This window comes from Hyaena hyaena, unplaced genomic scaffold (genome assembly GCF_003009895.1).
Source record: "Hyaena hyaena isolate Hyena2069 unplaced genomic scaffold, ASM300989v1 scaffold_112, whole genome shotgun sequence".
Taxonomy (NCBI): domain Eukaryota; kingdom Metazoa; phylum Chordata; class Mammalia; order Carnivora; family Hyaenidae; genus Hyaena; species Hyaena hyaena.
Window position 1 is genome coordinate 3,187,742 of NW_024080744.1, and position 144,179 is coordinate 3,331,920.

General features: G+C 40.5%; 2 protein-coding genes across 2 annotated transcripts in view; one reads left to right on the top strand and one right to left on the bottom strand.

Moving 5' to 3' along the window:
* Positions 1-49,059: 49,059 nt before the first annotated feature.
* NCEH1 (neutral cholesterol ester hydrolase 1) lies at positions 49,060-103,493 on the bottom strand. The gene is made up of 5 exons (XM_039236494.1): positions 103,292-103,493; positions 69,951-70,179; positions 68,035-68,104; positions 53,273-53,444; positions 49,060-51,415 (listed from the first exon to the last, which is right to left on the bottom strand). The coding sequence occupies exons 1-5, from the start codon at positions 103,427-103,429 to the stop codon at positions 50,798-50,800; spliced, it is 1,227 nt and encodes a 408-aa protein (XP_039092425.1). The 5' UTR covers positions 103,430-103,493; the 3' UTR covers positions 49,060-50,797.
* Positions 103,494-129,600: 26,107 nt separating this feature from the next.
* Positions 129,601-144,179, top strand: part of ECT2 (epithelial cell transforming 2) — a 61,755-nt gene continuing 47,176 nt past the window's right edge. Inside the window, 9 exon segments of the mRNA XM_039236521.1 lie at positions 129,601-129,715; positions 133,697-133,848; positions 135,544-135,623; positions 135,737-135,829; positions 137,377-137,559; positions 139,776-139,865; positions 140,769-140,876; positions 141,786-141,859; positions 144,089-144,179. The exon segment at positions 144,089-144,179 is cut by the window's right edge and continues 40 nt beyond it. Coding sequence (XP_039092452.1) covers positions 133,719-133,848; positions 135,544-135,623; positions 135,737-135,829; positions 137,377-137,559; positions 139,776-139,865; positions 140,769-140,876; positions 141,786-141,859; positions 144,089-144,179 — 849 coding nt within the window. The 5' untranslated portion in view covers positions 129,601-129,715; positions 133,697-133,718.

The window sequence follows — 144,179 nt, forward strand, 5'->3', positions numbered from 1 at the left end:
CTGAAATGTGTAGTTTACTCTGCTGTAACTTTTTTTTCTGCAATTTATTTGGTATTTTGTAAAGGACTTTCAATCATTAATGGTTCACCAAGGTTGCATAAGTAATAGTACTGAAAACGCTGTGAAACATCAATGGAAAAGTACCATGCAAACATGAAGGGGCGGAAAAGCTTCTAAAACAGGTTTTCAGGGCGACATGGGCAGAGCTCAACAGCTACATTTGGAATCGTTGTAGATGTTTAAGAGGGAACAAAGGGACACTTGTTTTATGCCAATAAATGTAAAAATTTAGCAAAATAGATGGTTTTGAAAATGTATGATATATTAAACTGACTCAAAAAGATTAAAAATCCCCCACTCGAGGTAGCACTTAGAGACAGCAACCTTGACAAGACTGGTTTCAGGGAAATAATGGATGGGAGGAAAATAAACAGAGACAGTAAGAATAGACAATTCTATTGAGGACTTTCATTGTAAAGGGGAGCAGATCTAAATCTGATACACATCCTATCCTACGCGCACACAAACACACACACACACACACGCACACACACACACACTCAAACAGATTGCCTGGCCACTTGACCGAATTCACCTACTCTGTGAACTTGTGGATTCTAGTGAATCCTTTTTATGTGTTCCTGCCTGGATAGATCACACTTACAGATATTTAGATGACATCCCATTGGATTTTGCATGTCTTTGCCTGTCTCTACAGTCAAGGTGCTAAAGTTATGCTAATGTTGCAAGTTATTCCATTCTTTTCATTATCTAATTGGATTTTTCAAGATGACTTGCTTTCCCAGCCTTAGTTAGGATCTTATTATCGTATATCTGTTATAGCACCGTACCCAGCCTTCTAGCCTTCAGGGTTTTCCCTTGAAATCTGTTTGCATAACTCAGCCATCCTGGCATTTGCCAAGATGGTTTCTAAGGAAGACTACTCCAGTGGGCCACTCTACCAAAAAGGCTCCCATGGCCTGCTGAGGTCAGGAAGTGCAGAACACTGGAACCTTCACCAGCCTCCCCATCGCCTCTTTGGCCACTGCCAGTGCCCACAGTGTATGAATGCTTTTCAGGAACTCAAAACCCACTGAGCTTTATTTAACGCAGCCTTTTACAATGGAGATACTTGTGATCAGGTCTGACAATATGTTAAAGTATGTGCAATTTACTTTAAAATAGCTTCATCATGGACTCAGTCTGTGGCCCTAAAAGAAAAATGCATATTTCAGATGGTCAGCCAGAATCCTAAACTGCAGAACTTGTTATTTAAAATGATTCTGTTCTATGTACCTCAAAATATACCCTAGTTTGCTAACTGGCATGGCGAATATTAGAAATATATTTTTTTCTTGTTGAAAATAATGGCAGATTAGCCTGACAAATGATAGGAATGAGTTCTCAGTGGGGAAATTAAAGGTATATAGGATATGTGGATTGGCTAAAATTTGAGACTCGCTTGCATTATAACCTGGTAGCAAGGTCATGTGGAGCAGATGAACTTCACCCACCTCAAACTTCTGCAGTGACCATCGTTATCTACTAAAGAAAAAATCATGAGTCAAGCATTCTTGAAGGTCGTTTAAAACAGAATTTTATTTTTAAAAAATAGGCATTGTGGATTGGAGTGTACAAGATATGTAAGTGAAGGATAATATCTGAGGCAAGAACTCTAAGTAAAGCTAAAATAAAAGCATGACTTCCTCTGAGTATACAGATAATGATGCATTTGCTTCTCTGATTGTATTACCTCAAGCAAGGGAGAATGGCTACAGGAAATAAACCTAATGAAAACTCGTCTAGCATACTTGCCTGGAAATTAGTCATGGATTTCTATAAATCCTACCTATCCTCTCAGCTCATCTAGAACAAAATTAGAAAAACGAAAACAGTGCCGCTGCTGTGTTGATGCATCTATAATTCACAGAGCCCAGAGGATCCTAGTAAAAAGTGAACATTTGCTACTGTTCAATGCTCTAATGGGTATTATGAACTGACTTGAATATATTTGATTGTTTATAGGAATCAGATTCTTTCTGATTAGAAGGAATTAAGAGCTAGAACTCTCCTCCTCCCACAACCTTGCTTTCAGATAACAATGAAGTCCCAGAAGCACATAGCATTCTGCTACACAAACGCACGCTCGTCAGCGATGATCATTATCACCTGTCCTTATCAGATCGATGAACTGCAAATTCTGTTGTATCATGTGCCCAACCCATGTCTTTCAGGGAAGGCTCATTTCGTGGAAAAGTAATAAATTCTGGTAAAATTCAGCTACCTTCCCCGTTAGAGTCAATTAACAACAATCTTTGGGGAAATCTGCTGGATGAGGGAATACGTTGCAATTCTAAACCTACAGGATCATTACAGAGTATGAACTGCTAGGCTCAGGTTTGCTAGAAACTTAGGTGCCATTCAGGCTGGCACAGAAACGCTAGGACAAAATCCCCAGAGAGCCTGAACACCTTGACCACCACTTGTTTCACCAAAGAATAAATCATCTCTAGACGTTAATTAGGCTAATTAACTAGGCCTCTTTTGTTGAACTAAAAAGAGATAGTAGAGACACTCTCGTAGGCTTTTTAAAAGTTACTATGAATCCCAAGAGTGTGTTCTCCATTAAGGTTGAGTGTAGGTTTAAATTAACTTACATAACTTCCTATTGCAACCACTGCGGGGTATCTGGTACTGGACCAGGGTTCCCCAAATTAACAACTGGATGTATGTATTCAATGACTGTTTTCAGATATTGAACAACAGGCAGCAGTAGTGAGCCCAGAGTTAAAAAACAAACAAGGTGAGGGGCGCCTGGGTGGCTTAGTTGGTTAAGCGTCCGACTTTCGCTTAGGTCATGATCTCACGGTTCGTGGGTTCGAGCCCCGCGTCGGGCTCTGTGCTGACGGCCGGCTCAGAGCCTGGAGCGCGGCTCAGAGCCTGGAGCCTGTTTCAGTCTGTGACTCCCTCTCTCTCTGACCTTCCCCTGCTCACGCTGTCTCTCTCTCTGTCTCCTAGAAATAAATAAAACATTTAAAAAAACAAAACAAAACAAGGTGAGCCTGGTGGTCTCCCGCTTTCTGCCTGGAGGCATTTTTCAGACTGTGGCATTAAGTGGAGTTACTCAAGCACAGCAGGGCCATCTCACTGAGCTGAGCACCAGAAGGGAGCTGCACAGAAAAATCTACATAGCGATTCCTGGAGTATCTGCCTCGTAATCTACTCATTCCTTGGACGCAACTTCATGAGGCTAGACAAAGAACTACTGAAGAAAGAAGAGCCATCTGGAAACTGTGAGCTGAATAGTTATTGGAGTTTACAGAGGCTTGGAAGATGTTTCCATTTTAACCTCCCAGAAAAGACGGACCTCCCTGTACCTTCTGGGCATTCATTGGAGATCCTTGAAAGGAATAGGGCTAATCTACCTCTAGAATAAATGCAACTCAAGATCTTCCATAACAAAGCTTCAAAACAATCTTGAAAAGATCAGGCTGATCTGCAGGAATATTAATTGCCCACCGGAACAAAGTAACACTCCTTAAAGGAAGAAACAAAATCCACCTACTCAATATAGCACTGACAATCTTGATCTACTATGCAATAAAACTAATAAGGTTGTAACGTTTCTTAAGGGCTGGAGTGATCACATTTCTGAGTTTGGTAGGATATTCCTGAGTTTATTATGTGTCATGGAAAATATCCAGATAGAGACCATTTGTCAATCTTATTTGGGAACTTTGGTTCCTTTCATTTTGGAAAGAGCATTACCTTGGGAAATATGGGTTGGGGCATGGCAGAAGCAGAGTGGACAGTAGCAGCAACCCAGGATGCATGTGGGATCATAACTGTACTTCAACGGTCATTGATTACATGCCTCCTCTCTCTATAGCATGGGGCTAGGCCCTGACAGCCACAGAGACATATATAGGCATTGATAGACAAACCTAAATATCTATAATTAAAATTTGAGGGGCATCTGAGTGGCTCAGTCGGTTAAGTGTCTGACTCTTGGTTTGGGCTCATTTCATTATCTCTCCATCTGTGGGTTCAAGCCCTGCATCAGGCTCTGTGCTGACAGTACAGAGCCTGCTGGGGATTCTCTCTTCCTTTCTCTCTGCCCCTCCCCCACTCATTCTCTCTCTCTCTCTCTCTCTCTCTCTCTCTGTCTCTCTCTGTCTCTATCTCTCTCAAAAATAAATAACTAAACTTAAAAAATAAAATAAATTTGCGTGAAAAAAGTGATTTAGTTCAGGGGCAATGTGGTAAAAGTCTAACAATTGATTTCAGCTGAAGCGGTGGGACAAGACTCAGAAGAAAGGCACATGAAGGAAGGAAAGAAGTGCTCAGAATTTTTCCAACCTGGCTGCTGTAGAGCCTCAGGGATTTTGCCCTGTGGTTGCCTCTGCTCTTTCTCTACTTCTGGTCTGGTTCTAGGATTCTCTCACTCTGAGAACTCCTAGGTTTGCTTTGTCAGAGATCTCTGTGCCGTTGTCCCCAAAAAGGACCAAAATGGAGTCAATGCCGGGGATCAAGAATGGGGTAGTGAGCTGTGAAAGACATTAGTTGTTTCAGGAATTCTGGAAGCACAAAAGGAAAGAAGGGTTAAATGCATGGATCAAAAGAGAGTGAGGAGTAGGGTGTGTAAGTAGCCCATTGGAAAACACCAAGCACAACAGAGAAGCGTGTTTAGAGATTGTGGAAAGAAAGAAGTTCCAGATTGGAGGCTCCATACAGGAGGAAGAGGTGGAGGCTGAGTGTGCAGAGCTAAGGGCCTGGCTGGGAATTTCTATGGGAAGTGTCTGGTGGTCATGGGTTGGAATACACATAACTCAAGAGACAGAGAGGTCTGAACAGAGAAAAATGCTCCTGAGTCCTAGTCATTAAGGAAACCTGATCCCTAGAGATTTAGGCAGCTGAGAGAAAACTCAGCTTTATCTAGAATGGGGAGAAAATGAGAAAGATGAGGCTGAATTAGCAGGTTAAGGCCAGTGAGGACAGGAAAGGAGTGGTCAGTGCTTTAAATCTATGACAAGTTCGTTTATGAATCGCTATGAACTAAGAAATCTTGTGGTTGTAGCATCTCATTTCTATATACTTAGTTTGTACAACTAAGATTTTCTCTATAGTATGAAATAGTTTTACTTTTGAACTTCCATCTTTTGTTCATTCTCACCAATATACTTTTACCAGAATTTACCATGTGTTGGTTCCTAAATTATTCTCTTCATTTCTTCAAATAGTTTATTTAAGAAGATATTTACATACATGCTAGTAACCACATTTCCTCATCCTTGCTCTATCTCATCTGGTTATCTCAATTTCTTCTGCTTATATGTTGAGTTCCAACATAAGAATTAACTTCTCCATGAAACCTTCCCTGACTTCAAGTGAACTTGATAGTGGGTTGTAGTATGGCATTTTTCAAACCGTTTGTTGCAACCCATGCCTGGAGCCTGAAATCAAGTTAGAGAGTTATGACCAATATTTTAAAATGTGAAATTGAATACAACAGAATAGAAAATATTGGCATGCCTCACATGTAGTAATGGTAAGTATTACATATCATATATTTATACACATACGGATATTCAAGGGCCTAACGTAAAATGTATTTCTGACTGTACATTATAGTCAAAAATATTCTGAATGTCACAGATGCTGCAGAAAGAGTGTTGAGAGATATGCGGGACTAGAGATCTGGGCTATCATCCCAATTTCATCACTCTAATTTCCGGGTGACCCTGGGCAGGTAAGTCCTCCCTCCCTCTCTGGTCCATAATGATCTTATCTTGTAAAGTGAGAGGGTGAAGTTTGCTCCCCAAACTTTTTTCAGTTTTCAGCTTTTAGGAGTCCTTGATTCTTGGAACTGCAGGGAAAAATATTTGGGAGGAAACCTGCTGAAGGAAAAAGAAGCCGAATTTCAAGCACGCTGTTTTTGGAGGAGGAGGAGGAGGAGGACCTACTTCGTCCTGGGCCGTGGGCAAGGTCCTTAACACAGAGTGTTTCTGGCCCTTATGTAACAGAGGACTTTTGCTGACCCAGTCCAACTGTGATGGTGTTGGTTGTGCAACTTTGGATGTAGAACTGAAATTCTTCAGCAAAACAGAGCGGGTGGGGGGGAAACAGTGGTGAAGAGGCTTTTAAGAGAAATATTAGCCCGTGAGCCTGGGCCCTGAGTGGAAGGAGACCGCCAATGAGAAGACTTTGCTGGCTAAAATAGCTCAAGGAACATTAGAGGATAGAAATACTTAAGAGAGTGTGTTCTTTTTTAAACCGAGATGGGGAGAAGGAAGGGTTGTGCAATTCAAACTGATCTTCTTCATTTCCCCTCTAACATCTGCAGAAAGTCTAAAATAGTTTTATGCACGTGCATTCTCTGCAGTAACTCAAAGAGCTGAGAGACTTTACACGGTGAGTCTGGCTTCGCTCAGCACAAAACAGCGCATAACAGACACGGGGGCCAGAGGAAAGGAGATCTTCGATTACTGCACACCTGAGCAACAACCCCCGCGGTCCTCCATTAAGTTCCTCCTAATCCTCCTATACGTGTAAACATATGGTATCTGTCCTTCTCTGCCTGACTTATTTCACTCAGCATAACACCCTCAAGGTCCATCCAGGTTGCTACGCATGGCCAGATTTCATTCTTCCTCATTGCCATGTAGTATTCCATCGTAGAGATAAACCACATCTTCTTGATCCATTCGTCCGTTGATGGACACTTAGGCTCTTTCCATGTTTTAGCTATTGTGGAGAGTGCTGCTATGAACATTGGGGTACATGGGCTCCTATGCATCAGCACTCCTATATCCCTTGGGTAAATTCCTAGCAGTGCTCTTGCTGGGTCATAGGGGAGTTCTATTGTTAGTTTCCTGAGGAACCTCCACACTGTTTTCCAGAGGGGCTGCACCAGTTTGCATTCCCACCAGCAGTGCAGGAGGGTGCCCGTTTCTCCACGTCCTTGCCAGCATCTAGAGTTCTCTGATTTGCTCATTTTAGCCACTCTGACTGGCGTGAGGTGGTATCTCAGTGTGGTTTTGATTTGTATTTCCCTGATGAGGAGGGATGCTGAGCATCGTTTCATGTGTCTGTTGGCCATCTGGATGTCCTCTTTGGAGAAGCGTCTGTTCATATCTTCTGCCCATTTCTTCACTGGGTTGTTTGTTTTTTGGATGTGGAATTTGGGGAGTTCCTTATAGATTTTGGGTATTAACCGTTTATCTGATATGTCATTTGCAACTATCTTTTCCCTTTCCATCAGTTGCCTATTAGTTTTACGGATTGTTTCCTTTGCCGTGCAGAAGCTTTTAATCTTGATGAAGTCCAATGGATTATTTTTGCTCTTGATTCTTTTGCTTTTGGGGATGTGTCAAGTAAGAAGTTGCTGCGGTGGAGGTCAAGGAGGTTGTTTCCTGCTTTCTCCTCTAGGGTTTTGATGGCTTCCTGTCTCACGTTCAGGTCCTTTATCCATTTTGAGTTTATTTTTGTGTATGGTGTGAGAAAATGATCTAATTTCATTCTTCTGCATGTTGCTGTCCAGCTCTCCCAACACCATCTGTTAAAGAGGCTGTCTTTTTTCCATTGGATATTCTTTCCTGCTTTGTCAAAGATCAGTTGGCTGTATACTTTTGGGTCCACTTCTGAGTTCTCAGTTCTGTTCCATTGGTCTATGTGTCTGTTTTTGTGCCAATACCATACTGTCTTGATGATGACAGCTTTGTAGTAGAGGCTAAAGTCTGGGATGGTGATGCCTACCGTTTTGGTTTTATTCTTCAATATTACTTTGGCTATTCAAGGTCTTTTGTGGTTCCATACAAATTTTAGGATAGTTTGTTCTAGTTTTGTGAAGTATGCTGGTGCAATTTTTATTGGGATTGCACTGAATGTGTAGATTGCTTTGGGTAGTAACGACATTTTAACTATATTTAGAGCACCCTACTAAAGAATGAATGGACCAATCAGGCAATTAGAGAAGAAATTAAAAAATATATGGAAACAAATGAAAATGAAGATACAACAATCCAAACTCTATGGGATGTGGCAAAGGCAGTCCTAAGAGGAAAGTACATTGCCCTCCAGGCCTATTTCAAGAAATTAGAAAAAGTGCAGGTCCAAAATCTAACAGCTCACCTAAAGAAACTAGAGGCAGAGCAACAAGAGCACCCCAAACCCAGCAGAAGAGAAGTAGTAGAAATCAGAGCAGAAATAAACAACATAGAGACCAAAGAGACAATTGAACAGATCAATGAAACCAAGAGTTGGTTCTTTGAAAAAATAAACAAAATTGACAAACCTCTAGCCAGGTTTCTCAAGAAGAAAAGAGAGAGCACCCAAATAGACAAAATCATGGATGAAAATGGACTTACTACAACCAACCCCTCAGAAATGTCCCCTCAAATTCTTAGAGTGGAGTCCTACCCCCATTACTTCAGGATACAACCTTAATTGAAGACAAGTCTTGGCAGGGGTACTTGAGTCACAGTGAGGTCCTTAGGGTGGGCCGTAATCCAGTATGACTTTTGGGGGAAATGTGGTCACACATATGCACACAGAAGAATGACATATGAAGATGAAGGCAGCGGTCACGGTGATACCTCTATACACCAAGGATGCCACAGACTGCCCGGCAAACCACCGGAAACGGGGGGAGAGGCGGGAGCAGATTCTCCCTCACAGCCCTCAGGAAGGAGCCAACGGTGCTGAAGCTGACGTCTTCGTTTCGGCCTCGGCCTCGAGCACTGTGAGACCATCAGCGTCTGTTGTTTCAGCCTCCCCGTTTGTGGTACTCTGTTATGGCAGTGCTGGCAAACTAAGACAGATACGCTGAGGCATTTTTGACACCCGTACCTCATTATAACCCTCCTGCTGCTGGCGTTTAGGCTCGGGACTGCAGAAGTCATGTTAAAAAACAAAACCGTCTGTCCTAGTGATTATCCTCTCACAATAAAATCTGCCACATAAAAATTAATGACAATTCTGGAACAGTTTCCCACAAAAACAGATGGGAGCGTCAAATACCATCTAGCCCAGCCTGTCCCTTTCAGATGTGGAAACCAGAGCCCAGAGAGGAGAAGAGTCCTTCAGGCCGCATGGTAAGTCGGGAGTCACCTGTATTAATGTTCACAGGGCTGCCGTAACAAAGTGCCATGGATTGAACGACTTAAACAACAGACACTTGGTTCCTCTCAGTTCTGGAGCCTGGAACTCAAAGATGAAGGTGTTGGGCAGGCATGCTTCCTCCCGGGGCCTCTGTCCTCGACGTGCGGCAGCCCGCCTTCTCACTGTGTCCTCACACGGTCTGTCCTCTGTGTGCACACCTTTCTGGTGTCTCAGTGGAGTCAAACGTTCGGATCCTCCTGTTAAAACCCCCTTTCTTTTGAATTCGAAGGACTCCCTTTAGCACTTCCTGTAAGGCAGGTCTAGTGGCGATGAACTTCCTCAGCTTTGGTTTGGGGAAGTCTTTGTCTCCTCTTCATTTTTGAAGAACAGTTTTGCTGTGCATACTGTTCCGGGTTGGTGGGGTTTTTTTTTTTTCCTTCCTGCACTCTGAATACATTGTATGACTCCCTTCTGGCCTGTAAAATTTCCTTAAAAATCTACTAATAGCCTTGTGGGGTTCCTCTTGGGCGTACCAAGTTGCTTTTCTCTTGCTGCTTTTTTTTTTTTTTTAATTTTTTTTTTAATGTTTTATTTATTTCTAGGAGAGAGAGAGAGAGACAGCGTGAGCAGGGGAGGGTCAGAGAGAGAGGGAGTCACAGACTGAAACAGGCTCCAGGCTCTAAGCTGGCAGTCAGCACAGAGCCCGATGCGGGGCTCGAACCCACGATCCGCGAGATCATGACCCAAGCGAAAGTCAGATGCTTAACCGACTAAGCCACCCAGGTGCCCCTCTTGCTGCTTTTAAGATCCTCTTGTCTTTAACTTTTGACAATTTAATTATAATGTATCTCAATGTGGGTTTCTTTTCTCTCTTTTTTTTTAATGTTTATTTTTGAAAGGGAGAGAGACAGAGCGTAACCAGGGGAGGGGCAGAGAGAGAGGGAGACATAGCATCTGAAGCAGGCTCCAGGCTCTGAGCTGTCAGTACAGAGCCTGACGTGGGGCTCAAACTCACAAACTGCAAGATCATGACCTGAGCCGAAGTTGGACGCGTAACCAACTGAGCTACCTGTACACCCCTCAGTGTGTGTTTCTTAACGATTCATCTTATTTATCTTATTCGGAACTTTCTAGGCTTTCTGGTTCTGGGGTTAGTTTGTCAGAGTGCTTTAACCATCGACTGAAAAAAATCTACGCAGCCTGAAAACCCAGAATATCAGGGGCAAATGAAAAACATACTTTTGAGAGGTAAGAAATGAAGCAAAATTTTATCCATTTTACTATTTGGCCACAGGCCACCCTTTATGATGAAAACCAAGTCAGTATGAGTTAATCCAGAATCCTAATGAAAATGTTCTTGTGTTGCTAAATAAGAAGCAATTACACAATATAATCTTTATTTACATTTAAGCAGGACAGGCGTGCCTTGGTGGCTCAGTCGGTTAAGCATCCGACTCTTGATACGAGCTCAAGTTTTGATTTTGCAGTCCTGAGACTGAGTCCTACACTGGGCTCTGCACTGAGCATGGAGCCTGCATGGAATTCTCTTTCTCCCTCTCTTTCTGCCCCTCCCCAATTCGTGCTTTCTCTCTCAAAAGAAATCAATAAACTTAAAAAAAAAAAAAAAAGGAATGGTGGCTCAGTTGGTTAAGAATCAGACTTGGGCGTGGGTCATGATCTCACAGTTCGTAGATTTGAGCCCCACATCATCAACCTCTATGCTGACAGCTCAGAGCCTGGAGCCTGCTTTCGATCCTGTGTTTCCCTCTCTCTCTCTCTCTCTCTCTGCCCCTCCCCCACTTGCGCTCTGTCTCTCTCTCTCAAAAAATGAATAAACATTAAAAAAAAAAAAGCAAGCACTAATAGGGTGTTTCTCAAAAGCGATTTTAAGATTTGTCAGCATTAACGTCTTACTTTCAAACTTCATGTTAAATTGTTTTTACAGAAAATGTAGGGGTCAGGAAACAGAAAGCAGAGATGGAGGGTGAGAAGAAGGGAGAGAGGAAGGATGCAATCCGGGGGTGGGAGTAAGGTAGTGATGCTTGGGTGGATTTGCTATCCTGTCCCTGGATTCCTTGCAACAGGCGAATTTCCAAAAACAGATGACACTGCCTTGGAGGCCTCCTGCCAGCATCCTTCACACTAATTGGGCCTTTTCCAAATTATTAAGCAATTTAATTTGTTTATTTGGCAGTATTCTGATTCCCTTTGATTTCTGGATTATATAACACCAAACCAAAGACAATGGCCAACTGAAGAAAACGAAGAAATTTTTCTTCACATTTTGGCAAGTGTGTTCACAAGTTAAAAGATCTAGATCTGAGAAACTGTTTGATAAAAATGCAGTTGCGATTAGAAAACTGAATACCATAGAAACCGAATTATTGGTCTCTCCAGGGGTGTTTTCAAGGTAATATATTTTCAACGGGATGAATCATACATTTTTTTATGGTCATCGGTCAAGTGGAGGTTGCTCTGGGTAAAAGAAATGTTGCTTTGCATTCCACTGGGATGATTGCTGAGAATGCCCTTGAATTCAAATTAGAGAAATGTTTAGTGCTGGTGCCTACAACAGTGATATATAACTTTGTTTTGCAGTCAGACACAGGTCACCTTTCATGCTACCAGGAACTTTCTTTTCAACACAAGAGATAAGAGAACAAAATGACTTAATTGATATTAAACAGAGGCGATTGTTATCTTCTGCATGATCACATTTTGGTCTGAGCAGAATCTCTAAGAAATATAAACAAAACTGTGTATACATTCAAACGTAAAATGAGTTCTTCATGCAAAGAACGCAAGGTTATGGGCACCTGAAGAAGAAAGAGCAATAAATAGTAACCAAAGGCAGGTACCAGCCCCACACCTGTCTTGATGTATGTAATCTTGCAGAGAGTGACCACATCTAAAATGGTGATAATAACAAATACTTATCCTACCTACCTTATGGGGAATCCTCAGCGAATACTGATGGGACCACTTTCACAATAACTTGTCTTCTTTTTTTACATGAACTTTGCCAAACATTATGCGTTATGCCAAGTGCATTGCATTTTATATCTGTTTGTTTCCCAGCTATTCTGAAACTTCGGTGGTCTCTCTCTCTGTCTCTTCCTCTCTCTCATAGAATGAAAAATCTTAAATTTAGCAACTCAAGTAATTTAACTAAGGGGTAGCTGAATAAACTAAGATCATAAGACTTTGAGAAAAACAGATTATTCTTCATCAGGAGTTCTAAGTCACTTGACTTTGGATTGATGCTGCTTTCATGTGATTGTTTCCTCTGACAAAATTCTGATGAAAAAAGCTGAGAGGCTTAGCTTTTTACATATTAGATCATTTTTCCTGGGAAATGTTAAAAGTGGAATAATTGCTAAAAATAATAACAATCCTTTATATTCACTTAAGTGCTTTTTCAGTTTATATAATATTTTTTCGTATGTAATCTCTGCTGGAATACTTTCTAATTTTTTACTTCTAGTTCCTAACAAAAAAGAATTAATTCTCTTCTTTGTAAGCCTCAACAAAGCAAACTAAAATGTAATGAAAAAATATACGGAAATGAACTTCTACCATACCACTTTAACCAACTGGCCAAAGTTGACATCACCAACAAGGGACAAATCAACATCATGTGCCTTCTGGTATGACACATTAAGAACATAGCAACTCTTGAGTCACATTCTTGCCAAAGACAAATAATCTAATGGTGAGGCAACATCAGACTACCCCAAGCTGAAACACAGTCCACAAAATAACCTGACATGCTTTAAAAATGGTGATGCCCTGACGATATGAACAGACACTTCTCCAAAGAGGACATCCAGATGGCCAACAGACACATGAAACGATGCTCAGCATCCCTCCTCATCAGGGAAATACAAATCAAAACCACACTGAGATACCACCTCACGCCAGTCAGAGTGGCTAAAATGAGCAAATCCGAGAACTCTAGATGCTGGCAAGGACGTGGAGAAACGGGCACCCTCCTACACTGTTGGTGGGAATGTAAACTGGTACAGCCCCTCTGGAAAACAGTGTGGAGGTTCCTCAAAAAATTAACAATAGAACTCCCCTATGACCCAGCAATAGCACTGCTAGGAATTTACCCAAGGGATACAGAAATGCTGAGGCATAGGAGCACGTGTACCCCAATGTTCTTAGCAGCACTCTCCACAATAGCTAAAACATGGAAAGAGACTAAGTGTCCATCATCGGACGAATGGATCAAAAAGATGTGGTTTATCTACACCATGGAATACTACATGGCAATGAGAAACAATGAAATCTGGCCATGTGTAGCAACATGGATGGACCTTGAGGGTGTTATGCTGAGCGAAATAAGTCAGGCAGAGAAGGACAAATATCATATGTTTGCACGTATAGGAGGATTAGGAGGAACTTAACAGAGGACCGTGGGGGAGAAGAAGGGGAAAATAGTGGGGGAGGGGGAGAGAGGCAAACCATGAGAGACTCTTGAATGCTGAGAACAAACTGAGGACTGATGGGTGTGGGGGGGCAGGGGGGTGATGGGCATGGAGGAGGGCACTTGTGGGGATGAGCACTGGGTGTTATGTGGAAACTAATTTGACAATAAACTATTTGTAAAAAAAATAAAAATAAAAATGGTGATGCCCTCAGATTCTTAACTGTAGAGAATAAACTGAGCATTGCTGGAGGGAAAGTGGGTGAGGGGCGGGCTAAATAGGTGATGGGTATTAAGGAGGATACTTGTTGGGATGAGCGCTGGGTGTTATAAGTTAGTGAGAAATCACCAAATTCTACTCCTGAAACAAATAGTACACTGTATGTTAACTAAGTAGAATTTAAATAAAAATTTGAAAAAACATAAAAATAAAAACGGTGATGTCCTAAAACTCAGAAAATCTGAGAAACTCTCTCAGATCAATGGAGACCTAAGAGACATGATAATTTAAAGCAATGCATGACCCAAGGATTTCATTTTTTATAAAGAACATTATTGGAATAACCAGCCATATCTGAATTAAGATCTGTGTGTTAGATAATAGAATTGTATCAGTATTAATTTCCTGTTAATAATTAAATGTTAATTTTTGTGTGATTATCCAAAAGAATGTACTAAAGCATTTAGCAGTAAAGGGTATAATGCCTGCAATTTATTTTCAAATTATTGTATGTACTGACAAAGATAAAAAAAAAAAAAGTCACTAAAATGTTAACATTCACAAAATCTGGATGAAAAGCATTCAGGAATCTGTGTAGTAATCCTGCAACTTCTTTGCAAGACTGAAATTCCATCAAAATGGAAAAAAAAAAGTTTTTTAAAGCACCTATGCAGATTAATTTGTGAAACCTTTCCTCTCTTCTGCCTCTTGTACCTTCCTAGGCCCAGATATGGAATTGGCTATTTTTCCAAGGAGTCCTGGTTTGTTTTTGTGGAAAGATGGTAATATAAGCCATATTATGGTGTTAAGCATACATACTAAGCATGGCCTCTTTGGGATGTCATTGTTAATAAAACAATTTTAGTGGGTAGTCCCAGAAAAGACCTATTTTTTTCTCTCTCAAGGCATGGATTTATAATGATATTTCGAAGTCAGTGCTAACACTGTGTTCTTACTGAAATTTTTTTCTATAATTGTACCTCCATTTCTCTTATGATGAAAAATCTTGATTTTTTTAAAGAAAATATTACTGCTTGCTTTACCTAACAATAGAAAGAAAATAACTCCCAAGCAGTCACACTATTAATGCAAACAATAAGATAAGAGGCTAAAGTTCAGGGTTTTCCTTTCAGTTACTTCTGTCCTTGGGTTGCATCTCACTATGGACGTATAATCAACTTACTGTGGTCTAAAGCCACTCACAATTCCTCATTTCTATGTGTTATAGAAACTCTTATCTAATGTATGGTTGTCTCTGTTCCTTTTCAATATGAGGTTGTTAATAGTCTTTTGGGTGACCAGTCTCGGATTTTAGAAGCTTTTAGGTTGTTTTCAGAGGAGAACAAAAGTTGCTCAAGAGGATGGAGGGGAAAGTCAGCTACTGGGTCTCCAAAGTTCTGTGTTTGAGTTTCATTTAAGTCACCCTTTGATTCCTCAGCAGTTACTGCATGAATGGTATGTGCGAGATTCAAATGCATGAGTTCAAGCTGGGCCACCAATTCTGCCTTTTACTCTTCAGTAATCATAAAGTATGTTAATATTGCGTCTAAGTTCCTGTGGAAAATTTTTTGAATCTGTAAAACAAGGATTACTTCACATCTAAAGGCAAAATTGCTTCCAGGTATACTTATTTACATTTCAGAATCGATGCTTCTTGTTAGATTCAAATTTTCGGATACAAGCAATTGCTCTGTTTTCTTCTGTTTACAATCTAGGCTTACTCAGAGGGTAAAACTACTTTTTTTTTTTAAATGTTTGTGTATCTTTGAGAAGGACAGAGACAGAGTGTGAGCAGGGGAGGGGCAGAGAGAATGGAAAACACAGAATCCAAATCAGCCTCCAGGCTCCGAGCTATCTGCACAGAGCCCCACGCTGGACTCGAACTCACAAACTGCAAGATCATGACCTGAGTGAAGTCGGGCGCTTTGCCAAATGGGCCACCCAGGTGCCCCAGGACACAGCTACTTCATGCTGACCATTTCGAATTTCCAACTATGGAGATAAAATGTTCCAGATAATGAGTCCATTATTTCTAAGACTGGGTCTTCCTAACTAAGAGTTTTGGGAGTTTAGAGATAATATCTCAAAGGCTCACTCTTATTATGAGGCAACCTGGTGGATGGTATTCTGGCATCATTGGATGGTTAACTGAGAAACTCTTGAAAATTCAGTTCAGGAAGGGTCTAGGGGATTTATGAGGCAGAGGAGGAAAAAGCTTAATGAATAGGAGATTTATGCTCCTGTCAAGGAAGGAGTGGAGTGGAGACCAGAGTGCAGTCTTGAGAGCCATGTTCCAGAGGGATTCTATAGGTAGTTGGGGAGATACCCACTGAGGTTTTTTCTCAAAGTCTTCACTATGGTCTTGGGTATTTGGTAGTAAGTCGTATCTCTCCTACGCATGCGCGCGCACACACGCACACTATAAATCTATCTAGGTGAGAATAGCATTTTTCATAATTTTCCTTAGATATTTCATGATCTATCAAAAAACTACCTTTAAAAATGTTTATCTATTTATTTATTTTGAGAGGCAGAGAGAAAGCGTGCAAACAGGGAAGAGGCAGAGAGACAGAAGAGAAGAGAGAGAATTCCAGGTATGCTCCACAGTCAGTGCAGAGCCCTCCACAGGACTTGATCTCATGAACCAAGAGATCATAACCTGAGCCAAAATCAAGAGCTGGATGCTTAACCAATTGAGCCACCCAAAGGGAAAAAGACCAACTGAGGCACCCCAAATAAAAAAAAACAAACTACCTTTTGAAGTCATTTTTCTTTATCTGTTCCAAATTTTGAAGTATCTCACAGATGGTGACCATAATGATCCAGCACACATGAGCAGAGATGGGGCTCCTTTCCAATGTGCACACTGGTGTGTCCATAGTAGGTAGGTTTTGCCTAGGGATGCAAGCTGGGCACCATTCTTTTTACAGATCTTACCGAAAATGCATGATGTGAACTAACACAGATCTAGACAGATGGATGGGCAGATAAAGAGCCCAATTTTTCTTCCCTCCTTTAGATGACAGATCTTTATGAACTCAATACAGTGCAAGATTAGAGCCCAGCTAAGGCAGCCCTGGAGGGTAAAAAGGAAGCCAAAAACATAAGCAAGGCTTTAGCTTATCATTGTTCCTCATCCTGCAATCACTGCTGCTGAATTTTGGTAGGATTTGCTCCAAATCTTCCAAGACGAAGACAAATTGCAAAAATCTGGTGAAAATAGAAGGCAGGGCCACTGCTTGCTGGTATCACACCATTGTGCAGATTAGAAAGAGGAATTCTTTTCTCAAGGCATTTTTGTCTGTTGGAAAATTGATGTAAAACATATACAAATCTACAATATCTACTATACGAATGCCCATCCCTCCCCCCAACCCCCGCCCCCGGCCCAGTGTTATGTAGTTCACTGTCTGAATGTGTGGTGGCTCTGGGGACTCTGGGCTGGAGATGTCTATCTGGGAAGACGCATAGAGTGAAACCCTTAGGAATCCTGGTGGTTAAGAGCAGGGCAAAGGAAGAAGAGGAACACTTGGGATAGTGTTCTTCCAAAAAACAAATATCTGAGAATTGTAACTGGATTCTAGGGTGGGGTAAGAATTGAAGCTATTCCTATATTTCTTGGTTACAGCTCCCAAATCAGAGATAGGAGATGGTGGGAGAAAGGCAAAAAATGTTGGAAAGGACAGTGTGGTGCATGCAGTCTTTTGGCCCCCACTTAGCCATGTAAGAATGGGCTTTGGGCCTGGAATACATTCTTGCCAAGAGATAGGGAGCCCACGTACCTGCACTGGGCTTATTGCCCTGCGTGGGAGTAGCTCTCAGGCTCAATGTGTATTCCTCTGTTCTGCTTATCTGACTGTGTCAGTGCCTCAGGCACACCTCCTACTTTCTGAGTGTCAGACCCCACAGGGGTGGGGTTGGAGGCATGTCTTTGCCTACAATGTGAACTAGCTGGCCCTGGGGGGCTGGCACATTGCAAGGGGCTGGATCTCGTGCATCCTTTCCCTTCTCTTGCTATTCAACGATGTACCGCTTGAACTTGGTATGCATGTTTTCTGCTCTCAGTGACCTCAGATCATGCACTGGTGTCTCCCCTGGGTGACCTTACTAGATTTTTAGTCTTGACTCCACTCATATTATATTCTATCCTGATCTATCTGTATGATCTCTCCTGATCAACCAGTGAAAGGTGAAGGAGAAAGTGATGGTGTGATGCACTACATAATGGCCCCTCAAAGATGTTCATGTTCTAATTCCCCAAAACTGTGACTATGTTACTTCACACGGCAAAGGGGACTTTGAAGATGGGAATAAATGAAGGATCTTGAGGTAAGGAGAATATCCTGGATTACCCAAGTGGGCCCAGTGCAGTCACAGGATTTAACATGGGAGAGGCAGGAGGGTGTGAGGCATGATGCTGTGATGACAGAAGCAGAGGGAGAATAAGGAGATGCAACGTGAGGCCACAAGCCAAGGGATGCAGGCAGCCTCTAGAAGCTGTAGAAGGCAACGGATTCTCTCTAACAGCCTCAAGAAGGAACCAGTCCTGCCACCATCTTGATTTTAAGCCACTGAGATTGTTTTTGAACCCCTGAAATGTTCAGAAATGTAATATAATAAATTTGTGTTGTTTTAAACCATTAAATTTGTAGCAGCAGTAAGATACTAATATACATGGCTTGCAATCAGACCCAAGAGTAAAACAAGGCCAGGAGTTCTTTCCAATAGGCAGCTCATAGGCTGGAAGAAGAGAACTAAAATTTACTAAGTGCTCTATTATGTACTAAGTAAAAGAGTACACATTTCATATGTGTGTTCTGCTTTGCATAGTTGTGCAAAGAGCAGAGACTTTGGAGTCAAATAGTCTGGGACCTGGGTGGGATCCAATTTGGCCCTAATTTTTGCTGGGTGGCTTTGCATTTCTGAACTTCACCGAACCTCGCTGTAAAATGCTGATACTAGGGGCGCCTGGAGGGCCCAGTGGTTGAGCCTCCAACTTCGACTCAGGTTCTCATGGTTCGTGCGTTTGAGCCCTGCATTGGGCTCTTTACTGACAGTTCAGAGTTTGGAGCCTGCTTTGGATTCTGTATCTCCCTCTCTCTCTGCCCCTACCCTGCTCATGCTCTCTCTCTCTCTCTCTCTCTGTCTCTCTCTCTCAAATAAATAAACATTTAAAAAAACAAACCTAAAATGCTGATACTATCCTTGCAGTGTTGTTTTGAGACCATGAAATAATCTAAAACTCCTATGATAGAGTATTATTCACATTGCTGTTACTGATTTTATTATCCTAAGGGCAAAGCGTGGTAGATCCACGTGTCTCCCAGGACTGGCAATAAGGCCACATGTGGGTTTAAACAGCCGCTCTTTGTTTCCTGGTCCACTGGCTGCCCCTTGTTCCTACGGCCCTTCTGCTTCAGGCCTTGCTCCATTAGATCATGTCAACTAGCTGTTGCTCTTTACTCTCTACTTAAAAATAAGAGGTCTCTTGGGGCACCCGGGTGGCTCAGTCGGTTGGGCGTCCGACTTCAGCTCAGGTCATGATCTCACAGTTCGTGGGTTCGAGCCCCGCATCGGGCTCTGTGCTGATGGCTAGCTCAGAGCCTGGAGCCTGTTTCAGATTCTGTGTCTCCCTCTCTCTCTGACCCTCCCCTGATCACGCTGTCTCTCTCTCTCTCTCTCAGAAATAAATAAAACATTTAAAAAAAAAAAATAAGAGGTCTCAAAAATCCCCTTCCTGACCTGCAGCTTGTTAATGCTGAATTTCACAACTTGTCACTTAGAGGGTGCTTGGACAGGAGCAAATTATAAATGAAGAATGATATTTGCATGGCCCTTTACAGCTCTGTGAGCTGCTCCCACTGCCCTTTGCGTTATACTTCAGGGTTCCCAGGATGCCTGCTCTCCGACTATTAGGCAAGACCTTTCACTATTCCTGCTCTTGAGAAGCAGGTTAGCCAAACAACGGTTCTTCGGGCCTCCAATCCGTTTTACTAGAGAAATCACCTTCTGATGAGGCAGAATAAATTAGAATGCATAGAATGCACAAAAGATATTCCAAAGAGTTTCAAATGAGGTGGGCTAATTTGCCTCCGAGATTGTTCTTCCTGAGGCTGAATGGAGAAGGGGCTACTTTGGAGCAAACAGAATACCTCGTACAAGCTGCATGAACTTGAGAAAGTTATTTAACCTTGAAATTACTTTAAAAGAAATATGTTTATATATACATATTCACAAATACATATATATATTTAGAAATAACATCCTACATGTGATCACTATATAATTACCTGTGTAATAAACTACTCAGTGAATATCCATTTCCTTTCTTTCCTTGATTTGCATGTGCTCGTTTTTAGTTTTCAGTTCTTTTCTGTTTCTCTTTTGACCGTTGTTGAGATATATCCTCAGTTTTGCTTTGCCTTGATTGTGAGATTAAAAAAAAATTTTTTTTAATGTTTTATTTATTTCTAGGAGAGAGAGAGACAGCGTGAGCAGGGGAGGGTCAGAGAGAGAGGGAGACAGACTCTGAAACAGGCTCCAGGCTCTGAGCTGGCAGTCAACACAGAGCCCGACGCGGGGCTCGAACCCACGAACCGCGAGATCATGACCCAAGTGAAAGTTGGACGCTTAACCGACTAAGCCACCCAGGCGCCCCAATTGTGAGATTTAAAGAGGCCTTTCATGTCCAAGTTTCAATAAATACAAGAAGAATCTAGGGCATTTGGGTGGCTCAGTTGGTTAAGCGTCCAGGTCAGTTATTTTTTAATACACAGGTCGGCTCAGGTCATGATCTTGCCGTTTGTGAGTTCAAGCCCCATATCTGGCTCTGTGCTGACATCTCAGAGCCTGGAGGCCTCTTCAGATTCTGTGTCTCCCTCTCTTTCTGCCCATCCCCCATTCATGCTCTGTCTCTGTCTCTCTGTCTCTCTCTCAAAAATAAGCATTAAAAAATTAAAAAAATATATATATATAAAGAACCAAAAGTGTGACAAAATGAATAAAAAGAAACAATGATCATACAGATGATGTGGTTTGGTATGTTGACCATCATGTAAAATAATCATAAAGAGAAAGCAATGAGAGTTTTATATTTTTATGGTAGAGGAATTCTCATAAATTTTTATTATTGCAAGTAAATGAAAATTACATTGTAATTACATACTCTGTTATCTGAAGGACTTTTAGAAAGAATTCACACATGAATGGAAAAACAAACATAACAACCTTCTTCCTCCTTGTGTTAGTTCTCATAGCAAAAGCACAGAGGAACAAACGTGAGACCTTAAAAAAAAAGTAAAAACAAACAGCTCCTGTTTGTTCCTGGAATAGAATTTGAATTAAACTTAAAAAGGAAGGTTGCTTCCTCTTGGAAACCAAACTGCATAAAAACAAATCAGAAGGAACAAAATCGGTTACATAATTTTGATTGACAAAGAGCTTTATTGTGGATGGGCCAGGCATGTAACTGACTTTTGCTTTATACTACAACGACAACTGTTTTCTTCACATGTGGGGTAAAGATTTCAGTTACACTCAAGGGCGTTTATAACTCATTAATTCAAACTCCCCTAAATGCTCCCAGACTCATACTATGAATAAGTTTCACATTCCACAAGAGTAAGTCTGTCATTTATCAACAATAATAATGAATGTGAAACCATCAAATACCATTTTGGGTATATGACTTCATTTCAGAAGCTGCCTTATGGGGGTGGCTCAGCTGGTTGAGCTCCCAACTTCAGCTCAGATCATGGTCTCCCATGAGTGAGTGAGAGCCCCACATTGGGCTCACTGCAGTCAGTGCAGAGCCCACTTCAGATCCTTTGTCTTCCTCTCTGCCCCTCCCCCACTTGCACTCTATCAAAAATAAACAAACATTAAAAAAAAAAAAGCTGCCATATGAACAATCACATGAAATGGATTCTTCCAGAATCTTAGAAGGACTTAAATTACCCCAAACTTTTCCCCTCAGTATACAGTAGTCACTAGATTTTTCTGCATGTGTAACACTTTGCCTACATGGAAGAGGTGAAGTCTTGGTGGATGATTTAGATTGCCAAAGGCTTAAAACATTCACAAACATGCCTGAACATCGTAAGTGAAACACATCCTAGCCATGAAAAGTGAATTACTGCCTTTCTTTCTATTTTAGCCTCATCCGAAGCAAAACAGAAAATTTGAGAGACTAGTTATTTTTTAAAACACGTGAAAATTAACAAAATTATTTAAATTAAAATAAGTGTTTACTTACTATGTAAAATCATAGCATATAGTACCAGTGACATCTGCACAAACTTTTGGAAACAACAGACTAAAGTTGTTTCAGGGGCGCCTGGGGGCTTAGTCGGTTAAGCATCCGACTTTCGCTTAGGCATGGTCTCCCAGTTCGTGGGTTCGAGCTCCGCGTTGGGCTCTGTGCTGACTGCCAGCTCAGAGCCTGGAGCCAATTTCAGAGTCTGTATCTCCCTCTCTCTCTGACCCTCCCCTGCTCACGCTCTCTCTCTCTCTCTCCTAGAAAAAAAAATATTTACAGTTGTTTCAGCCATAGGCAAGTGGCTATCGTCTATCCAGTGAGTTAGCAGCTTGAATTTGCTGAGAAAGGATCATTCCTTCTTCTAAGTGTTGCTTAACCAGTGAAATATGAGTCTGGAGATGTTGGAATCCATACGGCTCCCACATGGAGAGAGCCAGGCCTCATGAGATTGAGGTCAACATGGGGTTGGGAGTGAAGAAAGAGAGACAGAGACAGAGAGAGGTCTGACTGCATCTTTTACGTACTTGGTTTTTAGTTACCCCCAAATCCAGTCTGATTCCTATACTTTTCATTTCCATAGTCAATACATTCTCATGTTTTATTGAGCCAGTTTGAGTTATATTTCTGAATTCAAATTTTTTTACTCTAAAAAATAGTCTACGGAAATGAGGTTTTACATGAAACAGACCCTAATTTATGGACTTTGCAAGACAACAAGTATCACAGGGCAGTGAAAACTCTCCTATCCTCGATAAGAAGGAATGATCCCTGAGAGGTGATAGCAAAACAGCTAGTTAAACTATTGCCATTCTTTTAAGTAGACTTTATTTTTTAAAGAAGGTTTAGGTTCACAACAAAATTGAGCAGAAAGTAGAGAGATACACCCCCTGTCCCCATACACGCACAATTTTCCCCACTATCCATATCCTATACCAGGGTATTCATTTGTTATAATTGACAAACCTATATTGGCACATCCTTATTACCCCAAATCCATATTTTACCCTAGAGTTCATTCTGTCACAAAGCAACAGTTTTGTTTGGATTTTGACAAATGTGTAATGACATCTATCCACTGGTACAGTATCATACAGAATAGTTTCCCTACCCCTAAAACCCTCTGTGCTCCCCTATTCCTCCTTCACTCCGGCCAACCCTTGGCAACTACTTTTTTTACTGTCTCTACTGTTTTGCCTTTCCAGAAAATCATATAATTAGAATCCTGCATTAAGATGACTGCCTTTTCCAATTAGCTTCCTTCACTTAGCAATATGTGTTTAAGTTTCTTCTATGTCTTTTCAAGGCCTGAAGCTCATTTCTTTTTAATACTTGAATGCTACTCCCTCGCCTGGATGTACCATTTAATTTATCCATCCATTCACCTCCTGAAGGTCATCTTGGTTGCTTCAATTGATGATTATGAATTAAGCTGCTGTAAACATCTGTGTGCAGGATTTTGTGTGAACATAAATTTTTAATTCATTTGGGTTGATACTAAGAGGAATGATTGCTGGATCATATGGTCAGTGTATTTAGCTATGTGAGGAATGCCACGCTGTCTTCCAAAGCGGCCAGCCGTTCCACTTTGCGATCCTACCAGCAATAAATGAGAGTTCCAATTGTTCCACATCCTCACCATCATTTGGTCTTCTCGGGGTTTTGGATTTTGGTAGTGGTATCTCACTGTTATTTTAATTTGCCATTCCCTGAAGTGCTGTTGGACGTCTTTTCATATGCTTATTTCTGTCTACCTTCTTTGCTGAGGTGTCACCTAAGGTCTTTACCCATTTTCCAACAGGTTGTTTGTTTTCTTGTGTTGACTAAAGAGTTCTTTGTAAATTTTGGATAACAACGCTTTATCAGATATGCCTTTTGCAAATATTTTTCCTCTGCTTGTTTGCTTTTTTTTTTTTTAATAAAATCGGAATATATCCTTGTACCAAGCCTTGATTTGTGCTATGTGTGTGTGTTGGGGGGAGAGGGGTTGGTGGAAAGACATCAGGAAATTAAGGTTGTATTGACTACTTTCTACAAACTTCTGTAAAGTTATACAAATGACAAGTTTCTTTTTTGTTTTTTTAAATGTTTTATTTATTTTTGAGAGAGTGCAAGTGGGAGAAGGTCACAGAGAGGGAGACAGAGGATCCGAAGCAGGCTCTGGACTGACAGCAGAGAGCCCGATGTGGGGCTTGAACTCATGACCCATGAGTTCATGGCCTGAGCCAAAGCTGGGCACTCAAACGAGTGAACCATCCAGGTGCCTGTACAAGCAACAAGTTTCTATTAAATGTGGCCTGCCTGACTCTATGCTGACAGCTAGCTCAGAGTCTGGAGCCTGCTTCAGATTCTGTGTCTCACTCTCTCTCTCTGACCCTCCCCTGTTCACTCTGAGTGTCTCTCCCTCTCAGGAATAAAATAAAACATTAAAAAAATACATTAGTAAAAAAAAATGTGGCCTGCCTGAGAAGCAGGCAGGAAGGATAAGAAGAATACATTTTTCCTATGGCCATAAATTCTAAATGGTTGAATGGCAGATGGACTTGAGTTTTGCAGTTAGAAGCTAGAATCCCTGCACAAAGCTAAAGGCAAAGGAAGCAACAAGAGGAAGTGTGGTTGGATATAAGATTGAGACCTGGACAGCCCCTAACACAATCTTTTGGGCTTTTTTTAATTGGCAAAGTTGACAATCTCCTCCACTGTAAAAACCACTCTGTGACATGTAACTTGGGACAAGGGGAAGGTGAACTGTTCTTCTCTAACCCGAGCTATAGTTTTTCACCATCAAAAGGTCCACTGTCACTCTGAATGCTGAAAATTTACAGAATGGGTGAAGCATTATTAGAACATGTTGCCATGTGACAGAATATCTTAGATTTAGCGCTTGATTCAAGAGCCACAACTAGTCAGCACCTGTGGAGTTGAATAAATGTAGAGGCTAATAGACTTTAAAGGAAATACGCTACCAGAGAAACCCCAAACCTATTACCCAAGAAATCAAAGCCCTGCAAAAATGCAAGTCTGGTGAAATCCCCAGGCCTCAGAACCCACACCAACTGGAAATAGACTAACGTAGTACACCCCCCAGGAAGTGAACTCTCTGCCGTGCTCATCTCAGCCAACGCAGGAGTTTACAGCTACTATCCACATCAATGGCTTAGTGCCTGTGTGCTGCCATTTATTAAATATTTGGAGCAACATGTCTAATTGAGAGGGAGACCTTGCCCTAAATTGTACTTTGAATGCATTTTTTGTCCATGGATGGGTCTCTTGCTTAATGTAATTGGGGCGGCTTCAAGTGTAGTTGTGAATCTAAAATTTGATCACATAATAGAATAATGTGTATTTTTAAAATATTTTTTATTTATTTCTAGGAGAGAGAGAGACAGCGTGAGCAGGGGAGGGTCAGAGAGAGAGGGAGATACAGTCTCTGAAACAGGCTCCAGGCTCTGAGATGGCAGTCAGCACAGAGCCCGACGCGGGGCTCGAACCCACAAACCGCGAGATCATGACCTAAGCGAAAGTCGGACGCTCAACCGACTAAGCCACCCAGGCGCCGCGTGTATTTTTACTTAAAGTATAAAACCAGAAGAAAGATGTAAAAAAAAAAAAAAAAGAGTACTATGGGATGCTTGGAAAGGCTTTGAGCAAGCCACTAGTCCTAATTGTCTGTACTCATAAGAAGAAAAGGCTAGGATCCTTTTAGCTCTAACTTTTTAGGATTCCATTTTGAGTAAAGCAAAAGTGAAAGAGCTAAGTAAAAGGAAACTTAACAATACTTTTAAAGGTGGCTAATTCTGGGAAATCAGGTTTCCTCTCAAGCTTTGCCAAGGAAGCTTGTAGTGAAGAAACACACACTCACACTCACACAGCTACTCTTCCCCACACTCAGAGGCAGTGAAAGAAAGCATCTCATCTAAGCACCTTGTTTTATTTAAACCGGAGGAAGGCATTAGTGAATTCAGCATGAAATAGTATTACGGGCATTTTTTTTCCTTCTGAGATCTGAATCTTTTAGTACAATGATCTCTCTCAGACTAAACTGAGAATATTTAAGGGAAATTTTGCCAGCCAATCTAGGTATGCTCAGATTTACATCTTTCTACATTTTTACCACCATGAAATACATTCTGGAAGTCTGATTGAGTATCAGCACACATCTAGCTTGTTTCCCTTTTTTTTTTCTTCTCCTGAGTCTATCTTCAGAAACAGGAAAGTTTATTTTATTTTAATAATTTTTTTCAGAGAGAGAGAAATAGAGAGAGAGTACAAGCAGGGGAGAGGGGCAGAGCGGAGACAGAGAGAGAATCCTAAGCAGGCTCCATGCTCAATGTGGAGCCCAACATAGGGCTCAATCTTACAACCCTGCGATGATGACCTGGGCTGAAATCAAGCGTCAGATGCTCTATCAACTGAGCCAGCCAGGCACCCCCAGAAATAGGTAAAATTTGAGAGAATGGACATGAGAAGAGGACATGAGTAAAGCAAGGAAGAAGAAAGAGAAAACACAGAAAAAGAATATAGGTCTTAGCATAAGGAAAATAAGTTTTTCCTGTGTTTACTTTTTGCAAAGATACAGTCCAGTCACTTTCTAAAGTAAAAAACAGAAAAATGTATTCTTCATTTCTTCTTTACAAATGAAATATACATTTTTATTTTCCCCAGTGAACTTTTATTTCTTTGAAATAGTAAGCATTCTCCAGAGAGTACCTTGGGGGTTAAGAACATCACCTTTAAATTTTTTTTTTAATGTTTATTTATTATCGAGACAGAGATAAACAGCACGTGAGTCAGGGAGGGGCAGAGAGAGAGGGAGACATAGAGCCCAAAGCAGGCTCCAGGCTTTGAGCTGTCAGCACAGAGCCTGACGTGGGGTTTGAACTCATGAACCACAAGATCGTGACCTGAGCCAAAGTCAGACGCTTAACTGACTGAGCCACCCAGGCACCCCAAGAATATCACCTTTTAAACACAGCCAAGTTGGGGCGCCTGGGTGGCTCAGTTGGTTAAGCATGTGACTTCAGCTCAGCTCATAATCTCACGGTTTGTGGGTTCAAGCCCTGCGTCGGGCTCTGTGCTGACAGCTCAGAGCCTGGAGCCTATTTCGGGTTCTGTGTCCCCCTCTCTCTCTGCCCCTCCCCAACTCATGCTCTCCCTCTCTCTCTCTCAAAAATAAATAATAATAAAACATTTAAAAAAAAATAAAAGAAACAGAGCCAAATCCTTATTATTGAGACTCTCCATGACACACACACACAATAAGGTAAGCCAAATCCTGATAGGACAGGCAAAGCATCAAACTAAAAGAAGACGACTCTTCCCCCCATTTGCTAAGGTAGGTGGAGGGAAGAGTTAGTCAATTCTTTTCCGGGTTACAGCTGCCACTCTCTTAATCACCTCTCTGTAAGGGAGCGGAGCTCTCAGATCAGACTAGCTTTATACTGAGCAGCAGGCACCTGGAATGTTCTCTGCTGAACAGAGGTTCTGAGGATCTAAGGCTGACATACAAAAGGAAAGAAAAATGTCAGGCCTGTCCACTAAATATCGCAGCAGATTTTCTTTTCTTTTTCTTTTTCTTTCTTTCTTTCTTTTTTTTTTTTTTTAAGTGATCGCAACACCCAATGCCGGGCTTAAACTCATGGCCTCAAGGTCAAGAGTCACATGCTCTCCTGACTGAGCCAGCCGGGCAGCGCTAGTAGATTTTCTTAAATGCTGGGACCTCCAAGGCCTCCACTGGTGAATTTTCCTTAAGGCCTTTGCCTTTCCTAGCTAGGGGTGCCAAATAGGCAGGCAGATGTGCAGAGGCCAGACAGAGGTTGTTTGGTTTCCCTTTCTGCCTGGTGACGGACTCTGGGCCTCCCAGAGACATGGTGATAATGTGCTTGTGGTGGTGTGCTCTGGTAGGAAGGTTCTGGAGCTCTTTCCCCACATACCCCTGGAAGTAGGATTGCCATGCTGGCTTTGTTCTAAGCACAACAAAGACCAAGGCAAAATTTATTATTGCTCCTTAAAATTAAGGAAGCTCCTGAACTCTGGGCAAACGTACTCTAAGTGACTTCAGGCGGTCAAGGCCTGTATGTATGGGTTTTGTATGTTTTCCTCCAAGTCAAAGTCTAACCAGTAGGCGTTCCTGTTCACAGGGCCAGATTCCCTGAGTGACCCCTGAGGGAACACCGTCCCTCCAGCCCCTCTTCATTCCTGCCTTCCCTCCTTTCCAAGGACAATGCAGACGGCTGCAATTATGCTTTGGGTTCTCTGGAGGTAAAGGAAATGTTACTTTAATAACTAGCTACGAAGATACACACACTTAATGTATACTCATATACATAAAATGAATATATACTAGTTTGCCTGTCTGTATCCTTAAAGCTGCAGAACTGTCTCTTCCAACCTGTTGTGCTCTTAGATGAGAATAGTATTATCCCTTCACACTTTATTCCTTAGGTAGAGAGGAAGTGTGTGCCAATTCAGGGGGACACAAAAGCATTTAAATCCAACCGAGCTGGTTCGGTCAACTGGAAACTGCTCCGTTGAGTGACCAAGCCAGTGCTTCACTAATTAACTAGCATGGGCAGGAAATTATTCTGGAATTTCCCAAGGACTGGGTGGGGTGTTTTAGATAAGTTTTGAATTGAGTCCAAGATAATGGAGGAGTGCATGTTCTTACTGGACTAGGAAACCTAGCAAAAGCTTTATCAATCTAAAAAAGATTAGGAAATCGTAATGAACATAATAAAGGAGGAGAAAGGAATAATAACCATAGTTTTAAACAGCTATCTCTGGATGTAGATGAGCTCGGGAAGTGTAGTTCAGGATTTGAAGTAGTTTGTTTTTATTCCAAGTTGCTGCTTCCCTTCACAGGTTGTGCCAGAGACCAACAGTTTTTGTGCTTCTTCCCCTGCCCTGATATGACCCTGTCGCTTTCTGTGTAAATACTCATTATATCGGAAGGGGGAGGGACTGTGCATTGACAAACCAATCAATTTCAGGGCTTATAAGGATAAATCTTAAAGATTTAAAGAGCCTAGAGTTCTATAAGAAAGGACTTTAGAAGTCCTGGTATGTTGCTCCTGTGGCCTTGACCTTCCCCTGGCAAGTTAATTCAAGAATAGAGTGTAAAACTGACAGTGTCATTTGGAGGAAAACAACTCCCGGAACTGTGAACATTCACAGGATCTGTGTTCAGTAACTGCCCCCCGTAGGGTGCCCTGAAGAGTGCACTAGTAGGACAGAGATCCCTGAGGGGACTTTTTGCTGGTTTTCTCTTTACTGTACAAGCCCAAAGCCAGAACCTTCTTCAGTCTCCAAAGTGAGGAGAAATGTGATCTTTTTTTTTTTTTTTTTAAATATTTTATTTATTTCTAGGAGAGAGAGAGAGAGAGACAGCATGAGCAGGGGAGGGTCAGAGAGAGAGGGAGTCACAGACTGAAACAGGCTCCAGGCTCTGAGGTGGCAGTCAGCACGGAGCCCGACGTGGGGCTCGAACCCACGAACCGCGAGATCATGACCTAAGCGAAGGTCGGACGCTTACCCGACTAAGCCACCCAGGCGCCCCTGGAGAAATGTGATCTTAAAGCCTCTTGCCACCATGGGCAGCCCTCTCAGGAAGGAGATGCCAAAGTTGTTCATGTGGAAAAATGTCACAATTTGAGGGCCATGTATTGGGTGGAGGTATTAGGAGACGTTCACTTTGTGGATAAATGTCTCTTCTGGCTTCCCCTGACTTCCTTTCACGCCAGGAGACAGAGTGAGGAAGAGAAAGGAGCCCGTGCTGTGGTCTAAAGGAGTTAATTCCAGTTGGAGCTCTGTTTTTGAGCTGTGGGTCCTTGGACACGTCCTTCGGCTTTCTCAGCCTGAGACTTCTGCTTGCCCACGTCTCCACCACCTCTAGGTAGGACTAAAGATGCGGAGGTATTGTGCTTATGCAAACATGAAGTGCAGGTATTTAGAAGAATAGGCTTCAGAAGAATAAGTGCATGCAAACATCATTTTCTCATTCAAAGGGATTGAGGATTGGAGAGTAAGGCATCACCTTAGGTTTCTGTCCGTTTCCACTTTTTAGGTCCTGGGAAGCATTCTGATCTAAAAAGCATAGCTCTAGAGTCAGACAGACATGGATGCAAATTTTGTCACCATGGTTTTTGCAGATCACCTATCTGCTCTATGCTTCTATTACATTACCAGCAAAATGAGAAGCGGTGTGGGTGCAATAAATAAATTATATCTCTAGGGGCGCCTGGTTGCTCAGTCGGTTAAGAATCCAACTTCGGCTCAGCTCATGATCTCACGGTTCATGGGTTCGAGCCCTGCGTCGGGCTCTGTGCTGACAGCCAGCTCAGAGCCTGGAGCCCGTTTCAGATTCTGTGTGTGTGTCTCTCTCTCTCTGACTCTTCCCTGCTCATGCTGGCTCTCTCTCTCTCTCTCTCTCTCTCTCAGAAATAAATCAAACATTAAAAAGAATTTTTTAATAAATTATATCTCTAAAGTTCTTCAGAGACAAGAGTTATAAGAAGCACTGTTATTCAAGCATAAGTGGTATCAGCAGAGAGCTAAAGGGAATTAATCCTCTTCTAATAAGGAGAAATGAAATTTTCAATGTAAATAATGAAAATAATGTTAAAGTTAACAGAATTAATATAATTAGTTCCAAGGATGCACTAATTTTCAATCCAAAGAATGTTGGGGGGCTGATTTGATGTGGAGAGGACATATATTTTTCTTGAACAAAATTATAGGATGGCACAATGCAATATCCTTTAGTTCACATTACCCTGTGCAACACCATCAAACGAGGATCATTGTTCATGAAAAATAAATAAGTTAAAAAAAATTTTTTAACGCTTATTCATTTTTGAGAGATGGACAGAGACCAAGCATGAGTTGGGGAGGGGCAGAGAGAGAGGAAGACACAGAATCTGAAGCAGCCTCCAGGTTCCAAGCTGTCAGCACAGAGCCAGATGCAGGACTCGAACCCATGAATGTGAGGTCATGACCTGAGATAAAGTTGGGTGTTCAACCAACTGAGCCACCCAGGCACCCCTAAAAGAAGCACCTGCCAGGTGACAGTACATTTTTTTTTTTAAAGAATCAATCTTCTAAGGGGCACCTGGGTGGCTCAGCTGGCTAAGCATATGACTTCAGCGCGGGTGATGATCCCACAGTTCCTGATTTTGAGCCCCCTGTGGGCTCACTGCTGTCAGCGCATCCCTTAGGATCCTTAGACTCTTTCTCTCTCTGCCCCTCCCCCACTTACATTCCATCTCTCTCTGAAGAATAAACATTAAAAATTTTTTAATTTTTTAATTAAATGAACTATACATATACACATATATAATATATATTATCTATTTATATTATATAAATTATATTATATATTCTTATACATGTTGTATTATATTTACCTACATATAATACAGGAAAAGAGCTAGCAGTGAGTGAAAACTCTGTTGCTAAGAAACCTATACCTACAAATGCAAACATTTTTAGAAAACATTTCGTGTTTAAAATTTTTTTAAATTTATTTATTTTTGAGAGAGAGACAGAGTGCAAGCAGGGGAGGGACAGAGAGAGAGGGAGACACAGAATCCAAAGCAGGCTCCAGGCTCTGACCGCAAGATCATGGCCTGAGCCAAAGTCAGATGCTTAACTGACTGAGTCACACAGGCGCCTCTCTCTCTCTCTTTCTTTTTTTTAATGTTTTATTTGTTTTTGAGACGGAGCGTGAGTAAGAGAGGGGCAGAGAGAGACGGGACAGATGGCCCAATGCAGGCTCTGGGCTGACAGCAGCTAGCCAGATGTGAGGCCTGAACTCAGGAACCGTGAGATCATGACTTGGGCTGAAGTCAGATGCTCAACCAACTAAGCCACCCAAGCCCCTGCAAACATTTTTAATTCTTAACGATGTAGCATACTTCACTAGGGACAGAAAAAAGTAAAAATACTATCCTTTAATCAAAAAAGACTGGAAAGATACTTAATAAGATGTTAATAATAGGACTGTGGGTTGTTTTTATTGTCTCCTTTACACTTTTCAATATTTTTAAAATTTTCTATGATAAGGCTGCCTTAATTTATAACCAGACAAAAAATATGCAAATACTGCTTTTTGGAAATACCTAAAGAGTTTCTTTTTTTTTTTTAAGGGAATGTTATTTTAATTTATTATTTTTCTCTTCAAGTTAGTTAACATACAATGTAGTCTTGGCTTCAGAAATAGAACTCTTACATATGACACCCAGTATTTATCCCAAAAAGCGCCCTTCTTAATGCCCACCCCAGCACCCAGTGGTGTCTCCCTCCTCCAGGAACCCTCAGTTGTTTGTTCTCTGTATTTAAAAGTCTCTTATGGTTTGCCTCCTTCTGTTTTTATCTTATTTTTCCTTCCCTTCCCCTATGTTTATCTTCTGAGTTTCTCAAATTCTACATATGAATGAATTCATACGATATCTGTCTTTTTCTGCCTGACTTATTTTGTTTAGCATAATACCCCCCAGTTCCAAAAACATTGTTGCAAATGGCAAGACCTCATTCATTTTCATCACTGAGTAGTATTCTATTATATAAATACATCTATATTCTATTATATATAATATACACATCCATTATACATAATATACACATCTATTATATATAATATACCCCTCAAACTACCGATTTCAGATAAAGAAAGACACACACACACACACACACATATACATATATGTATATATATGTATACACATCTTATTTATTCATTCATCAGTTGATGGACATTTGGGCTCTTTCCATAATTTGGCTATTGTTGATAATACTTATGCAAATATTTTTTAAAGTATGTGCTAAAATGTTAACTAAAACTGGTATCTCATTTAATTTCAATTCACTGAGTTATAACATTAACATTAATTATTTTTCTCTTTGTGTATTTTTTTAACAAAAGAGAGAATTGAAAATTATGTCTCTTGGACTAACAGTATTTTGGATAATAAACACTGAAGGTACATATTTTTTCTTTTATAAAGCCATATATATGAGGCACCTGGGTAGCTCAGTCAGTTAAGCAACTGACTCTTGATTTTGACTCAGGTACAGATCTTGTAGTTCATGAGATGGAGCCCTGTGTTGGGCTCCATACTGCCAGTACAGAGCCTGCTTGGGATTCTTTCTCTCCCTCTCTCTCTGCTCTGTCCCTGCTCATGTGCTCTCTCTCTCACTCTCTCTCAAATAAATAAACTTGAAAAAAAGAAATTAAAAAAAAAGCCAAGGTTGTCTTTCTTGCTTTATCTGAGATCGGTAGAGTTTGATGTTGAGCATGTGGGTTCGTGTCTGACAGCCTGAGTTCATAGACTCAGCTCTATTATCACCTGGTCCATGACTGCAGGCAACTGACTTACCCACTCTATTTCCTCTGAATTGGAGGCGATATTAGTAGCCATATCAAAAGGGGGTTGTAAAAAAATAGTACATTTTATTCTTTTTTTTTAAAGTTTATTTATTTACTTAGAGAGAGAGAGAGAGAGAAAGCACAAACAAGGGAGGGGCAGAGAGAGAGAGAGAGAGAGAGAGAATCCCAAGCAGGCTCTGCACTGTCAGTACGGAGCCCAACTCAGGGCTTGAACCCTCTTACCACAGATCATGACTGAGCCAAAACCAAGAGTCAGAGGCTTAACTGACTGAGCCACCCAGGTGCCCCATAAGTACTTTTTATTCTTATCATTCCTATGATATATGATTAAATTGTTTTTGCTCTATATATCTGTGGGTCTAGTAATATTGTTTAAGGAAAATTTTGAGGGATAGTTTACTTTAAAAATTATTTAGTGTGCTGACGGATGCCTGGGTGGTTCAGTCAGCTGAGCATCTGACTCCTAATTTCGGCTCAGATGATGATGATTTCATGGTAGTGGGATCAAGCTCCACATTGGGCTCCAAGCTCAGCATGGAGCCTGCTTGAGATTATCTCTCTCTCTCTCCCTCTCCCTCACTCCCTCTCTTTAAAATAAAGAAATATATATATTTTTAATTTACTGTGCTGAGCTCTCAGAAGTTAAATAGCATATATTTAATCAACTGGTCTACAAATCCACAGTAGAAATTGGCAATTATCTGCATTATCTAATCTTCGTAAAGACTCCGTGAAGTAGGCAGAGTGGAACTACCATTTTACACATATGGATATACACTAAGGCCCAAAGAGGTTGCACAAGTGCGCCCCAGAAGACAAGAGCCTGGGTTAAAGCAGGCCTTCTGATTCCCACTCCATCACATCACACCAGCCACAGCATACACGGGGCAATTTTGTTCTGGTTGAGTTTAACCTTTAGTTCCTATAGGTTTCTCTGATTTCTCCTTTGATCTGAGCTGGGTCCATCACCTCACTGTACTATCCCATGCTCTTCCCATCAACTAAATTGCTGATCAGTGAACTTTCCCACTTCCACCCCTGTGTTCATGGTGGCCCTTTGCCAGTGCCTGCCATCTGACAAAGCTAAAACCACATTCTCAGGGCATCTGAGTGGTTCAGTCTGTTGGGCGTCCAACTTCAGCTCAGATCATGATCTCGCGGTTCGTGGGTTCAAATCCCGCATCAGGCTCTGTGCTGACAGCTCAGAGCCTGGAGCCTGCTTCAGATTCTGTGTCTCCCTCTCTCTCTGCCCCTCCTTCCTCGTGCTCTGTCTCTCTCTCTCTCTCAAAAGAAAAAATACATTAATAAATAAATATATAAGAAAAACACATTCTCATCCTTCATAGAGTATTTCCTAATTTACTTCATGCAGTTTAATTTTAGCCTTTTTGAATCCTGATAACCCTTTGTTTCTCCTCTTACTCAACACTGTTCTGCGTTTCAATTATTTGGGTATTTGTCTTCCCCCTTCCCGTCCATTATTTATCTTAAAAACTCTTATAGTACCCAGCATAATGCCTCAAAGAGGAAGATGCCTTTGAATGGGTGAATAAGTGAGTTAAAGATGTGGCAGGCAAATGGGTGCACATTTTAGTATATGGTTCATGAAACAAGCTCAGGGGCACATGTCTTAATATGCTAAAACACCGCCTATTGTTGAGATACTGGACTCCAGCAAGGGATTTGCAGATTCTACTTGAATTTCATTCATGAAAAAAAAATTTTTGAGGTTTTAAAAATAGGATTCTTGCTCAGTGTCCTTGGATCTGACCTCATTAATATACTGGAAATGAATTTGCTCTCGTTGGCGGGCACGTTAACTCCTATACGCCATAGAGATGGGGCACTCATAGAAAATTCCCTGAATGTCAAAAAGATCAGAGGGCTGAGGTCAGAGCCCCTTGGCAGCAGACACACAGCCAACCTTTCTCTGGGTGGGTCAGGATGCTCCTGCCCAGGGCAACATCATATTCAAGTAGTTTCTTTGACAGACTCCTCAATATGAAAAAGGACACTGATAGAAAACCCTCTTACTTATATGGCTTAGTCAATTATATTATCTGGTGTGAAATGTGGCCCTAGAAATTAGGTGAATTATTTATTTCAATTTTTATGCATTTCAATTTTTTAATGTCTCCCTTTCTGACCTCTGAGTTTCATATTGCTCGAGATATACTTGAAATAGTTTATACAGTATATTTTATCTATTAATGAATACTTATCTGACTGTGCACAATAGAAATATACAAATAAATTTGTATTTTGAGCCGAGGAATCTGTGCTTTTAAAAAATAAATTTTGGCGGGTGCCTGGGTGGCTCAGTCAGTTAAATGTTCAGCTCTTGACTTTAGCTCAGGTGATGATCCCAGGGTTGTGGAATTGAGCCCCACATCAGGCTTTGTGCTGAGTGTGGCGCCTGCCTAAGATTTTCTCACTTGGAGCACCTGGGTGGCTCAGTTGGTTGCGATCTCACGAGCCTGAGTCTGACTGTGCTGACCGCTCAGAGCCTGGAGCCTGCTTTGGATTCTGTTTCCCTCTCTCTTTCTCTGCCCCTCCCCTGCTAGCACTCTGTCTCTCTCTCTCTCTTAAAAATATATAAACATTAAAAATTTAACAAAAAATCTCTTTCCCTTTTCCCCCTCCCCTGCTTGTGCTTTCTTTCTCTCTCTAAAAAAATAAAAATAAAAATAAAAAATTGGGGGGATGCCTGGGTGGCCCGGTCAGGTGAGTCTTCATGTTAGGGCCCTGCGTTTAAACCCCACATGGGGCTCTGTGCTGGGTGTGGAGCCTACTTAAAAAAATAAATAAATTTTATGTTTAAACATTTTAAAAGTATTTATTTATTTATTTTGAAAGAGAGAGCTAGAGAGAGAGCAGGGGAGGGGCAGAGAGAGACAGAGAAAGAGACAGAGACAGAGAATCACAAACAGGCTCTGCAGCTGTCCGTGCACAGCCTAACGTGGGGCTCAAACTCACAAACCGTGAGATCATGACCTGAGATGAAACCGAGAGTGGACACTTAACTGACTGAGCCACCTAGGAGCCCCATGAGCCACTTTTTATCTCCTGAAATTCTCAGTTAACACCAAGGGTATGTGGGGGTGAATTTTGCCAACAGGAAAGTATGCTGGGAATTTCCAGAATATTATCAGAAATGAGTGTCAGAGGCTTGGAGATGGACCAGATGAAACAAATAACAGCTGGCTGATTGATCTCAATACTTGCTGGGAAGGGTTGTGTATTAGTCTGAGTTCTCTAGAGAAACAAACCAATAGGAGATACATAGATGGGTAGATGGATTCATTTTAAGAAATTGACTCACAGCTCACGCGTTATGGAGGCTGAAGACCCCCAACATCTGTAGTCAGCAAGCTGGGACCTGGGAGAGCCAGTGGTGGTTTCGGTCCAAGTCCAACTTCAAAGGTAGAAAAGATAAACATCTCAGCTTGAAGTCAGTTCAGGATGAGGGGAGTTTCTTCTTTTTAACAGGAGGGGCAGCCTTTTTGTTCTACTTTGGTTTTCAACTGAGGAATGAAACCCACCCACCTTGGAGAAAGCAACCAGCTTTACTCAGGCTACTAACTCAAATGCTAATTTCACCAAAAACACCCTCAAGACATGCCTCAGAATACTGTGTGACTGAATAACTATCCGGGTACTTTGTGACCCAGTCAGGTTGACACATATAATTACCATCACAAGTTGTTTTACCAGTATTTTCCCCACTGCCCAAAACAATCAATGCAGCTCTTAAAGTTGGAGCTTAGGGTCAGAAGACTCACTTCCTCTGGGGTAGAGTGACGTGATGATAGAGCTCAAGCTTTGGAGTTAAATTGTTCTGAATACAAGCCCCCACCATCTCAGCCACCTTTTAGCTTTGTGATCTTGGACAAGCTAAGTAACCTCTCAATTTTCTCACCCACAAAGCACAAGATAATTAGGGGAAAATATTTGTGATGTGATTGTCACATACATATGCATTTAATACATTGTATCATTAGTGATTCCATCAGGATTTATATAGCATTGCTCCAAAAAATAATTCTTTTTTTTTTTTTTGAGAGAGAGAGAGAGAGAGAGGGAGTGTGAGCAGGGGAGGGGCAAAGAGAGAGAGTCTTAATGCTCCACATTCAGAGCAGAGTCCTACTCTGTGCTCAATCTCACACCGTGAGCTCATTACCTGAGCTGAAATCAAGAGTTGGATGCTCAACCAACTGAGCCATTCCAGGCGCCCCCCACCAAAATAATTAATCTGCATTTAGTACTTTAAGTAACATAGAAAATAGTTTGTAGATGGAAGATAAATCAGAGTAGCTTGAATGTTGTATTTTTTAAGGCATGTTCAGTGTTGTTTTAAAAGACTAAATGTATCCACAACTTTAGTCTTGAAAGCCAAACCAGGCCATGGTATTAATTCCTTATATACTCCACATTTGTCTATAATGTGCTTTGTATTTGAGACATCCTGAATGTTCACTGAGTCTCTGGTGTGCCAGATTGGCAGGGAAGCCCAGAAGGAACAAGGCACGTCTCCACCAACGGTCGGCAAAGTGCTCCCCCTTGTTTACTCCACTCTCCCTGTCAGGTCATGCCAATTTAATTTGGCTACATAGAGCTTCATGTGCTGTTTGGGGCACAAACTCATTGTGGCCCCAGTGAAAAAGCAAATGCTGATTGTGAGGGCAAATAAAACACTCTATCACATTAACTTGGTATCCTACTCCCTCTCAGCAAAGCTGGAACAAATAATCCAGCCCGAATCATAATTGACCTGGCTAGAGACCCAAGCCTAGAAATGAAGCCTGCAGATCACAGTCACGAAACAGGGCCAGACCTGCGTGGAGTTGTAAAGTAGTGAATGTCGTCTGTTGGTGACCCTCATTTTCTGTTTTTGTACAATTTGCCTCCTCTCTGGGCCACTTTTCATTATGTGCCTCCTTTCTTTTCTGTGTTTTCTCAAGGCCTCTGTTCCTGTCAGCTGATTTATATTTTGGAATTAATGACTTGGCATTTTGCCCATCCGGGTGTATTTGGGTTTCAAAGATGGCAATTGCAGAGCAGTGCCCAGCTCAGAAGCGTCTGTCCCACAGTGTGGGGCAGCTTTCTCCACCAATAATTACTTACTACCCATCAGCCTCTCAGTTATTCATCTGTAAAATCAGGGCAATGAAAATGACTCCCCAAGTTGAGTAAGGACTCAATAAGACAACATCTGTAAAAAAAAAAAATGCTTTGGTAAACCATGGATTATTATAAACACTGTCAGTTTTTAATTTTTATGTTTTATTAATTTTTTACATATATTTATTTACTTTGAGAGAGAGAGAGTGCACATACGCATCAGTGGGGAGAAGCAGAGAGAAGGAGAGAGAGAATCCCAAGCAGGCTCTGCACCATCAGCCCAATGCGAGCTTGAGCTTTCGAATGGTGAGATCATGATCTGAGCCAAGATCAAGAGTCCGACGCTTACCTGACTGCATCACCCAGGTGCTTCACTGTTAGTTATTTTTATTTCATTTTTTAGAAATGTTTTATTTATTTCTGAGAGAGAGAGAGAGAGGAGCGTGGGCAGGGGAGGGTCAGAAAGAGAGGGAGACACAAAATCTGAAACAGCCTCCAGGCTCTGAGCTAGCTGTCAGCGCAGAGCCTGACGCGGGGCTCAAACCCACAAACGGTGAGATCATGACCTGAGCCAAAGTCAGCCACCCAACCGACTGAGCCACCCAGGCGCCCCAGTTATTTTTCTAATTCGATCAATATCACTAACTTTTCCATTTCTCTCACAGGATTATAAGCTCCTTGAGAGCCCTGAGGAGTGTCTTGTTCAATACTGATCACCAAGGACCGACATTGTGCCAAGCATTTAGGAAGGATGCAACAACATTCCTTAAATGAATGAATGAATGATCACGGGGGAAGTGTTTCTTTTGAGATCCAGTGTTTAGCTGAACTCATCACCCTTTTGTCCCTTCTTGACCTGGACAGTCCTCATTGGCCATAGGAAAGAGGCAGGGTTCTCTCTTTTTTACTGTTTATTTTGAGAGAGAGAGAGACAGAGACAGAGACAGAGAGACAGAGAGAATGTGCATGTGAGCAGGGGAGAGCCAGAGAGAGAGGGAGTGAAAGGATCCCAAGCAGGCTCTGCTGTCAGGACCAAGCCTGATGTCAGGAATGATCTCGTGAACAGTGAGATCATGACCTGAGCCGAAATCAAAAGTCAGATGCTTAATGGACTGAGCCACCCATGTGCACCAGGGTTCTCTTTTTTGATTGACCAATAAACTGACAATTTATCTGAAATATTCACCCTTCTACATGTTGGAATTCTAGTCTACAGGAGGTCCTTTTTCTGCCTCCGTAAGCCAAAACTAGTGCTCAGAAGTAGGCAGAAAAAAATCATTCAATCCGAAAACTCATACTTAAAATGAAAGGCTAGTAGTATATTTTTAGTTAGTTATTGTGCCTATGGATTTTGAGCCAGGATAACCACCAGGCCTAGATACTGAAATAGAGCGACACCTATTATATCTGCCAAGTGCTATTCTACATTAAACATCACTTCTATTTTTCTGAAGTGTAATTATTTTAGAGAGCTTAAAGAGCTAAAATTTGCCTGTGTGAAATAAACATGAAAAACACCTACTTCCCTTTATTATTACTGTGCTGTTAAGTCTCAGACTACAAAAGCACTAGATGTGGGACACAGCCTATGTGCTCTATGTGTTGATTATTCCAGATTCATCTTCCACCTTTCTGACCCTGCTGTGGGTCCAGAGTCTGACCAATATGGACTGCATAAACAGGGTCCCTCAATTCCAGTTCAGAACACAGAAGGCACAGGCAGCAGAATGGAAGGCGAAAGGAAAAAGAAGTTTGGGGAATTTTTCCCCCTGTTTCTTCTCTGCTAATGCAACAAAGGACACAGTGGATGCCAGGCTTTCTTCACACAGATACCCTCAGACTGGGGATGACTTCTTCCTTTGTATTATCAGGTGTAGATGAGATAACAGCTCCTTGTTGCTACTCGCCCCAGAGCACTGCACTGTCTGGTGATGGTGTCTGTAATCCCTGCCCAGATCTTTACATAGAGTCTTTTTGTTAAAGGCTTCTCGAATGAGCCAATATAAGCATGCATCTTACCTGCCAGGACCTTAACTGATGTAATATCTTTCATGCACAGAGAATATGAGGCGTCTGTGAATTAGGCTTTCTATTTTAAAGTATGGATATGCTGAGGTTTAAAATTATGCTCTCAGTTTTCATTGAGGTTCATTAAATAAATAGTTATGTGAAAGTTCCTGTTGTATTTGCTGTAAAGTAATGGAAGACATTGTCCATAAGCACACGTAGGAATTTTCTTTTAGAATTTAGTGCTAGGGAAAGGCTGCCACCTCTGAGACACTGGAGCGCTTCATTATGAAGCAGGCTGAGTCACTGACTGCGGCTTTTACTTTTTGCCTTAACTGCCAGGATGCTCAGAGTCAAACCAGAAATTAACCAGAGCAACTGATTTTCTAGCTGGCATGTTTCTGTTCTTTTCCTTGGCTATGAGCTTCTATTTCTATATCACTATATCATTGTACACTGTTTAATTATAAGCTGCTTCAAGTATTTCTGTGGAGTAAGGAAGAAGTTTAGATAAATATTGTATAGCTTTTTAAATGGTGGAAACAAAGCACTAACCAAGACTTAGCTAAATTTGCTGAGATATTTGCTGGCCGAGCTGGAAATGGAATTGTGGTTTACTAAATGCTAGTTCATGCATTTTCCTCTGTTCCATGCAGTCTGAGTGAGTGGCAAGCTTTTCCCCCTTAACCAAAGAACATATTATATGTTTTTAAAACATGGCAGCTCTGCAAATGTCCCTGCTGAATGTTTTTTTAATTGAAAACGTGCTTTAGCTTTTGAAGGCTACCTAGGTCTGCCTTATGTATTGTTTTCAAAGGCAGTTTCTTCACATCTAAGGATCCACGCAATGCTGGGTGCCTGGGGTTTGCCAGCAGGCACAACAAAAGATGAAGGTCCTATATTTTTTGTGGCACTAAATGGTCCTTCAGAAATGCAGAACACCATTCTTCTGTCAGCTCTTTTCCAAAAGGATGGCAAATATCTACCTTGAATACAAACGTGTAAGAAGAAATGACACACGCTTTGGTGGGCAGGGAAGTGAGTCATGCTTTAACAAAGGATCAATGTGAGTCCTTTTTTTAATTTATTTTGTTTTGCTTTGTTTTGAGATTTCGGTCATTCTCTATCAGGTACTTAATGAGGATTTTAAAGTCTCTCTACTTTAAAAAATACTCAGTTTATTCTGTGATAAGACATAGTGTGGCTTTTTATTTACCTTTTATAAATATAAAACGTTCCAGAAAGCTACCGGGAAGTCTTTTTTTTGAAATTCCAGACAAAACACAGCAATGCTGAGGATGGTTGATGCCTTTTACTTTCAAGAGTGCCCTCTGCTGGCAGTTGCCTTGAATTTAAAAGTATTCTGTTGCAGGCTTCGGGATTTCATTTGTTGATCAAGAACGTTTTTAATGCATTAGTAAAAAAAAAAAGAAACATCTGCAGAAAAACAAAAGCAAAACTGAGATTTTATCTTAAGAATGTAAACACACAAATATATGTATAATAGTATCAGATATAATTTCACATGTTTTGAAGAGAACACTGTTTTAAATTGTGATAACATAAGAATGTTCAGCAAAAATTTCTTGAGTGCTTATTCTGTGAGAGGTACTGTGTCAGCCTTTGGGGTCGCAAAGGTGATGCTGACATGACCCCACGTCAGGGCTCCCACGGTCTTGTGAGAGAGACAGACCCATTGACAATTACCCGGCCGTGTGTTGAGTACAATGTGAGACCAGAGGCTAAAGCATCCTAAGGAGGGAGGAATTCGAAGAGGCACCCTGGAGGAGGCTGGCGAAGGGAGACGAGAGAGGATGAAGAAAGGTAGAGGGAGAAGAATTAGGTGGGAGAACACACGGTGCGTGTTTAGAAGCACGGTAATAAGTTTAGCATTGGCCAGCTGTATCTCAGCACAACCTGCTGAGAGATGATGTTGTAACAGCAGTTCTCCAATGTTTTGGTCTCAGGACCTTCCATTCTTGAAAATTATCCAGCACCTGGATGGTGCAATAGATTAAGAGTCCAACTCTTGGTTTCACCTCAGGTCATGATTTCACGGTTCATGAGTTCAAGCCCCGTGTTGGGCTCTTTGCTGACAGTGAGAAGCCTGGTTGGGATTGTCTCTCTTCCTCTCTCTGTCCCTCCCTTGCTCACATCCCCCACCCCCCTCTCACAAAATAAATAAATAAACTTAAAAAAAACTACTGAGGACCCAAAGAGCTTTTGTTCGTGTGGACTTTATTTATTGATCTTTAATTTACCATATAGGAATTAAAACTGAGAAATTTTAAACAGTTATTAATGTATTTAATTACATGTTAAGCTTAAGCTATATTTTATGGAAAACAAAACACTAAATTTTCCAAACACAAATGAGTGGGCCGTGTGTCATTGTTTTACGTCTTTGCAGAACCTCTTTCATGTCTGGCTTCACAGGAACCAGCTGGATTTTCGTATCTGCTGCCCAGCCCAGCTGCTGCAGGGCCGCAGACCAAGGAGCGGCTGGAAAACTGCGCTTGTAAAGAAAAACAGCGATGAAGGCAAATAACATCATAGTGATTCCATGGGTCCCCGAGGGTGCGCAGACCACACGTGAACTGTGGCTGCGGAAGTCTGCGGGGGCAGGGCCGTGAGGGAGGGCGGCGCACCTGACGAGAGGTGCGCTGAACCTAACCAATGGCCTGAAGGACTTTAAGCTTGGAACTAGAGCAGAGGGGGGTTCAAGCATGGAAAGAGGGGAATGGATTTTGCATGTTTGGGATATATGATGTACAAATACATATTTGATATATGTTTTCATACAAATATCATGCACATATGTAAGTATCGTATCTCTCAATGTTTGGGAAATAGAACTGACTGGTCTTGGGGACCGCCGAGGTTGAAAGCTGAGGAGATGCAGACGACCTTCACAGTCCTAGCCGGGTGACCGGAGACTGGAGAAGTCCACTCCAGTGAAATACGGCCTAGATCAGGTCAGGCCAGAGCAGGGGGAGGGCAATGCATGTGTCTAGTCTGGGACTTGCTGTACCGGAGGGGCTACTGGGTGGCCCAGGACGGGCATTTAAATGAGGATGAAAGCATGAATCTTAATCTTGTGCAGGGGCAGATTTACCATAAAACTTGAGCTTTGGGCCCCTTATATGCGTGGGTCCCCTTCAGGGAACTGGAGGGACCCCACTCAAAGGTGCACAAAATTATTGCCTTTCTTTTTTTTTTTTAAACACACAAAGGTTAAAATACCTTTTAACTGCAGCTGGTTATTGTGACTCTACCCTAGTTTCTCCATCACCATTGTCCAGGTGTCAGATGCTTAGAGTGGCGGCATTTTGGTGCTCCAGTCGAGGGAAAGTGGGCCAACGGGGCATTTGGCTTGGGTGTAAGGGGATATGTTTATGTGATTTGCAGCTGCCATCAGTTAAGTTATTGCTGACTCATCCACTAGGAGAATAACTTCCAGGAATACCCCTAACCCTCCCTCTGCTGACGTATGAGGCCAGATGTACTAAAATATGAACTGTCCCCAGCACTAGAAGTTTGAGGGGTGGTGGAGGAAAAACAAGGTGAAAAATGCGTGGGGGCCAGAAGTAATTATGGAAAATTCTCCCCATCATCATCTGATGTACTATAAATGCAAGCAAAGGATTTTGGTCTCCTCAATGATCCACAAGGCTAAACCTAGTCAACCCAGAATCCTGCAGTAACAAATGGCTAGTGTTTAAAATTATGAGTTTCAGAATAATTTGTTACTCGGCGATAGATAACCCAAAGAACGTTGCAGTGTTTAGATGAGAAGGAAAATGAAATGGAGAAAAGGGGCCAAAGGAAGAGTTCCTTCTGCACAGGACAGATTTGATTATATTTATAGAGCTAAGAGGAAGGAATGAGTTCAGTGGGAGTAAAAGGTCCAGCAGAAAGGGGAAGTACTTTAGCATGTCCTGGAATAAGTCAATAAAGAGCTGATCAAGGATGCAAATTGAGGTACTGGCTTTGGGTAGAAGGCAGGCAACTTCATTCCATGAGAACAGTGGAAACTAAGTTGGCAGGAGTGGTGTGATGGAAACCAACTGGACAATAAACTATTTAAAAAAAAAGAATACTTAAAATAAGTTTACTCTTTAGCCAAGCAAGTAAGTATTGCACGAGTATTTTTTAAGTATTTGAATTATTAAATTTAAAATTTTTAAAGCAATTTCTATACCCAACATGGGGTTCTAACTCACAACTCTGAAACAAAGAGTCACACACTTCCTGCTGAGCCAGCCAGGCACCTCTACTGCATGAATTTAACTGGAATAAGGAACACAGAATTTGATTTCCCTATTTAAAACTAATGAGATCAGAAAGAAGACAATATCCTAAAGTTGGTAGAATTGTTTTGGTTGATTAAAATTTCTTCTCAAGCTCTTAAATTGACTTCCATGGAACACTTTGTGAAACGTGTTATATAGATCATTTTTTTAATTAAAAAAAGTTTTTTAATGTTTATTCATTTTTTTGAGAGACAGACAGACATGAGCAGAGAAGGGGCAGAGAGAGAGGGAGAACAGAATCTGAAGCAGGCTCCAGGCTCTGAGCTGGCAGCACAGAGCCCAATGCAAGGCTTGAACCCATGAACCCTGGGAGATCATGACCTGAGCTGAAGTCGGATGCTCAACCCGCTAAATCTCCTAGGCGCCCCCTATAGATCATTTTTTTAGGGCAGTTTGCAAATTTATTTAAAAACCTTGGCCAGTATTTTTTAAGAAAAATACAGGAAGGACCCAAGCTCTGGAAGGAATAAAAAAAAAAAAAAAAAAAAAAAAAAAACCCAAACGGCACTTTACCTGATGTGTTTGGTGTTCAGGAGGGAACGGTCAAGAAAGAATTCTTGAGACATGCTTGGTGATGGAAAAAAGGTGGTTTTAGTAAAGCACAGGACAGCACCCGTGGGCAGAAAGCTGTACTGGGGTTGTGAGGAGAGATTAATTATATACCTTTAAGTTGAGAGGGGTTTAGGGATGGCATAAGTCTCTAAGGAATTTGGAAGCAAGGTTTTCAGGACCTTGAGGGGCTAGCTGCTGTTGAAGATAAGGTCATTGACTATTAGTAAAACCTTAGTTTGGGAACTTCAGGTGTGCATCAGGGGACCGTATGTTTGGAGGAGGATTGTCGACATGTATTTGGGGGGCGGGGTAGAGATAAAGGAAGTTTCCAAAGGGATTTTCATGTGTTAAAGGAGACTTACAGGATCCTGGAGGTTGGCTACTGTCAAGCTAAGGTTGCCTTTTGCCTCTGGCAAAATATCAACATGGAGGCAGTTGAGTTCCTGGAGAAAGGCCACCCTGCTTGCCTTAAGTAGTTGTCAATGAGGCTGCAAAGGAAATTTATGCTTTTTCTACATTTCTTTTGCTTTTGTTCTCTGTATCATTATCCATTAACTCAAAAACATTTTTTTGCGTTAAAAATTACTTTGAATTAGTTTTTCTTGGAATGCTTAGTTTTTACCACAGTAATTTCAGTCTCAAGTAATTTTTTATATTTGACATAAACTTAATTTACTTCTGAAAGAAACACAATGAAAATAATAACCTAACTCGCGTCCAACTTTGGCTCCGGTCATGATCTCGTGGTCCCTGAGTTCGAGCCCTACATCTGGCTGTGTGCTGACAGCTCAGAGCCTGGAACCTGCTTCAGATTCTGTGTTTCCCGCTCTCTCTGCACTTCCCCTGCTGTACTCTGTCTCTCTCTCTCAAAAATACACATTTAAAAATTAAAAAAACAAAAACAAAAATGTTTCTAAAGTCCACTATGCATTCAGTTTTAAGTGCTGAGGAAAAAGAAATGGACAAGATGAAGTCCCTGCCTTCATGGAGCTTAAGTTTAAATATGGGGGAAACAAAACAAACACATAATCAAATAGCAAGAATTGCAGCCGGAGAACTAAACTGCAAACAGCAGCAATAAAAAGAAATCAGAGGGGACTGGAGAATGGGTGGGGACTGGAAGGGCTGGGTCTAGTTTGGGCAGACGGTCTCTCCAGAAGGTTGAGCTTTCAATCTCAAGCGCCAACAAGGAGGCAGCCCTGAGGAAATCTGGGGGAGGGGCCTTCCAGACCAGACACAAATGTCACCAGCCTCTCTAATGACACAAGATGCTGATTCCAAAGTGACAGACAGGGCTACACAGCCCACATATGCCTACTAGAAACCATATTTACATTTCTGATCTTTGAGATTTGGGGAATCTGGTAGTGATATAAACATCTTCTAGATGTTTAAATACAGGATCTATTGGAAAATATAAGATGTTGTTGAAAAAAATAGTGGGAGATTAAAGGAATGAAAATCACACACACAAAAAAACCAATGTTAAAACACATAAAGTACATCTTTTATGCTCCAAAGGAGAATTGTTGGAACTGTCAGTTGGATCTCTCCAGCAAAACATAGCCATACAACAGATGTTTTGTTGAGAAGACGAAAGAAACTATGGTTGGATAGAAAACAATAATTTAAACACACATATCTGACCACTTAGAAACAATACGTATAATTCACTTTGGAAAAAAAAGTTTTAAACATTCCTATGAGGTTGATATAAACTAAGCATACTAAACTCACGTGTGAAACTATTAGATTTGCTTGTAATGTCAGGGTCAATTTGAAAACTTGCCTCTAGTGATATTGATACATCTCCAGTGATATTGATACATCTGTGGATTGAATTCCAATCCAAATTCATCTGCACTATGATCATCCCTTTCTAATATGTGTATTGAAAGACCCAAAATAGTCCCAGGGCCTGCCTCACTTTTATGAATATTCTAGCCAGACCAAGGCACAATTTCCACAATATGAGCAGCATATACTGTATCCAGACATGAAATGATGGTCATCAAGGAGGCCACCGAACTGCCTCTCAGTGACTGAAAGGCAGCTGGAGGACTCTGGCAGGCAGGATATCTGGGCAGAGCTGTGGCGAGGGATCTGAGATACAGACGCAGAGACGGGAACCAGAAAGAGAGACGAGAAGTGAAAGAGGCACATTCCCAGATGGAGCCATTTTATTTCCAAACTTGAGTCAAAACAGATATAGACTTTCCTTATCTCCACACTGGATTTTCATCTTATAAAATAGATTTGCTACCAAAATCCTTCATAAAATCTGCCTTGCCCTCGGCAGTGGGAAATAAGCAAAAGTCAAAAGTTAAAAGGTCATGCATAAAATATCATAGCCACCAAGAGAATGATACAATAGTCTCAAATTCTTCACAAATCAATGATGAAACATTAAGACTGATTTACACTTCACTATATTTGTAGCACTTCAAGATTTGTTCTTCATATAGTTATATTCATATTTCACAAAACAATATTACAAAAAGACTATCAACTTTTTCATAAAATAGGAAAACAAAACAAAGCCATCACACTATAAAATTAATCTGCAGAGCATAAACTTTTTTACTTAAGAACAAAAGTTAAAAGAAAGTGAACTCACCCCACACTAAAATATCTTCACCAAAAACTCTGTATGCTTCCCAAAGTAGTTCTTAGAGCTAAGATTTTTGGTTGGTTTAGCCTCCCTTGTATGTACTGGGTTTTGCATATCCTGATTCCCAACTGTTATTCCAGGGAGAATTTCAAGAAAGATCTTCAAGCAAGGTCTGAGGTGGGATCCAGTGCAAGTCATTAGGCAAATCATTCACACACATAAAGCTTTATGAAACTCAAGTGTTTTATTAGAAACAGTGGTTGACCCTTTCTCTTTCACTCCCTTTCCATCCAAGACAACCTTTAAAGGTCTAGAATCATTTATTGTCTGTAATTATGACAGCATATGGCTCATAATTCTGGGTGAAAATATGCCTTTTTAAGAAACTCTGTGCGTGCATTAAATGTTCTTTGCTTTCTTAGAGGTAGATAACCTCAAACTAAGGTCCGAACCAACGTTGGTCCCTTCAATCGGTGTGAGAAAACAATAGTATTAAATGAGGAGAGCAGCTGTCAAAGAGGAAGAACTAAATTCCTGTTTTCTCAGGAAAAACAATCTTTAATGATGTCTGTGTTTGTGTATATATGGATAAATGACTTACCAAAAAAAACCCCAAAAACAAAATAAAAAAACAAAATACTGTAGAAGCAGCCAATACATTTGCCAGTCTGACAAAATGGTTGGAATTGACCATTGGAAAAGACCTCGTAGACTAAGTAATTCAAATCTCTGACTTTAAAGGAAAGGGAATGGAGCCTCAGAGATGGTAAATGACTTGTCTCTGTCCATTAGCATGTTAATTTGCATGATTACTTTTATACACATACAGGCACACACACGTACACACACTGTTGCATTTACTTCTGTCTTGTACATAAAATGCTACTGGCTTGTACAATAAATGAAAAATAAGGAGGACCTGGGTGGCTCAGTCGGTTAAGCATCTGACTTCAGCTCAGGTCATGATCTCACGGTTAGTAAGTTCGAGGCCTGTGTTGGGCTTTGTGTTGATAGCTCAGACCCTGGAGCCCACTTTGGATCTGTGTCTCCCTCTCTCTTTGTCCCTCCCCTGCTTGTGCTCTGTCTCTCTCAAAAATAAATGAACATTTTAAAAAATTAAAAAAAAAAAAAAAAGAAAAAGAAGGGTGTACAGTTCCACTTACTTCTTTGCCAGAAGTGGGAAATGCCCATCTTTCAAATGAGTGAAGAGGTTCCCGTTCCTTTCCACTGATAAACTGGCTGTATCATGACCTGGCCTTGGCAGTCCCTGCAAAGAGCAGGTCGGGGCAGTGGTAAAAGTGGTAGGAAGGAGAGGAGAGGCACTCAAACCACAATGGGAATCCCTTGCTATGCTAAAGATGTGCCCACTGGCAGTGAAGGCTTTACATGAAGTCGAGCTTGGGCTATTGTAACTCCTAGACCAGGTACGAAGGAGACAGAAAAAGGGTGAAGGCATCGGGTATGCTTCACCCTAGAGAATATAAGCTAGCGTTCCACCTCAGAGGCAGAAATGAGCAGTGTGTGTCTTTCCTAAGTTCTCCAACTATCAACGTAGATGAATTTACTAGGCGTATGACAGTTGCTAATTTCTTTAATTTGTATATGCATATAGATATCAAAATATTTAAGCCTAATGTATAGTAGTATGAATAGCTACTTTACCTCTTTCCATAAAATTACATGTGGATATAATTCTAAGGTAGTTTTTTAAAAATATTGTTATTTTTAATATTCATTATAGATGTTATTCTGAAAAATCTTAAGTTGAGCTGTATATATTAACATTAAATAACTTAAAAAAATAAACAATACATTATATTTATATATATACCAAAATAGCCCCATTTAAAGCCATGTAAGTGAAAAAGTTGAGTTTTCAAGAATAAACTAGACCCTCTAAAGGTATTTTTCATAATTTCAATATTAAATGTATCTTGTTTTCTGACTATGCCAAATATATACACACTGCTCTTGGTAATTTATGTCAAGTATTCATTATGAAAATAAATAGGTTAGTTCATTTGTGTGTTTCTACTTGTTTCTGTGATGGCAAATTTATCCTAAATCTAAATGAATTTGCTCCCAAAAGATCTCCCCCATGGAGACAGCATAACCAAAAAACTTTACAATGTACAGATATCCATTACATGCAACTTTATATTTTCTAATAGTGGTAGAAAGTAACTTTCAAGTATCATCATAAACTGACTGGACTTACAGATAGCTATCCCATAAAATTAACACTCTAAAGGAACAAAGTCATTTGAGAAGCTTGTCCTTGCTAACCTTTGCCGAAATTCCCATAGGAAACAAAACCATCTATCCGTAAAGAACACAGGGCACTTGGTACCCAACACTGACCTTAAGGTGCAGACAAGTAACACTGCTCTGAATTTAAAGTAAACTCTACATGTTAAAGAAGAGCCCACATATACCATCCACAGCTGGAAGAATTTCTTCTAGAAAGAATTTCTTGTTGAAGACAGAACCCAAAGCTATTTCAGCTCCTAGCCCTGCTTTCTGCAGCCGTGAGTACTGGTGGTAGTTTGGCTAAAACAAACAAACAAACAAACAAACAAAACCCCCCAAAACAAAAACATGAACAGAGAGACTGGCCCACTTGGAGAACCAGATTCAGACATTTTGTACTTACGTTAGCCAAACACATTTTCAAAAATTAAATTAACATAAAGTCTGCAGGGAATGGAGATTCCATAACTCACAAATAACGGGGAAAGTAGTCAACTAAAAAGTGCATCTCTTTCCGAAGCAGGTGCAGGAGGTCAAGATTTTGGAAATTTTCCTCTTTTACAGGTTTTGATCCAGCCACTTGATGTAACTATTCCTAGTCCGGATTCCCACCGAGAAGTTGGTGGGCCAGCTGGTGAAAATCATGCATCCGTGGAAGCCATCCTCAAAGTGATCCAGGGTCACCTCCACACCTGCACTCTCCAGACGCTTTGCATACATGATCCCATCGTCTCTTAGGACATCATGCTCACAGGTCAGAATGTAGGTCTTCGGGAGGTGCCGCAGGACTTCCTGGTCCGCAATGAGCGGGGCCGAGCGAGCATCCAACAGCTGAGGGATCTCCCGCACAATCCTGGCGTTGCCCGTGGTCTGCACCACAGGTTTGTAGTCCTTTGTGATGGACGCAGGCAAGAGGGACGTCCAGTTTAGACGGGCCCTGAGGGCAACTGCCTCTTCCACGTCCATCGAAGTGTGGTTGTTGACGATCATTGCCTGGACAAAGTCATAGTTGCCTTTGAAGTAGTCCACCCAGTACTTCACCATGACATAACGGGGCAGGATTGGGGTGTTTACATTTTGCTGGTAAGAGGGTGTGTTGAAATCTAAAGCTTGAAGAACTGGATATATTAAAGCTTGCACTCTGAGCTTGTTTTTCAGGTTGGCATCTTGAGCAAACTGGTGAAGAGGAAGCAAACACGTTAATGGCTTCTTGTACGGAAACCACAACTTTTAAAGTCTCTGAATGCATTACTTGGAATCAAAGGGGTACAAGTATGAAAGTAACTAAGTAATATAGTTAGTTATAGCATTAAGTAATATAGTTTACAAAATAAAAACATCCCCACCACCCACCACCACTCCCCAAACCCTCATCAAGCTGCTGGATATTTACAAAGAAAGTTAATGATGTTTGCAACCCATAGTTTTGAGTGAATGCTGAAAACACATGTGATCTCTTAGGTCTTTAACCTCCCATGAACACTTTACTTGAATCTGTCCTTGGGCACTAGCATACCTTGCTGGGTACTATGGATGGATAACGTGAAAACCTTTTATAGTTCAGTATTCTGTGCAAGGTGAAAAAAGGCAATGGTTTCCGAGGAAGAAACAAACTAGTCTAACTCTTCCAGAGGAAAGGGTAGGAAAAGCTAAATGAACAGATGATGGGACTCCAAAGTGCTATGGTAGGACCTTAGGATGTCTCCTCTGATGAGCATTTAGTCTTCATGCTGCATAAGTGAGAATTTAAATGGCGCTGGCAACATGCCCTCCATTCTCCGTAATGAGCATGTGCCCCAGAGTTGAGGTTAAATCGGAATGTGAACACATCCTCTGCCTCATCAGATCTCCATTCCCCATGCCTTCACAAAATGTGAATATACTGCCTCATTTTCCAGTCCTAGGGTCTAAAATGATACACATTTTCATGTAACATCTAAAAGGCAGCTAACTAGGTCACTGTGTTTTATAGGCAACTAAACAACCTTCAAGGTCACTTCAGCTGTACAATTTTGTTTCACGGAGTTTAGAACCCCACCCCCCAGGGAAGATGTAACTGCTCTGTAAGAGGAAAAGGAAATGATCAGTTAATAGTACTATTAGCACGTGCCAGGAATTGTATATACATCATTTCATGAAGTCCCAGCAATAGCTCTGCAATCAGATGACATTAACCTCATTTTCCTGAGAGTCAGAGGTATTGAGGGGCGGACCCGAAGCCCATAGCTTCCAAAGCAGCAGGACTGGATTCCGTCCCACTTCTAATTTTAAAGCCCATGATCCTCTCCCCACTGCACCAGGACTTCCTTCTTACCACACATGTATAGCAGACCTGCCAACGCCCAACAGAGATCGAAGCTCTTTATGTACAGCAATTTAAGAATACCAAAAGAAATTTGGAGGCGAGAAGACAGAGGTGCAATTCCAAACTTATTTAATCCACCAGAGGCATAAAATATCTTTGAATTTACACAGTTGCCCTTCTAATTTGGGTGCTATTAGAATTAGATAGTTTTAACCAGAGAATTTAACCAGGTAAACTCAGATTAACTGGTATTATAACATTCAAAGTGGCTGACCCATTTTAATTTTTTTCTTTTATATTAAAAAAAAACATTGGGAAACATTTTTTAGCTTCTCGATTTGACTCAAAGTTCTAAGGAAACAATCTTAGCAACTGGAATTTAAGCAAAAATATTTTTGCGAGTCCAGCATGTGAAAGTAGCTGGGGATACTTGATTGCCATGCATATCGCTGAGGAGCAAGAGAGCCCTGTAAACTGTCAGCCCGTCTTTCAAATTAACTGTAATCAAGGCCTTTCCAAGGACTCAGAGATGACACCTCTTTCAGTGACCCCCTTTTTCCTACTTCAGAAAGATCTGAGAATTCTCCGAGTGCAGTCGTCTGAATAAGCCGACCCCGTACTGAGCAGCCCACCTGCTAAGCCTGTGGCATACATGGGGGAGAATGTGTTTGTTGGTCTGCAAGTTAGCAAGAGTCCTCTTATCACCAGCATGTAGGGCAATCTGTTACCTGTTGGCCCAGAGCAGCAGCCAAATTCCCACCAGCACTGTCGCCAGAAATGCCAATTCTGCCTGGGTCAACCGAATACTTGTGTAAGACTTCCGGCTGCAGAAAATACTTCGTGGCTCGTACAACGTCGTGAATTTGTGCAGGAAAATAAACCTTTGGAACTAGCCTGTATCTGTGAAGACAAGAGTTGTATTCATTTAAGGGCTTCACCAAGTCTTTATAGGCCATTTATAGTTTATGGGGAAGCAGATTCTTTTGACAAAGAAATAAACAGGTAAGGAATCAAAATAAATATAAAAGTGAACCATTCATTTTCTTTTTTTAAAAAGTTTATTTATTTTGAGAGAGAGAGGGTAGGGGGTGGGGAAGCATGAGTGGGGGACGGGCAGAGAGAGAGGGAGAGCAAAAATCCCAAGCAGGCTCTGAGCTGACAGGGCATGCATGAACTGTGAGACTATGACCTGAGCCAAAAATCAAGTTGGATGCTTGACCAACCGAGCCACCAAGTGCCCCTGAGCCACTCATTTTCTTGCAAATCAAATAGTTTAGAAATGTAATGATTTTGGGGCACCTGGGTGGCTCAGTTGGCTAAGCGTCCAACCTCAGCTCAGGTCATGATCTCACAGCTTGTGAGTTCAAGCCCCATATCAGGCTCTGTGCTGACAGCTCAGAGCCTGGAGCCTGCTTCAGATTCTGTGTCTCCCTCTCTCTCTTTCTCTGCCACTCCCCTGCTTGAACTCTATGTCTCTCTCAAAAATAAACAAACATTAAAGAAAAAAGGATTAAAAAGGTAATGATTTTGTATTAGCAATAATCCTTCCTCCTACCCCCTGCCGTTTTTAAAAATTAACAGTCACAAAACAAAACTTCAAAGTTGAAGGTGGATATTGATTATGAAGATATGGGTAGAACCATAACAGATTTCAGAATTTTATTTCTGGAAGTCAGTGTTCAATTCACGACACCTATGGATTAGAAGGTGACTTGGCAACTTTAACCACTTCATTGGTCTCATGTTTAACGACTCCATACGGTATCATTCATGATTTACTTAGAAACACAGTAAAACTGTATTCCGTTGAAGAGGTCATGCCAGTCTGACATTAAACCTAGGCAATGAATTCACTTTCTGAGAGGCTGGAAATGAAAGGCTAGTTGTCAGTCAGCAAAAAGGAGGCCAAGTCGGCCAAGTCCCATTGGGGCCTGAGGCTTCTCCAACCATGCCACTTTGTAATATCAGAGTCTGTATACTTTGTAGGACTAATATTCCCATGAGAGTCCCAAAGAACCTAGTTTTGTCAGATACCCCATGCATGATAACATCTCACAAATCTATAGTTGCTGGTAGTCTAAGCTTGGAGTGCCCTTTCTGCTCAGCCTTGTCCTTCTTTCCTTATTAATTCTCACTCAGCCTTTAAGCCTTACTCACAGGTTTAGACTCCTCCAGGTAGACTTCCTTGACTCTAACTCCCCTTGCCTCTGGGGCTGAACTGGGTACCATTCCCTGATACTTTATGTGCTGGGATATATTACTATTCTTACTGCCTCATCTTAAAATGACGTATGTGTTTCCTCAGCATGCTCCCTGAAATCAGGACTGTTTTATTCATCACTGTGTTCCCAGGATCCATCAATGTGCTAGGCACATAATCATCCATCCACTAAACCCTGTTGAGTTAACATACCTTCCTTTTGCAGACAAAAGAAACTGAGGCACCAAAAAGTTACTCTATTTGTAAAATAAGTCTAACACAGATAAAAACAAGGTGAGATAGAAACTAATGGCTTAAATAAAATCTAATTAATATTAATAATTCAGATCTTGGAGGTACTTGGGTGGCTAAGCATCCTACTCTTGACCTTGGCTCAGGTCATGGTCTCACAGTTCATGGTCTCACAGTTCATGGGTTCACAGTTCAATGGTACTGACAGTATTGTGCCTGCTTGGAATTCTCTCTTTCCCTCTCTCTGCTCCTCCCCTGATCGTTCTCTGTCTCTCTTCAAAAAAAATAAACATTAAAAAAAAAAAAACCCTCAGGTCTTTTCATTTTCACTTTATAATGAACATACCTATTCTTAGAAACTAATTTTCCCCCACCTAAAATCCAGCTAGTTAATTACCTTGACATTCAGTGCAGATACAATCAAATGGACAAACATTTGTGAAATACTTCAAGAAGTAGTGAATATTGATCCCGTTACTCAGGAATTACTGCATTTTAAACATTCTAAATGCAACAAATTCCCTTAGCGGTTTCATTATAACAGATAAAAAAGCAAATTAGAAAAATTATTTTATTTTCCCATCTGTGGTGATCAGTTAATCATCCAAAATGTTTTTTGTCCCATTGAATTTCATTATGTCCTAAAGCGGCTACTATGCCATACTGTATGGTACTACTAACCTACTGATTAATGGGTGAAATGAGTAAAATTATACCATTTTGTCCACTAGATGGCACCATCTTATATGATTCCAGTAACAACCCCCCCACTCCCCCCCCATTTTAGGGCATGATCTCAATTTGAACTTCTGTTTTACCAAGCTGAATTCTTAATTCTTTCACTGAAATAAAAACAAATGACTCAAATTGTGAAAATAAAGGCTATTTCATCTCAGCGAGATTCCATATATCATAATAAACTGTTTTCCTGGTAGCCCAAGAGGCTAGTATACAAAGATGACTTGAATCTTCAGATGTTATTTCCCAAAAGGTCTAGTGACTTTGAATCAATTGGTGGGGGCACCTGGGTGGCTCAGCTGGTTAAGCGTCTGACTCTTGATTTCAGCTCAGGTCACGACCTCACAGTTCTCCAGTTTGCCAACCCCTCCCCTCAGGCCCCATCCAACCCCAACACCCAGCACCCCCCCTCCCAACCACTGGCTGTTTGAGATTCTCCCTCTTTTTCTGCCCCTCCCCTGCTCAAACTCTCTCTCTCTCAAGATAAACTTTTAAAAAGAGAGGAAATTTGTAATTTAAAAAACCCTACTACTGCCACAATCTTTTTTTAATGTTTATTTATTTACTTTTGAGAGACAGAGCATGAGCAGGGTAGAGACAGAGAGAGAGAGAGAGAGAGAGAGAGAGAGAGAGAATACCAAGCAGGCTCTGTGCTGTCAGCAGAGCACAGAGCCTGATGCAGGGCTCAAACTCAGGAACTGTGAGATAATGAGGAGCTGAAATCAAGAGTTGGCCGCTTAACTGACTGAGCCACCCAGGTGCCCCAAGCCACAATCTTTTTTTTTTTTTTTTAATTTATTTTTGAGAGAGAGATAGAGACAGCATGAGCAGGGGAGGGTCAGAGAGAGAGGGAGATACAGAATCCGAAGCAGGCTCCAGGCTCTGAGCTGTCAGCACAGAGCCCGATGCAGGGCTCAAACCCACGAACCGTGAGATCATGACCTGAGCTGAAGTCGGACGCCTAACCGGCCGAGCCACCCAGGTGCCCCCAAGCCACAATCTTATCAGTCAATTAATAACTCGCTCAGATAACAGAGTAAACATACTTAAAAACCAGATTATAATGCAAGAGACCTCCTGGTGCCCTTAAAGGTCTACCTCCTAACCCCTTCTCTTATCCTTGTTCCAGCTGGAAACTTTCTCTTTCTCGTTTTATTCAATAAGAAGGGACAGTATTTTCATAGATTGGAAAATATAGTGAAACTATAGATTTCTGAGATCATCTAGTTTAAGACAAGCCTTCAAAGTAATTTGAATTTGACTTGAGAAGTATAATAAAAGTTCTGTAATATTTTTGTAGACACAGAACACTCAGAGTCAGAGGAAAACGTATGAGTGCTATAGCCAAAGAAAGCAAGTATAAATGTATTTATCTGCAGTTTTTGTTTAAAGATAGGTCCCTGCAAATACAAATCAAAAACCACACTGAGATACCACCTCACGCCAGTCAGAGTGGCTAAAATGAGCAAATCAGAGAACTCTAGATGCCGGCGAGGATGTGGAGAAATGGGCACCCTCCTACACTGTTGGTGGGAATGTAAACTGGTACAGCCCCTCTGGAAAACAGTGTGGAGGTTCCTCAGGAAACTAACAATAGACTCCCCTATGACCCAGCAATAGCACTGCTAGGAATTTACCCAAGGGATACAGAAATGCTGAGGCATAGGAGCACGTGTACCCCAATGTTCATAGCAGCACTCTCCACAACAGCTAAAACATGGAAAGAGCCTAAGTGTCCATCAAGAGACGAATGGATCAAGAAGATGTGGTTTATCTATACCATGGAATACTACATGGCAATGAGGAACAATGAAATCTGGCCATGTGTAGCAACATGGATGGACCCTGAGGGTGTTATGCTGAGCGAAATAAGTCAGGCAGAGAAGGACAAATATCATATGTATGCACGTATAGGAGGATTAGGAGGAACTTGACGGAGGAACAAGGGGGAGATGAAGGGGGGAAATGGTGGGGGAAAGGGAGAGAGGCAAACCATGAGAGACTCTTGAATGCTGACAAAAACTGAGGACTGATGGATGTGGGGGAGAGGGGGATGGGCATGGAGGAGGGCACTCGTGGGGATGAGCACTGGGTATTATGTGGAAACTAATTTGACAATAAACTATTTGTAAAAATAGTAAATAAATAAATAAATAAATAAATAAATAAATAAATAAATAAAAATAAAATATAGGTCCCTGCAAAGCAGCGAGACAGGACTCTGACTTTTTTTACTTTCAGAATTGTAGATATTGAGTTAAAGCACCTGATGAATTCATAGCAGATACTGTCTCAATTTGCACAACTTAATGCAGGGATAGATGACTGTGCAGTGCTGGCTTCTGCCTACCTGTTACTGCACACGCCTCCTGCTAAAGAAGAATAAATTTTGGTTGTAAGCGCAGGAATGAAGCTTAATCAGTTTAACAAATGTATACACTTTACAACAACTATCTTATTTCTGCTAGGTGAGGCACCCCAAGTACCCTACACATGTGTTTCACTCAAATTGCAAGGCAAACCGCTGGGTTTAAGAATGAGAACCTGGGGTGCCTGGGTGGCTCAGTCGGTTAAGGGTCCAGCTTTGGCTCAGGTCATGATCTCGCAGTTCGTGGGTTCAAGCCTTGCATCGAGCTCTGTGCGGACAGATAGCTCAGAGCCTGGAGCCTCTCTTCGGATCCTTTGTCTCCCTCTCTCTCTGACCCTCCCCTGCTTGGCTTGTCTCTCTCTCTCTCAGAAATAAATAAAAAAACATTTAAAAAAATTTAAGAATGAGAACCTGAGTGGGGTGCTTGGGTGGCTCAGTCTGTTAAGTGTCAGACTTCAGCTCATGTCATTTATCATGCGGTTCATGAGTTCAAGCCCTGCACTGGGCTCTGTGCTGAGAGCTTAGAGCCTGGAGCCTGCCTCAGATTCTGTGTCTCCCTGTCTCCTGCCCCTCCCCTGCTCATGCCCCGTCTCTCTCTATATATATAAATAAATAAACATTAAAAAAAATGAGAACATGAGGCTCTAAGAGGATGTTTAACTTGTCTACAACAGTTGGTAAGTGGCAAAGCTATGTGGTGAATTCACCACTGACTTTAAAACCCACGTGTAACCCTGCCTTCAAAAAATATCCTTATTCTTCAAAACCCACAGCCTTTCAAATGTGTCTGTGTGTTCTCTCATGACCTCATCAAAGCAGTAAATTCTCAGAACTATCCCAGAACACCTCTTAGGATTTCAATGGTTTTGCAAAAATATTCTCCAGCAAACCACCTAGCACAGAGCCCGGCACATGGTACATCTTTAATAACATACTTTTCTTTCTTCCAAACAAAACTTCAAAGATTTATGTTATACCTTTTACATGTCAAATATATAGCACCAACTGTGGTGAGAAAAGTAATAAGCCATATGGCTTTTAAAAGAATATAAAAAAATTTGTTCTTAACCCACTTACTCTGGGGACACATTGTCGAGGCCTCCCCATCCTGTATTCTACGCATAGCTCATAGTTTCTCAACTCGGCATGCACCCTAGGATAATCTTGGGAGCTTTACAAAAACACGGAGGCTTGAGCCCCTCTATGAAACATTCCAAAGTATTTGGTCTGGAGTGGAGCTTCACATGTCTATATTTGAAGGAAAATTCCCCCAGTAACTCTAATGCACAGCCAAGCTTGAGAAATATCACTGAGTCCAGCCATACTGTCACTGTTCTCTGAACACATCTGCCTGTTCCCATCCCCAGTGCTTGGGTTTCTCTATCCTCTCTGCCCTCTCCCCAGCAACTCATCAAATGTTCTGATCTTGTAAATTCCATCTCAAATGCCACTTCTTTCATGAAACCCTCTTAGAGCCCAGCCAAAAGTCACTCTCCTTCTTGGGAGCTCTCAGTCTCTCTGACAATAGGCCATAGCACAGACACCTCTATTTCCTCTAGAAGTAGATGGAAAGTCATAATTATGTACTAAAGACTCTGATGTACATGTACCTAAAATAGGCAGTATTATTCCTCTGGCCTATTACTTTATTACCTACTTTATTCACGGTGATCAGGGAGATGGAGCAATGCTCAGAAAGACTAACAAGGTCTTTCTTAAGTCAAAAGCAGATATGAATACAAGCCCAGAGTGGAGGGAGTCGCCCCAAGCCCACTGAAGTTGAAGTCCTGAATGACACTAGCATTCTAAGAACACTGTGATACTTGTTCTCTCTCAAAATACCCTAATCTGGCAACAGTGTGTACAATCTTGGGCTGCAGGCCAAGGACCCTGAATTCTCTTCATGTAGTGCCAGTTAGGTGAAAGATACAAGAGATATACCAGAATGAAATTATACTCCTTTAGATTGAGCAGGATTGAGATAAAATCTTTTGGGGTTTTTTTTGTTTTTTTGTTTTTGTTTGTTTCCCCACATCCCCTTTCACCATCTCTGGAGAAGTGTTCAATAGATTCACCTTGAGAACATAAAAATGTTAATTATGCTTCTCAGTCTTAAAGAATCCTTATCTTCAGTAGGGGTTATCTGAAACAAATCAATTATTACATCCCTACTATGTTCTCTGACGGAGACAACTCTGAAGGAAAAATCTCTTTATTCCTATAGTAGGCAGATGGTTTTTTCCTATTAAAGTAACATAAAATAAAATAAAATAAACATATAATAAAATTACACAAAAGTAGAAGCATAAAAGCTGAGGTTAAGGAAAATTATTCCTTTCTGTTTCTACTCTCAAAATCTGCCCCTCCGATAGTGTCACTACCAGCCAATCAGCAAGGGAGACCTGAGATCAGTGAAGGCTTGGACGATTGGACAAGAATGACTTTCAAAAGAACTGAATCGCGGATGCTTTGCCAAAACCCTAGGAGTGACTGAGCCTAGGACTGTGATCCACTGTGATCCCGAGCTCTGTCTCTCAAAAATAAACATCAAAAAAGGTTTTTAAACGAAGCGATTCTCTGATGCACTGTTCACAATTTAAGACTTACTGAGGCTTATCTATGTACACACAGCAGGGATCTCCCCAGGCTCTGGGTGTTTATCTAAATTGCCTCCTCCCATTCAGATGCAAACCTACCTATAACCACAAGGGTAACTAAGGAGCCAGAGCACTCCCAGGTGGCTATCTATGGAAACCCAAGTGGGCTGGGGGCCTCTTCCTCTTGGCCTCCTTTCTTTGGATGATCTCAGAAGCTAAACATAGCTTCCTAGAGCTCAGGTGTGGGTGGAACCCAGCTTCACAGCCTCTCTGTGGTTTGCAGTCGGAGGTGCCCTGCAGCTGCAGCCCAGGCTTTTTTGTAAAAGCTCCCACTACCCCCTGCTCCCCAGAAATTCTCAAAGACCTAAACCACAAAGGAGAAACCAGTGGATTTTTTTCAGGTTACTAGAAAACAGAGCCAAGAAGACATTAGTTGAATATGTCTAAGAAGGAGAGATTCATTAGCTAAAGATCAGGAAGACAAGAAAACAACCTCCTTCTCAAAAGAAGCACATTATCTTTCCCTAGTATTAAATTATTTGTGATGCTGGTTTTTACATTTGCTACAGTTGGCCTGGACTTAGTGAAAAGGAAGTTTGCAGCAAATCTTTCCTTCCTTAAAGAAGAACCCTCAGGACTTTGGTCTGCCCACCTTCCAGAGCTGCCCAGATAGGAGTGATGCATAACGATTTCTCAACTCAGGGCTCACAGGAAGAGCAGGTAAAGGAACAGAGAGAAAGTCACAGCTAGGTCACCATCCCTCTGTGTTTTTCCTAGTATCTTATTTGTACAACTATTTACTGAGATGTGTGTTGGTTGTACTGAGCCTCCTAAAAGCACTCTGATTTTGCCAGCTTGTACTCATCTAATTTTATGGATTAAAAACAAAAAAAGCATAAAAATCCCCTTCCTTATAACTTTGTTAGCAGCAAACTAAGATAAGTACTCCAGCTTCTTTTCTGTCTTCATTAACGATATTCTTCACAGCTCTGTAAGGTTTTAAGTTGCTCTGTGCCCAATGCCACCTGACATTTGGGGGAATGTGACTACGCCTCCATCACATAAAATAGAGAGTCTGAGTGTAGTAAAGATTTAATTAAAAGCAAAACACAACTTAAAAACAGTTTTCCATACACAAAAAAAGCGATGTAAATGCCTTGTAGAATTAATGAATTAAGTAGATTAAATAGAATTTAATTATATGCAACATGCCTACTTTGCTATTATCTTACATTTTATCTTTAAAAAAAAAAAAGATGGGGCACCTGGGTGGCTCTGTGGTGTAAGCATCCAACTCTTGGTTTTTCGGCTCAGGTCACGATCACACAGTTCGTGGGTTCGAGCTCTGTGCTAACAGACAGTATGGATCCTGCTTGGGATTGTCTCCCCCTCTCTCTCTCTGCCCCTCCCTTGCTCACTCTCTCCTTCTCTATCCAAAATATAAATAAAGATTAAAAAAAAAGAAATTTGGGGGCGCCTGGGTGGCTTAGTCGGTTAAGCGTCCGACTTTCGCTTAGGTCATGATCTCGCGGTTCGTGGGTTCGAGCCCCGAGTCGGGCTCTGTGCTGACTGCCAGCTCGGAGCCTGGAGCCTGTTTCAGAGTCTGAGACTCCCTCTCTCTCTGACCCTCCCCTGCTCATGTTGTCTCTCTCTCTCTCTCTCTCTCCTAGAAATAAATAAAAAATAAAAACATTAAAAAAATAAAAAATAAAAAGGTCCCAACAGGGGCACCTGGGTGGCTTAGTCGGTTAAGCGTCCGACTTTCACTTAGGTCATGATCTTGTGGTTCGTGGGTTTGAGCCCCGCGTCGGGCTCTGTGCTGACTGCCAGCTCAGAGCCTGGAGCCTGTTTCCGAGTCTGTGTCTCCCTCTCTCTCTGACCCTCCTCTGCTCACGCTGTCTCTCTCTCTCCTAGAAATAAAAAAAATAAATAAAAAATAAAAATAAAAATAAAAAAGAAAGAAATTTGGGGCACCTGAGTGGCTCAGTAGATTGAACTTCTGACTTTGGCTCAGGTCATAATCTCACCTTTGTGAGTTTGAGCCCCGCATCAGCCTCACTGCTGTCAGTGCAGAGCCCGTTTTGGATCCTCTGTGCCCCTCTCGCTGCCCCTCCCCTGCTTAAGCTCTCTCTCTCTCTCAAAAAAATAAGCATAAAAAAAAAAACCCAGAAATTAAATCTTCCTTATGTTGGGGCGCCTGGGTGGCTCAGTCGGTTAAGCGTCCGACTTCGGTTTAGGTCATGATCTCACGGTTCGTGGGTTCGAGCCCCGCATCGGGCTCTGTGCTGACTGCCAGCTCAGAGCCTGGAACCTGTTTCAGATCCTGTGTCTCCCTCTCACTCTGACCCTCCCCTGCTCACACTGTCTCTCTCTCTCTCTCTCTCTCTCTCTCTCTCAAAAACAAATAAAACATTAAAAAAAATTTTTTAAATAAATAAAACATAAAAAATTAAAAAAAAAATCTTCCTTATGTCTTATGGTTCCAGTACTGTACAGGTAAAAAGGTACAATGTTATAGCTAAAATGCGCTATGAAATAGGTTTATGAAACTAGGTTTATGAACACAAATAGGACCTTCCTAGATTATATAAATGAGGATACATCTACGTATCTTACTTACATAAGATGAACTTTTTCATTCACTTAAATACTTGTGTGCAACTAATATGTAAGAACAGCATGGTACTGTAGAAGCAACTGAACAGAGGCAAGGTCTATTTTTATACCTTAAGCCCATTATCTACCTTAGTTGCTGGATCTGTTCCCAGAACCGTGAGCCAGCACCAGCAACATGAACTGAGGCGTTCCAGCTCCTGGTACTCGCCGCTTGGGAGTGATTCCACTACCAGGGCTGCCCCCAACCCTTGCCTATCAGCTTCCTCAGGTTATAACCTCCCCCAGGGCCACGCCCCACAGGAAGCTAAGCCTCGCCACCCGACCAACACCTATGGGCCTCAAGGGGCAGGGGTCTCCAGATAGCCTCCCCGCTGGAAGGTGGAATTCCAGGAGAACCAAGGGCCAATCAGCCTCCTTAGACTCTCAAGATCATCCAGTCTTCTTTCTTACTTTCCTTAGTCACAGCCAGAAATCTCTCCGTCTTCTCTCGTGTTTTGTTCCCTTAGCACTCCCTGCTTCCTCCCCTTCCTCCCAAGCCCTCTCTCATTACACCACTCTGGACTCTCACTCACCAACTCACTTTGTCTAACTCGATGCTGCTCATTCTTAGGAACTCAATGCAAACATTGCTTTCTTTAAGACATGAATTCTCTGACCCTTCAAACTAGGTAAGATCTTATCTATTTGGTGAGGTACCAGGATTTTGGTATTATTACTATCACAATTGCTATAATTATTATTCACATTCTTAATACCATTAATAACAAACCCTTTAAACTAGGTAAGACCTTCCCCTATGACCCAGCAATAGCACTGCTAGGAATGTATTCAAGGGATACAGGAGTGCTGATGCATAGGGACACATGGACCCCAATGTTCATAGCAGCACTCTCAACAATAGCCAAATCATGGAAAGAGCCTAAGTGTCCATCAATGAACGAATGGATCAAGAAGATGTGGTTTATCTATACCATGGAATACTACATGGCAATGAGAAAGAATGAAATCTGGCCATGTGTAGCAACATGGATGGAACTCGAGGGTGTTATGCTGAGCGAAACAAGTCAGGCAGAGAAAGGCAGATACCATATGTTGTCACTTATAAGTGGAACAGGAGAAACTTAACAGAGGACCATGGGGAAGGAGAGGGGCTAAAAATAGTTGGGGAAAGGGAGGGAGAGACTCTTGAATACTGAGAACAAACTGAGGGCTGATGGGGGAGGGCACTTGTGGGGATGAGCACTGGGTGTTATATGGAAACCAACTTGACAATAAACTATGAAAGTAAACTAGGTAAGACCTTACCTATTTGATGCCTTCTACTTCACATCACTTACCACAATTTAACCTTACTTGTTTCTTTTATCATCTAGATTGTAAACCCCACAAGAGCAGGAATTATGATTGCTTTACACTGTTCTGTCAAGCAGAGTGTAACATAGTAGCTGGCACACAACAAATTCAATAAACATTTGTGGAATAGAAGAAAGAGGAAAGAAGTAAGCAGTGAGAAGAAATATGTTGCCAAGTTAGATCACTGACTATACTTTCCAAGAGAAACATCATGGTCACTGACCACATGATGTTGGCCTTCCCTCAACTAGAGCAGAGGTTATGTGACTCTTTGTGGGCTAGCTGGCCTGATTCCAACCACCTTAGGTCTTGTTTTCTGCAAAGGAGTGCTGTGAGTTCCAAACACACAGTTGATAAATAAATTTGTAAGTTGGGTCTTTCCATTCTGTGGGCTAGAACATTAATTCTCCAGACTGGTCTAGTGCTTTAGAGTATCTGAAGCCCTCTTATCTCCGTTGTCCAAACTGACACTCATGACAATCCTCTGCAGTCACTGACCTAACTCAAAGTGTGTTTACTTAGCATACACATTCTAAGTCTTGTACTAGGTGATGGGAGCCAAAGGAAAGAAGCCATGATTTCTCTTCCCAGTAGCTCCCATTCTAGATACACGGGAAGGATTCTTAACTCCAGTTTGCACATGACACTAAACGATCTGCTGAGGTCATGCAGCCGTGAGTAACGGGACTTGCCTACTGCTGTGAGATGCCTCCCAGTGACACACTTTGCATACTACACTATATAGATGAGGCACAATGGAGAGTTAAGAGCAGTCCTAGATTTAAAAGAAATCTTAAAAACATCCTATCCATCCGTGTATGTTCTATGACAAGCTTAGACTAGAACACCGATTTTACTTGAGACAGATGATGACAGGCAGAGAAGGGCATGTAGGGAGAACTTAGGCATGTTGTCAAATGCTTATATTGAAGCCCTGGATGATAAGGCCTGTGTGGAGAATCCTCCTGGTGCCAAGTTAAGGAAGCCCACTTTCCCTGCTTTTCTCAGGCTTTCGAGGATTTGAGGAGCTGGAGCTATACACGAAACCACTGAAAAGTCCGTGAGGCTGGTTTCTCAGTTCTAAGCTGTAGGGCTGAGCTCCATAGTGGGGCACAGCTACTCAAACAGCTCCTGCTTTTCTCTGGCCAGCTGCCCAAGCTAGATGATACAATCCTTTACTTGAAGGTTCCTACGTTATAAAACTGCACCGAGGGCCCTCGAGTGACCTGGGTGGTGTGTGGAGAGGCCAGGGAAGGCAGGGAGCTATCCAGAGCTGACCAGGAGGGCAAATCTGCTGAGGAGGAGTCACAGCACCCTGTGACTCTAAGTCTTCTGTTTCAGGCTCACAGCTGCCCAAGTGACTTGGGAGACCAGCCCTTCCCAGATCCTGCAGAACAGTTTCTCTAAGGTCTCAGATCTGGAGCAAGGGCACAGAGGGAATGAGCTGTGAATGGAAAAGTAGTGGGCGGAGAGAGGTAGAGGGAAGAAGACAGCTGGATGAGCTCGGGGCCTGGAAAGTGGTTGATGTTAGGGGGCGCCTGGGTGTCTCAGTCAGTTGAGCGTCCGACTTTGGCTCAGGTCATGATCTCATGGTTCGTGGGTTCGAGCTCCGCATCGGGCTCAGTGCTGACAGCTCAGAGCCTGGAGCCTGTTTCAGATTCTGTGTGTGTCTCTCTCTCTCTCTCTCTGCCCCTCCCCGACTTGTACTCTATCTCTCTTAAACACACACACACACACACACACACACACAAACAGAAGGTGGCTGATGTTAGAAACTTGTCGCTCAGCATTATCAGCTTTCTTCAATATTGGCTTGATATTGGATTAAAAATGTATACGGGCCTCTGGGCTTAATGCCTCACTATTTAAGCAACTAGCCAGCTATGTGGCTTGATGAAGGTTACTTCTTGACTCTTAATTTCCTCATCTATGAGAAAAATATCACAATATTTATCTTGGATGATTTATATGAGAATTAAGCAAGACTCCTTATTTATTCTTCCCATAAATACTTCTTGAACGCTCACTATCTGCCAGAGATGTCCCCAGGCACAAATGATTAACAAGGAACAAAACAGGGGCACCTGGGTGGCTCAGTCAGTTAAGCATCTGACTTCGGTTCAGGTCATGATCTCTCAGTCTGAGTTCGAGCCCCACATGGGGCTCTAGGCTGACAGTTCAGAGCTTAGAGCCTGCTTCAGATTCTGTGTTTCCCTGTCTCTCTGCTCCTCCCCACTCACAATCTGTCTTTCTCTCAGAAACAAACATTAAAAAAAAATTTTAAGAAATGAACAAAACAGGCAAAAACCCCTAAAATCGCTGTCTTCATGGAACTTAGTCTATTTCAACCTAGGACAATCTATAGATAAGAAGTATTTATTATGTATTAAGTATTTATGATGGTGTCCCAGAGGTTGATAAAAGTTCTGGAGGAAAATAAAACAGAGGAAGAACAGGCTGCAATTTTAAATAGTTAATATCAAGAAAGGCGTTGGTAGAAGGGTGACATGTGAACAAGGGTCTGAAGGAGGAAAGACAATGTATGCAGTAGCACCCGCACAATGCCCGCCACAGGACAAGCACCAGGATCTTCATGTTAGTACTATCACCACAACTGCTCTATTAATCATACTCTTATTAATACTATTATGACAATAACTGCATCGACTGAGATTTGTTGAACATATTATATTTCCAAGGTCTGAGTTACAGAACAAACTCCAGCACAATGACTTTTCCAATCCTTAATTGGTTTTTAAATTTTATTTTATTAAAAAAATTTTTTTAACATCTATTCATTTTTGAGAGAGACACAGTATGTGTACAGGGGAGACACAGGGAGAGAGGGAGACACAGAATCTGAAACAGGCTCTAGGCTCTGAGCTGTCAGCACAGAGCCCGATGTGGGGCTCGAACCCATGAACCATGAGACCATGACCCGAGCTGAAGTTGGACGCTTAACCGACTAAACCACGCAGGCACCCCTGTTTTTAAATTTTAAAAGGCAGTAAACAAAATTATTTGCTGTAGATAACTGATTGTATATTTTTCCTCAATTTCCACTAAGTCCTTTTTCAGAAGTTTTCAAAACTAAAATAAAAAGATAATTTGAGGTGTTATAAAACTAGTTCAAGAAATTCCAAGTTATATCAGAAATCACTGTGTGTGACCTAGGACACATCCCTTCATCTTTCTGGATTTGTATTTTGCACTTTATTTTAGGATTGTAAAATAAAGTAAGTAGATGGTTATCTAAGATATCTTCTTAAAAATTATTTTTTTGTAATAATAATAAATAATAAATAAATAAATAAATAATAAACAATAATAAACAATATATTATTAAGACTAATATTAATTACTTACTCAATGGAGACAATGACAGCATTCAATTCTTCAGCCATTGCAGTACACAGTTCATCATAATACCTGATTTCTAAAAGAGACAAAGGAATAATCACTATTAAACAAGTTATTTAACACTATCAATTCCTAAATTCTGCTAATTGTGGACTGCTCTTAGACTTGGACTTAACTTATTAATAATAAAAAGCGAAGCTGAACATACATATCATGAATAGGGTTACATATACAAATACAAAAATTAAATCTGGTTTCAGATAAAATGCAATTAGTATAAAAAAAAACAGGAAATCCATATTGGATTACCTCTGAATGCGTTTTTAACTAAGTAGACATCGATTTTGTAATAGGCTATATGAAATGCACCAAATTAATTCTGATTTTGTAGCTCTTCAAACATACATGTTTTGAAAAAACACAGCAGATAAACAGTTACCTCCTTAGAACTATGAAATTTTTAGGTTTTAATACCTTTATTTGCTGCATTTCAATTGAATTCTTCCAATTTGAAGGACAGGTTATTTTGTTAAACCAACAAATAAAAGCTAGAATTTTAGGAAGTCTTAGCATTTCTTAAAAAGAGGATCCAAAGGTTTGCAGTGACAAACAATTAATACCTAAAAATTGAATCCCTTAGCTCTTCTTTCAATAAATTAAGAGATGAATTGTCTACAGAAAGCCAAATGTTACTTTATGCATAGGTTTTCCAAGCCAGTCTTAGAACCAGAAGTTTAGTGACTACATAACCACCTGAAGAGTGCCCACAGCCTGAGCTCTTCCTCTGCCAGGAGTGATCAGTCAAAATTATATAGAAAAGGCCATGGGGACACTTCCTGGTCTCCAGTGGAATGTCTCACTGGGCAAGTGTCCAATACTGTAGGGATCGCAAGCATTTCTGCTACTCATTTTTGTGTTCTCATCCCCTGGCCATGTTAGGGTAACCAAACGTATAGGATTGTACATATTGTTTTGAGTTTCTGTCCTGTAAGTCCTGTACCCCCAGAAAACCCCTCGGTCCTGGGCAAACCTACATACTCAGTAAACATGCGTTGAAAACTTGAGCAAATCCATTAATCAAAGAATCCATAATGAATATGAAATGGGATTACTAGAAAAAGTTATACTTGTTTGGCCTTTGCCATATAAAAAAAGTGTTCTATAAAAACACAAACTAGAACAAGTTGTCATTGCCTTAAAACTAGGGGATGCTAAAAGCTTTGGGCTAAAGACGCCGTAGTAGCTCCATAATTACAGGTAGAGATAAGGCCCTTACTTCCTCCTTGGTATTCTGTCTGTAAGGCTGCTCCACTTGGCTGCCTGCCATTTTGAATGTGTTCTGCTCATGAAAGTTATCCAACACCAAAAAGGATATTCTTGCATTTTGCAACATTATTTCCATTTAATGGTGGTATACCTGTTATGCTTTCATCTGTGGTTTCATAAGCAAATGAAAGGGGGGTTAGTTAATGTACGCATTCAGAAACCCTTGTCCTTTTCACAGAAAAATGTCTTCAAACACAAGTTGGCAAAAGAGCCACAGATAATTTCCTCATATCCGGCCCAGTTGAAACGTCAACTTGTTTTGGTGCAGGAAGCTATTATTGCCAGCCCTTCACCTAAGTTAGCCTGTGATTTAGGTCACAGGAAATATTTTCAAAACAGTCTGCCTAAGCAATAAACAAATGGACAAAACCTTTATGTATGTAGGGTAATCAGAGAATTAATCACCCAAACCAGGACCCTTTTAGGTGTGAACATCTGACACTATTAATAATCCTGCTGGGATTATAGAGGGAGCCGAGACTGTTCAGGGGAACCAAGTCAAATGGCCCCTACCCAATACGGAAGTCAAACTCAATCACACATCCCTCCCGGGGCCAACCACCAACCCAAACAACCCAAAGGTGACTGGGACATACTTGCACTGGCCAAAGCCCAGCCTCCTCCATGGATGTAAACAACGCTGCGTTTCAAAGGCTCTTCTGGCTTTGGGGAGCCCTCAAACACTCTGACCTCCACACCGTCAAAGTCAGTGTCGGTCACCTTCACCTGAGGAGACGACCATGCGCTTTTCTTGCCAAAAGAAACGATGATAAAATTCAGTGCGAGCAGGTGATGGCTCAGGCCCAGGTAGTGGATCAGGCTGCTCTGCAGAGCAAGGGAGAGAACACAGAGGGAGCGCATGGTCAACTCTGTCATCACCGGAGCCACACTCACCAACTCGTGGTGTCTGAACTCTGAAAGGTAACAGCCAGTACTCTGGAGGACTCAATGGCCACTTTTAACACAATAACAAATTATATTTACTTTTTGCTTTTAGGGTCTGCAAAGCATTTTCATATGTGAGATCTGATTTTTCAGATCAGCTTGGAGAAGGAAATTGGACAGGTATCATCAGTCCTGTTTTACCAAGAAGGCTTAGAAATTAAACAGGACCATTTGGCTGGATAAGTGGTAGCTCTAGTACTTAACACTAAGATTTGTGAACGTTAGGATTCAGTCCTTTTTCTCTTGCTCTCAAGCAGCACATCACACATTCAATAACATACTAGGAATTGAGGAAGAATATTAAATGCAAATAAAAGAGAGAAGTTTTATACTTACTATAAGTATCTTAAAAGTGTTTCATAGCTTATATACTTAAGTGCGTCTGTTGCTTTAAGAGTAGAAGAAATGAGTGTGTGAGAGGCAAAGAGCAGAGTTAACTCTGGCTCTGGCACTGAGAAGCAGGACACTATAGACATGACCAAGACCTTTTCAGAAATGTGCAAAGAATATACAGTCTGCCATCACTTTTCCTTTGAACCTGAGGGCACTGAGCTCTGCATTAAACATTTGCAGGAAGCTATTTGGTTGGTGAAGGAGCAAAGAGAGAAGAGACCTACGCAATCCACCAGCAAAGATCCTACAGAGTATATTCTCCTCTTTCCACTTTAAAAAAAAATGTTGATTTATTTATGTTGAGAGAGACAGAGAGAGTGTGAGCAGGGGAGGGGCAGGGGAGAGGGAGAGAGAGAGAATCCCAAGCAGGCTCCATGTCCAGCCTGAGCCCAATGTGGGCCTTGATCCCATGACTGTGGTGGGATCATAACCTGAGCCAAAATCAAGAGTCAGACACTCAACTGACTGAGCACCCAGGCATCCCCCCAACCTTTCCACCTCTTATACAAGGTCTTCCTACCAAGCATGCTTATAAAACTGACCTTGTGGCAAGACTTAATGGCTACCTTTCAAAGCCAGAGAATTGGAAGCCATGTGGCAGCCAGTGACTACTCCACCTAGAGAGGTCCAGGAGTGTCAAAAAGTGGCTGGAAACTTTCCTGGCACTGGTTTATGAATTTAGATACTGTATCTCCTAGTGGCTCTCTACCCTAGGAAAGGAGGACAGCTAGAGAGTAACAGTGCCCTTCTGGAAAATATGAAACACAATACTGATGATTAGTGAAACATTTCATGCCATCAAAATATCAAGGAAACAATGTTACTAGTAACAGAAATGAGGACTATGTAAAGTCTGTGATGCACCATAATACAGCTTCCCAGCCTGGGCATGCACCACACTGGTGTGCCTTGAAGAGAGTACAGACTTGCTAGAATACTGATCCCCTCAGATCCTGGCGAGCCATGCTCCTGAGCCATGCTCCATTACCCCAATGTCGCATATAAAGTATTATTATTGTGTACATGTGCCTCGCCATGAGAACACTGCATTATAACACCATTAGCCAAGGTTTATGAAAAATAAGAACAAGAGGCCATTAATCTAACCATGTAGAGCTATTCCAGTGATTTCATTAATATTTGTTTGCTGGCAATATAGGCAGCAGAGCAAATAATATTAATAAAATAATTTAACTTCTATATGTATCAGTTGTCCAATTTACTGAAAAAGTTAAAACTGATAATGTTCTTTTTTTAAAAGCATATTTATTTTGAGAGAGAACACGCATGTGCGAGTGGAAAAGGGGCAGAGAGAGAGAGAGAGAGAGAGAGAGAGAGAGAGAGAATCCCAAGCAGGTGCTATGGTGTCAGAGTAGAGCTCTATGCAGGAAGCAATCCCACAAACTGTGAGAGTATGACCTTAACCAAAATCAAGAGTAGGATGCTTAACTGAGTAGCTTGACTGAGCTACTCAGGTGCCCCCCTACTGATAATGTTCTTGCTATGAAATAAATGTGTGTGATATGAAACAAATTCACACGCACATGGGGTGCCTGGGTGGCTCAGTAGATTAAGCATCCAACTTTGGCTCAGGTCAGGATCTCGTAGTTCATGAGTTTGGGCCCTGTGCCCAGCTCTGTGCTGGAAGCTCAGGGCCTGGAGCCTGCTTCAGATTCTGTGTCTCGGATTCCCTCTCTGCCCCTCCCCCACTCACACTTTGTCTCTCTCTCTCTCTCTTTCAAAAGCAACATTAAAAAATTTTTTTAATTTAAATAAAAAAATTCACATGCACAGAATTCTAACAATTAATTTAAGGTGTTTGGCAAATCGGGAAAGGTAATCATCATTTGAGTTTTGTGGTAAAATGTCAGTCTTGCTGGGGGAATACTGATTTCTGCCAGGTAACCAAGAATCACTGCATTCACTAAGATTCTAGAATTCACACAATAAGCCCCTGTCAATATCATTATCAATTAATAGAGAACACACAGGATCCATCCCATTTCTTGCAGGACAAGTAGCTTGACAGGCATGAAATAAGGAAATATGAACAAACCAATGGCAGGCTTGGCTCTGTTACTTTCTGGACTACTTTAAGTTAAATGAAGACTATTGAGTATTTAAGACAAATTATATATGAGTTTCTTCAGTTATAGGAAAGCTGTAAAAGAGGTGAATTGTCTGTCTAAGACAGATTAGAGAAGATTGCTCATTTTACAGGGTACCCAACTCGGGTTTCCTTTATGCACTGCATGCTCTGAACGCACGCAGTCCTGACTCAATTTGCCCATGCTTTTCCAAAAGTACCTCTACCATGTTAGATCACCCCTATGAACAGAATTTCTCAACAACTATCTGCATTGTTCAACGTACTGTCAGGGTGGCAGGGGGGTGGGGCAGGAGAGTTGATTCAAGAAGGGGTAGTTTATAAGGAGAAAAACAGATAAGCAGATGGGAGTGAGAAAGGGTCAGAGACGTGCTAAAATAAAATTAAATTAAAAATAAAATAAATAAAGTTTTATTGCATCCTTGAGTTTGTGCAGTGAGATTCAGATCCATCCCCAAAAACATGCTCAAAATAACAAAGTTTTCTGAAACCTCTTTGGAAGTAGCTGGAAAATTCCAGTAGCACAAAGAAAGAGGCCAAGTGTTAACAGCCCCACAGGTTGAGAATTGGCCAATTCCTGGTGAGCTGAAGTCCTTTAGGACAGTGCTACAGATCTTAGAACTTGCCCCCATATCTATTGTAGGATTTAGGAGAGAAATTCTCCCTGAGGAGAAAGGCTTAAGGGTCATTACTCATTACACCTCAGTGGAACCAGACACAATCAAATACGTGGGCCACTGGCTCACACCCCCTCCCCCCCGCACCCCCCTTACTAGGTATGATGGCCAAAGATCAAAGGACAAGCAAGAATCAAAGGAAGCCCGGCATCTGGGTGGCTCAGTCGTTAAGCATCTGACTTTGGCTCAGGTCATAATCTCAGGGTTTGTGAGTTCAGTCCCACATCTGGCGAAGAGCACCCCCCCACTTCAGGTGAGCCCTGCTTCTCTCTCACTTTCTCCCTCTCTCTTTCTCTGCCCCTCCTGGGATTCTCTCTCTCTGTCCCTAGCTCACTTGAACTCTCTCTCAAAAAATAAATAATAATAATAATCAAAGGAAGCCAAGCAGAACTGTACTCTGTTTCTCAATATACAAGTTAGTTATATTTGTGAACGGGGTTGTTCTGTGTTAAGTCAGTCAACATGTAAATTATGAAATATATCCTAAGGGCAGGGAAGCTTCAGGGGGAGACACAACCTTCTGGAGCTTGGAGAAATAGAAGAGAACCAGGACTTATAAATGAATAGCTGATGTTAACTAAGCAATACAAGTAGTAAGAGAAATCTAGGTACGGAATTACTTCTGTTTGTTCTTCCTGGGATGAAACCCTGTAAGGCTTCTAGCCTAAACTGTGGCTTCATGGAAGCTGAAGCACGGGTAGCAAAGAAAAGGGTAGGAAACCAAGATGTAAAAGTATTGGGCAAGTGCTATAATTCAGATACATATAGGAAGTCAGGTAAATAAGGGAAGCGAAGGCAGAGGGAGCATGGAAATAAAAGGCTATAAATCTAAGAGGCATTGAGAGCAGGCACCAAAGTCAACAGCACAGACTCCAGACATAGAGTGCCTGGGTGCAAAGCCCAGCTTTTCCACTTACCAGTGGTAGGATCTTGGGCATGTTACTAAACTTCTCTGTGTCTTGATTTCTCATCTAAAGACAGACATAGTGGGGGAGAGGGGAAGGGGGGTGATGGGCATGGAGGAGGGCACTTGTTGGGATGAGCACTGGGTGTTATATGGAAACCAACTTGACAAGAAACTATGAAAGAAAAAAAAGACAGAAATAATAGTACTAACCACTTCAAAAGACTGTTGTGAAGCTTAAAAAAGGCACAAACACCTAGAGTAGCACCACATACTAAGCTTTATATGGGTTAATTGTTGTTATTATACCCCTAATTCAGCAGGTCACTACATGAAGAAATGTGAGCCTAGGGACAGGCCAGGGTTTCTAGGGAAGCTGAGACTATCATTCCTCCTATTATATACATTCGTTATGAGGACCACACTGATGACCAAGTTCTGAAATTATTATGGGTCTGTAAAATAATTATCTCTAAAAAGCTCATTTGTATGCTCATGTCACAGGGGAAGGGGAAGCTGGGGGAAAGCTTTCCAGTACACTGATACTACCAATGCATCAATAACTTAGCCTGGGTTTCAATTTCAAGATGAACCAACCACATTAAATACTTAAAACATCTATTGTAATTCACTACCTGCCTCATTTCCCATATTTGAAGGTTTAAATGCTAGGTCAGTCCTTCTCCAACTTTGCTAGTGATTGGCCATTTAATCCTGTCAAAGAGCTTTTAAGTTTTCCTATCCAGATTCTGTTCAGTTTCCTGCCTATTATAGGGGAAAAAAATTCATGGAATATCTGCATGAAAATTTATGGTTATATTTTCTAAACACTGTAAAGTTTCAGTCTACTTTTAAATGCAGATTTTTACTGACATGCAAATTATATGCCTCACATTTAAGCCCCCTGTAGGGATCACATGTAATTCACTAATACAGAACTTTTGTTGTACAGAAAAATACAATATCTGTGGCAAGAAACTACCAAAGGTCAGATTACTACATACTTCAACAAGTATTAATTAGGCACTTACTATATGTAAAGACTCTGCTACATCCTCTAAGAATGCAAAGGTCAGTGCAAGATGGACTGAGAACTTAAGTAGTTAAGAATTGAAATCTTGACTGATTTTCTCCCGTTCCCCAAATTTCCATCTCTCCTTAAGCTTTCACAGTTCTCTGCACTTTCTCTAAGACTTTAACTTTTAAGAAAAATCCTCTGATTTTAAAGCATTGATTTTGTTTTTTAAGTTGCAGACAAAATAGAACATGTCTGCAGGTCAGATCGAGACAAAGGACCACCAGACACAAGTTCCTATGTAGAGGTGATCCGGGCTGACTGAAGGTACAGCTGGAAAGATGGCAGCAGATTAATGCCCTTACGTATAGGCTCTTGTTGTCAGTGGTGAAACAGCAAAGATATTTGGACACTTTATTTTTTAAAGATTTTATTTATTTATTTATTTATTTTTTTAAATGTTTTATTTATTTCTAGGAGACAGAGAGACAGACAGCGTGAGCAGGGGAGGGTCAGAGAGAGAGGGAGTCACAGACTGAAACAGGCTCCAGGCTCTGAGCTGGCAGTCAGCACAGAGCCCGACGCGGGGCTCGAACCCACGAACCGCGAGATCATGACCTAAGCGAAAGTCGGACGCTTAACCGACTAAGCCACCCAGGCGCCCCTAAAGATTTTATTTTTAAGTCATCTCCATACCTCACATGGGGCTCAAACTCACAATCCCAAGATCAGGAGTCATATGCTCCCCTGACTGAACCAGCCAGGCACCCTGGACACTTTTTTTGTAATGAGACTATATTTTGGGAAGAATTTCAGCCGTGGTATAGATAATACATTGGTGAGAAAAGAGATTGGAAGGCAGAGGTAACAGCTGTAAGAATCTGACAGCTGTCCACTGGAGAGAAAAATGAAGGTCTGCCCCTGGAGAATACAGAGGAGGAAATTATAACAAAGAGATCGCTGAGGTCGAGTTGCTGGGCCTTGGTAATTGCTCACAGAATGGAGGGACTGGGATCAGGTAGGCATGCAGGCGAACTCAAGATACTGGAGGGTCTTTAACTTGGGGTATGAGAAACAGACAATACAGGCTGAATAGTCAGGGAAGGTAAGAGAAGTTCCATGTCAGAATCATTACATTTAAAGCCAGTGGAACATCTAGGCAGATGGAAAGATATAGTCAGAGATCGAAGGGGCTGAGGCCTGGAGGAAGAACTTAGAAGTAACTGTTAATACCTCAGACAACCTACAAATATGCCAAAATGGGAACGGCCTAGGGATGCTCACAGCAGATGATTATGATAGGATACAGAAACTTCAAAAATAGAGATGTGGTACCTTAAAGGACAAAGGTATGTGACCCAGCCTAGAGGACAAGAGACAGAGGCTGTCCAAAGAGGCTGCCTGGGCACACAGCATCAGCTGAGCTGAAGTGAGTTTTAATGGGTGCTCAGTTGGCTGGAGACGGGGAGAGGCATGCAGATTATTTGTGGCTGGGGGGCAGGCATCCATGCTTCAGTCTCTTGCCCACCACCCACACTTTCATTATCACTTGCCTCTAGCAGGGGTGGAAAGGCATCGAAGTCTTCTTTCCTAGTTCCACCCAGATTACAAGGATAAACATATTCCCTCTCTTGCTGGGGCTAGAACTCCATTTCAACCCAACACTGATAAAAGGACAGGGCTGTCTGAACACCATTCCTGGGAGGCGTTAAGCCATACAGTAAATTCTACCAGAGAGCGAAAGTCTGTTTTGCGGAGGGAAAGCAGTAATTGTAAAGCTGAATAAAATAAAGACTGAAATCTTGGGAAGACCATCACTTAACACAGACAGTAGGCAGGAGAGAAAAGAACCAATCATTAAAAGATCACCCCACTCCCCTGCAAAAAAGAGGAAGAATGTATTACTACCATGGCAAGAGAAACAAGAGACTGGATAAGTTAAGGGGAAAGAGAGTTTCACGAAAGAACAAGTTGTTAAATGCCTGCAGAAAAGTCAAGTAGATCACGGGTGCTGGCAGTGGGGTCATGGGATCATTGGTGAACCTAACAAGTACAGTCTAGTCAGAGATATGGGGCTGGGAGCCAGAATGTAACTGGGTTGCAAAGTGAGTGGGAGTGAAGAGATAGAGATAGTGAAGGCGGAGGAGTACTCTCAATGTAGAGATTCGGGAAGCAGACGGACAATAAAAGGGCTGAGGGTGAGTAAACAAAACCTGTTTTGTTTGGTTTTAGATAAGAGAGACTTGAGCCTCGTTGTAGGGAAAGGTCCTGTGAATAAGGAGAGACAAATGTTACACAGGAGGGGGAAAAAATGACAAGTGAATCGAGACCCTAGAGGAAGAAGAAAGGATCTGGGAAAGAAATGGAAGGGTTGGCCTTGGGAGAGGGTGTAGCGGGTGAGCTGAGAGTAGGCAGGGAAGGAAGTGGAGATAAATCTCTAAATGGAAGTTCACTTCTGTTGAGATTGATTCTGTCTTTACCCCAAAGAAGACAAAGGCTTGTCACAGACCAACCTCTTTGAAGGCAACTCATTATAGCTTGGCTCGCAGCCCTGGTTAAAACAGGCCTTTCTGGGTTCACCAATGACCTACCCATTTGACCTCTCTGTGGGCATTTAACAATACTTTGCTCTTCTGTGACACTCTCTTCCCCCCTTAACGTCTCCAATATCTTGTCTTTCTTACCACACTAATAATGAACTGACATCAGGTCAGTAGCTTGAAATTGGCCATGATGGTAATATGCACATCATAAAAATCAGCAATAGCTACAAGTCATGGTCCCCTCACTTCCAGACCTCCCTCCATCTCACTCCTCCCTCCATCCCACTCCACTGCCTCTACTTCACCCCTTCTCCTTCCCTACTCATCCAGAGTAGAGCACAGTGTTTTACGGTGTGGACTATGAGGTCAGTTGGCCAGGGTTCAATCCTGGCTCTGACACTTAATAGTTGGGTGATTCTGAACAAGTCACCAAACCTCAGTCTGCCTCAGTTTCTTTACCTGTAAAATTGAGAGTGATCATAATATCTACTCTATAGTGCCTTTTAAAGGATAGCTGGCATGATACTTAGAATATAAGTGCTCATAAAGTTGCCTCTTTTTATTTGCTCAGGTCAGGCCTTCACAGCATTCAGTTTGTCATATAATGTAGCCTTGCTACAGCAGCTTGGAAGAGCCAGGCTAAATTACCAGCTGCGTGTTCCTAACCGGGGTGATATACAAGGACTTCAAGGAGCAGGGCTCTCTAATTGATATAAACCCCATCCTCAATGCTTACAAGAAAAGGCTATGATGGATCAGCTCTCATTATCCCTGCCTTGAAATTCGCTGGACGAGGGAAGAAAGGGTTAAGGAAAAATGACTAAGAAGAGCACAGACTTTGCAGAGAGACAAGTCCTGGCTCTCTCATTTATTAGCCATACGACGGGGACAAGCTTCCTGAGTTCTCTGGGCCACAGTTGCTCAGATAAAAAGAGGGGGAAGTACACGTAAGCAGTAGATCTACATTACCTATTGTTATTCCCTCTCTCTGGCGGTTCTGAATTGACAGAAGCCTTGCTTAGGCCTTTGGCAGAACCCCATCTGGCTAAGGATCCTTCCTACATCTGACCTTCCTCTCATTTCTCTCATCTCTTTTACTCGGCATTATTTTTGTAAAAAATAACCAACAACAACAAAAAAAACCAAACAAGCAAGAAAAACCAAAACAAAAAAACAAAAACAACTTTTGTCTCACATTCTGAGAGTAGGCATGGACCCAAAGAGTTCAGTTTGGGGCCCAGCTATACTCTTTCCATATAGCAAAACACTGGCTCAAGAGAATTAATAAGCGAACCTGTGAGTACAAATATAATTATGTAACAGCAGGATTCTCTGATGAGAAAATTTCAAATTGGCTCAGTGTCACATCCAAGGATTTCATTACAGGCTACAACGCAAAACTGCGGAGAGTCTCACTGCTAATCTCAGTGAGCAAGGTAATCTAGAACTGCAGGATCCGACACCCCAACCTGTTCCCCCTAAAACCTTCACTTTGTTCTCACATTCCCAGAGTTGTAATTCAATCTGGGGGAGCACAAAAAAGGACAGGCTTGTGGTCTCTTTCCAGTTCCTAAAACATTGTTTCTTTTTTACTACAACACAGAAGACAAACATTTCTTGTTTAAAAACGCTCTTTTAATGTTTATTTTATTTTGAGAGAGAGAGAGACAGAGACAGAGTGTGAGCGGGGGAGGGGCAGAGGGAGAGGAAGACACAGAATCCGAAGCAGGCTCCAGGCTCTGAGCTGTCAGTACAGAGCCCGGCGCCGGGCTTGAACCCACGAACCATGAGATCATGGCCTGAGCTGAAGTCAGAGCTTAACCTTCTGAACCACCCAGGTGCCCCAAGACAAATAGCTCTATGTTGTAAAAGCACTTGCTTAGCTCCAAAAGCCTCCTATATTCTTTCCGGGTATGTCAAGGGGAATAAGAGCTCACATGTATGGATGTTTGCTCTCTGCCAGTCACGGTTCTCAGTGTGGGGGAGTCTCAGACCAAGTGTGGTCCAGTGAGTCACCCAAGGTCACACAGGCAAGAAGTGGTGGGCTGGATTTGAACCCAAGCATTCTGCTACCAGAACTCTTAACCTCCAGAACTGTCAACGGACATACGTGAGTCAATGTAGCTTCCAACCCATATGATAAAACCGGAAGATTTTACATCTGAATGAATGTTTAGCCTCCATAAAACACAAAAGGAAACTCAGCCCAAGGTCAGCTGCTCTAGCACAGTCGAGCTTTGACCCCTTGGGCAGAAGAGACACCCCTATCTTCCCTTTTCCTCCTCCAGCTCTTCCTCGCTGGCATATTTCTTTCCTAACACCTCTTTCTAGCTCACTCTTCTTTGCCTTCCACACACATGCTCATGATAGTTGACATGAGACTTTAAAAAATCACTTTGAGTTCTTTTTTATTCACAGTTCTGTTATCTATTATAGCAGTAACTAACTGTGAGCTCCTTGGGACAAGGTCTGAGTCTTGGGGATCAAATTTCTTTTTCCCAGGGCTTCATGTCCAGCTGGTCATAAACAAATGTCCTTCCTGAGGCTACTCATGCTGCTAAAAGCCTCGCTTGACTGCCAGGACAAGAGGCATTTGTTTTCATTGGAGTGTTGCAAACAGCAGCTGACTAAAGGCAACACAAAAGAACTAAACTTCGAAACAAAACCTCCCACACTCCCTTCTGCTATATGGCAATTCGGAGCTTGCCCAGTCACGCCCCCCTGCTTGACTTCACAAGTGTGTTACACAGGACACTCCAGAAGCTGGGGTCATCTTCTGCTTTATGGAAAGTGCGGCCAGCAGCACATTAGACGTGACCTTTCAAGGCAGTTCCTTAAATGGCATATAAATTCAAAAGATACAAGTCAAATGATTTTTATAGGTATCTACAGATGTCTGAAGGGTCAGATTCAGATGATGATTATAATAAATCAATACCCCTTTGGGCACATTCAGAATGTGATTATAATAAATTAATGCATGCTCTATGAAAAATGTAAATTATAAAAATTATAATACCCTTTTGTACAATGCTTTACAGCTTATGGCCGTTTGAACTTTCACCGCTTTGAATCTCACAAGGACCTGTGAAATAGGAAAAGTAGGTATTATGTTCATTTTATGCTCATTTGAGGCTTAAAGAAGTTAAAAGCCTTCACTGGGATTTTATAAAGCTCAAAGTGACAAAGCGAGTAGTAGAAGCCAAAGCCCAACTGCCTGACCCATCATTCTCAATGTTATTACTCAGAGCTGAGACAAAGTTCACTAATCAAACCATTACTCTTGTATCACACAGGTTTTGAATACTTAAGAGTGAAAGGTTTAAAATCAGGGTGGGAAAGGGAAGTAGGTCCTGAAAAGTATCCCAAACTCTATTCTGTCACAGGCATATTTGCCAGCAGACCTGCTAGGCTGGTTTGCAGCCAATGTAAATAGTGCCTAAGAAAACCAAGGTCAGTACAGAAGCTTTACAGCAATTGGGATTTCTACAGCCGGCAGTTTCAAGTTAAGGTCGTTCAGTCACTCCTTGGGCCAGGTGTCCCAGAGGCTCAAGAAGGCAGGCACAGGCCACTGTGATAGAATGTGGAGTCGCTAATAATGGAGGTTTTACATCTACCCCAGAAGAAGCTTCTCTTTAAAAAAATTTTTTTAACATTTAGTTATTTTTGAGAGACTGAGAGTGACAGAGAACGAGTAGGGGAGGGGCAGAGAGAGAGGGAGACAGAATCTGAAGCAGGTTCCAGGCTCTGAGCCGTCAGCACAGAGCCTAATGCGGGGCTCGAACCCACGAACTGTAAGATCATGACCTGAGCTGAAGTTGGACGCTTAACCGACTGTGCCACCCAGGCGCCCCAAAGCTTGTCTTTTTTACAGACTCAGGAAACAAGAAAAATTAACTCCTTACACACAGTTAGTCAAGATCCACAATCACAACAAATAATCTAATGTATTTAACATCTAAAATCTTAAGTTAAAATAAAAACATCTACACACCAGATAACTAGATGTATAGGTTAGATATCCTACTATATGGAAAAGGGTATAGATCTAGCTTTCATCCACTTGTTCAGCAAACATTTAATGTTTACTGTGTTCCAGACACCAAGACTGGTAGAGAGACAAGGGGAAATACAAAGATAGAATGGAAGCTATAAGGTGGATAAGGTGTATATATATAATGCAGTGCAGTAGTGTGATAAGTATCCAACAGTGTGATAAATACAGGAGATACATATACAGAGAAAGAAGTAACAATTTCCATCCAGAGGCATTTGCAGTGTGTTTGCAGCACGGAAGACACTGGAGCTGTGTCTCTAAGAACAAATAATACTTTGCCAGGAGAAAAGGGGAAAACATTCCACCCAGTGGAATAATATGGGACCACACAAAGGTACAGAAGTGAAAGGCTTATTGGAAAGTTGGGATGGACTACTGTTCTGTGGCCCTGAGAAGAACAGGGTTGGCCCTGTATTTTAATGTGCTGATATAGTCTTTTTTTTTAATTTTTTAATGTTTTATTTATTTTTGAGAGAGAGATAGAGAGAGGGAGAGAGGGAGACACAGAATCTGAAGCAGGCTCCAGCCTCTGAGCTGTCAGCACAGAGCCTGATGCAGGGCTCGAACCCACGAGAGATCATGACCTGAGCCGAAGTCGGACACTTAACTGACTGAACCACCCAGGTGCCCCAAAATTTACATTTTTAAGAGGTTTTTAATAACTAGTTCTCTTATCTCTCTTTTTTTAATGTTTATTTACTTTTGAGAAAGAGACAGCATGAGTGGAGGAGGGGCAGAGAGAGAGGAAGACACAGAATCAGAAGCAGGCTTGAGAGTCCCTGCTGTCAGCACAGAGCCTGACATGGGGCTTGAACTCAGGAACTGTGAGATCATGACTTGAGCTGAAGTCAGACCCTTAACCAACTGAGCCACCCAGGTGCCCATCTCTTATTTCTATTATCTCCATTAAATAATCATACAAGTTGTCTAGTCCAAGACTTCAAAGGGTGGTTCCACAGACTGGCATCTAAATGCAAGTTCTTGTGCCAACTCTCCCCATTAAATTAGTAACTCTGGGCGTGGGCCTTAAGAATCTCTCCAGGTAGTTCTTTTCCATGTTAAAGTAGGGAAATGCTGGTCTAGTTCAAAGCGTAAAACAGTGTTTCATTAGGCAGGTTTTGTTATGGGTTTTTTGTTTTGTTTTGTTTTCAATGGTAGCTCTACACCCAACGCAGGGCCTGAACCCACGACCCTGAGATCAAGGGTCGCATGCTCTACGGACTGAGCCAGACAGGTGCCCTCTCAGCCAGGTGCCTCTAGACAGTTTTATTGTTACTGATTTTCTTTGCAAAGGAACGGGTGAACACGTGTGAGACAACCTTGCTAAGATCGGGGCTCGTAAGGCACCGTAGTAGGGAAGGAGGAGCTCCGCTGGCCTCCCTCAAGACTGAATGGTCCCTTTTACCCTTCGAGACACCCTCCAGCGGCCCCTGTTCTGCAGAGAACAGAGCTCTTTGCTCTCGGCCAGGCGCTCTGTGACGACGTGGCTGGAACGCATCTCCACTGCTGCCTCTGTCCTTTCTCCGTGGGAGGTTCGCCCTGCGTCTGTCTCCCCCGTGAGCTCTGGGCGCAGAAACGCGGCGGGGGCACCCCGGTCCCCGAGCACCGATGCGGGCGCGCAGTGGGTGCGCAGCCAGGAACTGCTGCGGAGAGGGCGCCAGGTGGCCTGGAAGCCGTGGGGACAGGGGGCAGGGGAGGCGTCTACTTCCCAGCCGGGCGGGGGCCGGCTCGCAGCCGCAGCAGCACAGGCCCGCCCCTCCCAGCTCCTCCCTCTCGCTCGCTCGCTCTGCCGGCCCCTCCCCCCCCCCCCCCCCCCCCCCCCCCCCCCCCCCCCCCCCCCCCCCCCCCCGGCAGCTGGGAGGCCGGTGCCACCCTTCACCTTCAACTCGCCCTCCAACGTAGCCGACCCAAGGAGCAGGGACCTCAGGAGGCGGCAGAGGTAATGCGTGAAGGAGGCGCGAGGAGGGGGGACTGAGGGCACATTGGTCACTTGTCAGAGGAGCCTGGACCCCCGGGCAGAGAGTGCACCGAAGTCTAAAAGTGCCTTTAGTGTGAGCCCCTCACCGCGCTCTGAAATGCCCAGTCCTTGCCCTCAAAGCTGCAGAAGCGGCGTGATCAGAAGGAAGCCAAATTTAATGAGGAATTTCAGATTCTGGGGAAGAAGTCCAATGACATCTCTAAGATCCTGTCAAAATCCATGAGCTCACCGAGGATGGAGGGATCCGCGTGGACCTTACAGGCTGGGGAGCTGACAAGGTGGGGGCCGGAGGAGAAAGAGAAAGAAGATGAGGCGGAGTCTAATGATGAGGGTCCACACTCTGAAGTGTCTCAAGATGCAGAGAAACAGGAGGGGAAGGAAATTGAGGAGAAAGAAAAGAAGCACTAAAATAATTTAAAGCATTGTTGAACTTTAAATTAAAATAACAATAAATAATATAACAATGTGATATAACAGTAAATATGATATTAAATTAACACTGTGAACCTATTGGGACATTCCTAAAGTATATTAAAGATGAGCAATCAGATCCTGGCCAGCCCCTTAGTTTCAAATTTGATTTTCATTTTGTTTTTGTTTTTAAAATTTCTATGTTTATTTTGAGAGAGGGGAAGAGAGAGAGAGCCAGCCCATGAGCAGGGTAGGGAGAGAGAGAATCCCAGGCAGGCTCCATGCTGTCAGCACAGAGCCGATGCAGAGCTCAGTCTCACAAACCAGGAGATCATGAACAGAAAGCTCAACTGACTGAGCCACCCAAGCATCCCTTGATTTTCACTCTGAACACAATGTATCCAAAAATGTTAAAGAAGGAGAAGTTAAACTTGAGAGGATTATTTTCTATGATCTCTTCTAGGAGGATTGGAAATTGGGGTTATAAAGGTTATCACGTAGGTATGAAGTGAAGAATTTCATCTTGAAGCCCTTTCTCTGTGCTATCACACTGCACATGGAATATCCAAGCCCAAAGTGAGTGGGCTCTAAATGCTTAATTTTTCAACTCCTTTAGCCCTAAAATTTCCTAGTGCAGAAAAAAAATAACTCAAGAAAAATGCTTTTGTTTTTTTATAATCCAGAGATCATCACCTTTACACTTCAGAAGAGAGAACGCCCATGTTGGTGATCAGGACCCAGTGGTTAGTGAGGCCAGGAAAACCATCGGTCCAAGGGTGTGTCCCCATCTCCAGCTCAGAAGTAGAAAAGGTTTAAGTTTGTCTGCATTAGTTGAGTCTTTGTTATTTTCTCTTGTAAATATAAAGTGGTGGACAATCAAATTATGCTTGAGGATAGACTGGTATATAGCAGTTAAGGATTTTCAGGAAAAACATTTAATTTAAAGATCCTTAGCTTTGGGGAACCTAGGTGGCTCAGTCGGTTAAGCGTCCAACTCTCGGTTTTGACTCAGTTCATGATCTCACAGTTTGTGGATTCGAGCCCCACATCAGGCTGACAGCAAGGGGCCTGCTTGGCGTTCTCGCTCTGCCCCCCACCCCAAAATAAACAAACATTAAATTTTTTTTTAAATCAGTAAGTTTTAAAAAAATAAAAAGACTCTTAGTTTCTTTTGAGGGTTTTGAATTGCGTGTGACCAGCAATTTACAAAGAAAGATAAGTATAGGGTTATTTACCACTGTGGGGTTAATAAGACCTAGTATCATCAAATATTTTCCTTCTTTCATGCAGTGTATTGGATAAATAAGGTGACTAAGCATATTTTCTTTCTAGTAAAGGTTTGCTGAAAGTTACCATTTTATCATTCTTTTATATCTTAAAATGAGTAGAATCATTAAATACAAATGAAGAAGTTATTGCAGAGGCAACAGTTTTTGGTCTGAAGCTAGGTGTGCATCCACACAAGTCATAAAGATGCATTTGTTCACTGCTTCATCTTTAGCACTTAGCACACTGCCTGGCACACAGTATGTATACAACAAACACTTGAATAATGAATGAGTATCCAAAATCACACTTAGAAGCATATATTTAATGTTTGAAAAAGAAATACAGCGGTGCTCTCCATACATCTGAAACTATTTACTGAGACATGCATTACTACTGTGTCTATTAAAATTACTAAAACTAATTTTACCAAGAACATCAAATCTAGAAAATGTCACAAGACTACAAACAAAATTGGAAACGGGGTACCAAACTGATTATCCGGGTACTCTATTGGCCAAAAAAGCCCACTACCACCACCAAAAAACAAAAACAAAAACAAAAACCCTAGAAATCTGGGATAGCTAATCAAATAAATCAACTTCTTAGGACAATTAATGATAACTCAATCTAGTTTGGAAATCTGGTGGGTTTCATTGGGAAGTTAAGCCATGTTAACATAAGAAGCCAACCAAACAAATACTGTCTAGTCTACCTGCACTTCTGTCGAGAAATCCCAGTAGTTGGAACTCAAGTTCACGGAGGACCATTAAAGATCCATCCCCCAGGAGCTTATAAAGCACCTCTCTTGACCTAATTCTCTCTAATCTGGGTCTCAGCCCTCATCTGTTCATACATCTTTCCTCACCAAATCCCTTTCTGAAGGACTCAATCCTTACTAACTTATACGTGATGCAAATAAAAGTACAATTTTAACACCTAAAGGGCCTACCTATATACTCTCTCTTTCTGGAAAATTGAAGAAATGGTGACAATCCCTAACCATCCAGGTCAGTGGATTCCCAGCTACAGGTTTTTCACATCTCTACTGAAAAAGTTCCAATTCATCTCAAAAAGTTTGAGACACTAACTTTTCTATGTCTTTCCCTTCATAGCAAAATTGCTCAACTCTCCTTATTTTTGTTCTTTTAATCCCACCCTCCCACTTTTCTGTTCCATCTGCCTCTCAGACAGAGACCTGGAGTACCCATGTTTCGACAGCTTCTTGCTAAATCATGATGTGCAATTTTGGGGGGCTGTGTCCGCTGACCTGATCCTGAGTGCTCTTTGACATCTCTGGCTTTTTAGGGTTTTGTTGCCTTTTTACATACTTAGGATGTTAGAATGCTAGGCTAACATTAGCTTCCCTCAAGCTGAGTTTTGTAAAATGGTAAGAAGCTTGAGGAGATAATTTGCACAGAGAACAAAGAATGAAGGGTTCTGTGATGCTGTAATTAAATAACCTGGGAAATGCTGCATATTAATTCTTCTCTCAGAGATTCACAACGCACAACAGCTTTTTAAAACCCTGACAAGTCTTGGAAGTGAGAGAAATTTATTTAACACTGCTTCCTCTTTAATCACCTCACGTCTATTAACATCCCTTAAAACTGCTTTGGGACCGCCTTACCTAGTCCAGTCCCGTTGGTTTACAGATCAAAACTTAAACTGAATTTGAATGATTTAAAATCTCCTTCTATTTGGGGGCCCGAGCCAGGACTCCAACCCAGCTCTGAGTCCCAGGCCAGGGCCTACTTTCTAAGAGTTATTTCTCCTCCACTCGTTCCAATTCTGTCTGGTCTTCAGCATAACTAGTACCCAACCATTTGCCCTGGGACACACTATAAATGTCACATAGGGTTCCTATGCATGCTTGATCTTACTTCAGCTGGATTCTACATCTAATCAGACTATATAGGACTGTGCTGGGTACTCAGTGAACCAGCTTCTATGCAACACTAAATGCTGTGGAACTTCAGTCTTAAACTCATGTTTTCAGGGGCCAGAGCAGCTAATGCAAATGAATATAATAGGTTGTAATATGTCAGAAACTGGTAGGGTTGTGACAAACTAGAGAAACAAGGCCCCAAATAAGGAAGAAGCTGTGCTCTCCCTAGGTGTTTATGTGATATGGAAATTCTGGCCTAGTGTTGCCAAATGATCTGACTTTTCAAGGGAAGTAGGAAGCCCAGATTGTTGTGTGAAAGATCTTGAATTTTAGATGTTGGCAACGAATCTAAAAATATTTAAATTTTTTTTTAAATGTTTTATTTATTTCTAGGAGAGAGAGAGAGAGACAGCGCGAGCAGGGGAGGGTCAGAGAGAGAGGGAGTCACAGACTGAAACAGGCTCCAGGCTCTGAGCTGGCAGTCAGCACAGAGCCCGACGCGGGGCTCGAACCCACGAACCGCGAGATCATGACCTAAGCGAAAGTCGGACGCCGAACCGACTAAGCCACCCAAGCGCCCCTGAATCTAAAAATATTTAATACATAACATGGACCAAAGGTAACATATCTGCAAATCAGTCTGACTCTCAGGCTGTTGCTCTGAAAGTCAGAACACATTTTTTCACACAAACAAGATGCCTAATTGACAGTGTTCTAACCCTACACCTGGATAGCAATAACTAAAACCAAGACTGAAAATTAGAAATATTTGATTTTGAGATTTTATTTTGTATTTTAAATTGAATGATGCATAGAAGCAGTTTAGAGAGCAATGATAATGGACACGGGAATTATGGACAATCTGAGAGCAATGATAATGGACATGGGAATTATGGAGAATCTGAATGGGATTTATGGGTTCTCGAGGACTGCAGACGCTGATGCACTTTTTTTTTTTTAATTTCTTTTCCCTTCAAACCAAAAAAATAAAATAAAATTTCTTTTCCCTTCAAAGCACAAATTTTTCCTTATCCTTGATTTGAGTATAGTCCTCTAATGAGAGGTAATTATGGTCATTGCTTGGGGATTACAAAAGAAATGGGGGATAAAGATTAATTTTTCTGAGATAATAAACTGGGCTAAAGTTAGAAGACAAAAGGGAAATATGTTGAAGAAACCACAAAACAATAAGATGTAGTATAAGTATGAAAGAAAGTCCAAGCTGCCTAAGTATTGTCTCCTTCACCACCATCACCACTCCCAAGGACACCAGGAAGTGGGCTATTTATAACTGGGTATTATAATGACAGGTGCCCGGTACTATGCTAAGGGTCATTGGTCCTTCCCCTTGAGGCTGACAGATGTGTTAAACACTCAGAGGATCTCTGGACATTCAGGGCCCTATAACACAAGCAGGGGTGGAGGTTGATAATCCTCACACAAAATGAAAACCAAAGCAATTCCAGAGCAAATAAATGACTTCACCCTTGCAAAGAAGCAGGGGGCTCATATTTATTATCCAACACAGCTACCACTGACTAAAGTATTTCTTTAAAACTGCTTTCAGAGCCTAAGTGTCCATCAACGGACGAATGGATCAAGAAGATGTGGTTTCTCTATACCATGGAATACTACATGGCAATGAGAAAGAATGAAATCTGGCCATGTGTAGCAACATGGATGGACCTTGAGGGTGTTATGCTGAGCGAAGTAAGTCAGGCAGAGAAGGACAAAGATCATATGTTTGCACGTACAGGAGGACTGGGAGGAACTTAACGGAGAACCATGGGGGAGGAGAAGGGGGGAAATGGTGGGGGAGAAGGAGAGAGGCAAACCATGAGAGACTCTTGAATGCTGAGAACAAACTGAGGACTGATGGGTGTGGGAGGGGAAGGGGGGAAATGGGCATGGAGGCGTGCACTTGTGGGGATGAGCACTGGGGGTTATGTGGAAACCAATTTGACAATAAACTATTTGTAAAGTAAATAAATTAATAAATAAATAAATAAATAAATTAGTTAGTTAAAAAAACTGCTTTCAGAGACTTTCGCCCACTCCTTTATAGACTCTTAATGAACACAAGTCTTCCTTCCCTGAGGTTGATTAAAATACATTTACAGGGGCGCCTGGGTGGCTTAGTCGGTTAAGCGTCCGACTTTCGCTTAGGTCATGATCTCGCGGTTCGTGGGTTCGAGCCCCGCGTCGGGCTCTGTGCTAACTGCCAGCTCAGAGCCTGGAGCCTGTTTCAGAGTCTGTGACTCCCTCTCTCTCTGACCCTCCCCTGCTCACGCTGTCTCTCTCTCTCTCTCCTAGAAATAAATAAAAAAAACATTAAAAAAAAAATACATTTACAGTATCATACTGAAAAAAGACCCCTGTGTAAGTAGATCTGCGCAGTCCAAATCCGTGTTGTTCAATGATCCACTGTACAAATGGCCATGCTGGTAAGAGCACAGCACAACTGACATTCTCTCACACTGCTGTTAACCACATACAGGAAAATAGTTTGGAAATAGAAAATAAGACCTGTAAATATTTATACCCTTTGATACGGTAGTTCCTATTTGGTGCAATCGTTTGAAGAAAAACTCTAACAGCAAAAAGATTATGTATTCAAATATATTCACTGTAACATTATTTATAAAGCAAGTAACTAAATAGTCTAAATATCCGGTAACAGGGGAACAGTTAGGTTAAAACTGGCACATGCCCTTTGACACACCCATTGCAAAGGGAAGGGAAGATTATGGAATGATGATGTGAGAAATCCTTCTGATAAATGAAAAGTAAAATAAGTTGTGCATAGAACTGTATACACAGTGTGACAGCATCTAACAGTAAGCCAACATATACATAAAAGGAGAGACTGAAAGGAAATATAACAAAAAGCAAATGGTGGCTGTGTTAAGACTGTAGTCAAGTTTTTCTATTTTCTATGTTTTCTATAGCATAATTATATACCTCTTCTGGTATATAAAAAGTAATTCAGTCCCGTAACTTACTCAAGGAATTATGCTTCTATGGGCAAAATTGTTTTAAAGCAGCTGTAACAGCTAGAGATTATGCAACTTAACATTTTCCACCTCCTGATATCCACCTACTATACAAACATACCTTTTACCTAGTCATATTACTACACACTACTTCCCTGGACTCCCCTTTGCACGTACAGCCTGTCTTGCCCATATACTGTATATTCCTTCCTCAAAATACAGAAGGCTGAACGGCAGGGTTCCATGTACTACTGGAATTTCTTCTTCATCTCACAACCAAACGCCTGTTCATCCTTCAGCATCCATCTCAAATGCCCCGGCCTGTGGCACCCTGCCTTACTCACCCCTCAGACAGTCACTCCTCCCTCCGCGCTCTCCAGGTCTTATTTCAAGCTTCTACTTATGATCCTTGTGGAAATGGATAGTGACAATAGAATACCCACCTCCTTCATCGTCGTTCCCCTAGGGCCGATGTACTATCTGGTACATCATTAGTGCACAAAAGAATTGTGAATGGATTACTATAGTGTAGGTTATGTTTCTCTTCATCGTTGCTTTGAAGTTCATGCCTTCTGAGAAGAGCAGGCAGCTTACCCCTTACCATTTTTCTACTGGGGCTCTTCATGGAAACGAACAGGACTCCGGGACAAAAGCAAGCACATTTTGCTGCTGATCCTAGTGATGACGCCTCATTTGAGAAGTGGGATGTATGGGGAAAACTTCCTGTCAGGACATTTTCACCACCCCCTCTTTACAGTAAAAGCTGTCCAGGAACTCTGGATCACTCAGCATTTATTACTCAGCAAATATGTGAGTGTTTAGTTCGTGCCAGGTACTTTTAGGAGTTGGGTACATGGTGATGAAACCCACAGACATGCTCCCTCCCCTCACAGAGCTTCCAGCTGGCCGGGAAGACACAGCTACTTAGGAGTAATTAAACAGGGCGCCTGGGTGGCTCAGCTGGTTAGGCGTCTGACTTGGGCTCAGGTCATGATCTCACGGTCTGTGAGTTCGAGGCTCACATCGGGCTCTGTGCTGACAGGGCACAGAGAATGCTTGGGGTTCTCGCTCCCTCCGCTCTCTCTGACCCTCTTTGGCTCCTGCTTTCTTTCTCTCTCTCAAAATAAATAAACTTTAAAAAATCCTTAAAAAGGAGTCATCAAACAAACAATTCCCAATAGCGTATGTTCTATGGAGGGAAAGAACAGGATGGAGCAAGACAGGGAAATAGGGAAGAGGGTGGTTAAAACAAGAGGTCTCTAAGCGTAGACGCACCTGCTTTGATGCACAGGAAGAAGTGTTTGTCTCAAGTAATGCACCACAGCTGTCAACAACTGCAGTGCTTGTTTTAAACTCTACACAAAGAAGAACTTTTCTGAAGCAGTGCACTGGGGACACGACAAGAAAGACTGATTTAAAGAAGTTTTTGTTTACGGGGCGCCTGGGTGGCTTAGTCGGTTAAGCGTCCGACTTTCGCTTAGGTCATGATCTCGCGGTTCGTGGGTTCGAGCCCCGCGTCGGGCTCTGTGCTGACTGCCAGCTCAGAGCCTGGAGCCTGTTTCAGAGTCTGTGACTCCCTCTTTCTCTGACCCTCCCCTGCTCACAGCTGTCTCTCTCTCTCCTAGAAATAAAGAAAACATTAAAAAAAAAAAAAGTTTTTGTTTAAGACAAAAAAAACCCTACTAAATCCACATAACAGTAGCAAAACAAATCATTTTCAATCAAATTATATATTTGGCTCCCCAAACTTAAATTTTATTCTATAGGTTTGTCACAGAGAATATTTTTAGTAAGTAGTTTATAAAGCTTTTCTCACCAAGCAGTACTTATTCTTGAAAAACTCACACTTTTGTCATATGCTTTCATAATTCTACTATTAGCTTACCTGGAGTAAGCATCATTAAAACAGTGGAATATATCCTTACACAAGACTGGACCTGGCTCTACGTAAATTAAATATTAAATTAAATTAAATGAACAGTTCTATATAAATTACATAAATTACATTAATATCTCCTTCAAACTACTTATACCTTTCAGAAACCGCAAAGAAGGAACTCCCTGTGGGTGCCCCATTGCCTCACCTCAGAACAGTGCACCTGCTCTTTTCCTGGAATGCCCTTACTTCCCCACCTGTCTGGTGTGGTTCTTCATATGCTTGTTTTCAGCCTCAAAGATGGGTGGCAGAAGGGGCGCCGGGGTGGCTTAGTCGGTTAAGCGTCCGACTTTCGCTTAGGTCATGATCTCGCGGTTCGTGGGTTCAAGCCCCGCGTCGGACTCTGTGCTGACTGCCAGCTCAGAGCCTGGAGCCTGTTTCAGTCTGTGACTCCCTCTCTCTCTGACCCTCGCCTGCTCATGCTGTCTCTCTCTCTCTCCTAGAAATAAAAAATATTTTAAAAAATGTTTAAAAAAAAAAAAGAGGAAAAGGGAAAAGTAGAATGATATCAAATGAATGTGGGAATTCGCCAGTGATCTTTTAAGGAGATGCCCAATTCCTTGCTAGAAACAGGCAGACAAATTCATTACAAATTCAAAAACAAGCATAAATCTGCAAAAATAGTATGAGGAAGTTAGAAACCCAGAAAACAATGAGGCTTGCAAAAAAAAAAAAAGTTGCAAAGGGCAACAAAAATCGTTCTGGGGTAAGTTCAGAGTCACAGGCACATAAAAGCGTTACGTCTGCCCTATGAGACAAATGATGTAACACAGAAGACTGAAAGAAAGCAGAACCAAGAATTCCTGTTTTCTCTATAACGAATGATCTTCAAACCACAAACTCTAAAACAAATAAGAGGGAAATTATGTCTAAGATAGCTTAGAAAGGCTACAATATGGTGGGGAGCTTGTACATAAAGCAGCAACCTAAGGAAAGAAACACACAGGGAGGGACACACACACACACACACACACAGAGAGAGAGAGAGAGAGAGAGAGAGAGAGAGAGAGAAATGCTAGCAGGGTGTTAAGGACAGAAAGATTAAGGCAGATTGGGGGAAAAGGTAAAGTTTTTGTAAGAGACCATTTCTGATCAGATGTTGAAAGATGAGTGGGGACCCCCTGGGCGGCTCAGCCGGTTGGGTGGCCGACTTCGGCTCAGGTCATGATCTCACGGTTTGTGGGTTCGAGCCCCATGACGGGCTCTGTGCTGACAGCTAGCTCAGGGCCTGGAGCCTGTTTCAGATTGTATCTCCCTCTCTCTCTCTGACCCTCCCCTGCTCACGCTGTCTCTCTCTCTCGGAAATAAATAAAACAAAACAAATTTTTTTAATTAAAAAAAAAAGAAAGATGAGTGGAATGTTAGCCAAAGTCTGCATGTGGGAGGACATGAGAGGCAACAGTAACAGGAAGAAAGGTGTCATATATGAACATGCAGACTGTCATGGGAACGCAGACACTGGATTCATCAGTGTGGGACCAGGCTGTGGCAGGCTTTATGTGCCAATTAAGGAACGCAGTACTCTTATTCTGCCGCTATTGCAGGAGACAGGATGCCAGGGGTGAGGGAAGGGATGGGGGTGATGAGGTTCACTGGATGGCTAACAGTCAGATTTGAGGAGAACGGGGAGCCCAGGAATCATTCTACAACTTTGACTTGATTATGCTGAATGTTGGCAAGCCAAATAAATGTAGACTGAGCATCTGTCCAGATTTGTCTGGGAATAATTCTGGTTTAAAACGGTTATCCAAGCGTGATTATTAACAGCAGCCTCTAGCACTCTCAAAAACGTCCTGGCTTGGACATAAGTTATAGGACTACCTAGATATATGTAACTTGAGGGACTATCTGTGTTTAATAGCAATAATAGTAAACTTGTATTCAAATAGTTACATCTGTAGAGAGGGGAGTTTCCCAATAGGTGTGACAGAAATGGATCACAGGTGGGCCATGGGCTACGAGGCGCTGATACTGAAGTGTTTCATGGAGGTAAAAACTCAAAACCATTTTTCATAGCTATTCAAAATTTAGCAGAGTGCATATTCTGTTTGAGAATCATTTTATAATTTTCTATCTAAATCTTGTGAGTCCTAGCATTCAAGCCCATACAGACAGGTTCCCTCCTCATTCTCCCCAGTTTCCTCTGGCATACTTGTACAAACATAATCAAGTCTATGGCAAGAAAACAGATTGGGAGACACTACTGTAGATTAATTTAACCATGGGAGCTCAATAAAAGTCAGGATACCGTCAACCAGCATCAAGTTATCATGAACACTCCCACATGCATGGCCGCAGTCAGAAGGAGTTGGTCACATTGACAGAACCAGAGACAAAAAGGAGAAATCCATCACAGAGGACTTTGTTTTCAGGTCAGCCTGGCTCAGCTGTGAGAGTGTCAAAATAGGAGTTCAGGACATTTGATTCCAGTCTCAGTTTAACTAATCATGTGATCTTGGGGGTGCCACGGACCCTTTCTGAGCCTCAGTTTCCTCACTTGATAAGTGGAAGTAATCTATGCCAGCCACTTATAAAAATAAAATGAGGGGTGAGGTACCTGTACTGGTTCAGTGGGTGGAACATACGACTCTTGATCTTGGCGTTGTGAGTTCAAACCCCACATTGGGCATCGATCCTACTTTAGGGAAAAAAACTTAAAATACAGATTTTGTGGGCAAAAATGAGGCAACTGGAACCTTTAAAAAATCTAGACTGCTGGGAGCCTGGGTGGCTTGGTCCGTTAAGCATCCAACTTCAGCTCAGGTCATGATTTCGGGGTTCATGGGTTCAAGCCCTGCACTGGGCTCTGTGCTGACAGCTCAGAGCCTGGACCCTGCCTCAGAATCTGTCTCCATCTCTCTCTGCCCACCCCTCTCTCCCTCCCCACCCCTCATCTCAAAAATAACTGAAAAAATTTGTTTTAAATTAAAAAAAGTCTAGCCTGCTATATAAATGTAAAATATAATAAAAAGTTATGTCTGTCACGATCTCATTTCTCCTAGGGCCGGCCTCCTCTTCCTGTTGCCACTGATGTCCCCTTGGGGTGTCCCCAGCAGGATCTCACAATCTTACTCTCACCCCATGCACATCCTTTCCCACTAGCTCCACCAGCACCCATTCACCGACCACTCCCAAATCTGTATCTCCCACCCAGTTCTCTCTCCTGGGCTCTGGTCTTGTCAATGTAAGCTATTCATGAAAAGCTGTTCTTGGACTAGTCCCATGGACACTTCAAAACAAGGTCCAAAATCTCTTACCTTCACTTTCAGATCTGCTTTTCTGCCCTAAATCAGGATCATCATCACCATTCACTCAAGTTCTCTAGAGTCTGTGCCAAGAGCTACCTTTGACTCCTTTCTTTCTCTGCTTTATCCCATACGATTCCTCCGTCAGCAAGACTGGTCAGCTTCGCCGCCAGCCAGCCTCACTTTATTAGTCCATGCTCTCACGCCTCTCACCTGGATTGCTTCCTAAGTGGATTCTCGCCTTCACCTGCTTTCTTTTCTTTTTTTTTTTTAATATTTTTATTTATTTCTAGGAGAGAGAGAGAGAGCGTGAGCAGGGGAGGGTCAGAGAGAGAGAGGGTGTCACAGACTGAAAGAGGCTCCAGGCTCTGAGCTGGCAGTCAGCACAGAGCCTGACGTGGGGCTCGAACCCACGAACGATGAGATCATGACCTAAGCGAAATTCGGACACTTAACCGACTAAGCCACCCAGGTGCCCCACACCTTCACCTGCTTTCTTAGACTCCCATGTCTCTACACTGCCACTGAGAAAGACTGTTCTAGAATACAGACTTGACTATGGGGTTTCAGTGGCTATTTTCTGGACCCACAGAGCCCTTCATTATCTGGCCTGTGCTTCCTTCCAGCCTTACCACTCTGAGGTCTAAGCGATTTTTAGTTCCTTAGCTCTATCATCCTCTTCCACTGGAATGTCCCTTCCGACTGGAATGTCCCTTCTTTCTCCCTCCTGTTCTCCTCCTCCACCTACTTCACTCAGGTCCTGTAGAAACGCAAGCTAGTGCAATGGTTATACTAGTGCAACAGCTGCTGGTGCAATGGTTCAGAGTGAGATAGGCAGGAGTTAAATCGTGATTCTGCCTCTTACAAATTATGTCATCTTGAGGAACTTACTTTTCTTTGCAAAGTTCCTTCCTTTGGAAGATAAGAATACCCACCTCAAAGAATCCTAGCACGGACTAAATGAATTGCATGCAAAGCACTTAGCACAGTATCTGGCACAGGGTGAATGCTCACTGTATGCTTAATAGAGGTTATTTTTACTGTCGACACACAACCTTGATGACTCAGATTAGATCCCCATGTGAAAGGGTCGCCAGTCACTGATCACCAGGTCTAAGTTACAGGTCCTTTTGAAGGCTCTTGCAGCAATCCACAAGGCCTCTCTCCTAACTCCATCATTCAATGCACACTCTGTAACTGCTCATAGGCTTATCTCCCCTTCACCCCACTGGAAATTCCTCAAGATTAGGTGTGTGTCTTTCTCATTTTTGTTTTGCCAGTTGGTGTTTGGTCAATTTTTCTTCAATGAGTGATGACTTCCAAATGGTAGGATTTTAACTTTATATTGGAAATACTGAAAGGCAGACTGAAAATTTCATAATATGACACAAATTAGTTAGAGAATATAGCTAGGTTTGCCACTTGGAAATTCATTTACATTTCTTAATTCTTTAAAAGCATAAAAAATGGAGAAAAAAGTAATACACATTTCCCACATCACTTCATTTGGCAATAATAATATATATTCAGTATTTTAAAAGAAGTAATTGTGTATTAACAGGTGCCTGGGTGGCTCAGTCAGTTGAGCATCTGACTTTGGTTCAGGCTATAATCTCAAGGTTCAGGAGTTTGAGCTTCAGATCAGGCTCCCTGCTATCAGCGTGTGGAACCTACTTCAATTCTCTGTCCCCCTCTCTCTGCACCTCCCCTGCTCACATGCGCTGTGCTCTCTCTCAAAAACATAAACAACAACAACAACAACAGACTGGTTAAGAACGATTACTGCACTTCTCCACCTCACAAAAATGTCTTTAGATCTAGCTCAAGACACGTTAGAAACAGAAGTCCCACTAAAATATAATAAAATAGCATTCCTGTGCTCAGGGCTATTTTGTAGGGTTCTCAGAAAAATAACAAGGAAAACTATAAATCAGGCATTATCTAACAAACCTGGTAGCTGACTCGGTCTGACTTTAATGTTTGTTTAGATCCACCAGAAGGTGTTGCCTACAGACCCCCAACTCAGACTGCTCACCTGTAAGGATTAATACCAATTAATATTATCTGCTGCTATGTGATTACAAAAATTCCATCAAGTCAACTAAAAACTACTGAGGTTGGTGAAACCTCTAATGTATATGAATAAATATGTATCACAGCAAGTCTAGAAAATGGCAGACAAAACTTAAATATTTATTAATGTTCTCGCATTAAATTTACCAGCCATTAGTAAACGTTCCAGTTCATGAATGTCTATGGAAAAGGTTAACAAGTTGGAGTTCTACACAGCATGACAGTGGAGTGATCATTTAAACCACGCTCACACAGCCCGAAGGTACATACATCATGCACAGAACATCCAGGTGAAGTCACTTTGCATTCTGATGTTTGGGGACATTTTACAAGACGAAAAACCTTGTTCCACTTGTTCAAAAGCACTGTCATCCATAAGAAATAGAGGGAACATTAAGCAAAAATACCAATTTCAACAACCTGTTTTACATTAGGTCATCAAAAAGATACATGCAGAAAGAGCAAGCTGGGAGATGATCGAGGTAAGCCATGCTACGCCCCTGCTCTGAACTCCCTTCAGATACCTCATTGCCTTTAGCGGCCATCTTTACCCTCCTCTAAACAGTATATAACCTCTCCCTCCTATGAGTTTCTGGAACTGTGGCTCTTTAGGAATGCCTGTCAGCTCTTACCTTTTATTAGCTGCCTATTAACAGGTCTTCTCCATTCCACCACACCACAGGCTATACGTTCTTTTAGGTCATCTCCCGAGAACTGCACACAGTGGGCTTTCGATTGGTGTCACATCTAGCTGAGCACAAAGCATGGCACTGGGATAGCTATGTCAGCGGACCCAGGATGTTTTCTGTCAAGCAATTTGAATTTCTTACAGAACAGTTACTAAAATATTAATCACATTGGTATGTGTGTGCACATCAATTCCACTTTAGAAGTAGAAAACCTACTACAAAATTTTTTTAAATAGTTTCTTATTACTACATGCTTATTGTAGAAAAACTAGAATATACAGATATGAAAATTGAAGCTATAACCTTACGGCCCAGAAAAAAAGAAACACATTTTAAATTAGATCCTTCTTCTCTTAGTTAGACAGATATACATAACTATGTTTTGGGATATAAATATTTCAAATGGGATAATGGCATGTATGCTGTTTAGTTGCTTTTTCCCACTTAACATACAGTACAAATCTTCTGTAGGTCATTGAACATTATTTTATAACCTACATGTTTTGAATGTATAGTATTCCAAATATATATGTACCATAATTAAGTAATCTCTTATCTTTCTTGCTTTCATTCTTTTAAATAATGCTGCAAAAAAAAAAAAAGAAAAAGAAACCCAAGTTGCTGAATGTTCCCCCATATTTCTCATAAAACAGCAGTGCTTTTTGACTAGTTGAACAAGGTTTTTGACTCTAAAATGTTTCCACCTCCACAGCTACAGTTTTGCCTATATCACTGATTACTTAAAAAAAATTCATACTGGGGCACTTGGGTGGCTCAGTTGGTTGAGCATCCTACAACTCTTGATCTCTGCTCAGGTTATAATCTCCCAAATGGGAGACTGAGCCCCACATCCAAGCTGTGCTGACAGCACAAAGCCTGCTTGAGATTTGGTCTCTCTCCCTCTCTCTTTGCCACTCCCCCTCTCTTTAAATAAATAAACTTAAAAAAATTTTTTTAAATAAATCGATACTGAGAGACTGTTGCATCAAATAATAAATGTGCTTCCACTCCTTCCAATGAATTTGCCAAACTCAGCAATGTGAACTTCTCAGGATCTTCACCTTATCGGGAATACCATTTTAAAACACTTTTCCTTGGGGCACCCTTAAGCATCCAACTTCGGCTCAGGTCACGATCTCACAGTCCGTGGGTTTGAGCCACCATGTCGGGCTCTGTGCTGACAGCTCAGAACCTGGAACCTGCTTCAGATTCTGGGTCCCCCTCTCTCTGCCCCTCCCCTGCTTTCTGCCTCTCTCTGTCTCTCAAAATAAAATAAAGACATAAAAATTAAAACAAAACCAAACCCAAAAAAACCTTTCCTTGCACAGCATTCCGAGATCAGTCTCCAGAACCTGCCCAACTCCCTACTTGGTTCCCCTAGTCTCTTGCTGACCAATCTTCATCTACACTTCCCTCTCCCCTGCCTTTCCCAGACCTGTTGTTTGTGCTGGTCCGCTCACATCGTATGAAGGCTTTGCTGTAACACCGAAATCTGCCTAGTTAGTATTTTATCCCCTTAGATTCTTACAGCCAAAGTGTCAACCAACTAATCTGACAAGCTAATCCATGCTGATGTAAAAGGGTTCACCCCCCAGCAACATGTGCTCTGTATAAGGAATACATAGTATCTACGTCTGCAATGCATTTTATTTACCTTAAAGAGCAGTGGTTCCCAAATTCTACTGCATATTGAAATCACCGGGGGAGATTTTAAAACTACTGATGGCTGGGATGCACCTCCCAGAGATTCTGAAGAAATCTGGTATAGGATAGAACTTAAGCATCAGGATTTTTCAAAAAAAAAATTTTTTTTAATGTTTATTTATGAGAGAGAGAGAGAGAGAGAGAGAGCAAGTGGGGGGCGGGGGGGGGCAGAGGGACAAGGAGACAGAATCTGAAGCAGGTTTCGAGCTGTCAGCAGAAAGCTCCTCGCAGGGCTAATGACCTGAACCACAGTCAGAAACTTGACAGACTGAGCCACCCAGGTGCCCCCAAGCATCAGGATTTTTAAAGCTCCCTAGGTGATTTTAAAGCAGCATCTGTGTTTGAGAAGATTTTAGAGAAAGATCTTCAGAGGCACCTGGTGGCTCAGTTGGTTACGCGTCCGACTTCGGCTCAGGTCAGATCTCATGGTTCATGTGCTAACAGCTCAGAGCCTGGAGCCTGTTTCAGATTCTGTGTCTTCCTCTCTCTCTACCCCTCCCCCACTCATGCTCTGTCTCTCTCTGTCTCAAAAATAAATAAACTAAAAAAAAAAAAAAAAGATTTCCAGTATCTTCTTCTTAGGTAATATTGGAGGACCCTCCCCCCCAGGAAAAAAAGCACAATGAACATAATCTCAATAATCTGACTCACCTGCACAGAGTAAAGGAGAGAAGAATGGGCATGAAGGGGTGAAGCATTTGCCAATGACACAGAATAAAAGTAGCATTCATATTTCTCGATGCTGGGCATATGCCTACTGTGTTAAGAAGTAGGCCACACTTCACTTCTGAAGTAGCTTCCATTGCTTTTGTAATTGAGCAAGTCAGCTCTAACTAAAATTATTTGGGTAACAAACTTCATGCCAAGCGATACACTGGTAGCTCACCAGGTTTCAATGAGATAAGTCACTTCCACTTCACATTTGCTTTATTGTTTCAACAAAGCTGGGCAATCCCACAGATTTTCATAATCCATAGTGGGCCTCTCAAGCAGCTCTTAGAAGAAAACTACAAGTTCCAGGCACTTAAATGCATTGCTAAACCTCACAGCAACTTTGTAAGGTAGACATTAACCCTATTTTACAGGGAAAACTTGAGGACCAGTTAGTAAGGCCAGTAATAATTACCTGGCCTCGCTGCCAGTAAGTAGCCTGGCTGGGATGGGACTCTGGATGGGAGGCAGGACTCTACCTGTCATGCTCTTATTTGCTTACAATGTGTCAAGTCACATTGCCTTTTCCCCAGGACAATGTGAAGTGACGTTGGTAAAAGGCTTTACTGGGTAGAATCTGCTTCTGTGTGGTGTGAATGATCTTTCTAATATTTCACAATTTGGAAGAAAAGTGAGGACAGCCACTTCTGCGCAAACTCACGCTCAAGCCATAGTGTCAGGTGAGGATATTCAGTTGCTTCATTTATCCTGTGACCTGGCTTTACACTCCTTATCATTCCCAAACACCAGCTAAGGGCACCTTCTATATAGAGGACCATAGTGTCCAAAGGCCTTGCCCTTGATGTGGTGACAGCCTATAGTGGGGGAAGAAAGGCTTTTCTCCAAACCTGGCTTTTCCCAAATTATATCATGAGGAGGAAGACTTCTTTGGTGACCTGAAAACTAACCATCTCTGCAGGCAATATAACAGTTTTTCATGTTTTTCTTATTCTTCCTACTATTCTTATTGTTGAAGGCCATTATAACCCACCCAGGGTAAATGCCATTGTACACCAGGACCTTTGAAGGTTATCACTCCCAAATTACAGAATCTCTTAAGAGAGGGACTGTAGGGTTTCCTATGCGAAGACTGCCTTTCCTGAAACAAATGGTAGAGAAGGGGATGGTCGCTCTCCACCATGTCAACATTACAGCAGGCAGGCAGGCAGGCAGGGGATCTGTAACTGCAGAGACCATTCCTAAGGGACAACAGGGGACTCTGGGGTTGAAAACATGGCTGGATTTAAGAAAAACAAATCCCTGGTAGGAATGTGCTACCATACCCTACTTAAGGGGCTTTTTGATAGGACAGAGCCTCAGAGCCTCTGCGATCCTACACACAGAATTGACAGGGAGGAACATCAATCAGCCCTCTGGGGGCGTGGGGGGATAACCAATTTTTTTTCCCTCTTCCTTTAGTCACTCCTGAAAAAACGAGCTTACAAAAACAACCGGCGATTGAGGAAGGTTAGAATAATAAGGCTCAGCTTTGGCTGCGGATTGTGGTTCAGATTTTAGATTCTCTGGCACTGAAATGAATGTCTCTTACTAGAGAATAAACTACAGTTCTATTTTACGGTCTCTGGGGAAGAGATGCATCCCCACGATACAACAGACAGAAATGTGACCCACCAGGGTAAAGCAGGAGTATCCCGGCTCAGGCAAAGATTATGTCAACACCCTAGGACGTACAACAAATGCTGCAGGGCAGGCAGAAGAATGCCTCGTCCAAGAACAGCGGCCGCCGCCCCCCTCCACCGCCTCTTCTCCAACCAGCCGGCCAGGCCTCCAGGCCTCCTTCTTGCGCTGAGCTGATAAGCACCACGCTTGAAACGCGGTTACTCAGGTGCTTAGACGAGCCCAGCCTGGTGCCCTCGGGTACTGTGAGCTCCACTGACCGAGGCCGGCGGGAGGCCGCCCGTGCCCGCTTCTGCTTTTAAGGTGGCTGCATTACCAGGAATCAGAGACTGTCCTTCCCACCCCCCACCCCACCCCCGCCTTCCTAAAACATCTAACTCCCTCTCTCCTGGCCCCTACAAAAGAATGGAAATGGGGGAAGTGTGGTTTCTAAAATGCCCGTAAGGTGGTGTTTTGACGTTGCAAAGTAAGAAGGATGGGGACGCGTTCAGGACAGACGAAGGGTTAAACAGTTGTCAAATCCTATTCAAGAACTTCACCTTCTCGATCCCCAACGCAGGCGAGAAGACGCAGATCTAGCCCGCTGCTAGCGAGGAGGCTAATGCGACACCCTGAAAAAAAGCCCGACTGAACCACCTTAAAAATCGATCGCCTAAATGCTACAGAAAAATAGGCGTTCTCGTGGGACGCGGCCCGGAAATCTCGCTTCCCCCTCCAAATATTGCTTAAGAAGGAGAGAGAATCAGCCCGGGGCTGCGTCTCACCACTTGCTGTGCGCTCCGGAAAGTGGCGTCCAGCAGCATCAGCTTCCAGGGATCGGACACGGAGCTGGGCAGGGGGATGTAGATGTAATAGGCGGCCAGCGCCACCAGGGCGGTGAGCAGGACACAGGACGACCTCATCCTCCGCCGGCTCGGCTGGCCCGCGGGTGGACGAGGGAGGAAAGGTCTACGGCACCCGAACACCTCCAGCAAGTTTCTGCGAGGATCAGCCGCTCATTCACCGGTTTCTTATACGCCCAGGAGCCAATCAGAGGCGGCGTAGGGAGGAAGTCGGAGCGCTGACGTGCCCCCTGTTGGGTGCCCTTGCACAGTGTTGCCGACGCTCCAGGTTGGAGAGAGCTCGGGGGGCTGAGCTGGGCGAAGCATAGCGGGCTCTGGAGGACGCATGTCTGCACTGCACGCCTGTGACTAAGGGCTCCCTCCAGAAGGATCCCAAACTGAAAACGGGAATAGTTTCAGTGTGATGAGTCTCCTTGTGGGTGCAAAGCACGTGGGCTATTCTGACTCAAAATGGAGAGACTGAGAAAGAGAATAAAAACCCACGGTCTTCCAGAGCCACACTTGCAACGGATACGTGATGAAAAAAGATAATACATTTCTGTAGCTCAGTGACAACCCTGCAGTACATCTAGCGTCCAAGTCTTGATTTCCAAATCTCATTCTCCAGTGAAAAGAACCACGACTCCGCTGGCTCTTTGGAGAAAGGCTGGGGCAGGTAAAGTACTAGATGAGTCTGTTGTGCTGGAAGATAAGGAAGGGCGCAAAAATGATGGAATTGGTCAGAAGGGACACAAGCGACAGCTTGAAGGATCTCCCAATAGCTGGGTAATTTTAGCATCAAAATAAAATGATTAATGGATTATAAATAAGTGAATAAAATACAGGAGTCTATACTCATATACATGAACAAACGGGGAAATGCCACGTGAAAAAATTCTTTCAGTGGGTCAAGGGTAACAGAAAACGCATTTGAATCCCGATTTCCAGTGGGGGAGAGGGTGAATATAGAATGGGGCAAAGAACTTCACCAGCAGAATTACAACCAGAGATCCTGAAGCAAACGCTTCGGAAGAACTGTTTTAAGGAGATGCTAAGAGAACAACTTTATCCAAACTTATTGAAACTTAAATATCCATAAAACATCCCGTACATATAATTTTGCACCTTAATATAGTCTTTTAAATTGAATCTGAGCCAAAGAAGTGATATAGTCATAAATTTGGGACTGATAATGAGACTATTAGGAGAAAACTTGTTTCTTGTTCAAAGTTGGAAGAAAACATTTATATAAAGGGAACACTTCGATAGTGTTTCAAGCATTCAAGTTTGAGATAAAGGTTTTGTGTCTTTTTTTTTTTTTCTGTAGTTACTGGTTAAATAACTCCAAACAGAAAGAGATATATATGTTTGTGGGTGAAAATGTGTATATAAAGGTAGAAGCCAAGTCTTTATGGGTGATTAGAAATAATCCCAGAGATATGGATCAAACTGACTACTTACTTTCAGGTAATCCGTAAAATGACTCCAGGTTTTATCTCTCAGACTTCAATATTTTCTTCCTGGATTTTGACTGTGTTCATAAAACCATAGTTCTTAGAGCTGTTGACAAACCACAACCACCCTCCCCACATCTGACTCATCCTTCCATTGTCAGCAGTAGTAACGAGCTCAGTTTTACAGATGAAACTCTCCAAGCCCAGGGCAGCTTGCCCATTAGTCCTCTGGTGTGTAAGTGACGGAACCGATATTTACCTCTCCTGCCTCCTAGGGCAGTACAGCTTCCCTTAAGCAGTACACTAAGAGAACCCCGAAGGAACAGAGAAACTGCTATAAGTCTCAGTGCTTCTGTAAATCTCAGAGTTTTAAAAAATGAGACCAATCTGAGATAAACTTAAATGTCTTCGTTACTTGTATCCAGTACTTCATACATTCAACAAATATACCTGGCCCACCCTAGGAAGTAAAGGAGTGCGGCAGGGCAGGTGGTTCTCTATTCTTTTTGGTTTTACATGCTCGGTGGTGACAGCAGTGGTCTGGAGAATGTAAGTTAGGTACGGAAAGATGCTCTGCAATAAGATAGAAGTTGGGGTCTTGGACCAGAGGTAGTTATTGCTTAAAATCAGGAACATTCCATTTTCTAGAAACTTCTGTGCTCTCCAGGTAACTGAATGTTATTTTGGTATCCTTGGTAGATCTACCTACCAGAAAAGGTGTGGCCTATGCAGATAACTGGTCATACATGTCGGTCCAGAGGTGTATTTGATGGAAAGTAGTGAACTGGTGGTAATCAGGGTTCCAGGCTGTGAATTTTAATGTCATCTTAAAATAAATTCCAAACTCCTTTCCAGACCTATCAACCTGGCTGGTTGCCTCTGCCTACCTCTGTAACTCCCGTCTTGGCCTCCCCACCTGTCTACTATGCTGTAGCTGCACTGGCTTCTTTCCTATCAGATAAACTAGGGCTTTCTGCCGCTGGGTCTTTATGCCTGCCATTTCAGGCTGTTTCGTCTGCCTGGCATTCTGCCTCCTACTTGGCTCACTCTTATTATTGGGATATCTGCTTAATGTCACTTCCTCAGAGTGACAGTATTTTATAAAGTTTAGCATGTAATTGGGCCCCAAAGCTTCTTAAGTGCCTTCTGTACCTGCTAACTGATGACCTAGCAATAGAATATTTGCCTGCTTAAAAGGCAATCTTTCGGGTGAGTTGTGGTTTAGTATCTTTTCTCCATTTTCCATTTTTTTTTCAGATTTTCAAATGGAGTCAAATAAGTATGGGTACCATATTTAAGGTTTATATTCTTATAATCCCTGAGAAAGTGATTTCATAATTCTTGATATAAAATGGCTCCTTCCATTTTATGTGTGCATCCAAGAACCAGATATCTTTTCATGGTGTATGTATGAAACTATGTATCAAGGAATTGATAATATTCAAACTTATATACTATCACAATATGTTCTATTACCTTATCATCTTTGGGCATAGATGTCATTTATTTTCTAAAGTCTGCAGACATTTTCCAATGACCTACTAAGTATTGAACATTGTATCATGCTTGGAGATAGGACAGTATCCCTGCATAGAAGGAGTTCTTAGCCTGGTAAGACAGAAGATAAATAGTAAACAAGAAAATTAAAGAAAACTTGCTAAGCGCTATAGTACAGGTATAGAAAGAATAGACTTCAAAGGTAAGTAGATGCATATTAGACAGACGTGGGAAGAAAGGCATATGCTAGCATTCTGTGTAATCTAAGGTCTGGAGAATGTTCCATATACACTTGAGAAGAATGTGTATTCTGCTGTTGTTGGATGGAATGTTCTGTACATGTCTGTTAGGGCCATTGGTCTAAAGCATGGTTCAAATCCAATGGTTTTCTTATTGATTTTCTGTCTAGATGATCTATCCATTGTTAAAAGTGGGGTATTAAAGTCCCCAGCTATTTCTGTATTGTCTCTTTCTCCTTTCAGTCTGTTGGTATTTGCTTAATATATTTGAGTGCTCTGATGTTGGATCCATATATATATTTAGGATTATTACATCTTTTAAATGAATTGATCCCTTTATCATTAGGTATTAATATTACATTAGCACTGTTTTAGGATTTTTTCCCCTGAAGTTTGTTACTCAGGTATGGAAATTTTATATACAAAGTAAAAAACGATATGGCAGAACTTTGATGCATTTAAATATTTTAAATATCTATTATTTAACATACCAATATAAAAATCCATTGACAAAAATAAATACAGTTTAACAATGTTCATGTTCATGAAGCAGAAAATACAGCTAGTAAAGAGATACATAGGAAAATGTTTAACCTTACAGAGTCAAGCAATGTAAAATAATTTTCAGGGTCCTGTTATTCCTCCAAAAAATTATGAAGAGAGAATAGATCATAGATGAGAATAGATGTTATAAGAGGTAGGTAAATGCACAGTATCCAGCTTACTTTTATAAATGATGCCATGATATGAATCCTTATATAGAAAAAATTCCTTAATAAAGATTATTTAAAAAATAGGTATATATATTTAAAAATAAGTTTTTTCTACATATTAAAACAAGTAAATACTGTATCTAAATGTAAATAGAACACTTAGCTTTTAAAATAATATAGCGGTGCCTGGGTGGCTCAACTGGTTAAACGTACAACTTCATCTCAGGTCCTAATCTCACGGTTTGTGAGTTTGAGTCCCATGTCAGGCCCTGTGCTAACAGCTCAGAGCCTGGAACCTGCTTCAGATTCTGTGTCTCCCTCTCTCAGCCCCTCACCTGCTAGTGCTCTCCCTCTCTTTCTCTCAAAGAATAAACTTAAATTTAAAATAGTTTAAAAAGAAGATACTGCCACAAATGACTGCTTAGATTATAATAAGCAAATATGTATTCTGACAATAATTATGTTTAAAAAATGCAAAAAAGCTTAAATACAACAACTGGAGGTAAATACACTTGAACCTCAGATGCATTTATGTTTATGTAGAACTATGAATAATTTTATTTTCTTTTTATTACTTTGAGTTTTTCAGTTTTCTTCATTCATTCCTGTATAATAGTGTCTTAAAAATAACTTAGAAACGGGAGGTCACAAATGCCTAAGAAAATTGATACTTGGGGGACCCATCTTTTACCAGATAAACCTGAAATTTATTGAAAATTACATCTATTTACATTTATTTATCTAATTTAAAAATTGTATTTATAAAACTATCCTCTATGGTTATCTCAAACTGCCTGTCCTAACAAAGACATTTGGGTGAAGGTTCTTGACTCAGCTGTATGGTAGGCTGTTTATATGACCTTTGGAAAGTTCCCCATCATTCTTGACTCTTAGTTTCTTCATCTGTAGAATAATGGTTTGGATCCAGGATCTCTAAGATTCCTTCTAGCTCTAAGAGCTACCAGTTATATGAGAATGCAAATACAAGCTAAACATATTACAAAAGGCACTTTAAATTAAGGCTTTAGAAATATACTTTTATAAGAAAAATGTAAAAGCTACCATGAAAAAGTAATTTATGTGGAAAAAAGCAAGGAATGTTACAATATAGTTTTAGTTCAATAAATGATCATTGTCAAATCACAGAAATGTGTATTTGGCAAGAAATTCTATCATTGGGGAAAAAAAACATAGAGCATAATTAAACTCTTCTAGATTCATTGGCCTAAAGTTATTTGTCCTTTTCTTTGGTAAAATAATCATTCAGTTTTGTAACATTCATGACTAACTCATTACCAATTACTTTATAAATGGATATATGTATATATATATATACACATACATATCAATAGATACATATGTATATACTATTTATTGTATATGGTGGCCTATTTCTATTAACTGAAATTCCCATTGATTTTAGAAGTTATATGATCAATTACTTCATAATAGCTACATCTCACTAGTTTTTTAAAATTATTATTTGGGGTGCCTGGGTGGCTCAGTGGGTTAAATGCCTAACTCTTGATTTGAGCTTAGGTCACGATCTCACAGTTCATAGGATCGAGCTTTGCATCAGGCTCTGCACTGACAGTGGGGAGCCTGCTTGAGATTTTCTCTCTTCCTTTCTCCCTGCCCCACCCCTTCTCATGCCACCCATGTGTGAGCACGTGTGCACATGTGCTCTCTCTCTCTCTCTCTCTCTCAAAATTAATAAATAATAAAATCTGTTAGGCTTTTCCAATTTTGTTGTTATAACATTTTTTCCTTTTCAACCGTTCTAAGTCCCTGTGTCTTGTTCTCAAGGCCTGAAATAGGTTGATATGAGTTGAGCTATTTCTCTAATTAAGTTCTGTTGTGGGGACTCTTGGCAATGCTGAAAGAAGACCCATTTCTACACATTATTTGCTGAGTAAAACACCTCCTGATTTTGTAGTCTAAGCTTTCATCAGGTCATAGATTGCCATAACTGCTAGAATTTGTGGCCAAGTGAAGAAACTTGTAGCAAAGTAAAGAAACTCAACACTAAAGTTATCTGAAGGCCAAACTGTCTGCCATGCTACAGAATTAATTACTGCTTAGGGTTTCGTACTTTTCTGTCCAGATTACTCAGTGATAAAATGAAGAAAGCAATGTCCCTTTCTTCACCTCGTTCAGTCACAAGTGCTACTGTTTTACTACTGTCTACTTTCTGGAAATTGTAGAACTTTCACTGATCAAAGCTCTTTCATATGTGTGGGTTTTTCATTTAATTCATACAATTCTATAAAGTGATGGAATGAGCATTATTTGTTTACGCAGTCTTATAGATGTGAAAAACAAGGCTCATATAAGGTAAGTGATTTGCTTAATATCACAGAGTAAGTAGCATCAGGACTTAAATCCAATGTTCTAATAACAAATCCTATTTTCTATAAACCTCATCATCCACTAAATCTCTTTTTGAAGTGATGTTGAGGAAGAAGGGAGGAAATTAGTAATCTGAATTATAAGCAAAACAATTGTTTCATTTTTATTTTCTAATCAATAAGCATATACTTTTTTTTCTGTAAGCTTTCTCTCCTTAGGCTAGAATGAGTAACTCCTCTATTCTGCACTAATTAAAAATAATGTTTTCAAAATATTTAAAACATTTTCTAGATTTTCAATCCTTCAAACCAGAAACACAGTTAGGATATTTAGTAGAAGAATATTTAGACATTGTACATTGTATGCAAAAAAGGGATGAGCATAGAGAAGTATTGTGGTTATCTCTGAAATTATATCTACCCCAACTAAAATTAAAGTCACCATCTTTATTGGAAATACCTATCCTAGTAATGTTAAGGTTGCAAATTTGTAACAACCTTAGGAAACAATGATATAATGTATTCTATGTTTTGGAGCTCAGTTTCTTTGTGCAGAGTATAAAACATAATTTTCTAGTGAGGTTGGTTATTATATTATTGTCATTCCCAAGTATGATTTTTCTTGAGTTCATTCACATATTTATTCTTTCACTTATTTAAGCAATATTTACTAAGTTTGTATTATTATGCTAGATTCTGGGATATAAAGGCAGAAAGGAAAAGAACTTACAATGTGGTTTGGGAGGTATGATCTAGTGATTAAAAAACATCATTCCTTCATTGATGTTAAAATCCATAATACATAAGCTTAGTTCTCCAATGCCTTTATTTCAGTTTTTAGATAAAGAATTTTGGGGTCTTTGTTGATGCCTTATCAGCCACTACATTCAAAGAATATTTACTCATTAAATCAAAAGTATGCAAATACTGATACATAAAGTATGCAAATACTGATACATATTATACATGCATTCATTTACATGTTGGTGACTAAAGGGATTTTGTAAATTCTTAAAATATTCCATTACTATTCACCAGTTTTCATTAGCACAATGATTTTTAAAAATGCTTTAAGGATTAGAAATACTTAACTTTGGAAAAATATTAAATTTAGCTTGTGCTCTATGTTCAAAAGACCTAGTTACAAATAGATAGTGTGACTGTAAAGCAATAATATTGATTTCACAAGCCACCTTCACATATTCAGCAGTAACAAATAAAAACCTCATATACTTCAAGATGTAATGTATTAAAGACACTAACCTGCAATTTGGTTAAATCCAGCAAAAATATACTGAATGGATACCATATTGCAGGTATTATGCTGGAGGGCAGTGGAGGGGGATGTTGGGCAGGGACAGTAAGATTACAAAGATGAGACTTCCCTGAATTTTAGAGAGGACACCTCAGAATTAAACACTTTGGGCAGCAAAACACAAAAATAATACTATTTTTTAGAAGAAGCACTACTGCACTGCATGATTTGAGTCAAGTACTGCAGGAACACAGAGGTGGGAGCACTTTGTCAGCAGTTAGGTGGAAGAAGGCTCACAGAAATAGTAATATTTGCTTTGAACCTTAAGAAGCAAAAAGGATTTGGAGCACTTAGCTGGCTCATTCGGTAGAGTATGTGACTCTTGATCTCAGGGTCATGAGTTCAAGCCCCACATTGGATGTAGAGCTTACTTTAAAAATAATAAAAATTAAAATAAAAAGGGAATTATCTCACTTTGCATATGCCTTATAGTGAATATGTTTGGGGCATATGAATGGGACATTATTCCAGAAAAAACCTGCATGAGCATCATCATGAGCATTTGGTATATTGTGAACTCCCAGAATCAATAAAAGAGACAGCATAAGCAGGGGAGGAGCAGAGAGAGAGGGAGACACAGAATCCAAAGCAGGCTCCAAGCTCTGAGCTGTCAGCACAGAGTCCGAAGCAGGGCTTGAGCCCACAAGCTGCAAGATCATGACCTGAACCCAAGTCAGTGCTTAACCGACTGAACCACCTAGGCGCCCCTCCCAGAATCTTTTAAACACTCTTGATAACTATTGGTGATTTCCCACATTGTGAGTCCTACATCTGCAAGCTGAAGGCTATGTCTGTCACCCTCCTAGTTCCTCTCACATCTCCGACACCCAGCATGTGCCGTAGATTCTGCCATTAGCAGCACTCGTGGACTGCCTTGGACTCAAAAGAGCATCGTGAGGAAGGAAGTGTGGTGTAGAGTCTGGCTGCAAAGCACGGAGCTCCCAGTGGCATCGGGGAGAAGGTTGCTGGTAGTATCAGGACTTGTTCCCAGAGCACTGGAGACAGCCTGGTGGACGTTTTGGGTATTGCTGCAAACAGCTTTAGTCTCTGAGAATGACTGGCATTTTTAAAATTAAAACTAGCTAGACTGAGTTGGTTCTGTTGTTGCTAACTGAAAGCCCTAATCATCATTTACAGAGTATATTCACAATTATGGTGATTTTTAATAATTCATAAACCCAGCTCATGAATATATGTGAATTCCTATAGCCAGTGAAGGCAGGAGCTAGGTGGTGGCACAGCCATTGGGTACACTGGAGCTTAGTTGCATTTATTCTGCCCCTCTTTACCCCTTACCCTGTCCTATCTATCCACAAGTCCATACCACTGCATTTACAGAATTAATGAATGCACAAAATAAAAATATATACTGAACCTGATATGTATTATTTGCCCATGTTTTCCAAGAAGACAAAATAAATACCATACTGAAGCATCTCTAGGAACGTGTGGAATTGCAGAGTGGAGTGGTAAAAGGCAGTGAGGGTTATGAGAAAGAGCATTTGCGTCTGGTTCTCGTTCATTTGTAGACCAACCATGTGATCTTTGGGCTTTTTGACCTAGTTTCCTTCTCTGTAAATGGTAGGATTGTGCTAATAATAATAGCTATTATTTATTGAGCACAGGCTTTGACAGTCACTGCTTTAAGAGAGATAAATTACTACCTCAGCCTAAGAGAGAAGATATGAAAGGTTAAGTAACTTACTGAAAGTCACGCAGTTAGGCAATGACAGAGCTGGACTGACGCAGACCTACTGTTACTGAAGCTTTATGCCTTAACCTTCATTAGGTGTTTTCTTGTGTTTCTTTCAGCTGTAACTCTCTAAATCAATTTGTATTCTTTTGTAAATCTTGATAAAACTGCAAGGAAGGGAGGAGCTGACTTTCACAAACAAAACTACACATTTTAATTTTTAAGCAGCCAAAGGCAGTGCCACGTTTCTTGGTAGACTTAATATCCTTGTAACTCCCATTCGAGCTTACCCAGAAAGAGAACGAGCTATGAGGTTTGGCTGCCATGGGAGGAAATCCATGATGATTGATAAATGTGTGTTTGGAATGCCACCATGACAGGGCAGAGACCATGGGGCGGGGCCTACCCCAGCAGGTAGGGACCAGTAAGCTCAGTGGTTGCAAACAGTAGCAGCTTGGGAATAGAATGGAAATTCCTGACAGTTATAAACCAGCAAGAACAGAACTGGTGCCTGCATCATTGTCATTGACATCATGGCCACCACCACCATCATCATCATCATCATCATCATCGGGTGCACCTATTGAGTTTTTCTTTGTATCAGGCAGTGTTCTAAGTATTGTAAATATATTATTTCATTTAATCTTTTTTTGGCTAATATATTTTGACTTTTACCAAAGGTAAGTGTTTATTATAGCAGTCTCATACAATATTAAATTTTATCACCTGCTTTTATAACTTCATATAGTGTAAATACATTCTCTTCTTTTTGAAAACAACTTCTTTTGTTTTTCTTACTACAAATCTTTTTTTTTTTTTACAAATAGTTTATTGTCAAATTAGTTTCCACATAACACCCAGTGCTCATCCCCACAAGTGCCCTCCTCCATGCCCATCCCCCCTTCCCCCCACATCCATCAGTCCTCAGTTTTTGTCAGCATTCAAGAGTCTCTCATGGTTTGCCTCTCTCCCTTTCCCCCACCATTTCCGCCCTTCTTCTTCCCCTTGTTCCTCCGTCAAGTTCCTCCTAATCCTCCTATATGTGCAAACATATGATATTTGTCCTTCTCTGCCTGACTTAATACACTCAGCATAACACCCTCAAGGTACATCCATGTTGCTACACATGGCCAGATTTCATTGTTTCTCATTGCCATGTAGTATTCCATGGTATAGATAAACCACATCTTCTTGATCCATTCATCTGTTGATGGACACTTAGGCTCTTTCCATGTTTTAGCTATTGTGGAGAGTGCTGCTATGAACATTGGGGTACCTGTGCTCCTATGCCTCAGCATTTCTGTATCCCTTGGGTAAATTCCTAGCAGTGCTATTGCTGGGTCATAAGGGAGTTCTATTGTTAGTTTCCTGAGGAACCTCCACACTGTTTTCCAGAGGGGCTGTACCAGTTTACATTCCCACCAACAGTGTAGGAGGGTGCCCGTTTCTCCACATCCTCGCCAGCATCTAGAGTTCTCTGATTTGCTCATTTTAGCCACTCTGACTGGTGTGAGGTGGTATCTCAGTGTGGTTTTGATTTGTATTTCCCTGATGAGGAGGGATGCTGAGCATCGTTTCATGTGTCTGTTGGCCATCTGGATGTCCTCTTTGGAGAAGTGTCTGTTCATATCTTCTGCGCATTTCTTCACTGGGTTGTTTGTTTTTCGGATGTGGAGTTTGGTGAGTTCCTTATAGATTTTGGATATTAACTCTTTATCTGATATGTCATTTGCAACTATCTTTTCCCATTCCGTTGGTTGCCTGTTAGTTTTGTGGGTTGTTTCCTTTGCTGTGCAGAAAACAGCTTCTTAAGCTGTCTGTGAAAGACTAGGGTTTTTTTTTTTTCAATCCCTTCCAACCACTATTTTTGCTAAATTATTCTGATATGGCACTTGATGTCACAGCAATGTTAAATTGCTATTAAACTTTCTATATGATTATAAACTGGTTCTAATCTACAGATCACACTTTGAGTAGCACTGTTTTAAAACACCTCAAATGATTGCACCACATGAAGAAAAGCCAATTGGATAGCCAATCACATGAGGAGATAAGAGAGCACTGTTCAACGACAGTCATTCTATTCAGTGGCTCTACTAATTTTACTGCCTTGAGAAATAAGGCAAGCTCTACTGTAAATGTGCTAAACCTGGTAGAAAATCAACTCCCCGTAGCATGTTACCTATTATAAAAAGTTGCACTTAGGAACTTTATATTATCCTCATACATCTAACCTGTCACCAACAAGCCTTTAAATTTTGTTTACCTTGCTTGTCACATTAGTCTCCTTTTAAAAAAAAAAAAAAAAAAACACTCTGAAATGTTTTATTTATTTCTGAGAGAGAGAGACAGCGTGAGCAGGGGAAGGTCAGAGAGAGAGGGAGATACAGAATCTGAAGCAGGCCCCAGGCTCTGAGAGCCCAACGCGGGGCTCAAACCCATGAACCACGAGATCATGACCTGAGCCAAAGTTGGACGCTTAACCGACTGAGCCACCCAGATGCCCCACATTAGTCTTCTTTTTTATTGCCAGCATCCTTCATCATGAATGTAAAATCATGATTCCTAGAGTATTAAAAAGGAATCATAGTCCCCTTGCCACCATTATCTGATTTCTTTTTTTTCCTCATTTAGAAAAATGAAGTGAACAGAGACTGATTTTAAGGTGCTCATTAGCTCTAATAAATATTCCATGATTTAGCCCCTACTGCTCTTATTGATTTTGACTCTTCTTTGCCCAAAATATACCTTATCCCAGATTTCGCATTAGAGTCTTTCCACAGAAAGTAAATATGAAAAGGAAGTATAGCCTGGAGATCAGTAACTAACATTTGAAGGGTAGAGCCAGGCCCAGTATGCTGACAATCTGGAATCTGTAACCTGGGCTACCCTACATGGATGGTTTTGATGGTTTCATTTGGTATCATACCCCTCAAGGTAATTAATATTTCTGTGACCCTAGGAAAGCAACCCCTAAGAGGAATGAGGAATAATATTAGTATAGAAATAATGAAAAGCATAAATTTAAATCCATACTGTTAATATTTTCCTAACCACTTGAAGGATAAAAGTAGTAATAAGTTTTGTAATCAACATAATTTGTATTTAGTTTGATAAATGTGGATGTAATATATCAGAAAATCTGATATATCAGACTTGTGATTTTTAACTAATTATGAAATTTCTACTGTATGTTTCAGTGTTTCATTAAGTAAATAATCAATGTTTAAATTTAATTTGCTTTAATTTAGTATCTCATGACCCATGTTTAAATAATTAGTGTAGTAAATTAGCACTAAACAAAGTGCCTACAGGAACAAGAGTTCCTTTCCATGAAAAGCTACAGGAATGGAAGATCCTATGAGCATTCTCCTGTTTGTCCTTGAGGAAGTAAGCCATTTTGTTTCAGAAGCACTGGAGGGAAGGAGAAGAGGGAAAAGATAGAGACAGTTCTTTGAGGTGAAGATGGATTCTGATTCCCAGTACATTGTTCCTGAACATGATAGAGGAAGTTCTAAGAGTGAGGAAGATCTCAGACCCACTTGTATGCAGCACTCCTGGAGAAGCAAGAAACAGAGGCAGCTGCTGAGCAGGGGCAGCTTGGGGATGCCTGGGGACTGAACACCAAGTGTCATGATTTGGGGAAATGAACGATACTCTTGTTCAAGAATAGCATAAAAGGAATAGAGGTGTCTGCCTGCAAATGATTTATTCAGGCATCAACAATTAACATTTCAAAGGTGATCAAAATGGACTGAAGACCAGAACCCTTTCCCCCATTTTTTCTGGAACATATATGATGGCCTAGATTATTTATGATCTAGAGAGCAGGTGGAGCTCTTCTGCCCTATCTTCATTCTCCCATACAATCAGGTAAATAAGGTGGATTAAATTTCCCACCAATCCTGATATATAACAAGTGTAGGTAGATGTATCTAATTTAGAACACTAAAGAAAATAATGTTTTTTGGACCCATTACTTATAAAGTAGATTCACATCCCTTATAGAAGTAGTGGGGCCAGAGGTGCTTGGCTGACTCTATTGAAATAGCATGTGTATCTTGATCTTGGGATTGTGAGTTCAAGCCCTATGTTGGGTATAGAGATTACTAGATAGATAGATAGATAGATAGATAGATAGATAGATAGATAGACAGACAAACTTAAATAAAAAGAAAGTAGTGGGGCCCGTATACTTTGACCCAGCCTAAGCTATTCAGGACCTATGGGAAAGAGGCACCATTGTGGGATTCGTGGTTCCTGGCAGAATATGTCCACATTTGATAGGAGGTATAAAAAGCAGAACCAAGTGAAGCAGGCGGAAGTGAAGCCTAGTAATGTGGTATAAGCCAAAGACAGTGAACGAGAACCTACCTCCTCATTTGCATGGTCTAGGAAACAAAGCTTATGCTTAAATTCCCTTCTCCTTGTTCAAGAAGAACTGTGCCATAATAACAGATTTTTTCCTGTCTTGAGGAATTCTAAATTAAACTCAAGAAATCAAGCCAGAGCTTCCTAAGACAGTACAAAGTTGGTTTTACTAAAGAATCCCTTCCTTTTGATAATCTTGTGATAATGAAATACAATTGATTTTTTTTAGGGACCTAGGATAGTAAGATAGTAAATATATGCATTACAATTCTAACAATGTAATGAAATAGACTAATAGACTAGAAACTCAAGGTTTTTTTTATTTTTGTTTTTGAGATTTGTACTATTACTTGTGAAGTTTGTGGTTGGCTGATTTATTTAATTTCTCATTTAAAAATTTCAGATAAATATGTGAATTGTGTTTCCTACCTTAAGGTATTCTAAGAGATTCCAGGAAATGGGTCTTTTAATTTGTGTTTCTTATTTTCATAGCATGGGAACATATATGTTCTATCTGATATGGGGGGGAGTTGGTAAAAGACCTTGAATGATCATGGGAAAGTTGCTTGGATGTATGCTATTGATAATCAATAGAGAGTCCAGGGTTTGATAAAGAGAATGGCATCATTAGGGCTCTTTTGCTTCCCCAACTTTTAAGTTATAAAAGTAATCCATGTTCACAGTTTTAAAAATCAAGCAATATAGAAGTGCTGTCTAGAGGTATCTACTGTATGATAACATAACGGCTTTTAATTTCATATTGGTGTTCCCAAGACAGTGATTTAATGCATACAAGTTCCTTGGTCAGTCACATTGATGTGAAAAGAAAACAAATTAACAATATTTTAATTAGCAAAATGAAACAATGTAATTTTAAAATATTGATAAACATCTCAACTCAATATTATACTATACATAACAGTTTCATTTAATTTTCAAAAAGAGAAGTAGGCAAAATGTTAATGAAAAATTAAAGGAAATTATGCTTAATGAAGGAGAAAATAGCCTAATATTTTAATAGCCTCTATAAAATAAATTCAACTGTGTGTGAAAGAGAAGGTAAAAATAATGGGAGATAAAGCTTTAGGCTTTTTTTATCACATCTGTGACGATATCAAGCATCACAACTTTCATGTGAGTGTACATTAGGGAAACATTTTTCTATTTTATACATATTACCATGAAATTACCTCTCTACCATGGATGGTTAGGATGTTGTATGGCCTTGTGAACTCCAGTTGTACAAAAAGGAGAGTAGTGCGCTGGGTTGGGGATTGTTGAGATAGACCTCACTGAACTCTGAGCTTTATGAAAGCAAAGACTGCATCAACTTGTGTCATAGTTTTATCCCCAGTGCCCAGTGCCTGGGGATAAATAAGTACTCATATAATATATATAATAAGTACTCATAAATATTTTTCAGATAAATAATAATAGTAATAGCTAGCATTTAGTTAGTGTTTCAATGCACTGTTCTGAACATTAATATTATTTTATGCAATCCTCACACATGCTCACAAATATCTATTAGTGCAGAACTTAGAACATCATAATGCTTCTGAGAGTCATCCTTTTGGTTGCATGGAAATTGCTGAGTACATCCCAAATGTGGGATGTAGCTCTCTGTTTAAGCACTCACTAAAGATATATGTTTGCATTTTTTCCAGTTTTTTAGCAATTGGGAATAAAATTTCCTCAAACATTTTTATATATAGGAATGGGATTTGTGGGTTTTAAGGAATTGTATGTTTAACTTTGTAAGAAACACCCACACTAGCAATGTATGAAAGGTCCTATTTTCTACATCCTCACCAGACTTGGTACTACTTCTATTTAAACACTTCCTAAATTTTTTTTTTTTTTTTATATTTTGAGAGAGAGAGAGAAAGCGCACACACATGCAAGTGAGAGAAGGGTAGAGGGAGAGGGAAGGAGAGAATCTCAACTCAAGCAGGCTCCATGCTTAGCACAGAGCCCTATGTGGGGCTCAATCTCACCACCATGAGATCATGACCTGAGCCAAAATCAAGAGTCAGATACTTAAATGACTGAGTGACCCAGGCACCCCTGACCACTTCTATTTTAAATTCTAGTCATTATAACAGGAGTGTATTGGTATCTGAATGTAGCTTTATTTATTGATTTTTATTTTATGTATTTATGTATGTATGTATTTATTTGAATGTGGCTTTCAATGGACTTCTCTGAGGAATAATGATGTTTAAAATCTTTCAGGTTAAACATCTATTTGCCATTCACATCTCCTCTTTGGTGGGCATCTGTCAAATTTTTCTTTGTCCATTTAAAAAAAAAAAATTGGGTTGCTGTTTTCTGATTAAGTTGTGACTTTGTTTTTTTGAGAGTTCTTTAAATATTCTGTATATGAATCTTGAATCATGGAAGTATTTTGAAAATAACTTTTTCCAGTCTGTGCCTTATCTTTTCACTTAACTGTTAATATTTCTTAACAGTGCCTTTTGAAGGATGGTTTTTAATTTTGATGAAATATGATTTATGAATTTTTTCTTATATGGGTCTTGCTTTTGGTGTTCCATTTGATTGTTTTTTTATACTGTTCTCTGCTGAGATTTCCTGTTTTCATTCATTACAAGCACATGTTCCTTTATCTCATTCAGCATAGTTACAATAAAGGCTCTAAAGTCCTTGCATGTTAATTCCAACATCTGGATTATGGCCAAATTAGCCTCTGTTGGTTTATTTTCTCTTAGAGTGTGTCATATCTTTTTGTTTGTTTGGCATAGAATTTTTTCTACAATTTTTTTTAAAGGAGGCTCCTTGCCCAAAGTGGGGCTCAAACTCAAGGGTCACATGCTCTACTGACTGAGTCAGCCAGGCACTCCTAGGATTTTTTTAAAGTAAGCTCCATTCCCAACATGGGGCTTAAACTCACAACCCCAAGACCAATAGTCAGATGTTTTACCGACTGAGCAGGTCTAGCACTCTTGTAGGACACAACATTTTAGATTATAACCTGGATGTGATGGTTATGGCTTGGAGATTCTAGTTCTGTTTTATTCCTCAAAACAATCTTGATATTTTTGTATTGTCAGGGAATTAACTTATTTGAACTTAAACTGAAAATTCTCTCGGCAGCAGCTAAAATCTCATTTCTTGGCTGGGCTACTTATAGCCCTCCTTGTATTTACAGGGTTAAAGATTCACTAGAGATGGTATGATTTATAAGCAAAATTTGGCACAGTCCTCTCAGGCTCTCTACAGGACTTGCTCCTTACTTTCTAGCAGCTGTAGTTGCCCCAACTCTATCCTCTGCTATTTATACCAAAAGGACCGTTTGAGGCGCCTGGGACGTTCCATCAATTAAGTGTCCTGACTCTTGGTTTTGGCTCAGGTCATGATCTCATGATTTGTGAGTTCAAGCCCCATGTTGGATTCTGCGCTATTTGGGATTCTCTGTCTCCTTCTCTCTCTACCCCTCCCCTGCTTGTGCCCCACCCCCCCCATGAAAATAAATAAACTTAAAACAAAAAGAAGACTGTTTGATTTTCCTCTTGGTTTTAGCCTCTGTTAAGATACCAAATGTAGAGTTTTCATATTCTAATAGTCATAAAGTTGTGAAATTTACCCCATGTCAGCCCAAGATTTTACTCCCCTGCAGAATCTTTTGATCACTGCTTTTTTTCCACTGTTCAGAACCTTTTTTTGCACTTTCCTCAAAATGTATAGGTGTTATTTGCAAAAGAATTGGTTATTTAGCAGTTTATTCAGTTATGAGAGAAGCAGAAGGCCTATTCTCATAATCTTTTTTAAAGTTGGAATCATGATCTAAGTAAAATCCATATATTGTTCTTGGTTATATGTCTCTTAAACCAAATCTATTGATTACCCCTTTCTTGTTCATTTTCTTCTTGCTATTTTTTGAAGAAACCAGGTTTTTCTTTGCAGAGTGTCTACAAGTCTAGATCTTGCTGATTGTATCCTAATGGTATAATTGATCATTTCTATTTCCTGTATTTACTAAAAAGAAAAATCAGATTTAGAGATTAATTAGGTTCAAATTAAAAAACAATTATCTTTTTTTACAAGATAACTTCATAAATGAACCCATGACTTTCTATTAGGAGTAAATCTTGGCTTCTTGTTCTAAAAGTTAAGGGTTTGATCCTTCAAATTCAGTGGTCAGTGGTTTTCAAATTTTGTGTTTTAGAAAAACTTACATTTCTGCAGAGTCTCGATGAAGTTATATCAGGATCTCTCTCCCCTATTTCAATTCAGCTTGGCTCTTATCTGTTTTATATGGAAGTTCATTGTGATGTTTCATTTGAAGAAATATTCCAAAAGTTTGAAAATCATGGGGTACCTAGGTGGCTCAATTGGTTAAGCTTTCTGACTCTTGATTTTGTCTCAGGTCATAATCTAATGGTCGTGGGATCAAGCCCTGCATCAGGCTCCAAACTGAGCATGGAGCTTGCTTGGGATTCTCTTTTTCCCTCTCTCTCTCTCTCTCTCTGCTCCTCCCCCACTCACAGTCACTCTCAAATAAATAAAGATTTTTTTTGAAAAAACTTGAAAACTTAACTATAAAGAAGAAACTGATGATTACCAGAGGGAAGGTGGCGGGGGGCGGGGGGGGGGGGCGGAAATAGGTGATGAGCATTAAGGAGGGAACTTGTTGTGATGAGCACTGGGTGTTTATGGAAGTGTTGAACCACTAAATTGTACATCTGAAAATAATATTACACTGTGTGTTAACTAACTGGAATTTAAATAAAAACTTTTTTAAAAGAAACTTGAAAAGTTGATAAATGACTAAATTTTCATTATAACATGTAATCTTTAAAATTTTTTAAATCTTTCCTTTTTTCCTCCTTTTCATTTTTCATTCCTCATTTCTTCTGCTTATTCTTTTTTGAAAAAAAAATTGAGTACATATAATGTGGCAGGTACTGATCTGGTCACTGGAATATATCAGGGAACAAAACAGACAAAACTCTCTGCCTTCATAGAGTTCACATTCTAGTATGGAGAGACAGATGATAAACAATAACATAACTGCAGGTAATAATGGTATTGAGGTGGAAATGTTTGGGTTTAGAGGCAATGGCCAAGAAAGAATTCTTGAGATGAGTTCAGTACAAAAAGGCAGTTTTATTAAAGAGTGGGGATAGGACCCCTAGGCTGAAAGAGCTGCACTGGGGTTGTGACAGGTGACTGATTATATATTTTTAAGTTAGAAGGAGGTTAGGGACAGAGCAAGTCTCCAAGGTATTTTGGAAACAAGGTTTCCAGAATCCTGAGGGGGCTAGCTATGGTTAGGAAAGGGTCATTTATTACTGTTTAGTAAAAACTCGGTCATAAGATCCTTCAGATGTCTATCAGTGGGCCAAATGCTTAGAGAATGATTGCTAACATGTATCTTAGGGGGTAGAGATAAAGGAAGTTTCCAAAGGAATTCGTATATGTATGGTAGACTTACAGGATCCTGGGGGTCAGGATAATGTTAAGCTAAGATTGCTTTTTGCCCTTAGCAAAGTGTCATCATTGAGGCAGTGGAGTTCCTAGAGGAATGTCATTTTGCCTGTCTCAGGGACTTGCCAGTGGGTTGTAAGTTCTAAGGAAATTTAATTTTTTTCTTTTGCCTTTGTTTCCCACATCAGGTATGAAATTAAAAAAAAAAAAAAAAAGTAAGGCAAAGGGGACCTGGGATGTTTGGGGAAGGGCTGCAGTTTTGGTTGGGGTAGCCACCTAGGTTGACTGAGATGGTTCATTTGAGTAAGAACTGAAGAAGAGGAAGCAAGTCATGCATAAAGGAGGGAAGAACATAAGAGCAGAGGAAGCAGCCTGTGTTAGGAGCATGTCCTCACACGAGGAGCAGCAAAGTGGTTGGTGTGGCTAGAAGTAAGTAAAACTGTGAAGGGGAGATGAGAAGGTGATGAACAGGAAGCTATTAAAGTTTCTGAGCACAGTGACAAGATCTGACTTCTGTTTTAACAGGAATGCTCTAGTTGCTTTACTGAGAATAGACAGTGAATGATTAAGGGTGAAAATGGGGAGAGAAGTTAGGGGACTCTTGCGATAGTTTAGGTAAGAGAAGATGTTAGCCTAGAAAAGGGTAATGGAGGGGGGAAAACGGGTCTGTTTTCAATATATTTTGAAGGTAGAGCTGACAAAATTTGGATTTGTAAAAGCAACGTATCTTGGCATTCTTGGTCACAAGCAATAGAAACCAATTTTAACTATATTGAAGGATAAAAAGCTTTTTTCCCCCCCACAATTAGTGTGAAGATCAACCTTGGGAAATAGGCAGGAGCTAGAGAGGAGTAGTAGGTAGTGGAAATACTAGCAAAGATTATTGGATCCAAAGACTCTGGTCTGCACACTGCTGTTGGCTATTGGAACACATATGATCCTTACTCCTTTCCATATCTTTAGCACACGCTAAAAAACAAAGTCCTATGAAGATAGCATCTGATTGGCAGAGCTTTACTCATGGGAAGAACATAGCCCCATACATATCTGTGATAACAGAGAAGCATTACCTCTTACTAAAACCATATTCCATGAGGGATTCCTCAAAAGGGATACTGCAGTATTATTAGGAAGGAAGGGTTAAATGTTTAACAGCTGGAAAACAATTTTCCACTAAAACACTCATGATAAAATATTTGAGAAGTACCAAAAAACAAACAAAGAAAAAAAATGGAGGGGTCCCTGGGTGGCTCAGTCAGTTTAGCATCCGACTTTGGCTCAAGTCATGATACCATGGTTTGTGAGTTCAAGCCATATGTCGGGCTTTGTGCTGACAGTTCAGAGCCTGGACGCTGCTTCAGATTCTGTGTATCCCTCTCTCTCTGCCCCTCCACTGCTCATGCTCTGTCTCTCTCTCAAAAAAAAAAAAAAAAAAAAAGACATTAAAAAAAAAGGAAAGAGGGAGAAATAATCTCCTCAAATGATACTGGCCAGATACAGACACTAAGAACATTTACTGCATTTCTTCATAATTAATTTTCTCCACATAAGATTTATATATAGTTGCATGATGCACTTAAATATCACTTGCAACCCTATCTCAGGTTTTAGAAAGTTTTCCCAATGCATTATTATTATTTCTTACATGTAGTTTTTCCTTCATTATTAAACCCACAGTTAATCTGCTTATTGCAAATAGGCATATAATTGAGGTCAAGTATTCACCATTTTTTGATGACCTGTGTCCCATTTTTATTTTACCTGGACAATCCCATTTTTCCCCATTCATTTGAACAGCAGCAACAAAAAAATTGCTAAGTACAATCAAGGTATTCATATTGTTGTCATAGGAAATACTACTCTACAAGATAAAGCTGCTGTCAAAACTGGCAGACAATATTACTTTAGGATACCTCAGATATTTACAAATTAGTTGATAGTGTGAAAGAGGTAATTTATGAGTGTCAGTGTATAATGTATGAAAGTGCACGTTGTAGGAAAACCGAATTTTTGATATGGATAATTGCCTATGTTCATAAACTGTCAAGTCTTAACTGAATCTATTCAGTACCATTAACTCTCTTCCACTCATAGCTGGGACCAGCTGTGGTGCAAAAATCATTCAGTTCTTGGGTAATTTACTCAAATGTCAAAGGTGTAAGTTATTTTATCCTTGATGTAAATGTATTAATTTTGGAAACATGCCACTTAATTTTCCCTGAAAACCTGTCATTAATACTAGGTTAGATAAAAGTAAAAATAATGCAAACTTTCTTTAGTGTCTTTGGAAAAAGCATAACTGATATTATAATAAAAATAAGTTCATCCATTATTTCATTTACATGTTATTTCAACAAATATTTAATTGAATGCCTTCTATGTGTTAGGCACTGTGGCTAATATGGTTCTGATGGTGTGGGTAGTTAGGAAAGATCCTCCAAGGAGTGGTAAATTGAGCAAATCCTAAAGGATCAGTAGAAATTGATCTCTAGGTGAAAGGAATATGGATCAGAGATTGGTAGACAGAACAGGTGCAAAAATCCTTGAGAAGGCAGGTATAGAACTCAAAGAATGTGAACAAGGTACAAGATGAAGCTGGAAATGTTAAGCAGAGATCAGAGTTTGCAGGCCCAGTAGGATAGAAGTGTTTTAAGGATGTGCTATGATGAGTTTGGTTTTAAATAATGTCACCCTGAATGCAGGCAGGAGAATGGATTAGAAGAAGGCAATATGTATTCTTAGAGATCAATAACAACTTTTTCATGCAGTGACTTTAGAGAAGGTACTATCTGCCAGGAACTGTTGTGGGGTCTGAAGAAGGTGAAGAAGACCAACAAGGCTCTTATGGAACTGAAAGTATCTTATGGATAGTGGTAGTTTTATAAGTATGATGTAGAATATAAATATTAATATTAAAAAGAGAGATAGATTAATGAAAATAAAACTTGAAATCTTGATTTTGCCACTTAGTTATCTGACCTTGGTAAAGGAATAAAACCTCCATGATACTGGCATTGCTAAAAGTCATCTGTAAAATGAAGAATGAAGTGAACAAGCTGAATTTTTTTCCACATCTAAAATTTTACTAATCAAATTACATAATTATAAATAATGACCTTATCATATTTGGAAACCTCTTGCTCCATCAAACAAACTTAAGTCTCTTTGTCCAAGTGAAGCTTTGTGCTAAATTTGTATGGCCTTGCAAATCTATGTTAAGTGATTTATTCATAAGAAAAAAGCTACCATTCAAATCCTAATTGCTGGCTATTGAGGTATGTAAAATAGCTTCTTCTGACTCTCCGTGATGATAATTTCTAAAGCTTGTTTTACAGGCAGAGATGACAGGTTAAGAGTTGCTGCATTATAACAAACTTGGAAATAGGACATTTCCGTTGGAAAATGTTATTAATTCCAAGGAAGGACAGAATTCCAAGGCTATTCATTAAAATTTTTGAAATAAAATCTTATAAGTACTTAGAGAGACTGAATCTTTGTATTTCCTGTGACATTATATATAGCTACGTACTTCAAAAACTCTTCGAGGAGGGGCACCTGGGTGGGTCAGTCAGTTAAGTGTCCAACTCTTGATTTTGGCTCAGGTCATGATATCATGGTTTGTGAGATGGAGCCCGGTGTAGGGCTTGGGATCCCTTGAGAATCCCTGCTTGGGATTCTTTTCTGACTGTCTGTCTGTCTCTCTCTCTCACACACACACACACACACGCGCGCGCACACACACACACATACTTGCACTTACATTCTCTCCCTCAAAAATGCTCTGGGGAGGTAAGGATGGTGATAGGAGGAGAAAAACAATTTCCTGAAATCTATGTGACATCATGATGTTATGATTTAGTTACAGTAAAACATTTAATCCTAAAATAAAATATTTAAATTTACTGATAATGTAACATTTCACATTTTATTTATTTTATTTTTTATTTGAAAGAGAGAGAGCATGGGCAGGAGAGAGGTGGCAGTGGGAGAGAATCTTAAGCAGGCTATATGCTCAGCACAGAGCCCAAGGAAGGACTCAATCTTATGACTCTGGAATTATGACCTGAGCTGAAATCAACAGTTGGAGCTCAACTGACTGAGCCACCCAACATTTCACATTTTAAAATAAAATCTAGAAGTTGTAATATATTTCATTACACTTTTAGGTAATAAAATCAAAGTCTAGTACAACAAATACTGCCCATTTATTGCAACAGATTTAATAATTTTTCAGATATACTGTTCTTATTAGGGAGGGTATGGAGTAGAGGAAGATATCCCATAACTCAAAAATAACTTTTCTAACTCCCCATTCTCTGCTGCTCTGAAGAAGCTGAAAGAAGATGGAGATGGAGAAGGGGATGGAGGAAAGAGGAACTATGAATAAGAGGGAATGAACTAGAAGGAGAAACAAGCATGAGATAGGAGTCAAGATGGGAGTCAAGAAAGGGAGTCCTGAGTGTCACCTGACTTGGAGATGGAGGTGGGAAAGCGGAGCCTCCACAGGGCGAATCTCAGTAGTTCTATCTTTCATCTTTCACATTTCATTTTCTCCACCTCCATCATTTTTACACCCCTCCCCCCCCGAAATTATTTTATTGCTTGGGGGCGAAATGTCACATACTTCAATATACTAAGTGCTTAAATTCAGTTAGATTTCTTCAGTATTTTATATCTGAAACCTGTTCATTCAGTATCTTGGAGTTGTTGGAGGACACATAAGAATGGTTTATTCTTTCACACTACTCCTCCTTTGATTTATCTATCTACCCCACACAAACAGTGGTTGACACAATATTTGGAGAACTGTATTTCCAGTGAAGGGGGCTAGAGAAAGAGGCTAACATTTAACACAAAAAAAATCTTGGCTAGGACCTGCCTTGGAAGGGGACAGAAGCCTGGCCAAGGGCAACAGCAAGACAGCCGTGTCTTCCAGACCAGAGGAGACACCTTGAGCGCAGCGGGACAGCAGGGTTTCTTTAAAGGAGAAAAGGAAGACTAGAATTGGTATAGAAGAAAAATGTCCTCCTTCTGCTAGGAAAAGAAAGCACTGGAAGTCTTGGCTGCTTCAAGCTTGAAGCTTGGGTGGGAAGGGGGTTAGTTTGTGGCTGGGGCAGGGTGGGGCAAAGGCACGCAAGCATGGGTGCCATTGTTGTGGTGGTCAGGGGTGAGGAGGTGGTGTAGAGAACTTCAGTCCGATCAGACAGTTACAGGGCCTTAGCTGAGACAACAGCAGTAGTGAAAGTCACAGAAATCTTAACTGCTAGCATGTATTAGATGTTTACTACATACAGAATATGTTTTAATTACCTATATTAACATATATTAACCATAATGTTTGAATGTATATTAACTCTTTCACAATACTATGAAGTACTATTAAGCCCTTTTATAGAAAGTAAAACTGAGGCACAGAGAACTTGCTTGAGGCTATATGGATAGGAAATGTAAAAGGAGGTTAACACGGTTATGAAATGGAAGAAGGTTGTATTGCCCGTCTATTTGTTAGTCAAACTGCAATATATCCTGAAAGAAATCAAGAATAGCTTTCGCTAGCCTAGCACATATTTTGTGTGCTGATACCACATAGTCACTAGATTTGGGTGCAGAGCTAGTTAAACAGTGACCTGGTGCACAGAGGAAATAGGCTGATTTCTTCACTAGCTTAATATATTTAAGTGATGAGAATTTTTGGAATGCTGGGCACACCCTGGTTTAAGTATGCAAGCACATTCCCAAGGAAGATTTCAAATACTATTTTTTTTTCTTTTGCCTTGACGGTTATCACAGCATTGCAATGAAGGCAGACTGCAAATAAAGAAGGAAATCAATAATTATCAGATTGTCACTCACTTTTTGGATTACCTTACGGAATTTTCAGGTGTTTTAAGTTGGCCTGACAAAATTAGGAAAACTTGTAAATTCTCACCTGTTTGTGATTTCGGAAGTCTTCCATTCCAAAGTAGAAGTTTTCCTTCTTTTAATGGAATTTAAGATTTGGGCGGAGAATGCCCCTTCTTTTACTTAAATCTGTGATTAGGTGGGAACTATGCAAAACCTACCCTGGGTGGGGGAGTTTTTTTTTTTTTAAGAGATAATATTATAGGGTACTATATTTAGAAGTTGAAGAAAATAAAAGATTGTTTTTGCAATCGCAATAGTAATACAGGACAAACAATAAAATCTTGGCTAGACTTCATAGAAAAGAAAAGATCTCACGGTGCGGGGAGGGGGCAGCAGGAAGCAGTTCACTTTAGCTCCAGGCGATTCTAGAATCTCCCTAAGTAACTTTCCGTTTGTTAAAATGCAAGCTTATGTTAAAAAAAAAAAAAAAAAAAGTCCGAGAAACACTAAGGATTTATTCTAGTCACCCGTGAAATTTGCCAGACCAGATTAGTGTCTACATACATCAGAATTTATGTATTTATTCTCTAATGTTTACTATTTTGAGAGAGACAGCGCGAGCAGGGAAGAGGCAGAGAGAGAGCTGGAGGCACAGAAACCAAAGCAGCCTCAAGCCAGTTGTGAGGCTCAAACTTACGGAGCACTACACCATGACCAGAGCCTAAGTCTGATGCTTAACTGACCGAACCACCCGGGTACGCATACATTCGAATTAAAATAACCGGCTGCTGATTTGAAGTCTTCCTGGAGAGTCCCGGGATTCCCAAGTCCCAGCCCTGCCACACCAACAGGGTCAAAAACCTTTTAGCCAACTTTATATAACATTTCTAAAGCAGAAAGCATACAGGAGGAAAATCTTTCAGCTTCCAGCAACAAGTGGGAAAAGATTCAAACGTGGGGGCACAGATTTAGTTCAAAGGATTTAGTGACGCTTAGGAATACATTGGCAGGGGAGAAGAATCCACTCAAACTTGACCCAGGAAACGGGATGTTTACTGAGTAAACAAGCGGTAGCCACAGACACACCTGACACTCCCAGAAAAGCCCAAGAGCTACCACTTCCACCTTCCGGTCGCATCCGGGCACTTCTCTACAGCCCCCTGACGTTCGGACGTCTGAGCCGTTGGGTTTATTTGAAACGCACGCAGAACCAATCAAGCGGCGCCTGCGGGGAGGTGGGCGGAGAGCACCGGCCAATCACCGCCCCTCTGGAGACCCTAGCCTATGGGATAGAGGTTGACATAACGCACCAATCGGCATGGCTTTTAGAGAAAGCGACTCACTTTTTGAATTGTTTGTGGCTGACACCGGCGAGGAATGGCGGTAACAGTGAGGGGAGTCGGTGCTTGAAGAGGTGGACTTTCAAGGCGTTTTTTTTGAGAGTGGTGAGGACTTTGTGGGTGTGTGGGTAGGGGAGGTGGGAGTGGGCCAAGCTCCCCGGAGCAGTGGACCCCTTCTATACCTACTGCCCCGCCCTGATGGCCGCGAATTCCGGAGCATCCCTGCCCAAGCTTCCTGGCTCTGGAAGCTCCCCCACCGCACTCCCCACAGCGGCGCCGTGACACGCAGTGGGATCCCGAAGTCCCCCAGGTAGTTGGGCATCTTCACCGCTCACCTGGTTAGGTATTTCTTCCGAAAGAATGGCTGGGTGAAGGGAGGGAGTTGGGAAGAGTGCTCTAGACCAGCCGCATTGTCCTCTGCGGCTCTGGCGGCCGGCAGCTGCAGCCTTTGTGGGCTTATCTCAGTGCTTAGTGGTTTCATTCTAGGATTCTTCTTGGTGTCTTCTCTGTAGGAAGTTTAGTTTTTAGTTTATAAAACGCCAGCTTATTCCGGCCACCCCCAACCCCACCCCCCCGCATGCGCCTTCCTTCCTGGTACAGATTTGTTTGGCTTAGTGGTTAAAAGTGCAGCCTCTGGAATCAGCCTGGGTTTGAATCCCTGTTTTACTGACTTGGGTGGTTACTTAACCTTTCTTTTTTAGGCTTCTCTTGAGATGGAGACAGTAATAATAGTACCTGCCTCTTAGGATTGTTTTAAAAATTAGGTAAATACAAGTAAAAGATTTAGAGCAATGTCTGCCACATATTAAACATTAAATCGTTATTACTTAACCAAAATTTTAATAATGTTAACACTAATGTTATTGTCAGTAATACCACCATCATCCCCAGTATTGTATTTAACTCCTCTGAAAGATGATTGCTTAAAAAAAAAAAAAAGTAAAAGGAAACCTAAAGTGAGTATTTGTTTAAATGACAGGTTTTCTGTTTGGGATGAAAAGAGGCATGTGTTACTGTTAATTACTCAAAAGCTGCTTGAGCATGTTCTTGGATGAGAAATAAACTTAGTATAGTTTTTGAACACTGATCCTCTTGTCTTTGTTTAAAAAGCTTACAGGGGCCCCTGGGTGGCTTAATCCATTAAGTGTCTGACCTAAGCCCAGGTCATGATCTCGTAAGTTTGTGAGTTCGAGTTTCCAGCCCCGTGTTGGGCTCTGCTGACAGCTCAGAGACTGGAACGTGCTTAGGATTCTGTGTCTCCCTCTTTCTCTGCCCCTTCCCTGCTCGTGTTCTGTGTCTCTGTCGCCCTCTCTCAAAAATAAACATTAAATTTCTTTTAAAAGCTTACATAATACATGAGTATGAAAATGTGATTAGTGTATTTCTATTTGTAATCAGAGTGTTGGATGTTGTCATCAACTTTCCATACAGCTCTTTTTTTTTCCTCTAAAATTTGAAGCTATTTCAGCAATAAATTGATCATATACAGTGTTATCAGAGACAGTTTTAATTTCTCATTACCTATTTTGATGATCTTTAAACAGGCAAAGGAGAGGGGTGCCTGGGTGGCTTAGTCAGTTGAGCCTCCCACACTCACTCTCTTTTTTTAAGTTTATTTATTTATTGAGAGAGAGGGAGACAGAGAATCCAGAACAAGCTCCATTGCGGAGCCTGACCACAGGGCTTGAGCTCACCAGCTCTGAGATCATGACCTGAGTCAAAGTCAGACACTTAAGTGACTGAGCCATCCTGGTGCCCTAAGCCTCCCAACTCTTGATTTTGGCTCAGGTCATGATCCCAGGGTTGTGAGATTGAGCCCTGTGATTGGCTCTGTGGTGAGTGTGGAGCCTGCTTGAGATTCTCTGTCTCTGTGTTCCACCCCCTTCCCACTCCCTCTGTCCCCCTCTCCTGCTCATGCATGTAGCTCTCTTTCTGTTCTCTCAAATTTAAAAAAAAAAAAAAGTAATTCAAGTTAAAAAGATGCTGTGGGGGTGGGCACAATATGTGCCCTCATCCAATATGTCTGGCGTCCTTATAAGAAGAGGAGATTAGGATACCCCTTGCATATGTGCCCGTGTGTGTGTGCTCTCTCTCAAAAGATAAATAAATAAATAAACGGGCATGAAAAAAATGTAAACTCATATGATATTTTTGATTATTAAAAATCTCCCTTCTCCATCCCTTAAAGTACGTTAATGCATCTCTTGACTTTTTTTAAGTTTCTTTTAAGGGAACTTTGAATGAAAGCCTTTTCTTTTTCACTGGTAACAATTAAATGTAAGAGACTTAAACAACAAAAAAATAAGGGCTGGTTAGAATTTGTCATTGATTCTAAATGAATACCCATATTAACAACTCTTGGAACATTCCTTTGGAGAATCTTAGAATAATGATTGATATGGATGTATGGTAAGACCATAAAAAATGTTCACATTTTGAATATTATGAAAGGCAGTAGTTGTTGCTCATTTTAACATGTCATCTATTCAGTTTTTATCAGAACTAAATTTGAGTTTCTTTCACCGATGTGGAAAACTGAGTGAGGAGTTGAGATAGGCAGCTGAGTCGCCTGGCTTTGCAGTATGCACCTAACAATTATGCTCAGATCTGTGGTTGTTATTGGTTATTAGTGCACATCACCACTTCTGGATGTATCACCATCCAGAAATGATGCTAATGACACCTTACTGTTTCTCCACAGCATATAGTTTACTTAAACTACTACTTTGATAAAAACCAGGTGGATGATATTTGTATATTTTATTAATCTAAAAAAAGTGGGAAAGGATAAAAAAGATCAGGTAGGTACCTCCAGATAAAGTTAGGGCCTCTTTTTAATATTTGTCCAATATTCTGGAAGTTAACTTAAAGATAATAATAAACTTACAGAGCAAACTTGATATGAATTGATGAAAATTCACTTAACTTTTCCTTTATTCCATGCTTGCCTGACTTTTCAACTCTTAAATCTTGGAAGTCTTAAAAAAAAAAAAAAAAGATTTTCTTGCATTGTCCAGAGTCATATTGGCACTAATCCATGCATAACTGTCTTGTTAAGTCTTTTAAAGGAGAGATGATTGTAAAGTAATAAGAAAATACAGATAGAGAACAATCCACTTATACATGAGATATACAGAGAAATCCACAGAGAGTGAGTCAAGAGCAGTGGGTTGAGGGTTGAAAGATGTGCTAGGTGGAGAATTGAGCACTATTGAATGTAAGTAAGTGTGGAGTAAATTGTGATCTGTGTTTAAAAAATGTGAAGAAATACACTGTTTCTAGAGCATACAGTATATGTGGAATGTGGACATTGGACAGGAGATGAGGTTGAATAGGCAGGCTAGGACCAAACTGTAAACTTAATGGTGAATTTGGCCTTGGCCATATAGGGAGGAGTGCTCGTGGACATTCTTAAGCAGGGAGGTAATGGCGGTCACATTTGTGTTTAGGACTATACCCCAGGAAACCATGTGGAGAGTAACCTGAAGAAACTGATAAGTTGTTTGGGGCTGTTGTATTTGACCATTGTGGCATTGAGCACAAAGAAGAGGGGCCAGGTTTCAGCTTTTTTTCCCTAAGAAGCTGCTCTGGCAATAAAATGATAATCAGAGATACCTCCTCTGAGGTTCCAGAATACCTGAGATGGGATTGATAGGGATTTGGGGGAAGACAAAGAAAGTAGAGGAAAAGGTAAGGATAGATCTGGTTTTTGACAGGGATTATTTGAGAGATGGTAATAATATAATGAACATAGGAAGAAGAATAGGTTGGTTGAGGGCAAAGGTGTCGGGGAGGGAGATAGAATATTTATGACTACCTTCTGAAATTTCATTAAATGGCAGGTAATGTTTTGAGTGCTTTACATACATTGTGATTTTTACTATATTCCTATGAGTCATGTATTAGTATCTTTATTTTACAGAAGAGGAAACTGAGACTCAGAGAAGTTGAATGACTTTTCTTTGGTTCAGTATTAAGAAAAATGAGTCATGATGCTTTTTATAGATTCTGGATATAAAAGTAGATCTTCTAATGCTTGTTTTTGCCCAATGATCATGTATTTTTATTCAAACTTTATTTTTTCAGTCAACGTAGAAGAGTACAAACAATGGCTGACAATAGTGTATTAACATCCACTACTGGAAGGACAAGCTTGGCAGACTCCTCTATTTTTTATTCTAAAGTTACTGAAATTTCTAAGGAAAATGTGCTTACTGGATCTGCTTCATATGTTGAAGGTAAACCTGTTAAGTAGCTTCAAAACACCTAATCCCTAAGCTTAACTGATTAGGGATTTAAGATTTAAATGTAATACTAACTGTTAAGCTAGAGTATAGCTATTCGCTAAATATTTGTTGAGAGCATCTCTCTATACTGTGTAAATCCTTTTAAAGTTATTATTTTAATTCCAGTTAGTTAACATACAGTGTTATATTAATTTCAGGTGTACAATATAGTAATTCCACACTTCCATACATCACTCTGTGCTCATAACCTCTTTAACCCATCCCTCCCATTCCCTTTCCTCTGGTAACCATCAGTTTATTCTCTATAACTCTTAATTATAGAGATTTCATCAAAAGGAAAGAAATCTTTCTATTTGCAACTACGTGGATGGAACCAGAGGGTGTCATGTTAAGCGAAATAAGTCAGTCAGAGAAGGACAAATATCATATGACTTCACTCATATGAGGACTTTAAGATACAAAACAGATGAACATAAGGGAAGGGAAGCAGAAATAATATAAAAACAGGGAGGGGGACAAAAACATAAGAGACTTTTAAATATGGAGAACAAACAGGGTTTGTGGGAAGGGGGATGGGCTAAATGGGTAAGGGGCATGAAGGAATCTACTCTTGAAATAATTGTTGCACTATATGCTAACTTGGATGTAAATTTTAAAAATTATAATAAATATTAAAAAAAGGAGTCTCTTGCTTTGTCTTTCTCTTATTTTTTCCCTTTGCTTGTTTGTTTTGTTTCTTAAATTCCACATATGAGTGAAATCATAAGGTATTTGTCTTTCTCTGACTTACTTCTAGCATAGTACTCTCTAGCTCCATCCATGTCATTGCAAAGATTGCATTCTTCTTTTTATGGCTGAATAATACTCCATTGTATTCATATATACCGCATCTTTATCCATTCATCAATTGATGGATACTTGGCTTTCATAATTTGGCTATTTTAGATAATACTGCTATAAACGTAGGGGGTACATGTATTCCTTTGAATTAGTATTTATCTTTGGGTAAACACCTAGTAGTGAGATTCCTGGATCATAGGGTAGGTCTATTTTTAACTTTATGAGGAAACTCCATACTGTTTTTCAGAGTGGCTGCACCAGTTTGCATTCCTACCAGCATCGTACAGGGTTTCTTTTTCTCCACATCCTCACTAACACCTGTTCTTTCTTGTTTTGTTGACTTTAGTCATTTATTTACACTGTAGATTTTTGATTATTGTTTGGAATAATGCTTCCCAACTTTGAAGGAGAAAGCATCTTATTGTTCAATATTGCTTTTTTGGTATGTGAGGGCACTGTAGCTGCAACATTGTTAGAATTTGTTCAGTTATGATGGATCAGGTGAAGAGCCAGCCACTTCTTCCCTTGAGCCACTTTGTAAATGTCCTAAATGTCTGCAGCATCCGCTATTGAAGAGGATGGCTGTGCAAGACTGTGAATGCTCTTTTGGTCAGGAGGGTGCTGATGTTTGTATACTCTGCTACAATGTGTTTTCTCTTTCTCTAAAGTGATGGATGGCCAAATTTGTAAAAATAAGCTGGGAATTAAGTCATTTTAATCTTAGAGAATGTTATAATCTTCTCAAAGATGGAAAACATGCCAGATATAGCCAAAAGCGGGATTGGAAGCTGCTAATTTTGATGTTGTTACCCAATAAACATATTTAAACATTTTTAATCTTAATAGAAGAAATGCCTCAAATTGAAACGAGAGTAATATTGGCTCAAGAAGCTGGAAAACATGAAGAACTTATAAAAGCTTTAAAGGTATGGAGTTTTAGCTTTTTTTTTTTTTTTTTTTAAAAAGCTGTTTTTCTTCCATCAGTGTTTAAATAATTTTATAGTTTTCTTAATCTTATACTTAAGTCTCTTTTCCACAGACTATTAAAATAATGGAAGTCCCTGTTATAAAGATAAGAGAAAGTTGTCCTGGAAAATCGGATGAAAAATTAATAAAAAGTGTTGTTAATATGGTAGGTCAAGCATTTCATTGCATGTGGCATGCTGCACTGCTCTTATTGTAGTCTTATATTCCACTTAATCACTTAATGGTGATTGGACCTTAATTAGGCACAAGATACATTTCATGCACTTCAAAGCTAGATAGATACATAGAAAATTTATATTAGTTTTAAAATTTGGGTATTTCTGAAACCCCAAACTATAGTGTATTTTGCAAATAACAAAATCCTTACTACTTTTGGCATTGTTAAATTTAAAAGCACATTGTATATTTACAAAGATCGGATGTTTTTCTTTAAACTCTTCACCTCCTGTTTTTTCCATTAATTTTATTCCACATTCTTGCTTTACTTCCAAATTATAAATCATAATAATTGACAGTCATTGGGAAATTTGTCTCAGCAAATGAAATATATCAAATTCTGTATTACCAGTTATATTAGTTTGTGAGGTCTGCCATAACAAAATACTGAGAGTGGGTGGCTTAAGCCACAGAAATGAAATGTATTTTCTCAAAGTTCTGGAGGCTAGAAGTCTAAGATCAAGATGTTGGCATCTTGATCTCTCTTGATCTCTCTCCTTGGGTTGCAGATGGCTGCTGTTTTTTACTGTGTCTTCACCTGGCCTTTCTGTGCATGCACATCCCTGATACCTCCTGTGTGTCCAAATTTCCTCTTATAAGTACCAATTAGACTGGATAAGGGCCCACCTACATCCTCTTATTTAATCTTAATTACCTCTTATAAGGCCCAACTCCAAATACAGTCTCATTTTGAGGTAGAGTTTAGGGCTTCAATGTGAATCTTGAGGATACACAATTCAGTTCATCACATCAGCCTAGCAAATAAAGCCAAAACAATTTACTGACCTTTCAGACTTTTCTTTTAAATGGTTCTGTTCTTTTTGCACAGGAGCCATGCAGGTACTTAAATACCTTCATTCTTTTTCGTAGATGTACATTATAAAATGTTCTGTTAAATAGTAACTTGACTTTTTATATCCTGCATTTGCTATGTGGGAACTGCCAACCTACTTCATATCTTTCTTATTTCTCTCATATCTACTGAAATGATTAAGTTAATCTGCACCCTTTTTGTAGATACTAAGTGTCATAGTATCTGTTTTTCTGAAGATAATTTATGCAGGAAGAACTAAGTGTGGCATCATATTCTTGGTGAGAATAAAAAGTAATAGTGGATATCTTTCTAATGAATCTTACTGCCAAAATGTATGTACTTAAAAATCATTTTAGTTTTATGTGTGTTGTAGATGATTTATAATTACTACTAAGTCACATTAAAGTTGTGTCTTTATGATATTAATATTTAAAATTTAATGTCAATATGGATGGAGATATGTATGTGTAAAAATACAAATAAGAAATAGGCTGTTCAGTATTAAGTATAATGCTCATTGTGTGATTTTAAAGTTTACTACAAATACAAAAATAAAAATGTTGATATTGAATTGATTTTTAGATCTTATTTAGAGTTATATGAATTAATTTTATAATCTGAAATAATTTTTATTTCTAATAACCACCTGGAAAAAAATCAAGGAAATTAAAGTACCCTTTGTGAAGATGGAATCAGTGGAAGAATTTGAAAGTTTGGAATCTCCAGAATTTGAAAATGTATTCATAGTCATGGATTTCCAGGATTCTGTTTTTAATGACTTATACAAGGCTGATCAAAGAATTATTGGGCCACCAGTTATCTTAAACTGTGCCCAAAAAGGAGAGGTAAGAAAATATACATTTATCATGACTTTCACGGTTAAATTTTTATTAATGAATTTTGTGAAAATTCATAAGCAGAAAAATCCTGTTAATTATTGGGAGTATGTAATATTTATTTATTTATTTATTTATTATTATTATTTTTTAATATGTTTATTTATTTCTAGAAGAGAGAGAGAAACAGCGTGAGCAGGGGAGGTTTAGAGAGAGAGGGAGTCACAGACTGAAACAGGCTCCAGGCTCTGAGCTGGCAGTCAGCACAGAGCCCGAAACGGGGCAAGAACCCACGAACCGCGAGATCATGACCCAAGCGAAAGTCGGACGCTCAACCGACTAAGCCACCCAGGCGCCCCTAGAGTATGTAATATTTAAAATAGGAGGGATAGTAATGACTATTCTATTACAGTCCTTTAAATCTTTCTATTATAACTTTCAGGAGTGAAAATCTAAGACTTTTGAAAGTTAATAATAACAACTAGATATTTGTCTGTATATATACCAGCAATGTCTTGGGAAGACATAATTTCTTAGAACTTGGCTTCCAGGAACATATACATGTATATAAATTTATTTTCTTCCATAAAACAGATACACATTTCCATTTTTATTAGTTACTGCATTATTTAAAATTATTTTAGCCTTTTTTTTTTTTTTTTTTTTAATTGGGTTGTAACTTTATTTGTTTTAAGTAATCTCTACACCCAGCATGGGGCTTGAACTCCCTGCCCCAAGATCAGGTGTCATATGCTTTTCTGACTGAGCCAGTCAGGCACCCAGCTTTTTGTTTTTGTTTTTGTTTTAAAGTTTATTTTTGATGAGAGAGGGGCAGAGAGAGGGAGAGGGAATCCCAAGCAGGGTCTGCACTGTCAGAGCAGAGCCCTACCTGGGGCTCGATTATGTGAGAACCATGAGATCATGACCTATGAAATCAAGAATCAAGTGGCTTAGTGGACTGAGCCACGCAGGTGCACCACTTCCCCCAACCCCCACCCATGGCTTTTTGTTTATAAATAACATTTTAATGCTAGAGTTGTAGTAGAGTTAGTCCCTATTCTTTGGTTTTATTGCAGGCTTTGCCAATCTTAAGCTCACCTTGTTAATTTAAAATTGTTTAAGACACTGTGTTCCTTTTGTTCTAGATACTTAGTAAAGCTCAATGATTATCTTTAATGCTCTATTTTGATTCAGAAGTGTTGCTTTGAGGAGCACCTGGGTGGCTCAGTTGGTTAATCGACTGACTCATGATTTCGGCTCAGGTCATGATCTCATGGTTTTGTGAGATTGAGCCCTGTATTGGGCTCTGTGCTGACAGTGGGGCGCCTGCTTGGGATTCTCTCCCTCCCTCTTTCTTTGCCTGCTCACTCTTCCTCTGTCATGTTCTCTCTCAAAATAAATAAGCTTAAAAAAAGTGCTTTTCAAAAATCAAACTTTTTAAAGACCAAAATTGTGAACTAATTTGCTTAATGGTGGGAATTATATATTTATACATTTTTAAAATAATTTTTTTAGTGTTTATTTTTGAGAGACAGAGATACAGAGCACAAGTGGGGGAGGGGTAAAGAGAGAGACACACACACAGAATCTGAAGCAGGCTCCCAGGCTCTGAACTGTCAGCACAGAGCCCGATGCAGGGCTTGAACCCATGAACCATGGGATTATGACCTGAGTTGGAGTTAGATGCAACCAACTGGGCCACCCAGGCGTCCCAATACATGTTTTATTTTAGCCATTCTCTTTCCATTTTATATATATATATACATATATATGTGTATAAATTATCTACTATTTTCATTTTTTAGCTCAAAAACTGGAATCATATTTGATTCAAATATATGTCATTTACATAGTGTTCATTATAAAATATGAACTATTTTAGCTTTAATTGGAAATATTTACAATAGTGGATGGAGGCTGAAATTCTTCCTAGTAGATGAGACTTTGAATATGTCAGAGTATATTTTAGAACTGGAGGTTTGCATACAAATATGTTTAATTTGCCATTACTGAAGAATTTAGATTATGTGTGTCAAATATGATTTTGGAATCCTGGGAAATTTTTTTATTATAAAACTTGTAATGTGTTTTTTTGTTGCATATCAAAAAATGCAAGAAATTTTTGGATTGACAAAGTTGAGGGGGAAATATGTTTAGCTTGGGAAACGTGTTCTGTTCTCTACTATAAAGCAAGCTCACAGATTTAAAACTGTTGTGCCCTTCAGCCTTTGCCATTCTCATGTCGTCCACTCTACTGTACAAGCATGACGAACCTAGTACTGTGCTTTACTGGATTCAGGAAGAAAGAAGAACTAGTAAGTGTTTTAAAACACTGTATTAAGGGAATATTTTTTCCAGCCGAATAAATTTAAACTGACATTTTTAATGGGTAGTTATATCATGGTTTTTAAAACATTGAAAGGCAAGTTTTAAATTTTGTGAAGAAACATTCTGAAGAGCCTTGTAAAGAAACATTTTTCTTTAGGATGGCACGCGTATGAATTAACAGAAAAACTTCATACTATCATCTTTAAATTGTCATTTTGTTAAGTATCATATCAGCCACATTATTTGAATGAAGTTTTTGTTTACAAATTACAATTTCTTTTTTTAATAATAATACTTACATTTTTTTAAAAAAATGTTATTTTTGAGAGAAAGAGAGACAGAGCATGAGCAGGGGAGGGGAAGAGAGAGAGGGAGACACAGAATTCGAAGCAGGCCCTGGGCTCTGAGCTGTCAGCACAGAGCCGACATAGGGCTCGAACCCAGAGGCTGTGAGATCATGACCCGAGCCACCTAGGTGCCCCTACACATTGCGATTTCTTGTTATACAGGCCCAGCCCTAAAGTATATTTGTTGCCCTAGACAATTCACAAAACTTCCTTGACTCATAAAGTTTTTTTGGAGCTAATAGAATATTACTGTAATTTTGTGGCAAGATATAATCTGGTGTTAAAAAAAAAAAAAAAAAAAACCAACATTCTGTTTGGGATGTATGAAAGCCAGTTGTTTAATTCACTATTTGTGTAATCCTCTTTACTAGTTTGTCTCTATGTATAATCTTGCCTATGCCAATAAGGCAAATTCATGTCTTTGTAAAATTCTTGCATGTACCTTATAAATAAAAATTATTCAGTATTAAATGACTTATAAATGTAATTTAAGTTTTTTTCAAATTTCCTATAAAGTTAATGTTGCTTAATTTTTCTTTTGAGGTCAGATTGGTGACATTGGTTCATCACATGGGTGGAGTTATTCGAAAAGACTTTAATTCAAAAGTTACACATTTGGTGGCAAACTGTACACAAGGAGAAAAATTCAGGGTATGTAAACTTGGGTGGATTTCAATATAGTATTTTTGGAGGTTGGATTAATAACAGCACTTTCAGCTTATCTGTTTCTCCCACAAGTAAAAACTTTAAATCGTAGGAGTGTGGTTCTTTCAATATTAAGGAAGAAATGGAACCTGAATTAGGTCTTGAAATAAGTAGGATTTGTGAATGAGTAGAATTGTGGAGGTTGGTAGATGGGTAACATTTCTGGCAGATGATTAATATTAGCAAAATTTACTAGGAGTGTTGGTGAATGAGGGTTGGGAAGTGTTGAGCAGATATTTCACTCGTGTCTAAATGGTCTTAATAAGAGCAGCTGTGTTCTTATAAAATGGTCCTAAGATTTAACTAGTGAAAACTAAAAAAACGGGAGAAGGTGCTTCTGTTAGAATTAAAATTTTAAGTTTACACTTGAGTATCTTAGGGAGAGTATATCACCTTGTTCCTACCCTCTATCAGTGTATTTATGTAACAAATGGTAATTTTGGGGTAATACTGAATTCTTGGGAGGTATACTTTTTAATTTATATCTTAGTTTTTAGTGACTTAATCAGATATTTGCCTCTGTAGTGCTGTCTTGGGGGTCAGTACTTACATAAAAGTAAATACAGAAGAGAAATAGAAATGTAGTAAAATAAAGATGAACTTAACTTCAGAGTTATATTTATTTAAAATAAGGAAATGATTTAGACATCATGGAACTTATTCTAAATTATTTTAACCTAAGTTGTACTATTGAAAGACAATTTTTTTGGTTAACTTTTATTTATATTTTATCATAAAGCAGATGAATAATGATATAAAACTGCAAAAAAGTAGTATGTATAAAATTGCTTAGAACTTCTATGAAGGCAGTTATTTAAAGTGAAAGTTTATGGTAATTAATGCTCATATTTTTAGATTGCTGTGAGTCTGGGCACTCCAATTATGAAACCAGAATGGATTTATAAAGCTTGGGAAAGGCGGAATGAACAGTAAGTATTTAGAAATTCAGTAGTTTATTGTTAGAATTAAATGTGTTATCAAAGTAAACCTATGTGCCCCAAACCCTAAATTCATACCTAGTATAGTCAAAATGAACTTAGTCTTTGGATAGCCTAAGGAATGCAGTCTAGGTGGAACAAAGTTATAAAAAAATTATAAAAAAATTGAAAATTGAAAGACGTCTGTTGTACCTTTTGATTTTACTTTGTGGAATAATTTTGATTATCATTAACATTCTTTTTTTCTCCAAAGATTTTACTTAACTTCACGTTAGATACCATATAGTGTAATAGTGGTTTTAGGTGTATTTAGTTATTCATTCACTTACATATATATATAACCCAGTACTCATCATGACAAGTGCCCTCCTTAATGCCCAGTATCCACTTAGTCCATCCCTCTACCAACCTCCCCTCCAGCAACCCTTTCTTTAGTTAAGAGTCTCTTATAGTTTGCCTCTGTTTTAATCTTATTTAATTTTCCTTTCTTTTTCCTTTGTTCGTGTTGTATTTCTTAAATCCCACATGAGTGAAATCATATGGTATTTGTCTTTCTGTGACTGACCTATTTCACTTAGCATTATGCACTCTAGTTCCATCCACATCATTGCAAATGGCAAGATTTCATTCTTTTTGATGGGTAATAATGCTTTGTGTGTGTGTCTTTATCCATTCATCAGTTTATGGACATATGGGCTCTTTCCATAATTTGCCTATTGTTGATAGTGCTGCTATAAATATGGAGGTGAAAATGCCCCTTCAGATCAGCTTTTTTATATCCTTTGGATAGATCCCTAGTAGTGCAATTCCTGGGTTGTAGGGTAGTTCTATTTTTAACTTTCTGAGGAACCTCCACACCCATTTTCCACAGTGGCTACACTAGTTTGCATTCCTACCAACAGCTTAGTAAGAAGGTTCCCCTTTCTCTGCATTTTTGCCAACATCTGTTGTTTCCTGAGTTGTTAATTTTAGCCATTCTGACAGATGTAAGGTTGTATTCAGTGTGGTTTTGATTTGTATTTTCCCGATGAGGAGTGTGTCTGTTAGCCATGTCTTTGGAGAAGTGCCTATTCATGTCTTTTGCCCATTTCTTAACTGGATTATTTATTTTTTGTGTTGAGTTAGATAATTTTTAAAAAATTTTTAATTTTTTTAAAATTTTTAAAATTTTTTTATTTTTTATTTTTTTTACAAATAGTTTATTGTCAAATTAGTTTCCACATAACACTCAGTGCTCATCCCCACAAGTGTCCTCCTCCACGCCCACCCCCCCTCCCCCCCACATCCATCAGTCCTCAGTTTTTGTCAGCATTCAAGAGTCTCTCATGGTTTGCCTCTCTCCCTTTCCCCCACCATTTCCGCCCTTCTTCTCCCCCTTGTTCCTCCATCAATTTTTTTAATGTTTATTTTTGAGAGAGACAGATTGTGAGTGGGGGAGTGGCAGAGAGAGACAGAGACAGAGACAAAATCCGAAGCAGGCTCCAGGCTCTGAACTGTCAGCGTAGAACTGGATATGGGGCTTGAACCCAGGAACGGCGAGATCATGACTTGAGCTGAAATTGGACGATTAACTCACTGAGCCACACAGGCGCCCTGATAAATTCTTTTTGTCCTTTATCAGATCTGTCATTTGTAAATATCTTCTCCCATTCTGTAGATTGCCTTTTAGTTTTGTTGATTATTTCCTTTGCTGTGCAGAAGCTTTTTATGTTGATAAAGTCCCAATAGTTCATTTTTGCTTTTGTTTCTCTTGATTATCATTAACATTCTAAAATTACCAGGTAATAGTTTCATGCATCTGGATATTTAGATCGTGTTATGTTTTTTATTATGTTTATCTGGTAACGTTCTAAGTGGTGATTGCACTTCATAACCTTGTTAATCTATCTGACCTCATAATTCCTTGCTATTCTACATCATTACTTAACTTTTCATGAAACTATAGTGAATCCCTGGAACACATAGAAAATTTCATGTCCAAAGCAGAGATTTAAGTCTTGTAAAGACTACTCGTGATCAAATTTTGTCAGAAGTTACTCTGAGATGACTGAGAACACCTCAATTTGGGGTTTTTTTTTAACTGATGTTTTTATGGACATTTCAGGACCACATGTAAAATATTTTTGATAAATGGATTACACTAAAGCTTTAAGAATTATTATAGATATATAAATTCACATTTAAGTTAAGCTGTTTTAGAAGAGTATATTTTGTTTTTAGGGATTTCTGTGCATCAGTTGATGACTTTAGAAATGAATTTAAAGTTCCTCCATTTCAAGATTGCATTTTAAGTTTCCTGGGATTTTCAGAT

What these genes read in the sequence shown, in the direction of transcription:
- NCEH1 (XM_039236494.1), bottom strand. Translation starts at nt 103,429, where the DNA reads ATGAGGTCGTCCTGTGTCCTGCTCACCGCCCTGGTGGCGCTGGCCGCC. An exon ending in TCCGGAGCGCACAGCAAGTG is followed by an intron (nt 70,180 to 103,291) that starts GTGAGACGCAGC and finishes CTTGCTCTGCAG; the next exon opens with AGCAGCCTGATCCACTACCT. An exon ending in CTGGGCTTTGGCCAGTGCAA is followed by an intron (nt 68,105 to 69,950) that starts GTATGTCCCAGT and finishes TGTCTCTTTTAG; the next exon opens with AAATCAGGTATTATGATGAA.